The sequence below is a fragment of the Saccostrea cucullata genome, unplaced genomic scaffold (genome assembly GCF_032062105.1).
Source record: "Saccostrea cucullata isolate Sc308-1 unplaced genomic scaffold, CSIRO_AGI_Scuc_v1 ctg1034, whole genome shotgun sequence".
Lineage (NCBI taxonomy): Eukaryota > Metazoa > Mollusca > Bivalvia > Ostreida > Ostreidae > Saccostrea > Saccostrea cuccullata.
Genome location: NW_026932728.1, coordinates 343366 through 487544, shown reverse-complemented (window position 1 = coordinate 487544; position 144179 = coordinate 343366). Strand labels below are relative to the sequence as shown.

At 33.8% G+C, this 144179-nt stretch overlaps 7 protein-coding genes across 11 annotated transcripts; 2 read left to right on the top strand and 5 right to left on the bottom strand.

Moving 5' to 3' along the window:
- Positions 1-7973: 7973 nt before the first annotated feature.
- LOC134235928 (uncharacterized) lies at positions 7974-11481 on the bottom strand. The gene is made up of 3 exons (XM_062718103.1): positions 11403-11481; positions 9465-9593; positions 7974-8599 (listed from the first exon to the last, which is right to left on the bottom strand). Exons 1-3 carry the CDS (start codon positions 11479-11481, stop codon positions 7998-8000), a joined length of 810 nt encoding a protein of 269 aa, XP_062574087.1. The 3' UTR covers positions 7974-7997.
- Positions 11482-15542: 4061 nt separating this feature from the next.
- Positions 15543-36206, bottom strand: LOC134235939 (protein Wnt-11b-2-like). The gene is made up of 5 exons (XM_062718119.1): positions 35332-36206; positions 20785-21017; positions 18278-18558; positions 17491-17783; positions 15543-16114 (listed from the first exon to the last, which is right to left on the bottom strand). Exons 1-5 carry the CDS (start codon positions 35412-35414, stop codon positions 15940-15942), a joined length of 1065 nt encoding a protein of 354 aa, XP_062574103.1. The 5' UTR covers positions 35415-36206; the 3' UTR covers positions 15543-15939.
- A 24639-nt stretch (positions 36207-60845) lies between these two features.
- LOC134235938 (carbohydrate sulfotransferase 15-like) lies at positions 60846-70513 on the bottom strand. Of its 3 annotated transcripts, none has more exons than XM_062718118.1 (8): positions 70491-70513; positions 65654-66056; positions 64974-65289; positions 64626-64769; positions 63243-63399; positions 62877-63033; positions 62518-62665; positions 60846-61844 (listed from the first exon to the last, which is right to left on the bottom strand). In XM_062718118.1, exons 2-8 carry the CDS (start codon positions 65984-65986, stop codon positions 61624-61626), a joined length of 1476 nt encoding a protein of 491 aa, XP_062574102.1. In that variant the 5' UTR covers positions 65987-66056; positions 70491-70513; the 3' UTR covers positions 60846-61623. The 3 variants fall into 3 exon arrangements, with proteins under 3 accessions (XP_062574102.1, XP_062574101.1, XP_062574100.1); XM_062718117.1 differs by lacking the exon at positions 70491-70513 and adding an exon at positions 68592-68733; XM_062718116.1 differs by lacking the exon at positions 70491-70513 and adding an exon at positions 68323-68457.
- A 4188-nt stretch (positions 70514-74701) lies between these two features.
- LOC134235937 (negative elongation factor A-like) lies at positions 74702-89382 on the bottom strand. Of its 3 annotated transcripts, none has more exons than XM_062718114.1 (13): positions 89163-89382; positions 88311-88482; positions 87923-88084; positions 87486-87575; positions 86631-86776; positions 86275-86338; positions 85799-85897; positions 85231-85253; positions 79180-79309; positions 78435-78661; positions 77656-77755; positions 75493-75696; positions 74702-75161 (listed from the first exon to the last, which is right to left on the bottom strand). In XM_062718114.1, the coding sequence occupies exons 1-12, from the start codon at positions 89361-89363 to the stop codon at positions 75518-75520; spliced, it is 1593 nt and encodes a 530-aa protein (XP_062574098.1). In that variant the 5' UTR covers positions 89364-89382; the 3' UTR covers positions 74702-75161; positions 75493-75517. The 3 variants fall into 3 exon arrangements, with proteins under 3 accessions (XP_062574098.1, XP_062574099.1, XP_062574097.1); XM_062718115.1 differs by lacking the exon at positions 85231-85253 and adding an exon at positions 81033-81055; XM_062718113.1 differs by lacking the exon at positions 85231-85253 and having other exon boundaries at positions 85776-85897.
- A 474-nt stretch (positions 89383-89856) lies between these two features.
- Positions 89857-92037, top strand: LOC134235927 (uncharacterized). Its single transcript, XM_062718102.1, has one exon. The coding sequence runs from the start codon at positions 89857-89859 to the stop codon at positions 92035-92037; it is 2181 nt and encodes a 726-aa protein (XP_062574086.1).
- Positions 92038-110063: 18026 nt separating this feature from the next.
- On the bottom strand, positions 110064-117673 carry LOC134235926 (uncharacterized). Its single transcript, XM_062718100.1, has 5 exons — positions 117582-117673; positions 116287-116510; positions 111905-112111; positions 111588-111671; positions 110064-110943 (listed from the first exon to the last, which is right to left on the bottom strand). Exons 1-5 carry the CDS (start codon positions 117671-117673, stop codon positions 110360-110362), a joined length of 1191 nt encoding a protein of 396 aa, XP_062574084.1. The 3' UTR covers positions 110064-110359.
- Positions 117674-139299: 21626 nt separating this feature from the next.
- Positions 139300-141326, top strand: LOC134235952 (5-hydroxytryptamine receptor 1A-like). Its single transcript, XM_062718127.1, has one exon. The coding sequence runs from the start codon at positions 139341-139343 to the stop codon at positions 140811-140813; it is 1473 nt and encodes a 490-aa protein (XP_062574111.1). The 5' UTR covers positions 139300-139340; the 3' UTR covers positions 140814-141326.
- Positions 141327-144179: the final 2853 nt, after the last annotated feature.

The following is a 144179-nucleotide window of genomic DNA, read 5'->3' as shown; positions in this document are numbered from 1 at the left end:
GTGTTGCATCTTGCATTTACAATGTCAGATACGAGCGTAAGAAAGTAAATTTAATCATATCTAAATTATATTTTCTTATAAGATTGGTAACTTGCATGTCAACATAATTAACTTGCATGTTGACATAAATATGTTGCATGTTGCATGTCTACATAATTATGTTGCATGTTAACATAATTTATCTTGCATGTAGGGGGCAAAAATATGCAACCATAGAATACATCTGTGAAAAATTAGATATATTGAATTTAAACCATTATAACACTAATTATTATAGGTCCATGGGATACAACGCTTACCTGAGTAACAATGACCCTACTGTTCTTCATCAGCATTGTGTTTTCCAAATATTTTTTTGTAAAACTTATTTGTGGCCCCACCCTGGGGGTTGTATCATGACTTGAAAATAACTACACAAATCTATAATGTCATATCATTACACTAAAAAAGACTATACCTACCATCAGGGGTCATGATTCGAACAAACTTGACATTATTTGCAATTGGAGATAATTTTCATTTTGAATATGACTTATCATGGCTGTACTATTTTTGAGAAGACCTAAAACATTCCATTGTAAAACTGATTACCTATTCCTCAATCACTTTAACCCCCCCCCCCCCCCAGAAAAAACAACAATAATCAGCAAGGATATCAATGACAATTGTTATTTCAAATTAGCGAAGTGAATGTGATACATTTTATTTATACAGGGAAATGACAAGATGTTTGTTATTACCTTTATTTTGACGAACATTGGCCGTGGCATAGTATTCTGTGGGATACCAATTAATACACACAACTTTTGGGCAAACCCACACAAATTCAACAAAATTCATCAACACAAACAAGTCATATGTTCAAAAATGACCACCCCGGGTAAACCACGGGTAATTCCTTATCTAAGGTTACTTATTTCAGTGTAAAGTTGTTATATGCACAATGCAGGCACAAAACAAATTATATCAACATATCAGCAAATATTTTACATATAAAATGGATCAACACTTCAACCCCCTTCACAGTTCAATGGTGAAAAACTTCACAACAATACAAAGTTTATGTAGACCTCAGTTGCCTTGGTGTGCGCAAACGCCACATGACAGCGATCAGCCAAAGGAGAGTTCGCAGTCATCCCACACATGGGGGAGCACCCAAGCAACTGACAAAAGAGCCCCACGGAGACCAATGTTCTTTATTCTTTATGTTTTGTTTAAGGATACACTTTGCTTTGTTTTGACAGAAAAAATTCTAACCCTCCTTTGATATTATTAAGAAAGAGTTTATTTCCCAATCATTGAGATGTACTCCATCTGGCAACAGAATTGTGACATGTTTTTCAATAAATCAGGGTACTTTATGTAACAACCCCCCCACTCTAAAACTAATTAAGCAGCTACCCTATTGGCCTTAAGACGGAATCGCTCCATTGCTTTATTGTCCCCCGAGTAGCTCCATTTATTTCGTGGCAGCATCTGTGACCAAACAAGTGTAGAATGTGGAAAGAAGTCTTAATAATTTTTAGATGGGATTTAATTTTCTCAATGAGAATATACAAATCAATGACCCTATATCGTTTGCCCCACAGTGAATAACCAAAAAGTCTGGGGATTCCTAGTATTTCTGTCAGAAAAAAAGAGCTTTCTTTTAAGTTCCAGAAAATTCAAACCTGAATATCCCTGCCACCAGATATTTATTTTCAATCTATCTAATCCAAGATTTGCTCCCCCCGGGTCTGCATACTTGCATTTTTAGCTCACCTGAGCCGAAGGCTCAAGTGAGCTTTTCTGATCAAAATTTGTCCGTTGTCTGTCGTCGTTGTCGTTGTCGTTGTCGTAAACTTTTCACATTTTCATCTTCTTCTTAAGAACCACTGGGCCAATTTCAACCAAACTTGGCACAAAGTATCCTTAGGTGAAGGGGATTCAAGTTTGTTCAAATGAAGGGCCACGCCCTTTTCCAAGGGGAGATAATCATGAATTTGTTAAAAATTAATGGCATTTTTAGAAAATCTTCTTCTCCAGAACCGCTGGGCCAGGAAAGATGAAACTTATGTGGAATCATCCTCAGGTAGTGTAAATTCAAGTTTGTTCAAATCATGACCCCCGGGGCAAGGGTGGGGCCAAAATGGCCGACCCAAGTTTTACATAGGAATATATAGGAAAAATCTTTAAAAATCTTCTTCTCCAGAACCACTGGGCCAGGAAAGATGAAACTCATGTGGAATCATCCTCAGGTAGAGCAGATTTAAGTTTGTTCAAATCATGACCCCCGGGGTTAGGGTGGGGCCAAAATGGCCGACCCAAGTTTTACATAGGAATATATAGGAAAAATCTTTAAAAATCTTCTTCTCCAGAACCACTGGGCCAGGAAAGATGCAACTCATGTGGAATCATCCTCAGGTAGAGGAGATTTAAATTTGTTCAAATCATGACCCCCGGGGCAAAGGTGGGGCCAAAATGGCCGACCCAAGTTTTACATAGGAATATGTAGGAAAAATCTTTAAAAATCTTCTTCTCCAGAACCACTGCGCCAGGAAAGACGAAACTCATGTGGAATCATCCTCACGTAGTGTAGATTCAAGTTTGGTCAAATCATGACCCCCGGGGCAAGGGTGGGGCCAAAATGGCCGACCCCAGTTTTACATAGGAATATATAGGAAAAATCTTTAAAAATCTTCTTCTCCAGAACCACTAGGACACGAAAGATTAAACTCATGTGGAATCATCCTCAGGTAGTGTTGATACAAGTTTGTTCAAATCATGACCCCTGGGGCAAGGGTGGGGCCGAAATGGCCGACCCAAGTTTTACATAGGAATATATATGAAAAATCTTTAAAAATCTTCTTCTCCAGAACCACTGGGCCAGGACAGATGAAATTCATGTGGAATCATCCTCAGGTAGTGCAGATTCAAGTTTGTTCAAATCATGACCTTGGGGCTAGGGTGGGGCCAAAATGGCCGACCCAAGTTTTACATAGGAATATATATGAAAAATCTTTAAAAATCTTCTTCTCCAGAACCACTGGGCCAGGAAAGATGAAACTCATGTGGAATCATCCTCTGGTTGAGGAGATTTAAGTTTGTTCAAATCATGACCCCCGGGGCTAGGGTGGAGCCAAAATGGCCGACCCAAGTTTTACATAGGGATACATAGGGAATCTTTTAAAATCTTCTTTACAAGTACTTCAAAGCTATGATTAGTGATATTTATATGGAATCATCCTCAGGTAGTGTAGATTCTAGTTTGTTCAAATGATGAACGCCTGGAGGGGGGTTGGGAGTAAATTCAAGCCTGATGTGCTCAGGTGAGCGCTGTGGCCCCTGGGCCTCTTGTTAATACTAGTAATAGAGGAGCCCACACACCAGACTTTAACTTCAGGGACCTCTACAAATCTATGTAATAATCTGAATAAATCTTGTTATATTTACAAAATTACAACTCATTTGCCTCCAACATCTGCCCATTAGATCATCGTATGTATGATTTGTATTCTCTAGACGTCCAACGCCCTGTTTCCATTATGACATCTTGTGAACAACCCGATTCAAATGCTGAAGTGGCTGCCCTGATACGAAATGAATGGGCCCTATAATGTCCCTGAACCCAAAACCTGAAATGATTTTTAGCTCTACTGGTCAGAGACCAGAGGAGCTTATGCGATAGTAATACGTCCGTCGTCCGTCCGTCTAGCTGTCTGTCTGTGTGTCTGTAAACAAGTTTTTCAAAATGCTACTCCTCCTACAGATTTGGTCTGATTTCAATATAGCTTGACACACAAGTAGACTACACTAAGATACATAATTCTGTGTATCAGTTTTTGATTTCCATGAACGGTGTCGCCGTGGTTACTAAAAATAGAAAGCTTTGTGAAAAACATTCAAAATCCTATTACTCCTACAGTTTAGGTCCGATTTCAATATAACTATTCACACAAGTAGACTACACAATTCTATGGAACGCCATGGCTACCTTATGTTAGCTGACTTTATTATATGCTGTGGGTTTATAATTATATGCTTTGGGTCTATTATTATATGTTGTGGGTCTATTATTATATGCTGTGGGTATATAATTATATGCTGTGGATCTATCATAATATGCTGTGGTTCTATAATTATATGTTGTGGGTCTATTATTATATGCTGTGGGTATATAATTATATGCTGTGGATCTATTATTATATACTCTGGTTCTATAATTATATGCTGTGGGTCTATTATTATATGCTGTGGGTTTGTAATTATATGCTGTGGGTCTTTTATTATATGCTGTGGTTCTATAATTATATGCTGTGGATCCATGATTATATGCTGTGGGTTTATAATTATATGCTGTCGTTCTATTATTATATCTGTGGTTGCATTATTATATGCTGTGGTTTCATTATTATATGCTGTAGGTTCATAATTATATGCTGTTGGTGTATTATTATATAATCTCTCGGTTTATTAGAAACTAGCTTTTCGAATCAGGACTTCTCGTTTTTGGACGTTATACATGCTCGAAATTGGCTGTAACTGCAACAGGCCTAACCGTAAAAGGAACAACTTTATTTAAAAAAAAAAAAAAAGATAGGCGAGCTAGCGCCGTAGCAATTTTTAAATACAGAAAGGAAGGTTCGTGGTTAACTATTTATTTTGCCGAAGTCTTTAATGTTTAATGTGTATGAAGTCTGATTGTTAGAGGTATAATCTTTTGTGAAGTGTATTTTAAAGAATTAAAATTATATTAGTGTGGAAGTATCAATCGCTTATTGTGTCTTGCCAATTCAATAAACTTTGAAAAGCTAAAAAGAGACTTTTTATGAGGTTGACGGCATTCTCCAGGATGGAGGTAGAACTCACAAGCTAGATATCTAGAATCTTTGCATTATATGACCTAAGTTATTTAATGATACAACGAAATTGTTATCGTACGGTCTACCTATGGTAGTTTTCACAATTTTCCCAGAATGCACGACAAGCATGCGTATTCAAGGAATTTGGACTAACGTAGTTGCTAGCGCTCGAGAGCGCTAGCAATGAGAGTACCAAATCCCCAGATGAGCAGATGGCTTTATTTGTGGCACCACAAATAAAGCAATGTGCTCATTCAAGGATTTGGTACTCTCATTCATATTACGGTAAGCCCTGTTGCAGTTGCCGCAATTTTGAGCAAGTAAACTCCAAAAACGAGAAGTCCTGATTCGAAAAGCTAGTTTCTAATAAACCGACAGAATATACAATAATACACCCACAGCATATAATTATGAACCAACAGCATATAATAATGAAACCACAGCATATAATAAAAGAACCACAGCATATAATCGATTATGAACCCACAGCATATAATTATGAACCCACAGCATATAATAAAAGAACCATAGCATATAATTATGAACCCACAGCATATAATTATGAAACCACAGCATATAAAAATGCAACCACCGCATATAATAATAGACCCACAGCATATAATAATAAACCCACAGTATATAATAATAGATCCACAACATATAATAACAGGTCCACAGCATATAATAATAGATCCACAGCATATAATTATAGAACCACAGCATATAATTATAGAACCACAGCATATAATTAAAGACCCACAGCATATAATTACGAACCCACAGCATATATTTACAAACCCACAGCATATAATAAAGTCAGCTAACATAAGGCAGCCATGGCGTTCCATAAAATTCTGTGTATCGGTTTTTGATTTCTATGAACGGTGTTGCCGTGGTTACTTAAAATAGAAATTTCTGTGAAATTCTTTCAAAATGATACTCCCCCTACAGTTTTGGTCCGATTTTAATATAACGTGGCACACAAGTAGACTGCACTAAGATACATTATAATTCTATTTATCTGTTTTGGATTTCGATGATCGATGTTGCCCTGGTTAATAAAAATCGAATTATCTGTGAAATACTTTCAAAATGCTACTCCAAATACAGTTTGAGTCTGATTTTGATATAATTTGGCATACAAGTAGACTATACTGAGATACATAATTATCAGTTTTGTGTTTTTGATTTTGATGATTGATAGGGCTTTCATATTAAAGATGTATATTATCTGTGGCAAATCTTTTCAGTTAATACATTATGATTATTGAGCTCGTGACCTCGTACCTTTGAGCTACTTTTCAAATACCTTATCCTTGGTCATGACTTTTGAATGAGGGGACATATCAAACCTACATATGTATGTATTGCTTGTAACTACTTTTCAAAAATGTTAATTTTCTTTATAACTTTTGATTGAGAAGAGACAGGACTTCCATAATTGACATGTGCATAACCTGTGACATGATATTTCCGAGCACGGCATGATTTCTGACCCCTTGACATTCACAATACATATTTGACACAACATGCCGTAAAAAAAGACATCTCACCCACAAAGACACAGAAAGAGGGGGACCACAATTCTTTGAATTTGCTTGTCATGAATTTTGATGTGAAATATCATACGACCTGAAAAGACCCCCATTAATATTATTGATTCAACACACAAATACACCCAAAAAATGTTGGACAGAAGTACACAAAATGTTCTCCCCTCCTCCAGTTAGTACTTTGCCTTAGATAATTTCATAAGTACCGGTACACTACAAAATTATTAGACTACAGCATAACTTTCTTTCCCTTAATTATTTTAAATGTGTTTATTATCATATGTTATTTTTAGACAGCAAAGCACCCCTTACAAACCATTGTTCTTTACCATTGGAAGACCAATAACAATAATTTCTACAAATTGATACTTAATATCCTAATGACCTTACTGACCTAGCCTAATTAAAATATTACAAATAATTAATGTTTGGCGTACTTGTCATGGCCATTTATTCACAATTTTTTTAAACAAAACAACAAAATATGCGCCGATCTTCAAATCGATATGGCAGCATATACACAAACAACTCAAAGCAGTAGAAACACCACCTTGACCCAAGGGACCTGGAAAAAACAGTGCCCCATGGAGGTGGCATTCTCTGCAAAATTCTGCCATTAACATAGTTTTTATACCATCACTACACAAAATTCTTTAAAGTCACTGGCGCATAAATTCTCTGTTCTATCTCGAGTCTTTGTTGATATGCATACGATCAATCATCTTATGGTCCATGACGCTGAAAATATAAATTTAAAACAGCAGCAGAACTTTTGTTCTACACACATCAAAAACATTAAAATACAAATGAAGAGTAACATTAGCTCATCAATTTATATACAATATTTTAACATCAATTAATTCTATAAAAAAATCTTTTAAGGCCAAGCATTTCTGCAGAAGTTATAACTTGGAGAGGGTTGGAGGGTTCTTCAGTTAAATTTTTTGGTACCAGCAGCTTTGTTGTTCAACAGGAAAAGGAAGTTTACCTTGCGCATGCCCAGTTGTATAAATGTGACAAGTAAGAGTTGTCTGTCTTTCTATAGTCAATAATTATGTGCTCAAAATAACCTAGTTTATCCAGAGGAGATAAACTTTATTATTTTTAGACAGCAAAGCACCCCTTACAAACCATTGTTCTTTACCATTGGAAGACCAATAACAATAATTTCTACAAATTGATACTTAATATCCTAATGACCTTATTGACCTAGCCTAATTAAAATATTACAAATAATTAATGTTTGGCGTACTTGTCATGGCCATTTATTCACAATTTTTTTAACAAAACAACAAAATATGCGCCGATCTTCAAATCGATATGGCAGCATATACACAAACAACTCAAAGCAGTAGAAACACCACCTTAACCCAAGGGACCTGGAAAAACAGTGCCCCATGGAGGTGGCATTCTCTGCAAAATTCTGCCAAATGAACCACAAAACATATTTTTTGTGGGTCATCCGCCAACAAATCTAGGCGGTCAATTTTGCATTCACCAATACAAATATATATTTATCAATTTAACACTCAACCAGTAGTTGTATACAATTCAATTTTCAAATACGCAACTTCACAACTTCAAGGATTGGCCATGACAAGACTTAACAAGTACATGTGGGAGTAGTAGGATAAAATCTGTCAGTGGTTGACAAAAACACCCCCAGAGCATATCTTAAAGAATTCACAAACAAGTCATTACCCAAGTCTGACAAGTGTACACCATCTTTGCGAAAAAGGGCTACATGTCTTTTTAAAATATCAGGATATTTAATGGAGGCCCCACACATTTTCTTAACAACAAAAGTAGCAAGTGCAGAATTGATTCTTCTTCTCCAATTTTCTCCATCATTGTTAGAAAGACATAAGGTCCAATTACTTCGTGGTAAAATATGAGACCAAACAATAACTGTCTTTGGCATTAATTGTGAAATATTTACAATGGTAGATTTCATGTACATTTGTAAACCCTTCAACGTATTATGAGGATTACCAATATCATTGCCACCACAGTGTATTACTAGGATTGTTGGTGGGTTATTATCTTTTAATTTCTTTTGGATGGTTGGATAAAGCTGTGACCAAACCATACCCCTTATTCCATGCCAAATTATCCTATGTGATTCAAATCCCAGGTTGTTAAGCATTCTCTGTTGAGCATATTTCTGAGCCCAAAATATCAAAGATGAACCAATGATCCATATGCAATCTGAAATGATTTTGAACAAAATAAATTTGCATCTAACTTATTAAACAATTGGCCTTATATATGACTTGTAGGCAGCAGAACTCCATCTGCCAATGGTTTTGATTTCAGCTTCGCTCATACCATTTAAATACAGATGTGTGGTCCCACCAATTCTAAAAGAATGAGATTTAAAAACCGATGTGTTGATATTCAAAAATGATAAACATTTATTGAGCATTGTAGAAAACTGATACTGAGTCAAAGGCTTGGAGTTGAAATGCACAAAAAATTTTGTAGTTGAAATTGTCTGACGCATTGCAAGAAATTTCTGAAGTATTGTAAACAAAATTAATGACTGGGCATGCTTTGGAACTTTAACTGCTGAACCCCTGTGCATTTGATCAGTCTTAGAACTTTTAATCAGTAGACTAACATGGTCTTGTAATAACTGAACACTATCAGATTGAAGGTATACTACTTCACTGACTCTAAGCAAAGCAAAAACTGCTACTGAATAGGCACATTGAAATAATGTTGCCTCGTATAAAGAATGTGCAACATATGGCAAGGTATTTATGATACGACCTAATAAGTGCAAAGTAATAGGCCTTCTAATATCACTAGACACAGTCAACTTTTTTGTAACTAGCTATAGTAAGCAGTTTTTTAATTAAAAATGACTCCACAGAATTTGGCCATCCATGAAAGTTTATAAAAAAGCTCAGACCAGACAGATAACACTTGACGGTTGAAAAGGCGCATTTTTTTCTCTGACATGTGTACAACAAAATTGATGACATGGTCAACAGGTGGAGGCACAATTGTGGAAAAGAGTTATCTACTCTAAATTTAATAAAGGTTTGAATGCCCTGCCTATAAACTTTGTTTGTATTGTCCGAAATGCTAGCATCTACCAGGTTCTCTACAGTTGATGAATAATTTGCCAAAATTGCAAAGGAACTGGACAGGGATAAGGCCGAGCCCCAGGAGCCAGCTGATGGAACCTCGAAAACTAAAAACGAGAAAGAGCATCTGCCTTATCATTCTTAATACCTTGAATATGTTGACATTTGATCTGAATATTATTCTGCAATGTTTTGAGGACCAAGGCTCTCAGCAAAACCATAACTCTCTTATTTTTTGACGTTTTGTTGTTAATTATGTGAACAAGTGCTAAATTGTCTACATGTAATAGCAATTTATTAGAAGCTAGTTTTTCTGCCCAAATAACAATACCTAACAATATTGGAATGAGCTTCTTCAGTTAAATCTTTGGTACCAGCAGCTTTGTTGTTCAACAGGAAAAGGAAGTTTACCTTGCGCATGCCCAGTTGTATAAATGTGACAAGTAAGAGTTGTCTATCTTTCTATAGTCAATAATTATGTGCTCAAAATAACCTAGTTTATCCAGAGGAGATAACCTTTATTAAACACGAACCTACATTCCGAAATTACTGAGGAATTTTCGTAACAGTTTGTCAGCATATATAACTACTGGAATGAATTTCTTGAAACTTTGTAGACAAACCAGATATAATTTGTAGATTTGTATACCGGTATTACCAAGAACATTTTATTCCTTATTTAGCAAGAAAATTGATATACGAGCACAAACAAATTTGTAACGGACAAAGATTTTAATGTTCTTTTATGCAGGAAGTTTTGATGTTTTGCAAGTGATGCCCCTTTCTAGCTCCACTGGTAAGAGACCAGAAGAGCTTATGCGATAGTAATGCGTCCGTCGTCCGTCCGTCTGTCTGTCTGTCCATAAACAATTTTTCAAAATGCTACTCCTCCTACAGTAATGGTCTAATTCCAATATAACTTAGCACACAAGTAGACTAAAACAAGATGCATAATTCTGTGTATCGGTTTTTTATTTCGATGAACGGTGTTGCCGTGGTTACTAAGAATAGAAAATTTCTATGAAATACATTTAAAATGCTACTCCTCCTACAGTTTTGGTCTGATTTCAAAATAACTTGGCACACGAGTAGACTACACTAAGATACATATTATTCTATGTATCGGTCTTTGATTTCGATGAACGATGTTGCTGTGGTTACAGAAAATAGAAATTTCGGTGAAATACTTTTGATATGCTACTCCTCCTAAAGATTTGGTCTGATTTCAATGTAACTTTGCAAACAAGTAGACTACACTATGATACATAATTTTTCTATCGGTTTTTGATTTTGATGAACGGTGTTGCCGTGGTTACTAAAAAATAAATTTTTGGGAATACTTTTGATATGCTACTCCTCCTACAGTTTTGGTCTGATTTCAATATAACTTGGCAAACCAGTAGACTACACTAAGATACATAATTCTGTGTTTCAGATTTTGATTTCGATGAACGGTGTTGCCGTGGTTACTAAAAAAAGAATTTTTTGTGAAATACTTTTGAAATGCTACTCCTCCTACAGTTTTGGTCTGATTTCAATATAACTTGGCAAACAAGTAGACTACACTTAGATACATAGTGTTTCTGATTTTGATGAACGATGATGCCATGGTAACTAAACTTGAACATTCTGTAAAACTTTATTAAAAGCTACTCCTACAGTTGTAGTCTTATCGCAATCTTGCCACAAAAAGGGACTTAATCAAGGATCATTATTTTATTTATTGCTTTTGGAAAGTTTTATCTCTCAACTGCTATTTTTCTCTTCCTTTATTATAATTACAAACCAGTAGAGCTACAGACTCAACAGAGACTTCTGATTTCAAGAGAACTGATACCTAGTAAGGGGATTTTTTCCATAGTGGATAAATAATGGCCCTTTAATTTTTGGTCTTACTGCAAGATAATCTATCAAACTTGCTATTGGACACAGGATTCCCTCACTTTTATCAATGGCTAAAGAAACCCCCTTTCTATCCTGATCACATTTTGACATTCTTATGTGTACAAAAACCTTGGAGTAATTAGCTTGAAATTGAACATCAGTCACTTGTAAAATTGTATGAACACTATTACCAGTAGACAATGCGAATTCCCCTATTCTGAGAAAACCAAGGAAGGCTAATAAATAAACAGCTCTGAACAATTTTGTTTCATAACTATCACTACAAATGCTCGGTAAAACCCTAACAACTTTAGTAAGCAACTGCAAGGTTATAGGTAGCCTTGCATCTGCAGACCTAACAGTTCTTCTCATACCCTCAAGAACCTTTACAACCAGAAAGTTCTTTGTTTCATCAACTCAGTTATGAATTTTGCATTGAAAACTAATAGAAGATATTAGATAAGATTTAGCCGTAGCATACACACATGTAGGAACACTTCTTAAGGTAGGATTATTTTCACACAAAACTGTATTTCTCGTATTTAAAATTAATGAAATTTTCTCAGAATCGAGAAGACAATATTACTAAGTGATGGTACCAGTTAGATGAGTTTTGACCGTCTTATATTAGAGTCAAGGTCAGGTCAAGGTCATTTCCTTTTCCCTGGACATTAAGAATAAAAATGACTGCATCCCAATCATGAGATATGTCTTATATTTCAAAAGATTTAATGTTTTTCTTTTTGCATAAAAAGATATTACCATATATGGTCTATAAGATGGTATTACCAAATTGACACTTGTAAATAGTTTAACAAAAATGGATTTTGGTTAATCCGAATTTTCTCTATTTTTCTTAATTGTTTAGGATATTGAAGTTATTTTTATATGCGCCCTATAATTAAATTTTTCTTATATTCACACATGGTAAAGAAGTCGTATAGAGATACAAAATGATACAAAAAGAAAACGTTTTGACCGTTTACTTAGAAAGTAAAAAGACGAATTTTTTGTACTTAGATTGGAAGCTTTTAAATGCTAACATAACAGTAGTTTGTTTGAAAAATCATATTTATTTGATATATTTTAAAACTTTAGTTCCTTATTCTTAATTTATCTAACATTTGAAATATTCTTCAAGTCTTTGATTGTGTAAAAATTATAACTAAATTTGTTGTTCTGTAATAATTTTGAGAGGCAGAAAAGAAGATATTTTCATACGCCACCATTCCGCCAAAAATATAGTCCCTGCTAGTTTTCGAACACAATTTACCATTTCTATTTAAATTTGTACAATTGTGATGAGAAAAGAAAATATGGTGTTTTAAATCTCTTTCACCTGTATATACTAGGCATATTAGCAAATATACATTGAATATTTCATCTACTCCGAAACCAGAGAAGAATCCTACCTTAATTAAATGAAAGATATGCAACAAAGTGAACAACATCCATAAGAGGTGGGGGTCATGGAATTATAAACATGACACTGAACTTTTTTATGTAGCAACCTACATGTACGTCCCCATATCTCTATTGCTAAAACTACTGGTGTGAGCTCAAGAAAAGCCATGTCTCTCAAAATTTCTTGGTTGTTCCAGTGTTTTGGCCATTTGAAAAAAAACAACTTACTCTAAAGTAACCCCTCAACCTAAATGACCTGAACTGCACTATCTGTAAATAACTGAAAAAATGCTAGAATCTTCCCATACAGTATTAGGAAAATATGCTACCCCATTGAAATGGTTCAAGAACACCAGCCACATTCTAAGGTCACTTTTAATTCCAACTGACAATTTTATATGATGATGTGTCTTGAAAACTCCACTAAATGCATCATACATTCTTCGAATAAAAGCTCTAATAGATCTGATTGTCTTTGAGAAAAAATTGAGCAATATAAGGTGTAACTATAGTTATACAGTTCCTAGTATATATAGTTCAACTTAAAAAGTACAAATTTGTAGAGTATTTTTATAAGTGATTACCTGATTTAATTTAAAGATGATGTAAATTTGATTCCATTTCTTGTATCCATCATTTCCATCGGTACAAGAACTTGAGTCTTTTTTTATATGCTTACTTTATATTCCTTAGACAGTTAACAGAGACTGAATCTAAAGATTAATCTATTGTACGAATATATCAGTTTTCTCGGGGAAAATATCTTATTCCTTCGTTGATCTTTCAAAGAAGAAATTGTTTGGTTGCCCTCTCTTGGCCGACTGGCTAAAAGTTAGGCTGGTCCCCTGGCACATCCTTGCCAAGAAGAGCCCTAGTGACGCGGAGTACACAAAGCATAACAGGGACAGGGAACCAGGGTTAACATGCTAGCTAAAAATGCACGCAGTACACCTCTGCTGATTTATAACTCATATGATGAAGGTGATGGAATCAGCCAAAGTTTGCCGAAAGGCTAAAAGTGACTTTGAAAAAAGTTCCAGGAAGTAACTGTTTTTTAATGCATTCTTGAATTTATTTTTTTTAATTCAGCATTCCAGATTGAAATTTCCGAAAAGAATCTCATCTACCTACATGTACCGACCCTTTTTTCTTCATTCCGATTCGTGGGAGGGCAAACAAACATCATTTCTCCTTTACATGAACACAACCTTAAATATTAACTATAACTGTAATCCATTGAAATACATTGAAAATCACTTTATACTTGGTAGATTCCAATAAAGACAAACACCCAATGTAAAAATATAAGGACGTTTATTTCATTTTATCTACTTCATTTTACTAGACATTTTTGTCACAACAATGAGCATAATGCTGGTGTTTAACTATAGAAGACCGGATGTAGAGTTGACCGGATGTAGAGTTGTAGATCATTTTCTACTATTATAGGTACTTAAAACATTATTTTCGTAAAACTACTTTAATGTGTGGTTTTCACACCGATTGAAGGACATCTTAAACTTAAAGAAATTAAACGTTTTTAAATAAGGCTGGATAAAATTAATTCTACGTTTAACGTCACCTTAAAATACATAACCAAATGAAAGAGGGGAAAATGAACCAAAATAAAACATTCAAATGAGTATTCTTCCATTTACTTGAATCTAAATGCTTTGATATTTGTGAACATGTAACAGTATCGGTAAATGGTTATATCTGATAAATCTGTCAGTTAGAAATATTATTTTACTCATTCCAAAATACATCTCATACTGAGACAAAATAATGTTTTTTTTTCTCGTAGAACGCACGGAGTTTTTAGTTTTTGAAACTAAAGGCAAAAGCGGTAATACAGATATTTTAAATATGCTATTTTTTTCAATTTCTTGAAAACTAGTACTAAGGCGCGCCAATGACATTAAACATAGAATTACGTCTTTATACTTGTATATAGTACTGAGTAATTATCCAGGTGAAAAGTAAGAGGAAAGAAAAAAATATATAATCATTGATAAACATTAAGGAAGAGATAAGATAATGTTATATTATTAATACAACATGACATTCTAAAAATAAAAAAAAAATCATTTATAACAAGTATACAACATATACTGTACATATACGACCCATGTATGTAATTAAAAATTGAAGGCCTATGTAAATCGATGATTTCCAATGAAAATAACTTTAGTAACAAATAGCTGTACACTGTACATGCTTATATGACATTGTAAAGAGTATAAATATAACAATATATTTACAATTCCATATCAACAAAAAATGATAACAATTTGTTTCCTATACAAAAGAGATAAATTTCATTTATTTACATACAATGTACATTGGATTTCAATTAAATATAACATCTGTAGGCAGTATTCTTGTATGTCACTGTTAATAAATTGTGACCTTGAACTTTGCAGATAATACAACCAGCTCTAAACTAGTGTTCATCAGCAACACGAAGATCGAGTTAATGATACAGGCTCGAATTCACTAACTTAGGGCTCGAGTCCACAAATTATCGGTTCGAGTTCACTAACTCAGGGCTTGAGTTCACAAATTATAGGTTTGAGTTCACTGGCTAGGGGCTCGAGTTCACAATTATACGTTCGAGTCTACTGACCAGGGGGTCGAGTTCACGAAATATAGGTTCAAATTCACTGGCTAGGGGCTCGAGTTCATATGTTATAGGCTTAAGTTCACTATAAGCTTGGGACTATAAGCTTCAGACAGGTAGTTTAAGCTGAAGTTAAAACCTACAGACTCAAGTTAAAAAAAAAAACATAGAGTTGAGTAGTTCCACAGTTATTGTTCCAGTTCTCCACCTGTAGAACTCGAATCACTCGCTGTAGAACTCGAATCACTCGCTTTATGCTCGAGTTTAATTACTGCAGGATTGGGTTTTAAACAGCTACCATTTGTGGTAGGTGCAATCTCACTGGCTAAAATTGAGTTTTCCAGCTCTACGCTCACATTAACGACTCCAAGTTCAAGTTCACCGTTCTCCCTGTGATCAAAATTCATTCACTATAAGCTTGGTAGTTTTTTTTAATACATCCACACCTTTAGAAGAGCATCTGAGTGAAAAGGTACCTTGAATATCAGCGCAATCTCGGTCACGTCCCGTAGAAGAGTTTCATTTAAACTGAGTACACTGTACAACTATCGACAAACATTTAGATGGAGCGTCTTTTCGCATGTTTTACATTTGACGTAACAACACCAGTAATATTTACATTCACATCGTTCTACTATTTTTTTGGTGAAGCTGCGGTAGCCCCGCCCACAACACATTGCGTCACATCCGCCCCAACCGGAACTGTCATTCCTACAAAACCTACAACAAAAGGATAAAATTACAAATCAAACAATTATACGTCATTTTCTGCATTTCTCACTGCTTATTTGTAATTTTCTGGGTAATTTTTAATGATATACTAGTATACACTTTATTTTATCTAAAAATAAAATGCGTTATTTTTTTTTGTTAGTAAGGGAATTAATGACGCAGCTGTTGCAGGAATAAAACATTACCCATGTAAGCCATTGGCTTCAATGTTTAATTCCCGTACTAACACTCAAAGAAAGATCTTTAAGTGTTTTTAGCAATATATGTTCAAATAATCATATATAGTAGTTACTAATATAGGATAAATAAGGTAGCTTAACTATTGTATTTATCGGTACATCATTTTAAATCATTCATTACATCATCGGTAAACCTTTGTACGTCTGATGAATGGAATAGCCACTGCCATGAAATCTAAGCAGGTGGTTTAGTTAGTGATGTTTACTGACTGATAAACGCAATTGTTTTTTATAAATAAAGGAAAAAAATATATCCAGTCCATGTAAATATTTTATTGTTTAATTTAAGTAAAAGTCTTCAAGAGAGTTGATTTCATGAAAGACGATAAAAAACGAATATTTGGTTATTCGCGTCTTCAGTGCATGGGGAGCGATGAATTCTGACATTTATATTATAGCTACCCTTCATCGTCCGCTGCGTGGATGATCCTGTGTTACATATATATTAAGTATTCTATCTAATACGGAAAACAGTTCAGAAGTTATCTCTCTTTGATTACATTCTCTCTGCATGTAATACAAGACCTGAATCAGTCAAAAGTTTAAATCTGAGAAGACTTAATTTATTTTTCATTCACGCTTGCTAACACCTTAATCACAGTCCGTATGATTAATACATCACAACTGTAGCAGATTTACGAGGGGAAATTTTTATCACTTTAAAAGAACGCGAGGGCTTCTCTGATGGTATCGCTGAGAATATTGTGAGCATGAACTCGGCTCTCTAGGGCAAAGAGGTAATAAAGGTCGCTTTTGAGAACCCAGTTCTCTAGAATAGGAAGATAAGAAGGGTCTCTTTCTTCTTATTGTCAATCGTAATCATCATAAAATGTGTTTAAGACACAAAAGATTCGTCCAACTCTGGACAGAAGGCAAATTCAATTATAAGCCATCAGTGGACGAGCAGTGCATTTAAATGAAACAGATACTGCCCATCAGCGCACCAGCAGATTACTATAAGCAAGACACATCGCATAATATCAAGAAGAGATCAAACTTAATGTTTTGTTATATATGAAAATAGTCCTTTATCGTAAGTCATTGCAAAAATATAGAACTTATTAATAAAGTCAAATTGATTTTGTAATATTTTTTTAAAATTATTATTTGTTTATCATTACTAACCTCCCTTGAGTTCCGGCTGACCCCGTTTTAGGATCCGGACTGCAATAGTCTGGGGACTTTGTAAAATAAATCAGAGATTTTTCGGAAACACTCTGTACATTAGGTCTCACGGGGACAAATATCCGCTTATTTTTGCGTTTTTTCCTCCGCACTTCCACTGCATTGGCGTATAAATTTTTTAAGGTGGTTCCTATCACAGAGAAATCCGGAAGTGACCTCCAACATGTCTTTATGGAGCAGGAACCGGAAACTCCGTGACATTTACACGCTGTGGTCATACTCTGGGCTACAATCTGTAAAACAATAGTAATTAACATAAAAACATCTTCAGAAAAATAGACAAACTACCTATAACATATATCTTAAGGGAATTTTTGAAAACTTTTTTTTCAAAAATTATAAAATCACTGACAGGTAAATTACATGTACTGGAATTTGCAAACTGAAAACTGAAAGCCAGATTCATATTCTTTCATGTTTACTTGATCCGAAAAGTTATTTACTTGGAAGGTAAAAATGTGACATTACATCATTCAGTAACCAATTTATACGACTATAAAACACCTTAATTAGCTCAGAAATATAGTTATTCATAAATGTTATCCGAAATATAAGATTGCAAGGATTTTTCATTTAATATTAGGTCAGAATTTACAAGATTACAAATTCGTGCTTCTAATATTCTCAGTTACAGACTATTTAGGACCTGTACAAGATTCATTACGTCATGTGCTCCAATGACGTTACGTAAGTTTGTGAAATAATGATAAAAATATAATAAACGTACCAAGCGTCCAGCGGCGTTATTATGACTATTCATTTTTGACTTTTTGGAGTTTCTAATTTTGCCTTTCTTCATCAGTTCTGCATCAGTGAACTGTTGGCCGAAGTGGAGTCCATATTTCAGATCGTCCCCGCAACCTCCCCACTTAAATTCCTCTTGGGGTGGGTGGTTAGGGAGAGCTCCACAACTACATTTAGTGGTCACTCCCACACTACATGCACGTGCAATGGAATGCACGAGAGAGGCCGAGGCTATAGCGTATACATAAGCTTGCTCTCTGGTTCCTGGAATATGTTGAGATGGTATTAATTTATACTCAGAAAAATTTTAGCATAGTAGTATGCTGTATTTCATATTACTGTCATTATAATTAATCATAGTGATAAAGATTTATTTAAAGTTTAATCAAGTTCAGATCTGTTTACGAAATCATTTCTCATTCATTTGAGATAATACCCTCAAATAATGTTAAAGACAGAACACCGAAGGACAATAATTATGTAAGAATTATTTATTGGCAAATTATGCCTGGTTTCGCGCCAATAATGTGCTTCCTCTTTGCCGCCTCTCAATCAGACATTGCTTTATGAATCTCTGATTCTAGAAAATGACAATAAACAGAGAGAATAAGCAAAAGAGAGGTCTTCATAAATAATCGAAAATGGCACTCGTTCCGTTTTATTTACAGATTAACAAGACGCAGAAATCCCACCTCAACACCTAGCGGAAGATAACATTTCCTAACTAAAAGTCAAATACATCATGGAGCTTATCTCCGGCTTGGTAACAGAATAAATCAGAGAGATGATACCGCGTTATTTTTACATTGGTAGATTTATATGTCCTGTCTTTCACAATTTATATAATGTTCTGCTTCAATGTTTGCAGAAATACAAATCCTCATAAACGACTTCCTTGAGAATACCGTTTGTTTCACATCATAATTAGCAAATGCACAAAGGATAAAAAGGTCATTTAAAATAACTTTAGGGGTCTATAAAGGTCGTTGAAAAAATAACAGAATAGCGACCTGTCACTTTCCATCTATATAGAAAAAAAAATTACATCGAATTTGAAATTTTGAGATAATAAACGCATTTTAAGTTTTAAGCATTTCTAGTTTTCTTGTTTTGTTGACTTTGATTGCTAAGTTGACCCTTTCTTCGATAATCTTAAGCTTTCTGTTATATATATTTTTCAAAACAAAAGAATATATAAACTCCTTAATCTAAATAGATGATAATCTATAGACGTGAACTTTTATGTTATACCTGAGCCTTCTCAAAGTAACTGTACTCTTTTATTAACATATCTGATTGATAAATAATTGCAATGTTATAGCATGTACATGTACCTTCTCTCTCTCTCTCTCACTAACTTTGACAGAAAATAAATTACTGAATTTCAGAACAGTGGTACTTGTACATGTATAATGACCATACTTCTTCGTTATGTAAGATGTTTCGCACCCTTATTCTCTAAACGAGACGGAACCCAGCACCAGCTCTTTTATACACTCTTAATTTATTTACGATTTATTTTTGTCAAAGATGCAGGAAATATTCTATTTTCTGGCTGCTAAATTATAAGGCAGATAGTTTTTAATGCTTCATAAACCACTGTAAATGAAGGGTATACAGTTTATAGCATTTCGTCACGTTCTCATCCAAGGTGTGATGGGCAAGGCCAGATCTTTTATTGACTACATGTGTTCTTTAAAAGAAATCTTTGGACTTAATTAAATTTTCAGTAAAGGGATACCATTCTATTAAGAGAGATTACCACCGTGTCAATAACATAATACCTGTGTATTGTTGATAGTAGATACAGACAAGCGGTCTATAATAAAATCTAACACATCATTATTTCATGAATTCTCACAATAGTCTCCTACATGTCTTCTATCTGCATTCATTTTACTGTATTTGTGTAAACATAAAATCTTTTTAGTTAATGTATTATTTTGAAAGTTGAGTCAAGTTGAGTTATATATTAGACAGGGGCGTAGTATCAGGGGGGGCCCGGGGGGGCCTGGCCCCCCACTTTTTCTCCCGACATTACCTTTACGATAGAAAATGTTTACTGAAGGAAGGTTGGCCCCCCCACATTTCAGCAAAGGGTTGTGTTATAAAGAAAATTTACCCCAAAAGGTTTGAATTGAAAGATAGTTGGTCTTGAAAAAAGTTAGCCACTACCCCCCCCCCCCCCCCCCCCCACGAAATAGGATTTTCGACTTCGGGCAACTTTATTTCCCTTTAATTTTTTTTGCTTGTCAACTTTTCAGGTATGTAAAAAAAAAATTTCTCAGGTTGGCCCCCCCACTTCCAAAAACGATGCTACGCGCCTGTTAGATATATGGTTGAGTTAGCAATTTTAATATTTTTAAAGAAGTTTAAAACAATTACGATGATAATTCTTTGATGCATCTCGAAATGGTCCTCTATCTTTAACAAGAACGTGTGCAGAGCAGTAATTTTGTAATTGTAAACTGAAAAGGACGAAGAATTTACCTCTGGTGAGATCACGTGATAATTTTGGCGCCCTACGAACAGACGAACAGTTCCATCTTCTGTCTGCAAACTGCCCTTGACAAGTATCCATGGCAACATAAGCTGCGTGCGCAACTGTTCCCATTAAGTCCAGATTTTGTTTACACTGTTTGCTCTGCTTGCCGATAAGTCCCAGAGATTTCGAACAATTTTTATCGTCAGTCCAAGATTTCTGCTTACTTTGATAAAGAGTTCTGAAAAAATTAAAAGAATTGATATTTTAAATATTCAAATGATTAATAACTGTTATCGTTTATTTTAATACGTATATACTTGTACAGCGAATCTTTTTTTTTCTTCACACCGACTGTAGTCTCGCATCCAAAAAATATACATGTAGTACTAGTTAGCATTTATATCTAAACAATTTCTCCCTCTGAAGGGAAAGCAATATTGTTTTAATTTGAATAAAGTATTATTTTTAGCATAATCTTTTATAGTATATTTGATGAAAAAGAGAGGATAGACTCTAATTAGTATCTATATGCGTATTGTGTATGGAGTTATGATAGTCATATAAGAATCATTTAAACAAAATTTTATGCTGAATTCTTCCAAGGTTTGAGGGAAAGAAAATTCCCGTTCAATTAAATACTAGTATTTATTTATTTGCATTGTGCAAAGTTGATATGCCCCCGACTGTTCCGGGTCACACTCGATTTGTCACCTCGCTGTGGGGGGTCACTGATCCCGGACCCGAGATCTCGGAGGGCGAATTAACATCTGCTCGTTGGATTAAGACATGAATCCGCTGCGTAAAAGGCGGGAGATTACTGAGGGTGCATTAATGTATGTCAGGGGATTAGGACCCGACTTTTTTATGAACTCGATCAGCCCTGTCATTGCATACAAAATCCCTGTGTCAATACGACACGACATTATACAATCACCGACACTGCTTCGGTGTCAAATCAAAGCATTACCTTGACGCGGTGTGCTGGGAAAGTCGTCAGGGAATTTAACTTAATCCAAGAAAACATGAAATGTTGCAAAGTTTTAAGTCCATCGACGATAGAACACAGAGAAAGGTGAAAGAAGGTGACGGGAAATATGTAAAGATGTTTTTTTATAAGAGTGAACTATGCCCAGGTCTTGATTTATCTACAGGTGCAGGTCTTCTAGTGAATACAATATCGTTGAAGGAACAAAAATCATTAAAGTCCTAAACATAAAAAATTCCAAAGAGACCGTCTTCCCAAAAAAATATTGGAGAAAGGTGCGCTATACACCTTAAAGAGATTATATGTTACACTATACGTTCATCAGTCGCTTCCAGTGTTCGAATAGCTAGGGAAAATAAAGACACTTTCTATAATGTACACCTCATGTCTTTATTTTATCATGAGAGCCTCGGGTCATCTAGCTCACCTGAGTCATATTATTGCGATTTCAAGCATGATATATTATATTGCAAGCCTGAACTCAGCGAAGGTCCCTGTTTTCAACATTTTGAACCAGCAGCAAACATATACATGTATACTGTTACACATAGGTACACACAAGTAATCTTTGTGTATTAAATCTGGATGATGCTTTTATTTTTAAGTAGAAGTATGGCACTGTGATGAACACATCCCAATTCATGTGAAGTATGAAAGCCCTAGCTCCAATTGCTCAAAAGTTATGGCCAAGGATCATGTGTGAGTTTTTGTGAAAAAGTCGGTCAAACTCCAAGGTCAAGAGGTCAAATTTGGTGGTACCTAAAGAAAGGTCTTGTCACAAGGAATACACCTGTAAAATATGAAAGACACAGTCCCACCCACTCAATAGTTATTGGCTAGGTTAAAATTGACAACAGGCAGAGAGAGAGAGGCAAACAGATAAACAGCTACAGACACACACACAGGACAAAAAACAATATACCCCCGGGATCTTTCGATCCAGGTGTATAAAAATTAAACAAACTCCAATAAATACTACGTGAGGATGTTGTTTTCATACAAACTTGTCTTATCAATTTCATGCTTCTAAAAAGAAACTCTTTTGATAATTGAACAAATTAAGGAACAGTGTAAACTGTGACAAATTGCGGATTGTTGTTAATGTTCTTCATATCAGCGTACCAATCGATCATATTGGGGTTAAAACTTTAACCTACAAATTGTATATTATTTTTAAAACGTCGCAACATCAGCTATGGTATCAGATGACCCCAGATGAACTTTACAGTTCATCACTGTTCGACCTTATGATAAACACTGACTACTGAGTATCTCAATTGACCAATCAGGGAGTAGCTTACACGACCTGTAACCGGATATGGACAAGATAACACTAAATACCCGGGTGGGGTTACTGAACTCCCCTCGTATCGTCTCCATCAGATTTAAACCCCCGGACACGCTCGGTAGATCTATTTGACCTGTTGTTCAGTTGATCCTTATTAAGTTCTCAAATGTCGATGGAGGTTTCTCAATTGTCGGATCTTAATCTTCCGCAGTTCAGAAACACATTTATCTTAGTCAGTCATAACAATAAAATACAAATAAACAAATAGTAGTGATATATAATAGTAATTTTCTTTGTAAAAAACGGAATTCAAAATAACAGTTATATATCCCCGGTACATACTAGTTATCTTAGTTTCAAATATAAGGGTATTGTCTAGGTCTTGTGTATTTATGAAAGTGAGTTTACCATAATTTCTTAAGTAAAAAGGAAGTATTTCTTAGTAAAGAGGAACGCAATTCTTCATTGATAATAAAGTGTTCTTACTTCCTTTTTTTCTAATTAAGCGGGAGTGTGCCACTTATTAGTTAACCCTAAGGAAGTGTGCACACAATCACCCCAGCCTTGACTTTTGACAAATTAGGACGAGGAAATCGATTGACCAGAAAAATTCGAAGTTAGAGCCCATCCTCGCAGCGTTCATCGACATCAATTCCCGGTTTCTGTGACAATCATAAGAGATATTGAAATTTGAAAACATCTGCATTTATTGTACACGTTTTGATGTCGACAGGATAAAAATGAACGAAGCTTTGGTTACAATTTATCATAGAGACCCAAAGGGGATAGCTGTGGTTACATCATGATGGATTTCTTTTAGAAAACACCTGTCGCGTTGTCGGAAATCGGGTGCATGATCCCTGTAGGTTCTCTCTGGTTTTGTTTTAAAAGGGGTTAATGGGAAATCGTGTTAATGGGGTGATTAGTGAGATCCGGAGAGATAGCAGTAACAAGATAGCCCGAGGCCACAGTGCGAGTAACCACAGACAGTATCCGTCTCATCAAAGACTGAAATTGTTTTAAAACTGATTCCACCGATTTCAATGGTCCACAGAAAGACTTAAAATGAAATCGTATTGCTTAATTTCTCAGACTACTATAGGATGTGTGTACATTTTTTACTTTACATTTTGGTGATTATTAATTTCATGACAACAAAATCTGCTTGATTTTTTTTAAAGAATAAAAGTCAAGGTTATATTTATCGATTTGAGGGCATGCACAAATCTTGTATTTTGTGCTGTCTGATGACTTTAATGGGTACCAGCTTATTGCAATAATCAAATTCATGATCTATTTATTAACTAATGAAAAGGTCCCAATTTTCTTCTATAATTGAAAGCGAATTGAGGACTTAAGTTTCCAATATTTATCCATTATTTATATAAACTACATGGTAAAGCCCACTATTCGACCGATGTTAATTAATTTGATTTATATGTGAATTTTTTGGTGATAAACGGGCGTATACCGTCATATTAAACTTTGTGATGTAAATACAAGCCCAACATAAATTCCAGCATTAACACGGCAGATTTATTGATAAAATAAACGAAAAACTTCACGGGGTTCATTAGACATTAAAGTTTTATTCCCTTTTCTTGACCCTTGCACTATTTATGGGATATATCTATATTCCACTATGAACTGCCTGTATAATTTTTAGATTTATGCATCGAAAAGAAATTTTAATGGTTTCTTTTAAGAATCAAAATCCAAGGGTAATGAATGTTGCATAACATAACTTACATATAGGTTCAGGGACAGGTTAGATCATTAATTGAAAAACACATCTGGCCAAAATTTAAAATACACCCACAGTCTATGGGAGATAGGTCTTACAATGTATTTGACATACAATAATGTTCTTAATACGAAATCAATCTGTTCCCACCTTTGTGAAATTTATGAACATACGAAGGGATCGGAGGGTCCATGAATATTTTCCTACACTGTAGTTTAAGGGGCTGCTAAAGAAGAAATTGTAAATCCACTACTACAAAAATCAAAATCGAAAAACTAAAACAATAAAAACAGAAAAAATAATTTACATGCATATAAAACAGTAAATGACTCTTCCTTACATTGAGTTGGGAGGTCTGAAATCACCCTAGGTTGTTTTCCTATATTAAGTAAATTAAGGCCCTGACCCCCATCCCGCTTGATCCGCCAATGGTTTAACTTTGTCAAGTAACAGCTTAATTAAGGAAAATACCCTGTTTAAACGCAAAAGGCTATTTTTTTCTAGATAATAAGATATTCGTCGAAAGTTGCTCGTGTTATTCTATCAGTGCTCTAATAATTTCATTAATGTCTAACGTTACATGTTTACAGGTGTACGATTCTAATTTCCTACACGGCCAGTTTTCATTATATCAACATAATCTAATGTAGTGGAATTTTATCCTGACTTATCCTTAAGTTGAGAAATGAATGCCAAGATAAAGTTCTCATTTTTCTACGTTAGAATCCGACCAATAAAAATTCCTGCCCTTTAGTTACTAGAGATACAGCACATAAAGCACTCGTGTCACTCTGATGAATGGGACAAAAACCACCTTAAACGCGGGAAGTCGGGAGTCGACACTAAAATCAAGACTGAAGACGTTCCTAATTGATATTCTGAATTTGATTCAATGATTTTAAAAAAAACTTTTAAAGCAGCACAAGGTCTAAATATTTTTTTAAACACAAGAAGTCGAAAGTCGACAGTAAAATCGAAACCCATAACGGCCACGTTATTTTCCGCATCCCATCTTCGATCGCAGTATTTCATGATCAACAGAACACGTGGAGAAACCTTTAAGGCATTAGTTTACCTGTAAATCTCAAGGAAACATTGAAGTATACGTGCTTGATCCTAAATTCCAAGGTTTAGCCGAATGTGATATACTTATAACCCATAGGAGGAAAAGTATCTACTATCTAGCTCATTCCAACCAATGTGACTACAATTAATTTCCAATGCTTTTTTTTCTTTTCAGATCGCTTGTTTGGGTAGACCCTATACTGATGCAGAGGGGTTGTTTAAAATTTGCATGGTAACAAATTCAGCAAGATATCGTAAAAAGGGGATGACGCCAGAAGGGTTTGTCTGAGATGTGGATTCAAATCTTTAAATTTTTCAAGATCATCATGTTGAGATATTGGGTTGAAATCTCAAGATTTGCCCCTATTCATTCAATTTGAGAATCTGAAAATGGTATAAATTCTTCGGAACTGAAAATCGTTTAATAAAAATATTCCTTCAAAACAGAACATCCCTAACATAAATATTCAAGTTCGAATTGCCTCGAATATTTTTCGTAGAGATTATCGTTCTGGGGGTAATGTTTCATTGCACTTAACAATCTAACTCTCAATGTCAGTCTTAGCCACAAAACACCGGGGGAGAATGAATCACAAATTGAAAGCTCATTCTTAATATTTACTTTATAAGTATTTAAAGATGAAAATCAAAAGAAATTCTGCACTCGAAAAGTCCTCGACAGCATTATGGGTTTGTTGACATAAGTCGTAAACATGATTATTAACAACCAATAAATACATCATTCTGTTTAAGACTTCGATACTACCCTCCACGTTAGGGAACCCTCCAATTGTAAATAAGACCCTCGGCAAAGACCAAGGTTTTGTAAAATGCCTTGTTCAGATGTACTTCTCAATGGCACTCCACATAACATCAAAGGCTCTTCTGTTTTGTATCGCTAGAAAACTTTAAATTCCACCCCAGCGTCATCTGTGAACGGAATTTGTTGATACAAAATTAATCATTTTTGTAATGATACAAAATTAATCATTTTAACATACCCAACTTGGTAATGCATATATATTGCTTTACAACGTTAACTATATTAAGGATAATGTAACATGACTATTAAGTTGCAACTGGAAATGCTGGTACACAATTAAGGTTTAAGGAAAAAAAAAAAAAAAAAAAAAAAAAAAAAAAATCCAAATAAAATAAAACAGACATTTCAACTTGCTGAAGGGAACTAAATTAGAAATTTAGAAAGTTCATATATATGTACATGTAACAGACTTTTCTGCTCAACATGTTTTCTAATTTTTTATTGCTTCTTATTGCAGATTTTAAATTCATTATTAAACGATAATAGTGCTATCTAAATGTTGATACGTGTGAACAACGCTTGTGTATATTACTATGTGTTGTTCTCACATTTATGTATTTGTATATGTTGTATATATACATAATGTATGTTTCTATGTGTTGTATACACAAAGATTGTATTATGTGTTTTATTTTAACATAGGTGTTTTTCTTTGTGTTGCATATTATATATACACTGTATGTGCCTTTTATGTGTTGAATACATGTATATATACATATGTGTGTTTTCATGTGTTGTACAGATACATACTTTGTATCACTATGTGTATTTTTATGTGTTAAATATACTTGTCAAATATTGTACATACGAATGTGTGTTTTTATATGTTTTTTACCTATACACATGTGGTTTTTACGTGTTGTATATATATAAAAAATATGTTTCTATGTGTTGTGCATACATGCATTGTATTATCTGTTTTTATGAGTTGTGGGTTCATTGGAAGGAGAGGGAGAGAGGACCAGTTTACATTAGGATAAGGATTTGGAAGATTCCATCATGGGAATTTTTTTTTTCGATGATATACTTGAGTTTTTATACAGGTAACTCTTAATGGCTCGAACTTCGATCTCTCGAAGTCCTTGATCGCTCGAAGTAAGTCTGAGGTCCCGAATTTTTCCTCTATATAATTAAGCAAATTTTTACCCTTGATTTTGTATATCAAAATGTTTGTTTTCCCTTAGTTTCTATTTATTCGAATTGAAAATTTTACTTAGGAAAAGAAAGAGGTGGGGATGGGAATGGGGTATTTCGACCTTTCTACCTACTTGGTCCATGATTACTTGATTTGACACCCTCTTGGAGAAAGTGGGGCGGGGTACCTTCTAAACACTGAGGGTGGGTTTAAATATTTGTTTTCTTTCGGCACATTGACACCTTCTTTTGAAATTGATTATCTGAATTATAGGAGAATAATTGTAACAGGTATATCAAGATACAGCCATGAAATCATTTGTAGACTGGAATTGTAATTGAATAGCTTGAATTGTCAAGATCCGACTGTGTCAAAGAACTACTTAACAATAGATTTTGCCCGTCTACCTTACACACATTGAAAACAGCGGGGATTTTAGTGTCTATGCAAATATAAATATTTGTTAGATAATATCCTGCAATTTGTTTTTATCGCCTCATAGAGAGTCACGAATTTAATCTGCAGTGAAAAAATACATAATGAAATAGCAGCTTAATTTTTTCGCATTTCGCACCAATCACAATAAAGTTCGGGCATGTGCTCATCATCTTTCAAATTGAAATATTGAGATATTTACATATGTCAAATTAAAACCGTGTACTTATCAATTACGTACCCCAGATTTCTTTAATTAAACATCATAGAATTTAATGCTAGGCATTTGAAACAAGCCTTGGGTTGCTTTTCACCGCTGTGATTTTAATTGGTATTACGACATTTTGATGAACGTCTTGAATTCTTGTTCAACAATTGTAATCCAGCACGAACGAAAACGACTTCGAGATCCTGATTGTTGCGAAAAAGTAAACTTTTATGAGCATCAGTAGATGAAATACCGCTAGCAATCCTTGTAGGATTGGGTTTTTTTCAAATAAGTTAAATTTAAATACATAATTATAAAGTAAATATAGTAGATTTCTGAGTTATCAACAGGAATTCGCATTTTCATTTTTACCATAGTGACTATTTTTGACGCTAGCATTTTCTATAATCAATTTTGTTGAAAACTTCTAAGAAAATTTTTTTTTAATTCTTATCTATAATCCACTTTTTTTAAATAATATGATTGAATTTGATGACAATGGAAGTGTTTTTCTTTCACATTATTATTTTGAATGTTTTTCCTTATCATAAAGGATGAAAAGGCACATGTCTCTCTGCATTAATTTCATTGTATGCCCTGTTTGTGAACAGACAAATTGAAATCTAAACCTCGGCATCCAGAGTCTAGACAAAATGTGATAATAACCGCTCAATTAAAGTTTTATCTACGCTTTCTTTTATGTGGTGAACTTTTTTTTATTAATTTAAATTTGTGAGGTCAAATCTGGGGTGATTTGAACTCTTAACCCGGAAATAAGTCCACTTTGGAAAATTACACAATAGAAACATAAAAGTCTTCTAGTACAATGCAGCTGTTTTCACTTGATTATTCTCAGTGAAGATGTGATATACTTTCGATGCACTTTTACTGGGATAGAAGCTGTATGCTATCGCAAAGAGATTCGACACATGCGTTGACATCAAAGCCGAAGGCCTTATTCTATAAAAAGTCAAACTCATTTCCGCATTGCATGAAGGATTCCCGGAATATTTTTCACATCAAACATCGGATATCAAACAGGAGAGGCCGTTTTAAGTCCGTTCATTCAGAAAAAGAAATCCCCTGTTTCCTTGGCACAGATCATTACAGCGTGTCACCTAGACTTTCCAGTTCATGGATTGATTTTTGATTCAATACATGAATGAAAATAACACACACTACTACTGTTGAAGAGAATGTATAAATCGTATAGAAAGTTGTGTAATATTTTATGGTCAGCTTTTTTTTCATATATTCGCCAATCCTTCATCTTTCCATTTAAGATAAGACTTTCTACTTTTATAGAATTTTCAAAATAAAATCTTTTATAAATATAAAAGTAAATTATATTCCATTTTCTAGATTATACATGTATAAATGAAAGAAACATTGCTCCTAAAACTCTCTTTCACGGATTTCTTTTTTTTTTTTGGGGGGGAGTACATGTATAATTGTATGTATGGATAAATTGTTATGTTACTTCAGAAAAGTGGTAAATAGTCACACAAAGTCAAAGTATGGTCAAACACAGTCATTGTAATAGTCAAATATATATTTAGTCACACAAATAAAAAACCATTTAAGAACTTATAGTAATAGTCAAACTAAATTAAAGTTATAGTCACACAAAGTCAAAAAATATAATCACATAAAGTCAAAGTAGTAATCACAAAAAGTCATAGTAAAGGTCACACACACTTTAATTAAATAATAGTTACATACACCGTTAATGTAATAGTCACTTAAATTTAAAGTTAATCATAAAAGCATAATCAAAAATCAAAGAAATTGGCAGAGAAATTACAATTCAGCCTCTTAATCGATTTTGACGATTTTTTTTAAAACCGTAAGCCATTTAATTATAGGTAGGTTTTAATCTGCAGTTATTGTATCCTTAATACCAGTAAGTTATGTGAAGCAAACTCTTTGTACATTGGTCACTATTAGGAACCAGAAAATGAAATATTCAATTTGAATAAAGTTGTCATAAAATTGCGAATTCTCGCGAGATTTCCGTTTCAACAGCTGGATGATTTACTAGAATACGAAACCTCGCAGTGAGCCATTAACGTCGACACCCCATTTAGCTCGCCCAGAGCCCAGAGTTTATTATCCCGCTGGCCTAATATATTATTTGTTTTACAAGATAGATCTATAAATTTTGACAAAACAAGTTAAGATTTTGAGTGTTCGCAGACGCTGGTGCTGGGGTATAAAAAAGCCACGTGAGACTTGGCGAGATCTGCCGAGATCTCTTCCAGAAAACTGCGTTCGATTGGCATTTATTGCCAACCCATGTTACGGACTTTCATAATTTACAAAGACTCTCTCTTGAAGCACACGTGGTTCTATTACAATATCATTTACTGAATGATGTATGTTTATATCTTAGCGATTTTTTGTGTGTAGGTTTTTCTAGTATTTGATACTATCTGAAGAATAAATCGTTAACTTGTTGAAAATTAAACCTCCGAAGACGTCTTTTCGGCTTATCGTTATACTTTCATAAACTCTTATAAATATGACGTTTGGCGAAAATGAATGGGTTATGTCTAACAGCTGAAGAATGAGGGAGGAAGCCAGGAATGAAAGTTCGGTATAACGGGCTATACTACTAGTCCCCCGAACAAGAAAGTCATCTAACGATTTCCACGTTGTTTTCATACTTTTATAAATTTCAAATCTGTTGATCTGAGTTGGGATCTCTTATCTGAACTTTTTATCCAGGGGTTTTCAGTTTTTATGAAAACATTGCAACAAGATGCGGCGTCTCTCTACAGATAACAGTTGAGGGCGAGTAAGAGATGTCTAATTTCTCATTCATTTCAAAATAGAAAAAAGCTTAATTTCTCGTAATTAGTTTTAAAAAAATTAACGCTTTTAAAAGATTTTAATGAGGCTATTGCATTTCGCACTACTTGATACAGAGTCTCCTTAATTGATTTACATCACTGCTTTCGATTGACAATCTGTTTTCAAATTCAATTTGAACATTCGCCAGTGCATCAAAATTGTTGAAATTTAATTTCAGCCCGTCAGCTTACCCATTTCAGATGAGAAAAGAAGTGTCGGTTTAATGTTGGTAATTACTTCCCTCCACTAAGATGCCTCGTGTGACGTCACATATTGACAGCTGATAAACTGGTTCTCACCTCCTGTCAACGCGGGGAATGACGTCATCCTTCAACGTCTCTCTCTCTCTCTCTCTCTCTCTCTCGGCGATACGCTAATATCCCCCTAAATATAAATTACTTGACAATGCTTAGGACAAAGTCAGTGCATTAATTATATATTAAAACTGCAGTCTTTACCTGTTGTCTAATTAATTAACCCCTGTTATTTTTTTAACCACTATGTCATCCAACAACCGCCCACAAGGACATTAAAAATTAGGTAATGTCTGTGTTTGTCATGTCCAATGAGTCAGGAGATAACAGGAATGTCTGGCTGTCTCTGTTGGCCTTAAGAGATTGATTATGTGTGTAGTTATTAAATTCAAATTTATTTATCAAGGACTCGTTGTTTTGGATTCTTGGGGGTTTTTCTCTGCATGTGACAATAATTATTCGGAATAAATCGCAACATCTCGGGCTTTTTTTTTCAGACCTTTTACCCGAGATCTTGTTGCATTGTCATCAAACACTTGGGCTATAATTCAAACTCGAATTTTTAACTCTCTATAAATCCTTTCACCTCATAATACATAGTATGAATATAAGGATGTAAACAAATACAATGTACTATGTAAAACGAAATTGAATTACCTGATTGCTATTCAAAATTGCAATTGTTCATACATGAGAGTTTATACAAATAGGCCCGTTTTCCTGATTATGCGGCACCATCCTTTATCTGCTCTGTGTATATCTGTATCTAATCTAATTTGTTTTAACAAGTGGCTATAATCAAACCTGATGATACAAGAGCTAAGGCTTTAAAGTTACGCCGATTACACAATACAAGGGTCTATAATATGTTTTTATTTGAAGCTTGAAGAAGTGTAGCTGTTGCAGCGATAATTTGGCCAAAGAATGTGATGAAAATAAAGGAAGGTGTTGGAATTCTCTCCCTTTTTCATGGAATCTTTTTTTGTCCATCAAACAAATTTCTAAAATCATATAAAGAATCTGCATATTTTAAGCTTCTAAAACTTGAAATCGATCATAAACATGATAAAGAAAGATTTCTTTTTTTTTTTTTTTGGCGAAACCAAGATGTTACATATTTCAAGAGAACTTAAACCGTTGACATGTGAATGTCTGCCAATTTAATACTTATTTTAGTTGTTCACGTGTTATTGGTAAAAAAAATTTGGTGAACAATTACGCTCAATTAACACGATATGTAAAAGCAGTACGGATAGCGGTGTAAACTCTTGTAAACTGCAGTATTATCAATTATCCCATTCCTTCTAATTGTTTCGACAATTAACCACTTACTGTCAGTCGCCTGTAACAATCCCTCCAGGTGTGAGAATGGAAATGGTTAGGTCATTATTACAGGGAAATTAAATATAAAACAAACTTATAAAGAAGGTGACCTTTCGTCCTCTTGGCCCCAGACGAATTTATGATCCCCACCCACCAAGCATAGGTTGGGGTTCCGTGCGATACCGACAAATTTTACGAGTTGGGCTTTTATCGGGTTTTGTGCTATGACCAGTTGAGCCCCGGAGCCTATTGTCCGAGGTTCGAAATGTCAGCACCTGTCGTAATTAGATTATCATCTACTTGTATTGCGCTCTAAATTGCCTTTATCAGTTTCAGGTAAATTGAATTTCTGTCCTCCTTGATCTTAATTGTTGCTTTTAATTTTATTACGAGACGGAAGGGGTCCTTAACATTAAATCAAATGAATGCCTATATCCCTTAATATAACGAGAGAGAGAGATCTTATGATATCAATTCTGATATTTTACTATTGATGAATTACAGATATTAAACTGTTACCCGCCTATCTATCAGACACAGTAACATTCAATTAAAAGATAGAACGCGACATGAAAACTGGCTAATTATTACAGCCAAGAGATTCCTAAACATGTCTCTTTGAAAATCTGCTAAATCGTTTTCATGGCAGAGAAAAAAAATGTGATTTAAGCAAACATTGCAAAAGTTTATTGGTTGATTTAAATTTTAAGGACAAAACGCATTCATTCAACGCAAAGGGGCCTCCTCCCAATTTATGGTTGTCTTTCATTCCAAATTCTTCTCTTTAATAAAAGCAAAACGTCTTTGAAATACGAAAAAAAGCTGAACAAAAATTCAATTTCTGCTAGATTTAACACGAGTGAGATCAAAAGCTTGCGAATAAATCAAGTGACAAGTTTTTGTCAACCTTTGTAGTGAATGAACGAAGCTAAATGCCTGAGAGAGAGAGAGAGAGAGAGAGAGAGAGAGAGAGAGAGTTTATCATGATTTTCTGTTTTCTTACTATACAATCTTTATATATACACACAGACAGTAAAAAAAATTCCCTCAGACAAAAGTTGTCAGATCGGAGAGATTTAAGGGGACCCTAGTCAATGCGGTCACTTGTGCACCTATATATATATTCAGTACTATACATTTTACATAGAGAGAAAGTCTTCGACTGAGCAGATACAAACGATAAAACAACACGTGGGACAGTTTTATTTAAAGACACTAAACAACTTCATCAACATAAATATTTTCCTTCAGTTGTTGAGGAGGCATTGACAGTCTATCATACTTGTTTTTCGTGTGTATATGACCCCCTTTTATATAAATGGTTTAAATCTACGTGTGGTTTCTTGTTTGTACCATACTATTGATATGCCCGATCATTCTCTAGGTGCACGTGTTTGTTCCTTGCTATTCTTCATATGTATGAAATTTCATAAAGGAAATTAAGAAAATAAAAATATTAATAAAACACTGTCTCCCGAGTTACCCTTGTGTCAATCTGAAAACATTTTTTTACTGAAATTTTCATTTGATTTTCTTGACTTATCACTCTACCGTGTCTAGAAATACAGGTTACAAATATTAAATATGTGACACATTCTCATACATTAAATTAGCAGATAGGATTAAAAAGTAGCAATCATTTCCGGGTAAGATAACCTAATATATGTAACATGCCCTCCTTTGAAGAGTTGAATGACTAGATCGATTTTACGTTGATTATATTACAAATATACAAACTAGATCGTGCTCTAAACGTCCGTTCTATAAGCTTTATTCATTATATGTTGTATAGAATATTGTTTACCTTTTTACACTGACTCTTAAAAAAAAAAATAAAGAACGACATGAAAAAGGGTTGCTCTTAAAACAGAATACATTAATCAGAGCGATTCTCAGGATTTTTCTATACAATGTTAGGGAAGAATGCCGAGGAATCCCAATCAGAACCGATGAAGGAAAACATTTGGGAAAGTATCAAGTAATTGTCTGACTTAATCTCGTATTATCTCGTTATACTCTCATTATAATCACGTCGTGGGACCTAGACTTTTTGACATGCTTTTCGAAGATAACGGAAAGAAAGGAGATGCATGTAGGTTGATGTGGGTTAGGAGAGAGGGACTCAGGGGTAAGGAGGGGTACATGTAATTCATGAGCCGAAATAATTTTAATATTTTTCACTGGTAAGTGTTTGGCTAGGCTTATTTTTATTAGATGAGAACTGAACTACCGGTAAAGGATTTCGATGCTTTAAAATATTTGTGAAAAAAAAACTTTCAGCAGTTAAATGTTAAGTGATAGCATACCATTGTCAGCAATTAAAATTATTTGAGGATCTCAGTCTAACTTCTTATGCATTTAGCGCGCGAGAAATATAAGGTCAAAAATATCTTCGTGCTTTTTAACTTAAAAGTAAAAGAGAAAGTAAAATATACTTACAGCCATCGGATTGCTGCAATCCTGGAAGAAATTAATAGAATCACGAAGAGTGACGACGCCACAGTTTGTCTGTAATGTCTCATGCTTATTACACTTCGATAATAAATTCCAAATCGTATCTCATGAAATCATTGAACACTTTTGTCTCATACTGTAGACGACCGTCACATCTCTATGTCGGGGGGTCTCTAAGTTGTGTGATTCCAGTCCTTTACTCCATAGTCCGACTTCTAAGAATGTGGTACCAAGGACTGAAGTATTCCATAATATATACACACACGCACAAAATAAAAAAAATCTCTCGTGAAAGACAAAAGAATTTAATATTTTTTTTCCCACTTCTTTAACTTTGGATGCACATTCACAAACTGAAAAAATAAGAAGAAAACTCTTGCAGAAAAACCCAGAATTTTTTCATCGTCCAATGACTCCGCCGCGCCGCTGCGCATCAGTTTTACCCCGGTCTGGGTCGTAAAACCGACGAGTTATTTACGACACTCCGATCGTCCAGCCCACTTTTTTCCGATGAAGAATTCATAAACTGCAAATCACATTTCACCACTGCTTTTACATCCTAAGGGACATTAATCGAATACTGTTATTTTTCCACCATTATTTTATCCGGGCTGTTAAAGTCTCGTGTCAACTTACTTTTCGTTATTACCCGTCCGTCTTTGAATTCTCTTTTTTATCCTCAATGGGTTTTTGATCTGCCGCTATGCGTGTTTGAGAAGGAAACCCGGCTCGATAGGCTAGATAAATGCAATATTTCTCTTCTCTTTCCTCCAGTGAAATTTATTACATATCGAATTCAGACTTGAGATTCGCTAAAATAAGAATGGAAAGAATTATTTTTAAAAGTAGGAAGTTCCCTTTGATGAGAGTCCCGCTCCCTCGTAATAGGTGTTCCAAGTCGGCGGGGACTTTTAATATACATCTGGCCTCCATATCAGTATTTAACCCTATACATAAATCAAACACCTATGTACATTGAGACCAGGTAAAGAAAGGAATTCTCTTTCTCTTCTAATTATGAATTCTAGTCTTGTATTCAAATGAAGTTGTAAGAAAAAAAAAATACGTTACAAATTTTACGATCTTTTGTATCAGCTTTCAAGTGGGAACCGTGTACAGTAAATATTTAACTGTCACCTCACTAGAAGTGATGATTAGAAAGGGGGGATTAGATTTCAAGTGTCTAAAAGTACGTCTGCGAATGGCGGGATGAGAAAACACTCCGTTATCGAAACGCACGGCAAAGTAATTAAACTACAAATATCCATATAAGTTTTAAAATTCTTTTATAAGTTGGAACAAAATGAATATCAAGATTTAAATAAAAAAAAAATAACACTCCCCCAACACAAAAATTACAAAAATAACAAATAATACATATTTTCATGAATGCATTATTTGATACATTGTGACACATAGTGAAATTATTATTTACTAGTACATGTACTTGAGATATGTTCTTTAATCTTATACAGTGGACCTTCAGATATCCGGACCCCAGATATCTGGATGCTTCAGTATCCGGACGACTTTTCATTGGAACGGAATTTGTAAATGTAATTTTGTCTTGTTTAACTGCTGATTCAGGTATCCGGATGCTATCCGGACAAATTGCCTGGGAACCAAAGCGTCCGGATAAATGAGGCTTCACTGTATATCTTCTAATTTTTGAAATTGTTGAACAGGGAAGGGGAAAAAAGTATAATTTTCATATTTTCCAACAAACTAGTATATTTTAAAAGTTGTCATAAGCTGCAACATTTCTTTAGAAAGTACATGTACATACAGGAAAAATATTTATACACCTGCTAGTACGTGTTTGACTGTTTTATTAATTAATTTTAGAACTATGTGCATGTAGTGAAATGAACAATACGGCAATAATTTCTTATGGCTACGTTTTATTTGTTGTTTGTTTTCATAGTTAAATAATAAATTAAAATCTTAAGAAGAAAAAGTAAATTAATATTTTGTTTGTTTTGATTTCTTTTCTTTAATTTTTTTTTTTTTAGATTAGGGATTGATATTTTAATTTGTACTTAAATTTCTCGACTAGTTTAGTTCTTTTTTCCCAGAGTATTAATACTGTGAAAAAATACAGTATGTTTAAATTAATGAATACCGGTATACCCCAAGCCAGAACACAGTTCATCTCTGCATATCATTTTCGCGATTAACGATTTGAACATCACTCGGCAGTTTCCGTTGAAAGTCACCGAAAAGAGCCGATTGATGTTCGGAAGTTTTTTTTCGAAGTCATCGAGGAATCTATTACTAATGACTTTTAGGACAACATATTATCAATGTATACGTGAAGACAAAAATAATACTTCCAATCTGTTAGAATATTTTGTCCCATTGGGTTTTTTTCTCCCACAAAATTGATCAAATGGGATAAATCCCATAAATATTCATCTTCGCTAGCCAAGGGTTTCTGATACGCTTCTCTCCTCATGATTATGAAGAGAGTAGCGTATCAGAAACCCTTGGCTAGCGAAGATGATAAATATTATGAATGATACACATTGTATATGTAAAACATGAGATTTTTTTCTCTTGCATAATTCAAAATTCATAGATCGATTATTTAATTTTGAAGGATAAAAAAAAAAAAAAAAAAAAACAATAAACAAAAAAAAAAAACGCAAAACAGCAAGACAAAACTTCAAACAAGTCGTCCTTTACTTTTAATATTAATTTTTTAGGAGAAAATTCCATGGACAATGTTAACGTTAATTATGAAAGTGAAGAAAAAATTCATTTGACTTTTTAATAATAATTCAAATAGAGCTCCTTTTCAATTATTTAAAGAACCCATCTTATCTTGAACGATAATAAAGATTTCTCCAGTATTTTAATACATTTTTTTCTGACCATAAATGTCTCCCCAGACATACCGATAGAGAGTGATTAACGATGTTCAATTATTTAAAAAATGACATCTCTATTTTACTCGTATTATTCATCGTCACGGAAAATAAATGACAATGCATGAATCGTAAAATACAATCAACCCCTCAAAAGAAAAGAAACACATTAATGTCAGAAATCGACAGGGTAACCTTATATAATGCTTGACGCTTTTACATGGTAGAACAGGGCGAAAAAATTAAGGAAATTCGGGAAATTTGAATATGGAGCATGCGCTTTACAGGTATGAATTTTTCTTGGTATGAGAATAAACAAATCTGTTGTGTAACATAATTTACAGGGATATGATAAGAGAAAGCTGGACAGAATAACTAGACAATACTGAGTTTGAGTAAGTTAAAATATTAAGATTGTCATAAACTCTCACAGATCTTAATAAAAAATATTAAGAACGAAAGAACATTTTCAAAAACAATGCTCTGCATGTCCCTGTTTGCATCTAAGGTAAAACCGAAAAAAAAATTTCACAGAAATAGTGTATTTTCACTATATAATCGATATAGCCCACCCTAGCACTAGAACCCCTGACCCTGGAACAATGAATTTCACAATTTTGGTAGAGGACTCAATGTTGATTAGAATCATTGAAACCGTTGATGTCCAGGAGTGAAGAAGAAGATTTTGAAAAAAAATGCATTAATTTTAGTGATTTGGCCCAACCTTTCAGTACCCTCCGGGAGGGGGGCATGAAAACCACAATTTTGGTTCCCCTGCACCCATAGATGCCAAAATTGGTTGACATTGGTTCAGCGGTTGAAGAGAAGAGGTTGAAAATGTTCAAATGTTAAACGAAAACGGATTGCAATAGGTCACCTGAGTATACTCAGGTGACCTCCAAATCTACATTTAATTTTTTTGGTATCTTTTTTTAATGTACTCGATTTAATTTGTCCTTCATTTTATGGTTTTCTGATCTCTTTTTGTTGTTGTTGTTGTTGTTGTTGAGGAAATCTAGAATACGAAATCCAGCCCCAATATTTGACCAACTTTTGCTTGTTTAGATCTCTACACACACACACACACAAAAAAAAAAAAAAAAAAAAAAAAAAAAAAAAAAAAAAAAAAAAAAAAAAAAAAAAAAACCCACCACGAAGCTTAACCTTGGGGTAATTAATTAAGTTCAAGAGCGAGCTTGAGTACGAAATTCTTTTCAGCCCATATAAAAACTGTGCAATTTGTGTAATTTATATCACATCGGATAGGAATGCACCATTCAGATATTTACTTCTATAATTACCATGAAATATTTCACAGAAAAATGAAAACCATCGAACAGAATCAAATAAATTTCTCACATAAAGAAACCGAATATATTACTGTCCAATTTTTTACCAACACGGAGGTTTTTAATCTCATAAACTACGACGCTGTTTTATAACAGAATTTCTCAAGGACGACATGAGGTAAAGATCGAAAAGGAGTCCGTACGACTTAATTTTTAAATTGGATCAAAGAAAATAAATTAAAATCGTTTAAATCAACACTGATGTAGTTAGCAAGATTTCCTTCCCCGAGGTCAGGACTACATGTTTTTTCCGAAGCGAATCCGAGGAAAAAGTCTTGGTGAAGGGAAGCTGAAATCTTGCTTAAACTACATCAATAATGTTCTATTTTATTACATCAACAAATATTTAATCGGGAATTAGCTTTCGAAGCAAGGGACTATCCAACTTGACTAACGCGCGGTAAATGGGAATTAGTCCATTGCTAACGATTTACAGGGATTCAATCACATCTAACACCATGCATTTAATTTTAAGTAGTAGGAAAAAATCGGTAGATTTTATTTAAAAAATTTAAAGACGTGTAAAAAAAAAAATAAAAGGGGGGAGGAGGCACCAATTACATGTAACATGCCTGGAAGAGGACCGATAGCCTCTCTTATCCAGCTGATCCAGTTTCCTTGTGTTCAAGTCATAGCCCTGACCTTTAAATTGAATGTTCTTGAAATAGTCCAAAATGACATTCAAAGTCACAAAACATAATGAAGAATCTATACGACTCGAATATGTTTGAAATATGGATTCTGGGTGTCATGGGTAATACTAAGAGAAAAAAGTGGAAGCTCGTTGAAATTGTGTTCCTTACGTGAAAAAAAGTTTTATTTGAAATATAATTTTTTAAAAATAATTTGATCCCAGGCAAAATGACTAACTAAAATTTTTGAGGACAACATTATATTTTTACCACTGTTCAATATGGCTCAGCCTTTCTAGATTGGTCACACAGCGCGACGTTTAATGTACTCACAGAATGAAAAACTTCAAACAGCGCGACGCCATAATTAAAAGTCGTAAATTATACAGGACTATATTCATAGTCATCATTTTTATAAAATAAATTGAGTGATGAAAAGTACACCAGTCACACTGGAGGAAAAACAGAGATAGAAAAGCGGAGATGAAAGATTAATAGTTATACAAATTTATTTTAAAAAGAAATAACATAGGGAAATCAGTTCACGATTTTATAAATTGACCGACTATTTGGATTTTTTCTGTTGAACGAAAAGTTTATTTTATAAAAATGATGACCGTGTTATATCAAAATGAGTCTACATGTATTTAGTTTGATTTGAGTGATGAAAAGTACACCAGTCTGCTTGTACCATATTTATACTTATATGACCGAGGTAGATTCTTGAAGATAAACGGGATAAATGCTTCTATTGCATGTATACCGGATTAAATACTTCTCTAGAGTAAGACTTCTAGGAAAATGTGCTCACTTTTGCTCAAGGGTCACATGACGGAAAAATTCTCCACATCATTTTGCTTTCAACGGAAGGAGAGACAGAAATACACATAAATTAAATACATTGTCTCTCTAACTCACTTCTCAATGAAAGAATTCATTTTCCTATATAGCACAAGGATCTAACCATGTCATAATTGATAGTAAGAGCATTGCAACTTAACCCATATTTATTTGGCAGAAGTGTCGCTATGTAAAGGAATAGGAGATTCGAGTGCTTTTACTTTTTTAACGAAACAAACATGTATGTGAATTGCCAGCCGAAGTAATTCACCTGTTAAAAAATACATGTTAATGGTGAAATGTTGCCCCAAAATAAACCATGGCATTTACTGCGTTTGGGTTCCTGAATATTTGTGGTATAAAGTACTTTTGCTAGCGAGAAGTTCATTCATGGCTTGCTTGTAGTAAAATAAATTCCTGTAGTAAGAGAAATGGCCTGATGGTTAGATAACATCCCGAAGCCAGATAAGATCTCGAGATCAAGACTTCAAACGATAACAAGGAACCTATTTACAACAACGATCCGGGCCTTAAATTAACTTTTGTTGAATAGATTGCTCAGTGACTGTGGTAGGAATATTGTTAATCAGGAGAGGAATTAATTACGTGTAAATATCTTGTTTCCGATTGGCGTTTCCTTTCTGTTACCAGAGCCCAGACTCTGAGAAAATAACCCCAATAATAATTTGTGTCTGGAGCAGAGAAAAATTTTACTAAATATCAAATGAAAAATATATTTAGAACAAATTTCATAATTGGCCAATCAATAGCGAGTGTTTTGTTTCATGCGGGACAATGGTTTAGCATCACAGGTTCGCAGAAAACAAAAGGCAGTGACGCTGAATGGGTAAAATAAGTAAATGTTGTGATGGACCCCCCAACGCATTCAACAATAGACGGCGTGGTTAACCACAAATAAAGCCTCGATACAATCTGGTCAGGCCGTTTACGCCCCTCTAACTTGCAAAATTAAAACAAAACGAAAAAAAATCGTCACAGAAAACCAAAATAAAAGCTCTGGGAAAAGTATTGTTTGATGACAAGGTCTATATTTGGTAACTACTTTCACATAGTTAAGTACAATTTGATATACGAAACATTCCTAATGAATGGTTTGTTTCAATATGGGTCAAATTTATAAACTATGTCACAGAATAAAATGTCATAATTTCATATATGAAAAATGTCAATGGTTTTTTTCAATTTGGGTCAAATAAATCTCCACTGAAAGTAAACAGATCTTGTTATGCCCCCGTAATCGATTGATTGATTGATTGATCGTCTCATTCGAGAATTTTTCACTCATACAGACGTCACCGTATGCCGGTGAATGCCTATACTCGGCACTCAGGGCCATTGAGCAGTGAGGGTTCTTTATCGTGTCAACGCCTACCGTGACACGGGACCTACGTTTTTAAGGTCACATGCGAAAGACCCGTGACTTTCACTTCTAGTGCCCATCGAAGGAACAGTCACTACTTATCTTTGCGTCTTATGTTTGACGCGGCGCCATGACGTTTTGACCTTGCAGTTTGACACACCTTTTCACAAAAATTCTAATCTTTCTAATTTGGCCATAACTTTTGATCGGTAAATACAAGTATTTTCATTCTTCACATATGCAATCTTTGTGACAAGACCTTTCATTGGACACCAACAACTTTGACCTTTAGACCTTGGAGATTTACGTACTTTGAAAAAAAAATTAACCTCGACCTTTACTTTTAAGCACTCAGGACTAGGGCTTTCATACTTCTCACATATGTAATCCATGTGACAAGACCTTTCATTTGATACCAAGAACTTTGACACTTTGACCTTGACCTTGGAGTTTGACTGCTTTTTAAAAATAACCTTGGCCATAACTTTTGAATGCTTCACATATGTAATGCTCGTGACAAGACCTTTCTTTAGAAACCATCAACTTTGACCCTTTGACCTTGAAGTTTGACCTACCTTTCAAAAACTTATTCTTTGCCATAACTTTTGAACAGGTGGTGCTGGGGCTTGCATATTTCACAACTGTATTTTTTTTTAGAAGACCTTACTTTTGGTATACCAACATACATGTATATGTATTTAATTTGCATTTAAGAATTTAATCTTCGCAATGTTGCCATACGGGGCATCGGTCCTTCACAAACACATATTGTCTGATATGCAGTGTAGACCAAATGACTTCGAATTTCAGACTCATATCAGTAACCCCCCCCCTTTTTTTTTTTAAATATCAGACTTCACCGGGGAGATTTCATTCGCAAGTTACAAAGCAAGAAAAGTGATGATAGCGGGTGTTTTCGTTTCCTTTCTCAAAAACCTTACTTAAATATTTTGAATTTGAATAAATAGCCCTTAACAAACTGAAATATGTCGAATATCTCGGTTATATAGACCCATTCATTATATAACTGTGCATTAGAACCTGGTTAACCCTATTCGGAGATATCTTTATGAAACTTCAAACGCTCCTTACTGAATAGAAATTATTTATCAGTTGTAATACATTTAATTGCAATTAAACGATGGACAAAAACGAAATACATCAATTTGAAAAGAATTCATGTAATCATTAAAAAAGAGTCCATCTGTCTTGCAATATGTCACTGTAATGTATTGAAAAAAGAACATATTTTAAATGTTTATCGCCCAAAAAATTCTTAATAGTTTTTCTGTCCTTCAAGACTTTATCTTTTCATGATTGATCATTATGAATGAAAAAGTCTCTTCAAGGTTACCCTGTTTATCCTAGTTTTACAGGATTCTCAAGTATGCAGTTGGGAGAGTGTAAAACACGAACCAAGACCCACGAACTTAATTGTCATGATTGTAAAATCGTTCACCTGTCCTTTAAGTGATAACTGCATTGGGAATTAGCAGAGGAATTTGTTGCTAAATTATTACACTTATATGACTCAAATTGTATTTAAACTTTATTAATCTTATTAAGCATTTTCTTACGAAAAACACATTCGGTGCATGTGTAAACCTTAAATACCAAGATTCTGTGTTCTTAGCAAGTATCAAAGATCAAGCACACATGCTCAAGCATTATAAGCTGAAGAAGACAACAAGCATATATCTAACATCTTTAAAACACTTTTAAAACTCTTTTATTTGTTTACATAACTGTATCAAGGAACATTTTTCTATGTAAATGTTTCGTATTTGTTAAGATCCAATAATCATGTTCATGAATGTGTAAATTTTGTTTGGTATTTGTACCTTATACACAAAAATACCTCACGACTATAAACTATATCTTAGATTACATAAACTCCCTATTTAAATAATTATACATTTCTTTAATTAATTAAGTTTCAACACAAATATTATCTAAACCAGTCATTCAAGAAGAGGGGAAGATCATCATACTTTCACTTTCAGTATAACTTTCTTTGTTATTTCCCTTTTTAAAAAAGTTTACATCTTTTTGATAAAATCCCCTTCTATTCGAATTGTTAGTTAAAAGCCATTGGTTCCGGTGTAGAAATTGACAGCATATTAGACTAACACTGACATGTAGAAGAAATATTTACTAAACATACGTATGTGTGAAGCTAGAGATGCCTGCACAATTCAATCAGAAAATCTTTTGAGAATAAAACAAGTAAATAATTTATTTTTCTCACATTGGAAAGATGCTGCTAAGCTTTAGAAATTTAACTCAATTTGTGAAGTAGGTACCAGATAGCACAATATGAGGCACAATCAACGAAACCATGCTCTCCTTTCCAAAAAAAAATCCAGATAGTTCAAAAATATGTTTAAAAAAAGAGGATTGATTAAGGAATCAAAACTTCAAAGAGTTTAAACCAAAATTTAGTGATTCTCAAATTGGAACAAAAATATACGGAATTAACTGTAGCTTTTTCCCAAGAGTGTGGGAATTTACTCCTTACATGGTTAACCAGAATCCAGTCAATGAGCGAGTATCGGCGACTCGATTTTTATCATTCTCAGTTTCCAATATTAAACACAACAGAAGAGTTTTAATTTTTGTCTTTAATTATACACGTTATAATTCTGCTTGCTCAGACGGAATAAATAGCATTGTTGGGATATGAAAGAGAAACAGTCTGAACATAAAGAGGAAGTAGCTAAAATGCGCATGCGGAAAAGAAGCACTGGTGTTTCCGGGTATGAAATTTCAAACCATTTCGATAGTTATAACGGCGATTTAAGATGCGAGCTTGTTATTCAGAAGACTCGTCAAAGAAATAACAGTTCCTCTTGATAATTTATGCTATTGTGAAAAAGAAATGAAGCGACTGAAAAAAATAAAGCTGTTTGAAACAGACGCATCCAGTTACTTAGAACGACGAACATTTTCAAATAAAAACGACCGCGTTTCCTCTGATCAAATCCGATTTGGTCATCTTCTTTCAATTAACAGCAGGGTTAACCATCAAATAAATAGTGAAAATGGTTAACCACAAATAACCAATGAAAATGTTAATCAATGGATACAAAATTATAATGTATTAATTAATATAATGCATTTTCTTTACTTTATAAAGAAGAAGGTATGGTTTTAGCTTTATTGTGCCCTAAAAATGTAATGACATCAAAAAGTTTTGAAACTGGCTTTAATATTAGTTACATAAATGACTCTTATAAATCAGGAAAGAATGTCGCATGAAGGTTTACCATTCTGCAAATATGACGTCATTAGTGTGAAGCATTTCTCTATTTTCAACAGAAAAAGCCTCAAATTGGCACATTTCAAGGGTGATTTTCCTTTAGAAAACTGTGTCCACAACCGTCGCCCACTTTAATTTTTTGATATTTTGTGCAAAATTCAATAACAAATCACATATCTCAAGATCTTTGTGGGCGATGCATTTGGACAATGTAATCTGAAAGAAAATTCCATTGAAAATTGGTGTCTTCTGCAACTTTTTAAGAAAATACGGGAAAATGCACATGTTTATGACGTCATAATTAGCATTTAAAAACAAATGTGAGAAAAATGACTTGTATGATTTTTCTGCATTGAATTTCAATTATTCAAAAAGCATGAGTTTTCAACTTTTACACCAGTTTCATTTTTTTTAGAAAATCACAGGGCAAAATTTGTATGGAAACCATACCTTCTTCTTTTATTCATCAATTCAATAAAGGTTATCTGCCTGTAAATTCAATGCTGAATGAAAGTCTATTTGTACAAGTGGTAAAAAAAATACACGAAAACGCTTTTCTGTTGTTCTTGATGGAAGTTAAAAATATATTTAAAACTTAATTGTCAACGTTGGATATAAATAATGAAACTTTTAATAGTTTTGGTAAAAATAAAAAATCACACCATATGGTTTGTATCACATAAACAAGTGCGCAGGTTGTAATTCAGCAAAACTCTCCTAAAATTTGAACAACATTAAAAATTTTGAAAAGAAATTTTAAATATATATATAACAAAAGGATATCTAATTGACGTGACGAAATATTAATACTATGTAGAGTATTTTCCAAATTATCAAAAGAAAAATTCCAGTTTTTTCCGCGTCATGTGAATTTTAATGACCATGTTTTTCTGGATAGTTCATCCGGGTCATCAAGTGTGAATAACTAAAGACTGTCCCACAGGGGGCGCTTTTATGGGCGCCATTTTATCTAGAAATCATAATGGCGAAACATTATTAGTTCAAATAAATAAATAAATTATAGAATATAAAATGGCGTTCTTTAAGAGCTTTATTACATGGGAGGTAAATTTTATGACTGCAAGATTTGGACTGGCCACAACCAGGCGTGTGTGAGATAGATATAGGAATAAATCTTTGCACGGTATATTTGCTTTTCAAAATGAATTTAAAAATAATTTATACAGCAGAAGCTTGTCTCTGTAAAACTGGTCATTTTAATCGAACAGGATTAAGTCATTACTGCAATTCATAATAAAGTTGTCCTAAAATTCTTAAACTGAACAATTTTTTGACTTTTATGAAAATATGTGCCTGTTTAAAATACAAAAGATATCTTGTATTTAAATATGATTTGATATAGGTAGAAATTTAGCTTATTGATTGAGTTTATTGTCCAAGTACATATACGATGTTAAAATTCATATCTAAAAGCATTCAAATAAAGAATGTTACTACGAAAGTTAATGTGTTTTTATTCCATAAATGAGGTGGAATTAAAAAATTGCCGCCCCCCCCCCCCCCATTTTCACGGTTAGGATATTGTACAGTCACACAAATATTCTACAACTTGAAAGTCATTTCTTTTATCAAAGCAATTCGGTTAAAACATTTCCTCATTAAATCATATGACATCTTTTAAATCCACTAAAAAAAACTATATCCATTTCTCGTTTTATTATTTCTATTCAAAGACAAAAGCCCATTCTTTAGACTTTTTTTATGATCCTCATTCATATAAATTGTATTCCAGTTACTGCTTTTAAAAGTCTGATTTAATAGAAAGTAAAAAAAAAAAAAAATGATAGATTACACTCGGTGACGGACGTGTCAACGCGTATGATTTTTGATCTTTCTAATATTCCTTTTACCGTACCCCATGTCAAAGAAATTACGTATTTTTGTTTTAGTGTGCCTCTATAATTTTTTTTTTAAAAGTTTTACAGATATCATACATCTGCCAAAGAATCTTCTTGGGGTAAAATTTTTGACCGGTTAATAATCAAAGTTATGCGCACTTTGTGCATTGGTTCACAGAAGATTTGCGGAATTTACAATTCATAAAATATAATAAACTTTTGAATGCATTTGAAATGAGTAAGAAAAAAAACCTGTCTCTATTTCAATTTCACTCTTGCAAGGGGCCCGCTTCAACAAACCAACCGATTAACTTTCATTAGCATTAATCAAGCACAAAAAATTATAACGGTTTTGGTTTCACGGGAAATTCATTAAGCAATCTGTGTTAAGCATACCTGCTAACAACGCGGAAATTCACAATAGCAAGTGCATTTCACTGCATTTTCTTACTATGTTAGGAACTCAACGTTCATAATTCGTTGATTAATTGAAAACCTAAGTGTGAATCTTTGCCAAAAACATTTCTGTAATATTATCAGTCGTAAAATTGTTAAATAAAGCACACGATGCGGAAAATGAGGATCCAAGAGAAATTTGATATGACCCAGGGGCGAGGAACTAAGGAACAGAATACTAGAAACAGAAGAAAAAAATCTTTAAGGTCCCCCGATCTTTCACAGGCACGGCCTTACACGGAGTTGATTTTTCCTGCAGTGGTGTCTTATCACCTTAAATACAAAATGTCAACAATTATTGACACTGCGCACGCAAGAATCAACTCCTACGATATGCGAGCTTAAATGATACTATATCTACATTAATGTGCAATGAAGATAGATTTTCCAAATTAAGATACAGTATTTTATTTCACTTGTAAAAAACGAATTAAAATTAATTTGCCGTCTCTAGAGCGTTTACAAAGCTTATACATGTACATGTACTTGCTTCTGGCTACACGTTTATGATCAAATGTTATTATACGAATTCAGTTGATGAAAATGATTGAATTTTTTTATTTTGTTGGTTTTTCTTGAAATCTAAATATCTTAAGGACATAAGCGCTTTAAAGACCAAGAGTCTGGTATTATTAAGATATATGTTTCTTTCCAACACATTTGAGCTCTTTTGTAGAGTACAGGACAGAAAACCTTAAATGACCTTAGATTTGGAGAGATGTGATTGTTACAGCTGGACATACGTATTCATTTTAAAAGAAGTGATCAAATCTAGTATTTGTACGAGTTGGAGATTCACATAACGCCAATAAACGGAATAACCTTTAAAGGAGAGAGTTTACTTCCGGGTCAAAAGTTCAAAAATTCGTGCGCATATAAAAAAAAATATTAAAAAGTATAGTCCGTCTGCCATGGTTTATTTGCTGGATGCCTTTCATGGAACCAACTGTGACTGACCAAAACCGATCGTAAAAATGCTCTCAGATTAATTTTCGTTTCTTACTTGTAGGAGAGTAAGAAATTGAAATATCGCTGAAATTGCTATATTGTCTTTCTGTCTTGTCAGAAAGACAATATCTTGAATGAAAATGATGGGATCTACCTTTATACTTAGAACAAAAAATACTAGTCCATCTTTGACAATAACGTATACAACAGGGATAATGTCTTAATTCTCTTTTTGTTTAAAATTTATACTAGAAAATGAACTTGCTGGATAAGTTTTTAAGAGTTAGTAAAAATTCTTTCATCAAAATACGCAAAAAACATAAAATCAATTATGCATTCCTTAGAAGTTAACCACAGAGTAATTGCCTATCCATTCTATTCTATAACCTCTATCTTGTGAATATCGTGCCCTTAACAGATAATTTTAAAAAACATGAAACAAACATTTTTGATAAATCATTCAATTCAACTGAAGCACTCCTAAATATATATATTTACATTTGAGAAATAAGCTTATCCAATTAACCTTGTGCGTAAATATCTTATCTTTATACATAAGTATATACACTGTATGAAACAAAACTGTAACCATCATCGGTACATTAATGATCATACATATGAAACATAGGAAGGATATGGAGATAACGAACAGTATTCAATATTGAAGTCCATAAAACAATACAAAACAGTAGCAGAGCAAACACAGACCTCCAAAACATCAGAGATGGGATCAGGTGCCATAGAGGAGTGACCATCCCCTACCGACCGGTCACACCCGCTGTGTGTTCCTTGTAATGATTGGGAAATAACGGAAATAATCCGTCGTCAATTCAGTGTATAAATAATGGACTAACAATAAGTATGAAAAAGGTCAGTCAGAAGATTATAAAGAAAATCCCTTTAATGGTTTTTATTCAAATCATCATGATTTCAGATATTGAGTGCTGGTACACGTATATTGGTAGGAGTATCCGTGTGATGAATACACCAATTCAATGCATTGTCCTCTCACTCAAAAAAGTTGGCTTTATCTAAAATTATCAAGCATAGAACAAAAATGGGATTAAATATTTGGAACACGAAATAGTCAAATTTTAGCACGGTGTTATGGGTGGCAGCAAACAGAAAGCATAAAAAATTTCCAGCTTCCATTTTGTAAGAGTGCAGACATTTGTTTACTAATCATGCATAAGTAGTTTATTTTGCAAATTTGGGTTTCAATATGATTGAGACTTTCACTTGTAATATCCGTCAAATTATGATAAAGTACACACAAGTTGGAAAACAGTGAGTATATGAAATCATGCAATTCTTATGTTTAAATGTGTTCGTTTCCTTTGAGAGTTAATTAAAAATTAAAAAGCAATATTAATTTTTAATCGTTTTATTGTTTATCTAAATTAGAATAGGGCCTAAGGGTTAAATTGCTCAGATGGGTAGTATTTCCTAGTTTTAGATTGAATAACATTGCTCCTTTCGATAAGAGATATAACACACCCCATCATTTTTTTTTTTATCGAAGTAATAAGATTTTAATTTGTACAAGATAAACATTTCTAGACGAAAGGAAAGCATCCCAAAACGGAGCATTTCATTAAGAAAAAAGCATTTAATATTTATATACATGTATCTACAAATCAAGGCAGCATCCGACAACGATCTCAATTGCAAATAACGTATATCTTCCGTTATGCACATGTACACATACTTTAAGTACAAACTAACCCACCCACACCAGTTGCGTTTCTATATCCCCTCCAACTCCGTTGCGAGCGAATAATAAACTATCAGATTGAATGGTGATAAAAAAGGAAATGCAGATATTTTCATTTTTACTTTAGGTTTGATATTTCTCGATCCATGTCTAGGAAATAAACTGGTTACTCGTATGTAAAAGAGTACAACAGCCTGGGTTTTTTTTTAAAGTATGTTACGTAGAACAGTCGTAAAAAATAGTTTCTGTTTTTGAAAAAAGTAATTTCTAAGGTGTCAGTTAATTATAGTTTTTGTTTTTTAAAAAGAACGCAGATTCTCTGTGAAAATGGCGATGTCTGATAGGCAATAAAATAAAGGCACGTCAATTAACGGAGAGATCACTTAAACCGATAATTCTAACAGCTCGTTCTTAATAAGTAAAGAACATTTCCACTTACTTGTAAATCAGGCGGAAGTGGAATCCGGTCTAAAATAGACAAAAAACTAGAGTTCGGTGGCACTTGGTTAATTACGAAGGTGTGAATCGACACAACATTGCAATATCATCTAATGCACGGCATCGGGTTAACAACTAAGATTTCCCCGATCATTAAAGATTAGGTAATTCGCGCGTGAGGGGTAAAAACTCCCGATTTCGGGGTCCGGTGGTGTCAATCAATAGTCCTATGTCAGTCTGGTCTCCAGGGCAATTTGTCCCCGAACCGAGAATTTTTATCAACCCAAGACGGGAATTCCAAATAAAGACAGAATCTCTTTTAGCGTATAATACACATGTTGCTACCGATCCAAAATATTTCATTTTGACGCGAGTAATCTGAGAAGAAATTTGATATTTTTTTCCTTTTCTAATAATAAGAACACGACCCTATATTTACAAGATAGTTGTTATCATTCCAATTTGATCCGAAGTTTTACCTTTATAGAAGAAAGATAGAGAAAGAGAGTGTTCAGGTGAGGGGCAAGGAGAATCTCGGGTTGACGGAGATTGAGAAATATCGCTTTTATCCCGCGGTGTATCCCGCTGGTAATTGATTTCATATCGGGCGAGGGATACCAACAAATCGCTATTTAATGGACCAACTCAGGATGTTTGCTTTTCAAACAACCCCAGATGGCAGAGAAAGTTCTTCTTTAAGTAAAATAAGTTTTTTCAACAAGTCTGTGTCTGATGTTTTGATTAAGTGGTTAATAAGATGGGGCCTGGTCACTGATGTGTGTTGGATAAATAAAATTCCAACAAAAAAATGTATAGCTAGGCCAACAAAGAAAGATTGTAATGCTATCATTTCAATGCATCCAATGGCTAACGCAATCGTAGGTAAATATACATGTACGTGTCCATATTATATTTTTTGAAATTTCATTGACCAATCTTCATTGTGATCGCGACGTTCAAATGATAAAAATATGTCGAATGACACATAAATGTTACCTTTCCGCCTGGAAACTTTGATATAATTGCACAAGTTTGTAAGCTAAAAAAATTACTTCGGGGATTGTAAATTTTTCTCGATCGAGTTTCTCACTTTGCTTACACGACATTCCTTTAATTTGGGAGGGACTATCATTAGGCTCTTGATCTACTTTTATTAATTCTTTTTTTTTTTTTTTTTTTTTTTGATATGAAAAGAAAATATTTACTTGCAGTTAATGTCACCATTTTGATATACGTTGTATATATATATTTTGTCTTTTATTAAATTATACCCCCTTGACTAGCTCTTCACCTTTACGGTTAGAAAACAAAGGTCAATGCTGTAACTTTTATTTATTTCAAAATTAATTTTCGTGAGAACACGATTGGAATATCAGGATTCATAGTTATTCGGATACAGATTTGAACAGTTGCAATGAAATTTAAAGATTGAGCGAAAGAAATATGGATCTCTGCTCATTCAGAGGTGGGATCAGATGTCATGGAGAAGTACGCAGCTCCTGTTGACTACTAGTAATCACATCCGCCATGTGTTTCTTTTTTTCATGATTGGGTACATGTGTACGTTTCAAGTTTTTTGTAAAGGCGACATTTAAATGGAGGTCAAAGTCGAAGGACTTTTTTTTAAAGGAAAATCGTTCTCCTATGTGACTAGTTTAATTTGCAGGAATTAATCACTTTTCAAAAATGGGAAAGACCTAATTCAAAAATTTGACATTCATGTGAAAATCAGTTTGAATTGAGTTGTCAGTGTGATTGAATGTATAAACGTTTGATTATTTCGTGAGGTAGAATTTTAAAACTATAATTAACATTCTTAGAAAATCCATTTTGCAGAATGAATTTATCCAAAAAGCAAAGAGATTCATTTTTATCATATCTGTATTCAAAAATGGCCACTATTTAATTTATACCAGCATTTTCAGCGCAGCTTAAAAAAACAACAACTTTTTAACAAATATGTTTTATATAGACTCGCATTGTTGTTTAAGCTTTGACTTGATCAGCAAGATCTGCTATTATTAATGTTTTATCATCTTTTCTTGTCAATGGGGCTTAACGTGTGAAGGCGATCTGTTTGATATTTTGACGCGTGTTGCATTCAGGGGGACCTCGAGTAGCAGACGATAATCCAAAGGAGCAACGTAAGGAGATAAATGAGTTGTAGGATTTTACCGGTGATCTGTTGGGTAGAAGTTTACGTGACTCAGTCGATCAGGTTTTGTATTTGCTTTATGCTAATTCCCTACACTAGAATTATACCCCTTCCTATACCCACTGTCTCTCTAACAAGCTGTTGTATAATACGAAACACAAATTATTATTATTATTGCAGCCCGGAGGACCGGGCTGCTCTATACATATAAGTTTAAGTGTTGGTGTATGATGATTGGGGTGGGAGAAGTTATTCAGAATTAAAGGTTTTCTAAACATTGAAAATATTGTTAATCAGAATGTTCTTTCCCTTTCTAAATTACGAGATACTTAATATATTTACTTCTATAAAACGAATATGTAAAAATAAATATGTTTTACATGTTTAATATATAAAGTTGCTTATCATATACTATCGAACAAACGACAGATCCCTTTTTTTAGAATATCGAATTTTACTTCTCGCATAAAAACGCACTCTGCATAGTTCCTGTTTTATAATTAATACATTTTTTTGAATATAGGTGATACGTGTGTCTAACTTCAATTTATATTTTATGCAGCCAACATTTACATGAGGAATTGATCAAGTTTAAAATGGTATCGTTTTTGTTTGATTTTTATCCGACTGTAAGTTTTCAAAATACTCGCGACTATCGTCGCCATCAATTAGACGCATGCCGTTTCACACATACCAAAGCGGTTTGATGATCAAGACTCATTTCCATTGCTTACGTTATATATTTCCCAGGCGACAATTGATGGTTACATCAATGTTTACTTGTTTTTTATTGTAGCAGATCGAAGTTCCAATCAAATGGAATTGTTAGGTCCATGGGAAATCTTTGACGGAAAATGATATTTTCCTGTATTGTTGAACTAAACTGTATACTGTATATACAGGGTTATTTTAGCCCTATGTTATTTTCGCCCTTTTGCTCTTGTGAACAGCTTAAATTCGCCCAGTCGTAGTCTTGTTGAAGAAGTAATGCTATGATCTTTGAATTTGCCCAGTTTTAAATTCGAGGCGAAAATTCCCCTGTATATAGTATGTCATGTCAGTTTCATGTTAAATTCAGTAGCAGTTACAGTGTACATGTACAATTCCAATTTGCAGTAAAGATCGCTTGCAGCTTTGTGGTAGAGTCTTGTGCGGTTTTGTGGTAAACAAGCTAATTCAGAGAATTCGTGTCCCCCGCTTAGGGAAAAAGTCGGATCCCCCTGACTGAATTTGTAGAATTATTAAATGTATACATGTATACTCAAGCAAATAAAATACATGATTGTCAATATGCGTATAAAGATTTGATTGCTTATTCTTTATTATGTGTATAGAAGATTCTTTTTATATGGAATATTTATCATACTGTAAAGATGATTTTATAACCTCATAGATTTTTCAAAAAGGAGAAGTATTAAAAAAAAAGAAAAAAAAAGACAGGATCGACCGAGATTCGATCCCGGGACCTCAGACATGAGAAGCGAGTGACATAACCACTAGACCACGGAATCGCTTTAACCGGTTTTAAGAAAATGCAGAACTTAAGTCACATACATGTATATATTCATGTTCGGTATTCTCAAAATTTTACAAAATCCATGGTGTTTGATTTATTTAGCAATTATTAAACAGTTCTAATAGATGTAATAAGAACATAAAGTCAGCCGAGAACCTGTTTTATACGCAATAACTCTCCGCATGCCCCTGTGCTAAAAATAGCGACATGTAATACTATAAATACTAATAAAACAAACGGGGCGGGGCACTTTGAGAGGGGCGAGAGACGTCTTAGGCAGTTTTGGTATAAAAATACATTGCATAAGCTAAAAATCTTCTTGAAATATCGCCCGGAAATGATAGTGTTACACACAGAGAGAATGTATAAATTTACGACCTTGAACTTTGACCTTGTGACCTCAAAATCAATAGGGGTCTTCATTAGGCCACAGGGAGTTGTTATGTAAAATTTCACTTCAAAAACTCAAATAGTTCTAGAGATATCCTGTAGAAACGAAAGTGTTTTAACAGACAGAATTTGCTTATTTATGACCTTGACCTTTGACCTTTTTACCTTAAAATCAATAGGGGTCTTCTTTAGTCCATTGGGAGTTGCTAGGCTAAATTTCATTGCAAAAGCTCAATGGGTTCTCGAGATATCGTGTGGAAACGAAAGCGTTACAGACAGACAGAAAGACGGACGGACGGACGGACGGACGGACAGACGGACGGACGGACGGACAGACAAACCCAAATTAATATCCCCCACTTTTCAAGCGGGGGACAAAAATTTAGGAAGCGCCTGACGTTTAAGGAAACTTTTAAAGGACCTTTTAAGAACAAAAGTTAAAAAAAAGATATTTTACCCGCGAATTTATGTCTGACAAAAATATGCTGGGTGGAATTGTCTTTTATATACAGTTCTTTTCACGGAATGACAGAATAAAATCTTTTCAATTTCCATTCTCAGGGATCTAAAATTCAGCATAATTTGAAGTGAGCAATGTACCATTTACGGTAATTGCAAGGGAGGTTAGTGATGGCTAGTGATGTATCAAAGAAGTTCCATCCACCTAAGTATGGGGAATAAATTACTCCGTATGGTACATGTACCACAGACTTTCTGTAAATTCAAGGGTCATCTTAACCTTTGAAATAAAACACATTCCAAAAATTGCAAAGTGTAGACGCTTATTAACGCTTTCGCTAGATTTTCACAGAACCTCGAATTAATTCCAAAATAACTCCTTTGAGTCAGAGACACGATATTCAAAAGTCGAAAGAACGAGGCAGTGATAGAGATAGAAGACTGAATACAAGGCTTCTCTCATCGTCGCAAACCACGGCCAAAATGTAGGAGATAGCTATATAAGGACTCCGAACCGTAGCTTGAGACAATGAGCCTCTCTTGGATCTTGAAAAACGTGAAATTATCAAATCAAGATGAATTTCACACGAATGTATACCTTAAGTCTACATATGTATATATAAAGGCGTACAAATAAAGAGGTTTTAAACAATATGTAAGATGAATATCCAGATAACTTAAACGAATTTAAACAATAAATTGTACGTAAAATGTAACGTACCTTAATTAAAACCATATATCCAATTGGAAAAAAGAATTTCCTGACTTATGAGACTTTTTTTGGTACTGTAAAACTCTCCGGGCTAACTTTTAATTCTAAATTCAGCCGTGCACGCTAATTTAATCCCAATATTCGTGTCTCCTATATGCAGTCAAATTAACTGTGGCAAATGCCTTAATCACTAGATTAATTAATTCTATAAAACTGGATTAGGCTAATACACAAAACACCTGCGCCAAACGGTGAGTCACTTTGAAAACTTGTTAATTCCGTAAAAAATTCAAACTTTGAAATAATTTAAAAGTCTTAAAATAGCCTGAGACTCTGTGTGCTAATCAGGAAGACACTGGACTCAAGAGAGAGAAAGAGAGAGAGAGAGAGATTTATCTATAAAAAAAATGAAAGTTATCATATTTGGCTCGAACATATAAATGGCAATAAATTCAGGACATAATCTAAATTCTTGAAAGAGATTAAGATTTGATATAATTATTCCTTGGGCGAATAATTTTTTTTTTTTTTTGTTTATTAGGTTCAATGACTTTCGATGTTAAACGTTCGACAAAAAAATTAATTTCACTGCGCAAAATACTAGAATAATAGTCACATTGACAATATATAAAGAAAAAACATTCCGTCTAAACGGCATTTAGTACACTGATATTTAATTAAAAAACCGCCAATTAATTTTATTTGCATGTTAATAAATATCATCCAGGTATTTCTGAATTAATGCCTTTGAGCTGCGTTAATTGGACAGGTATATTCATCAATGCTGGGAAGGTATTTAATATTTACTAATTAAACATCAAAGAAAAAATTAATTTTTCGTGTGTGAATGTGTTATTTATTACCTTTTTGGGACCACCGGCGAGTTCTTCCATTATTAATAAAAATGTTGTACAAAGAAAGCGATATAACTCGTGCATTTTTTTTTTTTTAAAAAGCACAAAATAAAATTGTTCTCACTGACGACAACGTTTTAAAAACAGCTAAGCGAAAGATATACTTACAGATACATTTCATAGAAATTATGCCTTAAAATAGTAAAATACGATTTATAAATAAAATACACTAATCAAAAGAATTGTGAAAAAAATATATACTTCTAAATATGTTTTGGAACAAATTCAGTACAAAAGCCCTAAAAATCACAAGAGCAAGAAAATTCAAATTGAATTGATTTCTTTTGAAAAAATTTCATAGGGACTTACTTTTATGTCTTTATTCCATAAGGATTTTACAGGAATACGATTGTAAAATGAATCATTTTTGTTTTAAATATTTATTCTATAAAAAAAATCCAAGTAATGTTACTCAATACAGGAAATAAAACACTGGAATAAAATGACAAACTTTATCATCTTATTGGTTGTTTGTGTATTAACGACAATGTCAAGGTATGAGGCCTAAACATGACCTTCAAACAAAAACAAAATTTTCCAAAGTTTTTCTTCATTTCTGTGAAAAGCGGGGGAAGACGCTCCTGCCATAAAACACGGCCCAGTCGAGTCGCCAGAGAAAATATTCTCTTCTCGTTCCTATCCCGACCAAGCCAAAGGACCATAAAAATGGAGTGATGTAATTTATCGATAAATTCAATCGCCGGGATGGTCCTGCGGTCATGTACGTTCTCATACATAAACCTAGGTGTCCCGAGAAAGGAATGTTGCAATAGGATGTTAAAAAACGTCACCATTTAAGGAAATAAATTACAATCCTGTCCGAAATACCTTGTAATTTCTTTCTGTAGCACCTCAACCTGTCCAGTATTTTTCAGTTTGGACTGTTTGAAGCCTGTATCTTCCTTAAAGTAATTCCTCGATTAATTTATACAAAAAAATGAAAACCCACAACATATTTGAAGGATATTTTTGTATAGTCGTTGTACACCAGTTTTTCCAAAAAATGTCGAAATTCCTATGGGGACTAACTGAGCTCCTTTATTACCTGAAGCCGAATTATTCAAAAGCTTCTACATGCGAAGAACAAAACACTTATATATCTCGACGATGTATTATCAGTAGTAAGTTATTTTTCGTCCATACATATGTATGACGATTCGATATATCCTAGTGACCTTGGAATAAAAGACATCACAGAATCTGCAACACCTGTTTTATATATATTTGAATGTTTTATTAACTACAAATGATAAGGGCCAACAAAAAACGAAAATGTAGCATGAAAAACGAGATGATTTCATTTTTTCTATCGTCAGCTTTCCTTATTTTTGTAGCAACATCACTCTGTCACCTGCATATGATATTTACCTCTCCCAAATTATTCGATATACTCAAAATTATGCTCCGAGTAGGATCAATTTTTATAGCAGGGCAGGCTAATATCAGTTGATGTTACAGGGAATTCAATTACCGGGCACCTTGTTTAAAGTCAGCATTTTAAGTACATGTAATATGGTCGTTATAAACACCTTGATAGCAAATATAGCTTATCACCGGGTCGTATTAAGGTTCATTGATACTCTGATAAGAGAGACAACTCTTAATGACATAAATGTCTATAATTATAATTCCTTTATAGATTTGCCAAGTTGAAAAGTCTTTTGGCCTATTTTGCCCCGCAAGCAATATGCTATAATTGTTTGTATTTTACTTATAAAATACATTTCGTTTGGAAAATCATTAAGGTTCAAGCTTAATTTTATATGAGTGAGTAGATGGTTTATGAACCTTAAGGCTGACTTTTTTCTTTCATTCGAATTATATTGAATTTGGCTACGGAATATTCAGACTACCTTTTCAATACATACCTGTAGGCCTCACAGCGGGTGTGACCGGTCGACAAGGGACGCTTATTCCTCCTAGGCACCTGATCCTACGTCTGGAAATTCGAAGGCTCTATGATTATGCCCTCTACACACATGCGCGGATCTAGGGGGGGGGGGGGGGGGCGGGGATTTTTTTGTTTTATTTTTTTTTTTTTGCGTGTCAACAACAAATTTTGGAATTGGATTTTTTTTTTGACTGGGGTAGATCCCCACCCCACCCCCGGGAAAAAAAATTCCTGGATCCGCGCCTGACATATATTTGTATTGTTAAGAAATTTACTAAAAGAAAAGAAATTTTTATAGTTGAAAAAAATTTAATACAATATTGTCAACATATATCAAGTATGCAACACATTTGAAAATTTGAGTTAGGATACATTACAGTTTCATCAAGTCACTTCGTATGCACAAAAAAAGATTGGATACTTTGTTTAAAATATACTTAAAATATGCAAAGTTAATTAGAGAACACGACCTTAATGACATTAATATAAGCCTATTTTAACATGTTTTTATTTCTTTTGTATAAACACAGCTAATACACACTTCAACCTCAATATAGATAACAATTAATTTCATAAATTTAAACAGTATTTTTTACTTGAACCAAATTGAATGCAAAGTACAACAAAACAATGTTTTCCTGCAATTTTTTTTTTAACACAACAAAGTAATACTTTTCAAGGTCAAGGTTTATATAAATGCTTCAATGAATTCAACAGTGTAAAAACTATGTAAAAAGTATGATCCGCGCCTGTTTCCTGGCCGAACACAACAAAAGTAAATTGTTATCAATGAAAACTATGATGCCCCTTTACATTGCTATTTACATGAATACATGTGTATATATATAATTTTTTATTGTCAATAACAGCATAAGGATCTATATCTGACAGAGATGGTGAGCTAGTGGTGTCAAAAAAAACAATAAATTTTAATTCCTTAGGAACAGTCATACAGATAATATGGACTATGTACATTCTGGAACTGTAATTGGAAATTTGTTAATATGAAAGAAAGGGGGGTGGGGGGTAGAAGGCACTAAATTGAAACAAGAGGCCCCTGGGCCACATCGCTCACCTGAGAAGCTTTGACCATTCTGTTCTTTACCAGATTTTCCCCTTGTAATACATATTGCGACCCCACCCTACCCACTGATCATAATTTAGACAATTTGAAATCTACACTACCCCAGGATGCTTACACATAAGTTTCAGCTTTTCTGGCCCAGTGGTTCTTGAGAAGAAGATTTCTAAAGATTTTTCCTATATATTTCTATGTAACATTTGGATTCCCAATTGTGGCCCCGCCCAACCCCTGGAAAAAAAAAATTGGATAATTTGTTTAAAATATAATTAAAATATGCAAAGTTAAAGAACCCCTTAGAGACTTCCATTTTAAGTTTCGCAGCTTTTATGGCCCAGTGGTCTCTATATAAGAAGATTTTTTGAATATATACCACAAAATTTGGGTCAAAGTGAGGAGTTTTTGTCTTTATATAAATGCTTATCTCCCTTGTGAAAAACTTGGCGCCTGTTTCCTTTTTAACACAACAAAAGTAAAATAATAAAATTGTTATCACTTTCAGGTGGGTTTTAATGAACGATGCTCGGACATTGCTAGGTATGGTGGTATGGTGGGGTATATAATTTATTGTCAATAGAAACATCAAGGAATAGGCAGAGGAAGTTGAAAAAGTGAAAAGTTTTAATTCAGATGTCAATGACATAATATGGACTATGTACATTCTTGAACTGTAATTGGAAATTTGTTGAAATGAGAGGGGGGATTAGAAGGCAATGAATTGAAAAAAGGTAGTCAAGGTTTTATAAAAAAAAGTTTAAAAGTATTATAAAAATTAATATGATTATTATGTTTAACGATTTCTAGCATGTGTATTTTATAAAATAATACACGTCTTATATAAACGGTCCACATTGTGAACAAAATATGAAACTATTCTCAATATGAGAAATACTCAACGTGAAAATGTTAACTACGTATCACACTGAACTGCTTTACCATAGTTGCCTTTATCTTACCTATATATTATCAATATCTATAAAAATACGACATGGACAATTAAATAACTATTAGAAACAGATGTACATTCATGCATTCATCATGTATCCGTAAAAAAAATCCATTACAAATGGATTTATATAAAAAGCTACTGAAACATGCGGATAACAACCGTAGTTTTCGGCATGATACGCAAATCGAAATAGATGTAAGGTGTTCTTTAAAAACACATTTTTAAACCTGAATTAAAATTCACAACATTAAAATATAGAACCATCACATATATCGTGTACGCGTTTCTTGCAAATCAACAAGTCATTCATTTCAATAATCACAATAAGTTCATCTTCACATCCACATAAACAATTCTTTCATCAAAATAACATAAATAGAAATAAATCTAATAAACATAAACACAAAAACACATCTCTGGAATCAAATATCAAAGTTCAGCATTTATTTTAACTTCCGGATCGAGATTCATTTGTCCTCCACACTTTCGTAGTCATTCTCTTCCGGTTCCCATAAGAATTTATCATCCTCTAAAATGTCTGCCAATTCTTGGTTGTAAGGTTCATAAAATTCGTTTAGCAGCCTCCTGGTTTCGTTTAACATGGCACCGACATTACGGTCTGATTTTTTCCTTTTGTTTGCTGTTTTCATCTTTGCTATTGATCTCATAGATTCCCCATCTAGGATTCCTGTTTATAATTTAAAAAACAAATTAAATAAAAACTTACTCTTTTTATCAAATATTTCATTTGTTTACTGTATTACCCAGCATATTAAGGGGTGCATTGACACACTGAAAAGAGAGATAACTTTCAATTGGCTAAATAAATATCATTCCTCCAAAATTAAATCATAATTAACATAACTAAATTGCCAAGTTAAAGAAGCTTTACATACCGCTAACAAAAAAATTCTGATTCCATGATATATTCAATATGCATTTAGAGTAGACGCTTTGATGGTATGATATTAATAATAAATGAAATGACTGAATTCAAAATAAATCAAAATGTTCCAAACACTTTATTATACCTAGGTAAAGTAACTGAATACACAAGTCAACATACTGGTATACTTTCATGCTCAGTGTATATATAGATTTGTTTTCTTCTGAAAAATCATAAGGATAAAGCAACAGAGGGATGAGCAACCTTAATTACAGTATACAACTGACTTAACAACTCTATGAGGGATGAGCAACCTGAATTACGGTACACACACTTTATATGAGCCCCCTTAATTACAGTATACATCTGACTTAACAGCTCTATGAGGGATGAGCCCCCTTAATTACGGTATACACACTGTATGAGGGATGAGCCACCTTAATTACAGTATACACCTGACTAGATAAGTACTTACTGACGTCCAGGAATTTATAGATTTTACTGAGCGTCTTTCTAGGATGTTTGGCGTAGTCCTCAAGGGAGATTATCAGTATTTGATCAGGAGGGAACACCTTAAGCCAGTCCTTGATATACACGGAGTACATTCCCAGACGTAATCTAACCTGTAGTAAATCAAATCTTGTTCAACATTACTGGGGCATATTTTGACATTTAAAGATAATAACCAAAGCAGTGCTTATTACTTTCAGAACGGAGATTGTATGATGTCCAGAATATAATTAATACAGGTAATCAGGATAGAAAGTTGGGAATTTACTAACAATGGTAAGTATCCTGCTACGATAAGTAAAGAAAAGTATAGTAAAAACAGACCCTGGACAGGTAGGCTATTGTTCTGTTGTATACACAATATCTGACGGAGTGTCGCTCTGTACAGTTCTGGTAAACTCCAACAGCATACGTCACAGCTCTGTGAAAGTCCTCCGCTGATTTGTTGGTTTTGGTGAAGTAAAGATAGTCCGAATACAGCCTGAAAATAGTTGTTTATTTGTCTAGTATTTAAAATCTATATAATTATAAAGTTTCTGGTGTAAAGGATAGAAACTATAGCTAGGAACACTGAAACAAGACTTGTTTGTCTTCCTCGACTATAAGTAATTAACCTCCTGTCGTCAAAGTCTCGTCGAAGTCTCGCCAGAGTTACTGAGAACTCATCGGGCATTATCCTGTGCTGATTACCTGTCTGTGGGGTTCCGGACACAGATGATAATTTTAGCCCTGGGTATCACGTGACGTATGTAGTCTGCGCTGGTGTACCTAGGCTCCGTGTAACCTTCGTTTTCTCGGAAATGGAACCAGTCGTCGTTCTCCCAAAGTATGGACGCACTCGCCTCCCCTAAAAAAAGATACCAATCCATTTTGGGGGTTCAATCAGAATTTTTGTCGGTATCATAAACTTAAACAAGAGATTTTGTAAAAGACTTATGTCCCCCTCCCAAAAATGATTTGAATTTGTCTATGTCCAAGGGGCATAACTCGATCCAAAATGGCTTGATCAAACCTAAAACAAAGCTTGACCTAGATATTCTTATGATAAATTTGTATAACAAATTTGATTACAATACGTGCAACCTCTTCAAAGAAAATGAACGGACACTGATGCTGGACCGACAGTAATATACCCTACCTTCTTAGAAAGGGGGGGGGGGTAAAAATGAATCATAACGTTCTAGATTTTTTCTCGGGGGTGGGCATGACGTTGGGGGTTGGGGGTAATTTCAAGAATGCTTCATTGTGCCCACCTAGCATTCGTTTTTATTTCTGCTTGAAAATTACAGGTTTTCAGTCCTCAACATTTACCAAATATCGAACCAAAATTCATGTTTTACAAAGAAGGTTTTTATTAGTATTGAAAAGGTCCAGACTGGCTTTAATAAACCTCACTAGACAAAATCCCTTTCAAAGAAAAGCAGAGTGTTGGCTTCATTGATGACAGACCATCGACCGGAAATTTTCAGTGATTTTACATGTAACTATAATACTAGTAATTGTTTACTATAAACCAAATTATTCAGTGTTATGCTATATAAAATGTTTTCAATTTAATAATTTTAAATTATAGTCCCTCTCTCTTTTCGGGGAGAGAGAGAGAGAAGGGGCGGGGGTTCTGCTTTCTTCCGGAAAACATAGACCTAAATTGAACTTAAGGTCTATGCACAAACCGATAATTTGTATGGAACATGTGTGAATTTTCAACCCCTATTACCTAAAGACCAGTACCTAAAGACCTTGTTTTATCGCCCATGACACGTGTGTTTTCCTGAATAAAAGTCTCTTAAGTTCCTCCTTTTACAATACTAAGTACCACTCAACGCGTTATCACTTCAGTGCAGTTTGTGAAGAAAAATATTTGTTCACTCATATTATGTAGTACATGTACATTATGTAGCCCCATTTAACCCCGATCACCTTGTAATTTATATAACATGCACTTTATTTGAGAATAAAACCCATGTTACCACTTGTATTTTGCATTTTGTAAAGCCATAAATCTTTATATGTAAAGCTGAATTCAGTTCTATTCATAGATTATAATCACACTGGAGTGTTTCCTTTTCAAACCTGTAATGGTGTGATGATATTGAACTTCCGGTTTTTCTATTTCCGGATCACGTGCATAGCGTCTCTCGATGTGATAAGCTGCCATATCGAACATATCTATGTAGTCAGAGAGGGGTATTATATCGGTATAGTTCAGTCGACGACCTTAAAAAAAAACAAATAACACAAAATTGAATTATGTCGATTGTTTAGCCTTTACTAAACTATGAATCTTTAAGGATACTGACATACAAGTGAGAAAAACTACATTTATTAAAGTCTTTTAATATATGCTATATAAAGCTTTAGATTAACTATCTTTCTTTGTTATCTAAGATCTAGATTGATTTTCAGGTTTTGAAAATGTACCCTGTCGATTTCGGGACCACCAGTGAAGTTCTTTGATTGGCGGGTTGATGACGTCAGGATGCCTGACAATCTTCCGGTACACATCGGTCGTACCACATTTAGGTTGTCCCACGATTAGGAAATATGGTAGACAGCGCAGGCGCCGTGCAGGCCTATCTTTGGCAATACGAGTAGCCCATTCTTTTATGAGTTCAGTCATGGTCGTTCGAATGTTTCGCGAGATGACGGTATATTTGTTGAACTGGTAAACGTTTGCTTCACGTAGATCTTCATACCAGCAGGGATTTTTGAAGTTTGAAAGAAAACTTGGTAGTTCCTGGAACAAATAAAGATATCTTTTAGCATATACATGTACTCAGCAGTAGCTGAAATCCATGATTCCAAGCAGCTTCTGAGGTCACAACTCTACGCCTACTGAACATTATAGTTCAATAATGGTAACTCTTGTTTCTTTTATCGCACTAAACCCATTTATTCTAATTTGAGCAAAAGAATTACACTAATTATTAAATCAATAATCCCAATTATATCTTTATTTCTGTTTGCCTGAAACGTAATGTTTTTCAAAAAAAATCTGATTCGGAAATATGTTTTGAATGATGAGTATATGCACTTCCACCCAAGAAAAATTCCTGGATCCGCCCTCGGAAAAACGTCCCCCTTTGTATACATGTACTCACGTTATGTAAAATGTCCAGTTGAGGGTGACTCCATATCTCTCTTTTGTCCGTGACATTCCACGCGCTCCAGTTCCCCGCGGTCAAATTACCAAAATAATTCACATACACCCCATGGTCGTTAAGTAGGTGGATCATTGAGAGGCGGCTGTCAGTAGAAGACTTGTCCGTGTACCTGTTCACTCCGCCATGAATCAGAATCCGGAACACGGAGAACAGCATGCAAAGGGAAAAGGTCACGAATAAAAATAGCTGGAAGCCGGTCCGCCTCACTCGGATCCGCCCCAGCCATGATCTAACACGCAGGCGCAACTGTGACGTCAGTCCATCTATCATAATACTGAAACTTTTTTCCTTTTTCTCATCCTCCGTAATGTAACATTAATGTCTGATCATTTCAGGGTTTCTGAAAATAAATGAATAAAAATATTAGAGTTCAAAATATTAAAATGATATTTATATTTTATTCTGGATAATGATACGTTTTATCTCGAATTTTCGTCCTCCTTTCTCCAGATAACAATTTCACGTCAGAAGTCCATGGTCTTTACTTCCGTTACCAATGAAACTTTCATTAAAATGTCAGAAATCATTTCAAAGACGTCAATCGCTGTACATAGTAGAATTTTCACTGGCGATATTTTCCATGTGATTACAACACCCCCTCCTTTTTTGAAAACACTGTCTCAAAAGATGAATTTTCAGAGTTTACGACTCAGTATTAATAACAGTCCATGATCGATACCTCTGTACCAGACAAAAGGAAAAAAGGAATCCTGTGTGTCTTCAACACTTAACAAGGTGCAATTAACATCTTTACATGCACCCATTAATTATATATATTGATTAATTTTTCCCATAATCTACAGTTACTGAAGAAGGCTATCATGGCATTCACAAATACAGTCCTTTCTGATGGAGATAGGTACAAGTATTTACAGACTTTCTCTCATTGGTTCTCTGGAACGGGTCAAGGACACAATAGATTTTTATGGATTATCGGTAATTACACTCACGGTTAACTTTTTTAAATATTTAAAGTGATCCTGTAACTTTTAATATTCCTGGTATTAATTTTTAAAAAAAATATTTCGCTCTATTTTGAAGTGTTCGTTCAAGGGGCAAGATTCTCAAACTCAAAAAAAATCCTGAATCACTCAATGACCATGTCTCATCTGTTCTTCTTTAGAATGAATTTTCACCTGGTTTTGAGAGGGAGTCACTTCTTTCAAGGTACCCGCAGAACTGTAGCATTATGGTTTGTTTTTTTTAAGAAATAAGGTATCATTTTTTTAGTTTTCTTGGGATGTAAAACGGGTTGGTCACGTGATCAAATCTCATAAAGCCCGAAAGTTACTTTTAAGGTTGAGTGAAAATAGGTTTTGTCATTTTTATTATACATTATACCATTTTAACTACATGTATAATCTTAAGGGTGGGTGGGATGGTGATATTCCATCTCCATACAAGATGCGCACTTAATTCTCGCTGATAAAAATTCAGGTAAACCCACCCACTGAAAAAGAGATAACTCTGACTTAATAATAATTCTTCTATTACTCTGTCCATAACCTATTTCATGTACATTGAATAGAAAATATGAGCATTTCTTTTGGGAAAATTTACACTATTAGAGAAAATTTTCATATGATGGACCATGAGTCATACAGATATAGGTTTGAGGATTCAGAGAAGTATAATTTCAATTTTACAGTTAGATATAAACTAATAAAATCTAATTAACGTACATGTACACATGTATGTACATGTTTTTTAAGGAAATGATATGATCATGATGATGTATTGTTTTATGGACTTTGATATTGAATACTGTTCGTTATCTCCATATCCTTCATGATCTCTCTCTCTCTCTCTCTCCTTTTTGATCTAAATAACAATTTTCTTTTTATAATACTATTGTGTAAACTTGGTTTATGTCGGTAAATTTATGTTTTAAATTGACAAAGTATTGCTACTGTCAGATGGGCATCATCTTCATATTACCCGGTAAGTATACTACATGTATATACCGCACCCCCACTTCACCCCACCCCCACGGACCAATGTTGTTATGTTTCTCTGTTCGGTATGATTCAGCCTGATATGTTAATTTTGACAGCCATGTACGCTGACTAATGTAAATCTAAATGTCATTCTATTCACACGGTAAAATAACAATATTTATCATCGTATTACACACACTAAATTACTGACAAACGTGGGACAGTCAATTCACATTACACTAGGCCATAAACTCATACTAGTTAAACAAATCATTATTTGAAAGTTTATATGTATACCCCCTTCCTTCTTTCTTCAGGGTATACTGCACCCAACAAATTGTCAGGGTGACCCAGATATGACCAGTAACCCAAATAACTGACCAGTGACTGACCAGTCGGCTAAGGCCTCCAGGCAGGAGAAATTCAGAAACGTGAATTAAAAACATGGATACTTTTATCAACTACGACACTGTTAGACAAATCCTTGTCCATTTTATCATACACTTATCTGAATTATCATTTTTGACGTCTCTCTCTCTCTCTCTCTCTCTCTCTCTCTGAGTAACGTATCGTTTTTGGGGGTCATTTTTAGGAAAAAATCACATGTACGTTTCTAAATATACACTTATCTATCAAACAATGCCCGTTATATATCTTTTATCTTCTTACCAATAAATTAGATTAAACAGCTTTTCCATTGTATGAAAACGTGCGTAAACAGCCAGATTTAGGCAATGAAATCATCTTTAAAATCCGTCCAAATATTTCCTACTCCTTCACTAACAAAACAATGAGCACTCTCCTAGAAAACTCACCAGGCACTTAATTCAATAAACACTCTCACCATAAAGTTCTCCAAAAGTTTATGCAGTGTAAATCAATCGGACAAATTAAGTGGGTGTAAAAATGTCAAGATCACGTAATAAATCTAAACAAACCTCCACAGTGCAGCCTGTCAATATTCAGCAGGAATCTTTTGGTATATTGCAATGCCTTGTGTGAAATTATTAAACGAACGCCAACTGACTTCACCGGAAGTGAGTAAATAGCCTGATTTAAGAAGCACTTATGGCTTTCGAACGTCGAGTGGACAGAATCATTCAAGCTGTATCCCCCAAACACAAACAACACATATTTTGTGGTCAAGGAGGGGGGGGTAGAAAAGTTTTTCACACTTTCCTGAATTTTTGAACTCAAAATCGCACCTATGAAAGTACCATATTTCTGCTTTATGTATTAAAGCTAACTACTTTTCCACAGTTGTTAGCATATTAGTTCATACATTGCAATGGAAAACGATTGAAATACCAGCATTAATTATTAAGCCATTTAGAGTAACTGCAAGAGTATAGCGACAAATGCATGTACACATGTAGGACTAGCCAATTTCCTTTTGTGTACCCCCTGCAGCAAAAATTCGAAGGACATTCCCCCATCTGTGGTTGTTCCACGTCGATATACATGTTAATAGTACACAGGGCAAACAGCGCGAGCACTCATCTATAGCACCCAGCGCGCACCTTGCTTCCCCCTACTGCATGTTTTGTTTTCTGAGATGTTTTGACTCGAGAAGTTAAACTTTGTTTAGTTTCTGATTTCTGTGCTTGAGTTCGAGATGAAAGACTGCCGTATAACATCAGAAGCCCTTAATGACGACAACTCTGCTCTCCAGCACGGGGGTGATTACATGTAATTAAGATAAAAAGATTATGTCTAGTACCTACTCCTTTTGTGCATTGGCTTGTTAAACCCAGTTGGCGATGGTAAGGTTCCTTAAAAAAGGATGAGGGGGGATAAAAGCAAAATTCTTCATTGATCATTCAATTAATTTAACTTAGGATATTTCCCCCTACCCCCCCCCTCCCCCGCACTAATAAATAAAACTTTAACAATACTGTGTCTAAAATTGATATGTATACTATTTAGAGTTCTTCATTTATGTTTATCACCTTTGTCTTTTCAAAAGATTAATTAACTAACGAACTCGGTCCCGAAGGATATCATCATTAGAGCATAATAAAAATAATTCATACTAAAAATTAGATTGTACATATTATGTAGATGCATGCAAATTAAGATCTCTCTCTCTCTCTCTCTCTCTCTCCAACCTTAAGTGAAGCCGCTAAAACCGAGTTTTAAGATCCTTTATTGTCCCACACCACAAATTTGTGGGGGTCAATAACATCATTAAGTTACCCCGGGAGGATGCATTTCACCTTACATTGCCATTAAAAAGGAACGCACTTAGTCTAGTATATTGTTACATGTGAGGATCTCCCCAGACACACACATGTTGAAATCTACATTCCGACTTCCCCTTGAACTTTGAGGGGATTAACTCAGATGGAGTCAAAGAAGTGCAAGTGCTTGAAATCCTTAGGCGGATCTTAGAGTGAAATGTTTGATTCATTTGAGAATACTTATGTATGTTTTAATTGATCATTGAAATTCAATTTAGATAAAAAAAAAAAATGACTGTTTTAACCCAAACATGTAATGCTTTTGAATTTTCCGAAAATTATAAATATGTTCTGTCCCAACACGTTTTTTTCTTTGTTGAAAGAAAAATAATTAACTTTATCTGACGTCTATACAATAACAACCTTCCCGGAAATCCAAATATTATCAGAAAAGATCCAAGGTCAAAGTTGTGGGGTCACTAAGGTCAAGTAAACACTAATTGTATACAGTATGTATGTGTATAGGGTACATGATTATATCAGACCAAGTCATAAAATCTTCGCGATTGTCATTAAATATCTTGACAAATGTTGGTTTACTACACACGATCCCCGTAAACAAACCTGAACAAAGGTGTGTACATTTCTATAATTTACCTGTCTCGTCGTTCTTCAGGTAAATATCATTAATCTAAATCCCACATAGGTGACTGACAATATGCCGGGGTATATATATCCCCCATGGTTTATCACAATGGAAATATCAATTTATAAAGACTGAACATGATTGTGTTAAATCAATTAGATGACCCCCCAAAAAAACTGTAAAATGATTGTCTTGATTCTTATGTTGTAAGTTTATATTGTTATTAAACATGTCGGGTATATTTGGGGGTACTTTTCAACTGTTTACAAAATCAATCATGCAGAACCCAACACGTAATGTGTAAACACAGTATTATAGTAATTTTAAATGTTCAGACACAACTTCCTACCTCGGTTTAAGTTACAACATCCTCTTCCATCTGAGTTTAGAGTCACATGGCGGCCTTGTTTGTTCCGGCGATCTCTGACGATGTTCGGATTTTCCCGTCTGCTACCCTCGGGGGTTGTATTAACCTCCATTCATGCGGGCAGTCGCGGCTTTGATTGGCTATTTCGTCTCGGCCGACAACCAGTCGATAAAAATACACCCTAGCGTGGTTAAGGCGCTAAATTTTAATATGTAATCCGATTTTATTTCCTTGAAAAAAGTAGATCGGAGTTAAGCAATGATGGCGGGAGATGAATAAATAATCATTAAAGGAAGCTAGTTAATTTTTGTTGCTATGTCTATATATGTACTAAATATAGGTAAAGAAAAAAATTAGAATTTATCAAAATATTTTAAAATATAATCATTATACAAAACCCAAATGAAGAAGTACTGCATGAAATAAAGACGATGGGAGGGGGGAATTTTGCAAAAAAAGGGGGGGGGGGATGGGTGTCCGCACTCAACCCCTCTGATACAAGGTGACGAAAAAAAAAGAGAAATTAATAAAGAATCATGTATATATATATATATATATATATATATATATATATATATATATATATATATATATATATATATATATATATATATATATATATATATATACTCTTTTAAGACACAATATGATTAAAACAAAGGACCATGAATATATACATTTACATTTAGTTACGAAATTTAAAAGGAAGTATTCTACTATTTTATTTTTGGAAGGAATAAATTGATTAAAATCATAAAATATATAAGAGGGACGGAAAGAAAAAAAAATATACGAAACACTTTCATCTAAAGAAATAAGATGTCGGCAGTTAGGTACAAACATGTATTGTAAACACTGATGGCACGTAGCATCAGGGGTGCCAGCCTCCCGGCCCCCTTTTTCCTCAGACGCTACTTTTTACCATACCAAATGTTCAAAGTGCCCCCCCCCGTTTTGATGCAGTAAGTATTGGTAAATAAGGGCAATGAAGTATGTTTGATTAAAAAAACAGTACCGAAAGAAGTTGGATTATCATCAGTAATTCAGAAAAATAGTTCATGTACTATTGTATTCTTGGGAATTAGACCAGAAGCTATTTTGCCCTCTTGTTTATGGTTCGATTTCCTTTTTTCCCCAAAATCTGTACATGATGACGCATTTTACCTTTAAAAGTAAGTAATTTCATCTTTGCACATTTGCATTTCTTTACTAGAGCCAAAGAGCTAGTTTGGTCAATAGTATACATTTCAGAAGGCTGTAAAATGTTTCACAAAATATCTAAAAACTTAGGGTCGTATATTAATAACTAACTGGTTCACTGTAAGGTCGGATAAACCAGCTTTTTGAATCAAATGTAGTGTACACTATACAGTGTATGTATGTCAGTCTTTATCACCACAAATGGAAATCTTCTAATACTTCTGTATTAAACTGGATAGCTATAAATGTCTCCAATGATTCAAGATAAAATTCTCATTAATCAAGGGCATTCAACACAGCCATTTTCATTTCTGGAAAAAATATCTATGATGGGCAAAATATTTTGACTCCATCAGTAATCCTCTTACTTAGATGGCAATGATTTATGTTCAACTTAATGTATCTGACAGTGGTATGCTCAAACACAGAAACAAACAAATAAACAAATTAAACATGAATAACAATGTAACAACTTTTAATATAAACAACATACTTCTCAGCAGGACTGAAATTTATACAATAAACATGTCACAAACAAAAACAGAAAATGATTGGCCAAACATGTCACATGACACAGTAAGACAAATTGACTGGCCAAAGATGTCACATGACACAATGAAAACAGAAAATGATTGACCAAAGATGTCACATGTTAAATCTGAATAGGTGATTGGCCAAAAAATGTCACATGTTGCAATCAAAACAGGAAAATGATTGGCTAAAAGTGTCACATGTCACTATCAAAACAAGGAAATGATTGGCCAAAAATGTCACATGATACAATTAAAACAGGAAATGATTGGCCAAACATTAAAAACAAAGAAAAGAATGCATGGCACAGGATGGCTAATAATATATAAATAAGTTATGAAGAATTAATTTGATCTTGTGCAATTCTTAGCTCACCTGAGCTATAGAAGTTGTTCAGTTTGTCTTTATCTAGGCATCTTCTAAGGATGTCAAAGCATATACATAAGTTCTAACAAATCATATCTATCATAAATGGAACATTTTCTAGGAAAATGTCATTGGAAAATCTCTTAACAAAAGGCCCATGGGCCACATCGCTCACCTGAGAAGCTTTGACCATTCTGTTCTTTACCAGATTTCCCCCTTGTAATACATTATGTATCCCCACCCTAGCCCACTGATCATAATTAAGACATTTTGAAATCAACTACCCCAGGATCCTTCCATGTGCAAATAAGTTTCAGCTTTTCTGGCCCAGTGGTTCTTGAGAAGAAGATTTTCAAAGATATTTCCTATATATTTTTATGTAAAACTTTGATCCCTCCATTGTGGCTCCACCCTTCCCCTGGGGGTCATGATTTGAACAATTCAAAATCTACATTACCCAAGAATGCTTTCACATAAGTTTCAACTTTTCTGGCCCGGTGGTTCTTGAGAAGAAGATTTTCAAAGATTTTTTCAATATATATTTCTATGTAAAACTTTGATTACCAATTGTGGCCCCACCCTTCCCCCGGGGGTCATGATTTAATTTAGAATCTACACTATACCAGGATGCTTCCACATAAGTTTCAGCTTTTCTGGCCCAGTGGTTCTTGAGAAGAAGATTTTCAAAGATTTTTCCTATATATTTCTATGTAAAACTTTGATTCCCCATTGTGGCCCAGCTCTTTCCCCGGGGGTCATGATTTGAACAATTTAAAATCTACACTACCCAAGAATGCTTCCACATAAGTTTCAACTTTTCTGGCCCAGTGGTTCTTGAGAAGAAGATTTTCCAAGATTTTTCCTATATATTTCTATGTAAAACTTTGATTCCCCATTGTGGCCCCGCCCTTCCCCCGGGGGTCATGATTTTTACAATTTAGAATCTACACTATCCCAGGATGCTTCCACATAAGTTTCAGCTTTTCTGGCCCAGTAGTTCTTGAGAAGAAGATTTTCAAAGATTTTTCCTATATATTTCTTTGTAAAACTTTGATTCCCCATTGAGGCTCCTCCCTACCCCCGGGGTTATAATTTGAACAAGTAAGAATCTGCACTACCCAAGGATGCTTTCACATAAGTTTCAGCTTTTCTGGCCCAGTGGTTCTTGAGAAGAAGATTTTCCAAGATTTTTCCTATATATTTCTATGTAAAACTTTGATTCCCAATTGTGGCCTCGCCCTTCCATGGGGGTCATGATTTGAACAATTTAATATCTACACTACCCTAGGATGCTTTCACATAAGTTTCAGCTTTTCTGGCCCAGTAGTTCTTGAGAAGAAGATTTTCAAAGATTTTTCCTATATATTTCTATGTAAAACTTTGATTCCCCATTGTGGCTCCGCCCTTCCCCCGGGGGTCATGATTTGAACAATTTAATATCTACACTACACTAGGATGCTTTCACATAAGTTTCAGCTTTTCTGGCCCAGTGGTTCTTGAGAAGAAGATTTTTTAATGACCCCACCCTATTTTTGTATTGTCTTGATTATCTACCCTTGGAAGGAGACCTGGCCCTTTATTTTAACAATTTAAATTTCCCTTCACCCAAGGATGCTTTGTACCAAGTTTGGTCAAAATTGGCCCAGTGGTTCTTGAGAAGAAGTCGAAAATGTGAAAAGTTTACAGACGGACAGACAGACAGCTAGACGGACGACGGACAACGGACAAAATGTGATCAGAAAAGCTCACTTGAGCCTTCGGCTCAGGTGAGCTAAAAACTGTTAAAAAATAAATTTTTTCAAATCAAATTTATGTTAGTACATGTACCAGTGTCTGTATGTGTTTCTTATCATCATTCAGGAGACCAGTCTAGGACCTGATAATAATTAAATATAATCTTTAGAATAAATAAACCGTAGATTTGTTCAAATTCTATTCCTCTCACAACTGTAAGCTTTAGGGGTAGTGAGAACTATTGTTTGTTTTTTTAAACTCAGGTGAGCATTGAGGTCCTGTAAGCCTCTCATTGTCAAAGTTACTATTACACAGCGGTTTCTTATGACAATCAGTGAACATGAAGGCTGTCCGAGACACCATCTTTACGGCAGATGACGGGCCTGACAAGCAATAAGAATGTGAGATCTGGCGGCGGATTCGTCAAGGATTGGGGGAGTTCCAGGATCTGAGTTCTCCATCTGCCCTCATCTGATACTGCTTCCTGTAATACATGTATGATAAGAATATTAGCTACACCTATACAATGTCTGTAATACTTGACTTAACAAAGATGTCAAAGACTGATTACAGATGTGAGATATTGTGTATGCAATCCAACTTTAAATGTTGTCATTTAATTCCAATGACATGAAATAAGGCACCAGGTTTTTGAAAGGTACATGCTTTAGTCAATTACCATTCATTACGTCTCTGTTTCTGGTTCTTTTGAAGGGTAGGAATAAATGTTTTGGATAATTACCAACAATTATACATGTATCTCTGCATTGTTTAAGGTTTTAAGGAGGGGTGGGGTAGATGTTTGAGATAATTACCATTTAATAATAACCCTGCTCTGTTTCAGGTTTCGGGACACTCGCGATATTTTTTGATCCTCTTCCACTCCCCCGTCTCGTAGTTCATCTGGAAGAACATGTCCGCCAGCATGGCTTTGGATGAGCCGTCTGTCTGCTGGATAATCTCTTTGTTTTCACTCAGTCGGATACTTAACACATTACCCTGCTGGGGGCACGGATTGTCTGAAGAGAAATTTGTTCAAATAGAGTTGACTTGTCAATATCTACCACTAAAATCTTTGATACAACTAATTAATTTTAAGAATTTAAAAAAGACAAGAGGCCCATGGGCCACATCGCTCACCTGAGCACCAAGGGTAGGACTAGTATAAAATGGCTTTTTATTGTAAAGTTTAAATCCAAAAGTAGTCCCATGACCAATCATGGATTTGCTATTTTTTAGAAAATGATTGAGAAGAAGATTTTTAAAGAATTTTCCTATATATTTCTATGTAAACCTTTGGTCGGCCATTTTGGCCCCGCCCTACCCCCGGGGGTCATGATTTGAACAAAATTGAATCTACACTACCTGAACATGCTTCCATATAAATATGATGAATAATGGCTTTGTCATTCTTGAGAAGAAGATTTTTAAAGAATTTTCCTATATATCTCTATGTAAAACCTTGGTCGGCCATTTTGGCCCCGCCCTACCCCCGGGGGTCATGATTTGAACAAACTTGAATCTACACTACCTGATCATGCTTCCATATAAATATGATGAATTATGGCTTTGTCATTCTTGAGAAGAAGATTTTTGAAGAATTTTCCTATATATTTCTATGTAAAACTTTGGTCGGCCATTTTGGCCCCGCCCTACCCCCGGGGGTCATGATTTGAACAAACTTGAATCTACACTACCTGAGCATGTTTCCATATAAATATGATGAATTATGGCTTTGTCATTCTTGAGAAGAAGATTTTTAAAGAATTTTCCTATATATTTCTATGTAAATTTTTGGTCGGCCATTTTGGCCCCGCCCTACCCCCGGGGGTCATGATTTGAACAAACTTGAATCTTCACTACCTGAGCATGTTTCCATATATATATGATGAATTATGGCTTTGTCATTCTTGAGAAGAAGATTTTTAAAGAATTTTCCTATATATTTCTATGTAAAACTTTGGTCAGCCATTTTGGCCCCGCTCTACCCCAGGGGGTCATGATTTGAACAAAATTGAATCTACACTACCTGAACATGCTTCCATATAAATATGATGAATAATGGCTTTGTCATTCTTGAGAAGAAGATTTTTAAAGAATATTCCTATATATTTCTATGTAAAACATTGTTCGGCCATTTTGGCCCCGCCCTACCCCCGGGGGTCATGATTTGAACAAACTTGAATCTACACTACCTGAGCATGCTTCCATATAAATATGATGAATTATGGCTTTGTCATTCTTGAGAAGAAGATTTTTAAAGAATTTTCCTATATATTTCTATGTAAAACTTTGGTTGGCCATTTTGGCCCCGCCCTACCCCCGGGGGTCATGATTTGAAAAAATTTGAATCTACACTACCTGAGCATGTTTCCCCATAAGTTTCATCTTTCCTGGCACAGTGGTTCTTGAGAAGAAGATTTTTAAAATGTACCACTAAATTTTCATTAATTCCCAATTATCTCCCCTTGAATAAGGGCGTGGCCCTTCATTTGAACCAACTTGAATCCCCTTCACCCAAGGATACTTTGTGGCAAGTTTGGTTGAAATTGGCCCTGGTTCTTGAGAAGAAGTCGAAAATGTGAAAAGTTTACAGACAGACAGACGGACAGAAGGACGCCGGACAAAATGTGATCAGAAAAGCTCACTTGAGCCTTCGGCTCAGGTGAGCTAAAAACTTGTATAAAGAAATTAACTTTATAGTGTCAAACCTCAATATCTCAAACTCAATGGGAAAAAACTTTGAAATATCTGAGGATTCGAGATATATTGAGAGTATAATATGAAAAGAATTAATGGTTCGGACTTTCATTTCACTTTGACATAATTATGATTTCTAAGACGTCACTGTTTCACATACTTGAAATAAACTGTATTTCTGTGTAGATTTCATAACAGATCACTAAATTTAGCCATAAAAAATATTCCAATGTTAACATTAATATTTTACTTTACATCTTAAAAAAATTATATTGTACCTCTAGATCCCGCCATAAAGCCGAGGATGAGGGCTTTTTCCGGTCGAGTGACTTTGTTTGACGTCCGGAACATTTCCTGTGCCTCCAACATCTGTTCTTTCTGAAGTCAAAGATTTTTGTTTAAATCATTTCATAAAATATACATGTATCACTATTTGATTATCTTGCTGTGGTATAATAAAACATCATGTTTAGGCTACCTAAAATTGAAATTCTGGTTCTCAGGCCTGCACGCATCCGTTTTGAGGTAGCTGCATTGCTAATTTTATTGTATTGTTGATAAAATAAAAAGTTGTATTGCGGAGACCAATCCAGAAAAAAAAGTTCTGTTCTCATTTTTTTCGTAGTTTAGTATTCAAATATCACTTCCGGTAGCCATTTTCAAAGAGATTTTGGCTACTTCGTTTGAAAATAAATTCAAAGACATTGCCTAAGATGTTCACATGCTGAAAAGCAATAGATAAAGCAAACCTTTTGATCAGACATGGAAGGTATATCTGTGATTAAAAAAATTATCTTTATTGTAAAGAAAATTCACAAATTAAAATTAAAAATACACCTCCCTCATCTACTTTATTGTCAATAAAATGATAAATAAAATGCCTCCCTCTTGCATCCGTTTTGGAGAAAATTGGTCTGAGAACAAGATAATTAAATTTAGACAGCCTTAGATGAAAATTTTATGCCACCAAAGACTACAGTAAAACTTGTCACATACAAACTAAATTTAGGTCTTGGACTCAAAGAAAGAGAGGAAGAGAGTCCATTCAATGACTTACTGTGAGAGAGAGCCCTTTCTTCTGCTGTGGAGCTGCAGCTGCTGTGGGCTGGGACTGTGGATGAGAGTTCTGATTGGGTAATTGCTGAACATTTGTTTGTAAGGCTGTCTGTGGTTGGTTGGTTTGTATTGACGTTTGTGTCCTGATCTGTGATTGGCCGAGCTGTTGCTCTAACTGTTGTTGGAGATTATCTCTGGCCTGTTGCTGAGTAGCTGTGACAGGGGAAACTGTAAAAGCAGAATATAACATTCAGTCTTCTCTAAAACAAACTTTGTGTGATGTAAATTTATAATTACTGAAATGTGAGGATGATTTTTTTTCCACTCTTAACTACAGTATACTTTCTATAAGAAGTCGTAAGCCATCCAAGACATATTAACAGATTCAATCCAAACTTCATTACCTCGACCTTTTCACCATGACCTTTGACTAAGTTATCAAAAATCTATCCACATTTTTTCAATTCTTCTATCTCTACTCTTGAATACTGTGAAATCACAAATTTTCATGGGGGTTTAATTTTTGTTGTTTTTGAGGTGTGGAGAGACCCACGAATTCATGTCCACCACGAAATGTAAAGTGTTACAAACATAACTACTTAACAATTCTTCATCCACGAAATCAAATCCCCACGAGCCAAGAGTTTTTCCTCAAACTACTAAAATTTGACCCTACGAAAATATGTGATTTTACAGTAGACTGACAAAATGAGAGACAAATACTTTGAATATTAGTGGACACTCACCAAAAGAAGTGGGGGGTGTTGGAGCTGTGAGGCGTGAAGCAGCAGGAGGGACGTAGGTAACAGTGGGGGTCGGGGTGGACAGGGAGACCGTCGTCACGCCCGGTAACGTGGTAGTGGAGGTGGACAGCTTCTGTAAAAAATTATAAACAGAAAAAAAATTAATCAAAACTAGAAAACTGACCAGTCAGCAAGGGCCCCGCCATGGGGTAGAATTAATAGGGTGCAGCTTACGGAATGATTAAAAAATGTACGAAGAATAAGCAACAGCAACAGCAACTGTATTCTTAAAATTTCAAGATAATTCCTGAATATTCAAAAACCTGAAAATAATATCCTTGTACTTACATTAGGCAGTAAAGAACAACTTAATGTATATTTAAACAATTATGAAGAATTTGTGTTATATAAAATGCCAGCCTTGAATGAATGCAAATATCATGAAGGCTTGACCTTAACTTCAAACAAACAGCAGTTGCAGACAAAGGTTTTCATTAATCTTAAAGTGACAGAATAAAGAAAAGCCTACTAAATTTTCTGCAGCTGGCTAGATAATTAATCCCAAGGGATTAATTGTACCTCTCTCATCATTTTCTTCTAAAGTACAATAAGAACTTTTTCAGTACCGGTATTAATGATAGAATGGGGTTTTTATACAACTATTCTAAAAATTAATAATATGCTTGAATTAACATAAAGTGAAAAAAGTAAATCAAAAAATGGTTCAAAAAATCCTCTTTAATCTATTTCTTGTTATTCGAATTCAATGAAATCATAACTATTTAACAAATAAAAATTATAAATAATTATTTAAATCCACATTTCAGAGTGTTCATAGCATTCCAAATTGACTTAACTTCAAAACAAACTTCATTTGCAGACAGAGGTGGTAATTCATCTCAATTTGACAGATAAAGATAATGCTCTGGATTTTCTTCAGGAGGAAAGCTAATTAATCCCAAGGGACTCATAGCAGCATTCAGTTTTACAATAGGAACATCTTCAGCAGTTATCTCTCTTTGCCAATGCTTTTGTATATAAAGTTAAGGAATCTACCCCACCACCCCAGCTCCAAACCAGGGGACATAGAGAACCAAACTTAGCATCAAAATATGTATTTCTGCCTACTGAACTATCATACCAAATTTGTACTTGATAGGGCAGCCATAAAAAAAGTTGCCCATTCATTCTTATGCATATTTAAGGAATCTACCCAACCACCCCAGCTCCAAACCAGAAGACATAGAGAACCAAACTTAGCATCAAAATATGTATTTCTGCCTACTGAACTACCATACCAAATTTGAACTTGATTGGGCAACCATAAAAAAAGTTATTAGAAAAAAACAGAAAATTTGTGGACGGAAGAGTGACAGACGGACAGACAGACAGCTAGACAGACAGACGGACAGACAATGTGATTACTATAGGGCACCCGCAAATCCTTGCGGGGCCCTAATTACTTAACACACAGACTTTATCAATATATAAACAGAAAAAAATTAATCATGATTACTTAACACACAGACTTTATCACGATAAATGATGATTTTCTTTATACAAAACATATCTCATCAATCAATAATGATCCCTCAAACACTTACTAGTATGGACTGTTTCACAAGAAAGAAAAAACTGATCATATGTGAAGCATAATGTGGGGTATAAGAAGCAGTGGTTGGGTTGATCTATATACTTACAGAGGGGGCAAGAGACACTAGACCTGCAGCATAGTCTGGAGTATAAGAAGCAGTGGTTGTGTTGGTCTATATACTTACAGAGGGGGCAGGAGACACCAGACCTGCAGCATAGTTTGGGGTATAAGAAGCAGTGGTTGTTTTGGTCTATATACTTACAGAGGGGGCAGGGGACACTAGACCTGCAGCATAGTCTGGAGTATAAGAAGCAGTGGATGGGTTGGTCTATATACTTACAGAAGGGGCAGGAGACACCAGACCTGCAGCATAGTCTGGACTATTAGATGCAGTGGTTGTGTTGGTCTATATACTTACAGAGGGGGCAGGAGTCACTAGACCTGCAGCATAGTCTGGAGTATAAGAAGCAGTGGATGGGTTGGTCTATATACTTACAGAAGGGGCAGGAGACACCAGACCTGCAGCATAGTCTGGAGTATAAGAAGCAGTGGTTGTGTTGGTCTATATACTCACAGAGGGGGCAGGAGACACCAGACCTGCAGCATAGTCTGGAGTATAAGAAGCAGTGGTTGTGTTGGTCTATATACTTACAGAGGGGGCAGGAGACACCAGACCTGCAGCATAGTCTGGGGTATAAGAAGCAGTGGTTGTGTTGGTTTATGGGTCATTTTCAAAAAATGTCCAAATTCCTGTTATACAAGCTTTTTTTGAAAATTTTGCAATAAAAATCAAATTTTTTTTACCCGATGAATTTAACAACAATCTACAAGTGTAGAAAAAAATTAAGTGCGATTAAAAATTGACTTGAATACTGAAAAAAGTCCTTCAACCTGAGTAAAATTAAAGAGAATTGCTTGTGATTTGGCCGGATGTTTGACTTCAACTCTGATTATTGATGTAGTAAATATAATTAAGCAGTGTAAAATGACCTTTATCGTGTTGTACATGTTTAATACTGTCTAAATGCATGCTAAAATGTGATTGAAAAAGAGTAAGAATATGATTTTTTTAAAGTTAAGTTTGTGTTATTTTGGCCGTGTCCGTGGAGTTACCAGGACATAAAAGTTATCTGTAACAGTTATCTTTCCTAAAGAAACTCTTCACTATCAGCCTCCCTCTTTTGGTCTTGTTCCCGCCAAAATATCATGAGACACTTTACACAGATCTTTTATACCATAGGCACAATATGTGGTTGAAGGCAAGTTTGATTGCAATAGTAATTTATTTTTAAGTCCTAGAAGTTACTTCGGTATTGTGATGATAAATTAATTTGCCATTTCTTTGATGCATTGAGCAAGTTTATAACAAAATACCTATCATCGAGGAGCTGTGCTTTATGTTCATAAGTCAGTTATTGCTTTTATACTTCCAATCATTTATATAATAATTCCCTGGTGTTACTGTCCATTTTGTTACTGCAAGAAAAGTTACTCTAAGGATGTATCTAGTTACTCCATGGACAATTTACATAGAAAATAATTTAAAAGAATGAAAGTTGGAGTCATATGTTTTATTTTCCTCCCTTATTTAAAACTATCCAGTGACTAATTTTGTTTTAAAATGCCAAATTATTTACTAAATGTTTTTACCATTAGAAAATCATATGATTTTGCAGTCTTGGTTATGCAAAGGACAGAATTGGGTAACTCCGCGGACCAATTGAAAAAAAAACCCTTTAAATTCCCAATTTTAATACAACATTTGTGTAAAGTTTATTATAATATAAAATAACAGAAATATTTTTATCAAATTGGCATTTATTTTTCATATTATGTTTCCATGAGCTATAAATTAATTCAATAAATAATTTGAGTAACACAAAGGACAATGTTTGGTAACACAATGGATGTAAAAACAATTAAATATTTATGTTATTAATATACTCTTGCATGTTCTTTTGTTTCTGTAGGAAAATATACAACTTTTATTTCTTCTGAATAAATTGAAATATAAAAATTCTTTATGTAATGCAATCATATCCCCTTTTATGCTCTTTAAAGTAACCAATGGTAACACCATAGACAAATTTAGTTACTCAAGGGACACAGCAAGGATTAAAGATAGAAAAATGAAACAAGCGTATTGCATATGGAGTGGTAATTGTGTTCACTGTATTGCAGAAAACAAATGTGGTGGGATATTGCAATTCAAGTAACAATAAATAATGAAGTGCTAAAAATATATGATGGTTAAAAATGGTAACACAAAGGAAGTTTTTGGTAACACAAGGGAATGTGAAATAAGGCAGAATATGATTTGTTTTCTTTAGTCTGAGGATTCTAGTTATGTTCTCTTGATGAAGATGATGTAAACAAGACACATTAAAAAGTTGCAATGAAGCCAATAGAATCCAAGACGTAAAAGATAGATTTATATCATTGAATTGCAAATACCTTTAAAGTTATATCAGATACGGAACATTTCTTTGCAAATGCATTTAAAGTCCTTTAATCATGTAAACCCTTAGATGAAAAAGTCACAAATTGTTCATAACTGTTCTAAAAGGATTTCAAAAGATTTTTTTAAGGAGACAATGTACCAGTCATTACCCTAGAATACAGTTTTGCATTTAGTTGAGGATGTTCTTCAGATTTGTCCAACTGAAATCCCTCGTGACCGTTCTACATCCTGTAAAAGTTGGTGCTGAAAGAAGTTTTTAACCTTGGATGTACATAAGCTTTTGGAAAGTGGTGGTGAAGATTATATAGTCGAGGCAGCATTGGACAACAACAAGGCCAGATATGGTGGCAGACCACTACATTTCAAGCCACTTTGTTGGATTGTTACCCTGAAGAACTGTCAATGAAAGTTTGGCAAACGATCAGTGGATACAAGAGCAAAGAGGGCAGAAAAATATCAATGAAAAAAATGAAAAAGAGTACAGATTAAAAAAGTCCAGAGTTCCTGATAGGAAATCCGACTAAAGAAACTGAAAAGACTGACACCCTGGAAGAGAAAGAATTGGAGTCAATAATGAACATCAGACTACAGATGAAGAGAAATCAGATCCTTTGGAAGAGAGACTTGATAAAGATACCGAAAAAATGAACTTAAATGTATGCACGGGATTAGACAGAACCTAAAACCATGTTCCTTTTTAACAGGCCAAAAACTGTAAAAAATAAAAACTGGTATAGCATTGCTAATGTTTTAATAATATTGTCACCATCATATCTTGTAGATGTGTATTATGTAGAGAGCTCATTGTGGAAAGAGGCTAGCTGTATATAATTGAAATGAAAATGTAAAATCCATAAAAAGATTAATGCATTCTATATATTTGAAATCTGGTCATTTACAAATACATGTACATGTTCTAGTTTCACAATTTTTCTTCGTTAAAAATTAGTTCTAGCTGATCTAAGACTCATCTATGTAAACCTTTGAATCTTTTAAAGGTGTCCTTTGTGTTATTTTTGTCATTGGTGTTACAGCTTCTGCTTGGATATGTAAATACACTAACAAGTACTGATCAATGATTCAAAGTCATGTGATAGTAATTATTTATTATTCGGGCATAACAATTTGATTTCATTTTTCTACTGTCATATATTTTATGATTGGATAGTTATGTCTATGTCGTTACTGTTTTATCCTTGTTGTTACTAGTCAGACTCAAAATGTATAATGAAAGAAATCCCCCGCCAATTTTTTATGTTAAAACCATATACTCTTATATTCACCTCTAGGGTAATTTCATTACTATCCTTTTCGGAAGGAAGGAGAACAACTTTATTATTTCTTTCTAAGTATTACACAAAATATCCTTAGTGTAACCTTTATGTCCTTTGTGTTATGCAAATATCCTTGGTGTTACCAACACATTTTTCCTATATTTATGTTCTAAATCTTTATACAATTTTATCGAAACTTGCAACACAGTACTGTCGTTTTCTAATACTAAGTTTATTTGCAAAGCAAGTATTTTGTGCTGAGGTAAATGATGTATGCCTTAATTAAACGTGTAAGATATATACAAAAGTTACAACACTTAATTAAACGTGTAAGATATATACAAAAGTTACAACACTTACAACTTCCAGCTATACTTTATCTGATAATTTTCTGTTATGAAACTTCAGTTTGATTCAATAGAATAATTTTATCACTATGTTGAGATTGTTATTCTAAAAATCTTAATTTTTTTTTAATTATGATTTTACTATGACTTTTAACTAAGTAACACCATGGACATTTATTGTTGGGTCCATGTACATATAATGTTTTTTTAGTATATGTTAATAGAATTCTTTGTGCTTTAACATTGTTTATGCATCTATGATGTTTGAATGCTAAAATAAAACTTTAAAAAGTTATGATTGCCACATTTATTTTAAAATTTGCAAAATACTGGTGTTGGAATTTGGACAAATTTTGAAAATGACTCTTATACACTTACAGAGGGGGCAGGGGACACTAGACCTGCAGCATAGTCTGGGGTATAAGAAGCAGTGGTTGTGTTGGTCTATATACTTACAGAGGGGGCAGGGGACACTAGACTGCAGCATAGTCTGGAGTATAAGAAGCAGTGGTTGTGTTGGTCTATATACTTACAGAGGGGGCAGGAGACACCAGACCGGCAGCATAGTCTGGAGTATAAGAAGCAGTGGTTGTGTTGGTCTATATACTTACAGAGGGGGCAGGAGACACCAGACCGGCAGCATAGTCTGGGGTATAAGAAGCAGTGGTTGGGTTGGTCTATATACTTACAGAGGGGGCAGGAGACACCAGACCGGCAGCATAGTCTGGGGTATAAGAAGCAGTGGTTGTGTTGGTCTATATACTTACAGATGGGGCAGGGGACACCAGACCTGCAGCATAGTCTGGAGTATAAGAAGCAGTGGTTGTGTTGGTCTATATACTTACAGAGGGGGCAGGAGACACCAGACCGGCAGCATAGTCTGGAGTATAAGAAGCAGTGGTTGTGTTGGTCTATATACTTACAGAGGGGGCAGGAGACACTAGACCTGCAGCATAGTCTGGAGTATAAGAAGCAGTGGTTGTGTTGGTCCCTGCTGCTGCAGCTGCTTCCTTCTCTTTCTTCCTTTGTTCTATCTCTTCCATTTCTGAAATTCAGTAGATTTGCTAGTCATTACTAGATGACTGTGAACTTAAAATAATTCAAATGAGAAATGTTTAAGATGATGCAAGAGGATTTTATTTTTAAAAGTTTAACTCCATGATTACTTTAAAAATCCTGCTTAGTAAACAAAGGATAAAAATAAAAAACATGCCTCAATGAATTACACATGTATTTGTTTTCGAATTCAAAGTTGCTAAGTACATTGTGTATGAAAGTTTTAAACTATGCAATAGCCTTCAATTTTTTAGGAAATATATGTATGTCAGACCATGGATATAACCTTGGATTCATACTACAAAATAACATCAACATTACCTCATCCCGTACCCTGATCAGATGACAACTTAATCCCCTACTGACCTTGTATTTTCTTCCTTCTTTTTGCTTCCTTTGGACCCAGGGGTAGAGCTTCCAGCTCCAAAAGCTAAAATTTACAAAATAATAATTTAAATAAAGAGAAAAATATAATTTGTAAAGTATCTGAAAAGTAAAAGTATTAAAATATTCACCTGGAAACACAATTATTATGGATCTTTGAAGAAGTATGATAAAATCCTTACTAATGATTTAAAATGATAAAATCCTTACTGATGATTTAAAAAAAACAACAACAATACACTTGTTATTTCACATCGTTCTCACCCCAGCACACATGCTAGCACTTTAACCTTTATTCCTCCTCCTTTATTAGAGAGTTCTTATATTAGCACTCTGACCTTTATTCCTCCCTCCTTTTTTAGAGAGTTCTGTCTGTGTCCTGCTAGGGGGTTTCCCTGCAGTGAGTTAGTCCGCCCTGGCACAGTTCCTGGGGATCGGAATCCGGCTGAGGGCGGGGTTCTCCCAGGGAGGCCCTTCAAGGGGGCTGAAATCAAACATCAACAAATCAACAAAAAATCATTTTAACTCTCAACTGAATATACTGAAAACATTAGAATTATGAATTCAAATTGTTCATGATTTTTCCTTTGAACAAAAATAATCCATAGCAAAGAAAATATGAAGATGTCTAGGAGTACCTGGAATAAGGGCAATATATTTACTGTATACTGGGAAATTTTCGCCCCCTTTAATTTTCGTCCCATGCGCCCTAGTCTGGCGTGGGCGAATTTAAAACGGGGCGAATTCAATGTAAACAGTATAATATCTTAAATCAAAATCTTTTTGGGCGAATTTAAAACGGGGCAAACTTGTTTTCAGATGTGAAAGGGTGAAAATAAGACGGGGCGAAAATAACCCTGTATACAGTAATCAAAATAAAAAATTCAATATTCTTTTCTCATTCTGCAATCCTTGCATCATTTGCAACATACATGTATGAATGTCATTATGCCAGTGCTTTTCAATTCCAGTATTTACATAATACTCTTACTAGGTTCAATGTGTGTTGATTCTTTTAATAGATACAACAAATTTGTATGATTATGCGTACCATGTACATGTAGATAGGGTGAATGTCAGAAAAAGAATATAAATGTTTTGCAAGAGACACTGCTCTTTCATTTTTTGATACACAATAATTGAGCAATGGATTAGTTGTGGAAGTGAGTTCTCTCCCTTTCCAGAGTACTTACTGGTGTCGTCCATCTTTTTGGCAAAGCTGCGGACTTTGTAGGGAACACTGTTAGGAGCATTGTTTTTTTTATTGTTGGCCACTTCCGAGGCTGTCAAAGGAAGAAAATAAAAACATTCTCTGTCTATGAATTCAACAACAAGGACATTATCTTAAACCATTTATCTGTGTTATTGAGATCGCTAGAACTTTTAGCTCAAGTGAGCTATTGTGATAAATTTTTAAATTCTTAGAAGTTTGCCAGATCATATTCACTCTTTTTTGCCTTTTTAACCTACCATTATTTCAAATTTCTGATATCATTGCAGAGTTAGATAAATTTTGCATTTCAAAACAAAGAGACCTGACTGTATTTAGGGTCCTCACTCAGATTTCTGTAAAGTCTGGTCGCATTACTCAGGTTCCTAATTAGGCCAGACATTTTGGGAGATTACTTACATTTCTGTAAAAGTTCGGCTCTGAGGATGGCTGACTTGGGTTTCCGTTTCAGGGCGAAGTGTTTGACGGGCTGGGGGAGGGGTCCAGTGGTGGCTACTAGTGCCGTCTTATTCAGGAACTGGCATTCCATGGGTAGCATCCTCACTCCCGCACACTTCTTCACTGAAAAATCAAAGTACTAGAAGTATAAGTACTGCAACAAAAACAAACAAACAGTAAGTATAAACCTTGGTACTAGATGCAATTCTCTATTTACAGTTATTTTATGCAGCCACCTTATCAATTATCACAGTTTTATTCAGGTTTTGCATTGGAATAAGACTTCTCCACTTACCCACTTCACTGATAATTCTCCACTTACCCACTTTACTGATAATTCTCCACTTACCCACTTTACTGAGGTCTGTAAGAATTTCCATGAAGGTGGAGTTACTGTTATCAAGTTCTAAATTTAGACATCCTGTACTGGGGTAAGTCTGGAGGATTTCCGCGATGGTCGACACCCACTGATCTGTGTCATGTGTTGCTAATGCCAGAATATCCTCAAGGTCACCTTTCCACTAAAAAAAAAAATTTAGTCATAAGTAAAAGTAGTAAAATCTTAATGTAATTTTATCAAACTCAGATCTGGTGATCACTACTGTAGTGTATTGGAGTAGATCAGAGGATCCAGTTTCAAACATATTGGACCTAGAGAAATGTGTTATTCTAATGCAACTGTTTTGTGAAACGTAATTTGTTTGGAGAATGCACAGCACATGTTGGCATTTGAAGCAATACAATGATCATTAAGGACAGTGAAAGCTTTTGATTGTGTCGCAGTGTTTGAAACTCACAGTAAAATTAGTTAGACATGCAGGACTGACTGCTGGTGAAAGATGTCAGCCCTGCCAAAAATGTACCAGCCCGAAGAAATAATTGTCTTTTATAAGTTCATTTACTACCTGGCCATCAAGACAACATACACTGTTTTCAAATGCACCACTCTTGCTGTACACCAAAATTTTAAGATATGAGGCTTAACAACTCTTTTGTTTACTTAGTGTTTGGTTGTAACAATCACATCTTTTTTCAAAATAAAAGCAAGCAAAAACCACTGAGAGAATGAAAAGAAACCACACAAACGACTTCCATCACAACATAATTGGTTTTATTTCTTTATGAGAAACATTACAAAATTTTTAAAAGCTAAAATACAATCAGAATATTGAAAAACAACTTCAATGTTTACAATTTTTACCTGTTCTACGTTTCGCCTTGGGATGTGCAGAAACGACAGCATGAGTTTGACCTTCACATGCGGCTGTAAGGTGTGAAAACAAGCATGGATACTCTGTAACTTGTTCTGACTTAGTTGGGAACATATTGTCTTGCCTGACCAGAGATCGTCCGTAGATCCTAATTTATTGTGAAGCCATAGTGCAGTGTCGCCGGAAGCCATATTGAAAAGAAATTTTCAGCCAATCTTACGAAGTATGCGATTGGACAGAACGCGGGATGACGTAGTACTCCTGAGGGTTATACTAAAACCCGTAAAACACACGAATTCTTCTTATAATATAGAAATGAAAATTTGCTGTATTTAGATTTATATATTGTATTTTTATGTATTTTTTCTGTAATTGTTGCGAGAAAAAAAGGACCAAAACAGATAAAGAAAAACAGAAGAGAGTTGACGTGCAAGGTGACAAAAGGCATATTCAGTTCCCTATCCAGGTTTTCAAATAACTTGTCTGAAAAAAATTCAGTAATCTTTCCAAAATTGAGTTTGTTCAATTATCGTTTTATTTTCATTTTAGTCATGCATTACGTACACACATAGATAAAAACATTCTGTTTCATCGCTTATTTATTCATTACAAGGTATTTCCTAATATAGAATTTGTAAAGGTGTCAAACGCACCTGAATACCTGGGCATTTAAAATATGTAAACATGGATTACTTAACGTGCGATTCTTGTGAGAATCTATTTGTTGATCCACTAGAATTGGACTGTTTACACACTTTCTGTAAGAAATGTATCGACCAGGAAATGATAGATACAGAAAACAATGCAGTGAGGTGTCGTTTATGTGCAATGGAAACGACACCAGGAAATATTCAGGTAAACCGACTAATCGCCCTTGCCCTGCAGGCAAAAAACGCAGGCCAAAATAACCACCACAAAGATGAAAATACCATAAATGAATTTCAAATGCAAGCAAACGATTTAAGGGCTAATGTTTTAGGAAAGCCCGACTCACGAGAAATCGTCTCTCAGAAAAGAGAAGATTTACGACAAAGCATAACCGAGTTCTACTGTAAATTTATTGAGGATATGACTATTTACCTGAAAGAGCAAAGTGCTGACATTCTTTCTGAATTAGATTCAATATTTGAAAAATACGAATACGAGAGTATCATGAAAGAGAAAAGAAAGCAGATGCTTGCAGAAGAAATAGAGACGTTATTCAAAATATTCAGCAATGTTTATACCGACAAAACACAATTATTCATGGGAGATCTTGTACACGAGATTAGTTCCTACTTTGGAAAATGTCGAAGCTTGCTAGATACGATTGGGAGCGTAGCGTGCAATGTTAACTTTCTGTCAGGCATTGAACAGAAAGATCTTGTTCTAGCGACCAATTTTGGTGCTTTAGTTGATCAAACAGTACGCGATGAAACAAATAATCCCCAAGTTGATGACTGCACTGAAAATACCCCTACAAATGATCTCTCCGAGCCCAATACGTTGGAGCCGGATATCTCCGATGAAAGGTCATATGATGATGCCACAAACAATGCGACAGAAGCACACCCTCAGTCAGGGTCAGATTTAACCACAAATCATGACGAGGGGATAGAAAATGAAAGTCAGACAGTCACAATAGGAATCGAGAATTCGACAAATTCTGCTGATCACGCAATAGAATCTCAACCACTGTCACCTCCAACAAATGATATTAACTCTATGGCAGTTTCCCCTACCGACCCTCAGTTCACGAATTCGTCTTCTAATAATGCAGAGGAGGATCCTCCCGAGGAACCCCCTCCCCCCTACTGGATGGCTATTGGAGAGAACGAACCAAGTGAACAGTTTTCATTTTTATTGACACCAGGGGGCAGAAATAGGAATCCCAGGAGGTCACCTCGACTGTCGGACTCATTTTCCTCCAACGTGTCATCTTCAAGTAGATCGGGTCGGGGAACAAATATTCCTCAGAGAGGTAGTTTTAATCAACACACAGTTCATACTTCCAACCCTCTGCAGTATGCTACTCACGCGTTGTCAATTCGAACACATCAACCCGATGATGTAAGAACTGGCCCAATAGTTGCCATTGCATGGATGCAAGATAAACTGATGTTGGTTGATCGTTTCAACAGTAAGCTCAAAATGTATTTGGAAACTGGCGAATTTCTCCACAGCTTAAAATTCATGGATGGCGAACCATGGGACGTTTGCGCCATGAATGTGGTTGAAATGTTGAACAATCCAATGACGTGTGGTATAACTATTCCCAGAAAAAGAATGGTTATGCTAATTCAAATACTAGATGGAAGAACAATGCTGATTAGCCATCGTTTTGCTACAAGAAATGGATACGCCTGTCTTGCTTACGATCAAAGGAATGGAGCACTAGTATGTGGAGTTTCTTCCCCGTTTGGGACCCCAGGTATTGACGTCATAAACACTTCTGGCGTCCTTCTAGCTCACTTTCCGTTACCGCGACAAATTTTGGTGCGATCAATCGACGTTTCAATTAAAGATGCTATTATAATCTGTGACTGGAGAAAAAACAATGTCATATTCCTAAATAAAAGCGGCGCTGTCATTGGCCAGTATAGCGGGTCGTCAGAGCCCGTTGGAACATGCACTGATGGTCGTGGGTTCTTGCTGGTTGCCGATTCCAAATCCAATGCCATCGACATCTTGACAATGGAAGGGAAGTTTTTCGGCAAGGTGAAATCAAGCTGTCCAATTATACGACCAAAAGAAATAAACGTTCGTCCTGACGGGCCCCCAAGGCTGGCTTTGTCACATGGGTCGATGTTTGTGGAGGTGTTCGATTTGTTTGAAAGTGAAACCTCCCTCCCAACCATTCCTACGGCTCCGCCACCACCGCAGTGATTAACAAAATTGAAAGGAGAGTTTGTATCAATGTTTTGGACTGAAGCATAAAAGTAATTCTTGTCACAGTATTAGTATAAGATACTGATAATGTAAGAAAAAAATATATAGAAAAATAGAAAGAAAATATTTCGTATGTATGACGGAATAACGGAAAGGTGAAACACAATAGCTATAATAATATGATTAATAATGATATAAAGAAATTCATGTTAAAAGAAACATAATAATTATTTTTTTAACAAAACATTATCATGAGCTTGTAAAGAGCAGCATAGCGGTTAGTTAATTAATAATCATGGTATTTATTTTATTCATTTGTACATTTACCCCAATGGCAGCATCCTCGCAATGCCAGGGGTATTGAGTCAACGTGTCTTTAATAGATCAAAATGGTCTGAAAAATGGCCACAACCCCAAAGGCTATGCTCAAGAAGCAAAGTTTTGCGTGGCGCAGTGGATGGAGCCTTTGCAGCGTTTGCTCTAAAGTCATGTAGTTCGAGTTAATTACTCAACAGCATTTAAGGATGAAAACTATATACATTCTGGCATTTTGTAATGCACATATCTTAGAATCACATGTATAGACGGGTAATTTGTTTTCTTTGAATACGTCAAGTAACTTTTTGTATACTAGTATTATTGATATCTGTGTAATAATTATGCATTGCACAAGATGTTTTAAACTTACACTGTCTTTCTTATACATCTATTTTTACAAACGGATTGAGGTTATAGTATAATGGAATGTCACGTCACAAGTTATTTGATAAAAGTTGAATCTTGCGCAGTTATTCTTCGTTTGTGCTGTAAGGGTGTGTGTGTGTGTGTGTGGGGGGGGGGGGACTAGGACTGAAACTGACATACTTGATTCCTGGGCACGATACATCTGGGTCTCTGTAAGATGTTTATGACGTTAAAGTCAAGTGATACTCACTGAAATGGCCCCTGGAAATTTGATCAACACCTAGCTGTCATAGTCCCTGTCATTTTGACCCAGGAAAACTCTTACCGCTAAACATCTCTGTACAAGAATTAGATTATAAAATGCTAAAATTGATACTATCTTAGATTGGTTTCCTTCTATCAGTCTCTGAACTTGACCTTCTGACCTCAAATGAATAAATCAACCTAGTTTTGCGAGTGATATTTATTTGTTGCTTGTCTTTTTTGTTTCAGATATTATGTTATAACCTGGCATTTAAGCTGAACACGATTCGTAAAAAAAATTTGGCTGCCATATTTGATTTACCTCTTGCTATATCTGAGTCCCCTGTATATAAAACCGTTCACTTAGTCACTGTTCAGTGAAATCAATCGTCACTGGTGCATAGACGGACCTATGCTATATGACACTTGGTAGCAGCAAACAAACACAACAGTTTTATACTGTGTTCCTCTTATGACGCAAGTTCAGGTAAGATACATGTACCAAAGACACTAACAACTGTTGCAAAGGTCGGTGCTGTATTCAAACAAAAACAAATATATCTATAACTGCAATGAAATGTAAACAAAAGATATTGTAAGATAACCACTTTATGTATTCTTTTGCAGTAAGATACCTTATCATGTGCATACCGGGTACATACCGGTATCTCTCACTTGATTTGATACGCTTGAGCATGCTCTACTTATGGGATCGATACAATTACCTTGTCCGCTCACTCCTCCATGGTACCTGAGCCCACCTCAGATGACCTAGATATTCGTGATTCTCTTTAACATTTAAACTTCAGTACTATAATTCAATATCTCAATAAATGTTTGGTTCTTCCCTGTATTATAGGGTCTGTCTTTGTATCCATATGAAACAGAATTAATTCTGTATTATACCTATACATGAGAAGATTAAGAAAAACTTGCTTAGTGGCCTTCAACTGGTCACTTAGATATTACACTGTACCCGGTATATCGATAATCAATGGTTTATTATGAATTGGAATTAGTTATTTCCAATCACATATATCTACAAGATACACCCGAATGGGCTTGAAATAAAATTTACCACCGAGTGTGACACATCTACTAGTATGTCATATATATGTATATAGATATTCCCTAGATAATGACAACATCAAAGCCTTATGATAAACTTAACGCCTCTTTTATGGAGCAATATACCCTTATGAAGTGTATACTGGCTATATATCTCTAAGTTGATTTGACAACCATGAGCATGTTCCACTTACGGTCCATTTCTGAAACGAGATAAGTTACTGACAAACAAGTTGATGATACAAAAATATTTACACTAATGTTTAAAGCCATAATCATTTTGATTATTCCTTGCTCTATCCAGAATCTTTGCTGAGATGTGACACTACTGAGAATACCTGTCTATACCCAGATACATTTGATAATCTGCATTTCTGCATATTTACATTTCCAATGTCTTTGTCCGAAATAAAATTACAAATTGTAAATGTACTTTATTTTCCCATCAATGTATTGGCGCGGTTCCAAAAAAAAAAAAAAAAAAATCCACGTGCAGGGCGGAACAAACAGCTAGACAGTAGCAGGGTTTGGAGCACGTGGATTGGCTGAATCAAAGCATGTAAATATAAGGAATAACTGTCTTATTTTTCAATTTCATGAAGATGATCAATCGATTGGCTTGCGTGATAATTTTATGCATAAACGCCTTCGGCGTTTATGCAAATTATCACGCAACCCAATCGATTGATCACATCATGAAATCGAAAAATAAGACAGTTATTCCTTAAATCAGTAGCTTATAACACAGGTGCTTGACGTTTTTATACATGTATAAATAACATTTCTTTTTTATAAATAAAAATATCCCCTTTACCATAATTAAAAACTATTGGGGATATATTTTTATTAATGAAAATAAAAGTTAAAATCGTCAAGCGCCTGCGGCTTATCTGATAACTATAGCGCACAACTTATCAGTGGCACATTGCTATTATAGCTCTCACCAATATTGAATTTGTTCATTTCGATAAAAGTCTCAAAAGATTTCATAATGCAGGAAATAAAAAAAAAAATAAATAACTCGACAGTTGGATTTCACCAGACATCCAATACAAAAGAAAATAAAAGCGACATTGGTAAGCACAATAATATTTTTAAGCAAAAAGGGGTGCCATCTATTTTCTTATATGAGGGATGGGTGGCGCTGAACTGTCCTTTCTCATTCATCATAGTTCTCACTATAGTTTCGCTTAAAAATAACTTTACATTTCAATACTAGTCTCACGAGATTTCATAATGCAGGAAATAAAAAAAAAACCAACTCAACAGTTGGATTTCACCAGAAACTTAATACAAAGGAACAGTAAAAGCGATATTGGGAAGTGCCATAAGTATTGTACATGTACTATATTGATATGATGTGAGTTAGAAATTTTATTTGTTTCGCATGTATCGAAAATCGACCCATGAATACCACCCACGGTTGCGAATTTCTACTGATACGTCAAAAATATTGTAAAAAATATCTGGAAAGTGTACGTCATTTATTTCGAATAAAAGGGACGGGAATAGATCTTTAAAATAATTGAGTTTACTATCAGTGAGAATTATTAAATATTTCAATAGATGTCTTTCCTGTTATGCAAGAAAATAGATCGTTTTTTGCCTGACGTCACGGCGTCAGGCTGTATAAGGATTGATATTTCCAAGATCCGAAAGTGTGCGATCATATCTAGAGAGCTAGATTTTGTGCAAGCTGATTTACATTGGAATTCTTTACCTGCATTCTAAAAGAAACCGTATTCAGAAAAAAGAATGATATTACTGATGCAAAATACTGCAATGTTTACTTCCTTTACTCTTTATGCATGGAACAGATTATTCCATGTGATTCGCCGTTTCAACATGTCCGAGTATCCTTTTTTCTGCATTTCTATACTACTGGATCAGTCCATTTATATTCTACGAAAGGGGTGATTCGCTCTTTTCGCACCAAATGTCACTAGTAAGCTATCTTCGCGCCTTTTCCTTGGATTGTTCTATCGTATAAATGGGTGTGCTAACTTCCATGAAAACCTTTCTAATGCCTCAGAAATTCTATCTACAAGTTTTATATCATTCTTTAAAACAACATATCGTATACATCAGTATATATGGACATGCAACACTAAGAAATGATTTTTCTAATTTGTTTCCCGATCCCGCGGTTGGTTTATTCCATAAATGGACTAGTCCAATAGTAACAAGTCAGCCTCTCCTGATGCATGATATGTCTCTGTTCCGACTGAGATGCACACAATAAATAAGAAAACAGTGAAAATTCTTGGATTTTTCTTTTCACAAAGGCCTAAATATTGAATTTACTTATTTCGTTCTCAATATACTAGCACGATAGTGTCACTACCCCCCCCCCTTTTTTTAAAGAAAAAAATGAACACACTTTACTACTGTTTACTTCAGAGGAGAAAATACACCCCAACAAAATGTGTATTTAATTTTATCCATCTTTTAAAATGTTTACAATGCATGATTTGATTACAGATTTTATAACAGGATATTTAGATCCATGGGCAGATCACTGCACTTGCAGACAACTCTTTAGTATGAAGTGTAGAGATGATTCTTCTACTGTGACAAGTTAAATAAAATCAAGATTTCAATTACATAAGTTCTCAAAATATTAAGTTAGGATGTTTTAAACCCACAAAAGTATTAATTTATAATGCTCAAAAGGTTTATTACTCCTCATGCAGATAAATTGATTGATTTAGTCAGGCAAGCTTTTTAAAAAGCTGTTACTTGTAATTCTTTTAAAATATGTTATTAAGTTATAAAAAGAACTACTTTTAAAAATAATGGTATGTACATGGCGTAATCTGATGTTTGTATACAGCATTTGAAATAAAGATAGCACATAGTAATAGAACAAAAAGTGTTTTCCTATGTAAATATTGAATTTCAATTAACACGGGATAAGGGTTTGTAAAGTCTGTAAAATATTGGAACATGTTGTGAAATTCAATGGCTCTTCATTTCTCGACGCCTTTCGATTATTTGTTCAGATAGAATTCAAGATGTACTAAGCATAAATATAAAAAATGCATTTTGATATATAATCGGAATTTATTCTGATAATTTATTTTCTTTATAGAGAATTAAAAATTAGTTTCTAATGATTAAATTTTTAATTTAATATTAAAAATAAATTTGTCTTACCGGTTTAGAAATCAAATCATATTTGTAAAATTTCTGACTCTAGACTGTTATAATAAATTTTGAAAAAAATGACCACAAACAGAATTACTTTTATTTAGCTTCCCATGTCATTTTCGACACTTTATCTTCTTTATATTCGATAATCGTCTGTAAATGATTCATGTCTATAAAATGATTCCATTCACTATATAAAGTTCTGTTTCAACAATTTTTAAAGTGCAGCTGACAAAGAAGTTTATGTAAAAGGGCTTTTAGCATTATCGTTAAGGGTAGGTATTTCGTAAATTCTATGGACATCATTATGACTTTGATTCCAAAAGCAAAATATAGTTGGTTTGTTTTTAACCTACAGTGCATACAATATCAAAAAAGTTGTTAGCGATTGTAAAATACTAGTAAACAAGACAACAGTACTGTTTACTCTATTTACATGTCAGATCAATAAGTAGGCTTCTCAACGTTTTTGATTGATTGACAGGGTATGTTTCCTCCTGTAAGGTACTTGGTCCCTTACTGTTTTTCCATTCTCCATTCTCCTTCCTCAAAATTATCTCGACTGAAGGACTTATGACGAAACATATGGAGATAACGAACAATATTCAAGATAAAAAAATCCAAAAAGCAAACGCGGACCTCCAAAACATCAGAGGTGGGGCCAGGTGCCATAGAGGAATGAGCATCCCATGCCGACCGGTCACACCCGCCGTGTGCTTCTTGTCATGATCGGGAAATAACGGGAAATCCGTCGTCAATTCATTGTATAAATAATTGACTAACAATTGGTATGAAGAACGTCAGTCAGCATTTGACTCAATGATAAATTGTATTTGCCGACAAGGTTATTGTATCGACCATAGAACTTACGAAATTATGACTTTAAACGAGACTGCTATTCTTCTTTCATCAACTTATTTGTCAATAATTAACCTCGTTTAAGAAATTGTGATACTGATAACTGTTTGTAATTGTAAATTAAACCTTTTCTACAAGTGATAGATCATGTATTGGGTTAAGGTAGGGGTTATCTTGATCTGAGAGTATCTCCTTTATGGAGGTAGTACTAGTGAGGTTTCTGCGTGGATTTGTTATTCTCAGTCAGTCTCCTTTCAGGACAGAGGGCATATCTATTTCTAGAGATTAACTTCAAATAAATTTTATGCTTGTCGTCAAAGAGGACTTCAAGAAATCTAATCGTTTTTCAAAGGGTATTGAGCACGGCATTTAGTTCTTAAACACAACTTCAAAGACAATTTTTGACATATGCATCACAGAGTATCTTTTTATTTTTGCAAAGGTTACATCTTTGTAAAGTGTAGTTATCAGTACATATTCACTTGTGTGTCACTCACATTGCTAGTGATTTCAATTTTATTTTAAAATTTTATTGTGCATACGCCTAATGTTGTCCTCAGGAGGTTGTATTGATGGCAGGTATCAAAAAGAAATAATATTACATAGTTATATATATATTCCAAATGCCAATTTAATATTGCACAGTTAGTGTAATTTTTGACTTGCAAAAGGAAAGTTTCTTACTTGCTTTAGAGATTGATTATACTTCCACAAAAAATACCTCATATCCAAAAGAGTTAATATTTTGATAACATCGTTATTGGTAAAAAAAAAAGTTCAAGAAACTAACCAATGTTTATAAATGAATAGGTTAAAAAACTGAAATCAGCAAATTCCGTGGCTGATTTATGCATTACTCACGACAAGGAAAACCTAGTGTTTTAAAGCTTTTTTTTTCAAGATTTTAAAGCGAATGAATTCATATTGATGGAGACACAAAACGTCTTACTTATATATGTTGTATACTTTGTGATTTCAATTCAATATGGATGTCTGGCCGCGAGAATAAGTAAATTATTTTGTGTGTGTGTGTGATTAAACTGCATATTAATTTCTAATTTTTAAAATATATAATGATTTAAAATTTATTATACTTCCTTTAATAGCTACAACTTTGGATAAGTTAATTCTTGTTTTTTTTTTTTTTTTTTTTTTTTTGTTTGTTCATGTAATATTTCAAGATTAAGCAACAAGCATCATTCCAATCAAAATACTTGAAATGATTGAAAAAAAAATAACATCATCGCTTTACTATTATAGATTTAAAGGTTGTTTCACAACTATGGGTTTTTAGTGACAGAAATTTAAATACATTATACGATGGTTATACAGAGGTAGGGTTTTGAACATTATAGAACGTTTACCAGATCCAAATAAACTAAAGCATATATATTAGTGATATCACTTATAATCAAAGATAAATTAGTAACTAAAATAATGTTTCGCAGGTAGAGTGTGAGCATTTTGTAAGATTCTATCAGAATGTTGGGCATAATTCGGTAAGGATTTACATAGAAGGCGTTACAAAGTCACATATCTTTGCGCTAATGGAAATTTACGATTTCTTTATTTTTAATTTCATTTCTATTCAAAATGAGTTGCAAATATACTTAAATCCATGCAAGAAATTTTTATTTGACTTATATGTATCATAAGAATAATTTTTAACATTTTATGCTTTTTATTAATAAGTAGAGTCCTATGCCAGACTTGAATGTTCAAACCGTCAACTAAATGTTTTTTTTTTCTTTTAGAATATTTTTTTTAGAATGTTTGTTTTTGTTTGTTTCTTTAATGTCAACACGTGCTGGTCAACCCTGCACATACAGCCATTTAGCAGTGAGGGATCTTGTTCGTGTCATCACCTACTGCAAAACGGGACCTCGGTTCATTTGGTCTAATCCGAAGGACCGGTCTCCGTGTCCCAAAGTGGAACACGAACCCACGATGTAAGAATCAATTCACCAGAGCAGACGCTATAACCACTGTATATTTTAAAACTTCACGATAATTGGGAACACTGGTAGGTTCTTGTACACATGTATATATGTCATATCTGTTTCACATTTGAATATTTTACTTGAAAAAGAAGTTAATGGTAATCTAATGTCAACCAAGCTCTACGAAAAACGTGATGACTTTAACTTTATACGGAGTTTACATATCTCAGTTGATTCGATACATAAGAGAATGCTCTACTTACTTATGAACAATTTTTAAAACGACTTAAATATTGACAAGCAAGTTGATAAAACAAGAGTATCATCAGCTTTCAAAGTTATTTGAATCCATCATTTCGTTACTTATGCAGCAATATACTTTCATCACCTCCGCATTCGTAGTTTATATCTCTCAGTTGAATTGATACGCAAGAGCCTGCTCTAGGTATGTACAATTTCTAAAGCGAGGTAAAGTATTGACAAACAAGTTTAAATGACAATTTTTTTTTCAATATATAAAAGATATCAAAATTTGAACAAATTCAGAAATGTTGCAAACTAATTATAAGGGGAAAGTCATTTGTTTCTGGGTGGAATTGCTAATTTGGGGTAAATATACCTAGAGACATTCTGTATATTTTCCCCTGAAGGTTTAAAAAATATTGATTTCAAAGATACCCAAACACTAAATTCAATTTCAGTTTCTTTCCTTTTTTGATACTTGTATTTCAAATTGATAACATCTGGACCTTATGGTGAACCAGATGATTTCAATTTTTCTATTGACCACTTCCCATACTTGTTTAGAATTATATCACCTGCATTTGTGGTTTATGTCTCTTAATTAATTCGATATGCAGGAGCATGCTCGTTGTACACTGCAAACACTTTCTAGAACAAGTGAAGGTATTGACAAACAAATTGATGAAACAAGGATATTAACAGTTTGATTGAAGTAATCTTTTCGCAAGCTCTATGGTCGATAAAATGGCCTTGTAGTTAGTAGAATCTATCATTAATTTGAATGCTTACTGGCGTATTTTATACCAATTGCTAGACTATTATCAACATACTGAAATGTCTCAACAAACTGTCTACATATTTTTACGTTTGCTCGATTACAGTATAGAACACATTGGCATTTTTGGCTATTCCTCTATGGGACCCATCAGATCTGATCTGATGTTTTGGGGGTCCATGTTAGCTTTGCTCCTGATTTTATAGTGAACTTTTGAGCTTGAATACTGTTTTGTTATTTCAATACTAGTACCGGTCATATATACATGAAAATCAAGTAACTATATATAGTTCAACTTAAACTCTCTCTGATTTTTCATCTTGTAATCTTTAAAATCATTCTGATTGTACATAAAAGAACTCTGAAGTTGATATGAAAAGATTACGCTCATTTAAATTAAACATTGAAGTAAAATTTTGTATTGTGTAAAGGACTTGATAATTTCATCTATCTCAACGAAGCCTCATTTTTACAACAGATGAATAATTATACGTAAATTATTTCCGATCGATACAATGACCTTGTCAGCAAATACAATTTATCAATAATCATTGAGTCAAATGCTGACTGACATTTTACATACTAAATGTTAGTCCATGATTTACACACTGAATTGACGACGGATTTTCTGTTATTTCCCGATCATGATAAGGAGCACACGGCGGGTGTGACCGGTCAGTAGGGGATGTTCACTCCTCCATGCCACCTGATCCCACCTCTGATGTTTCTGAGGTCTGTGTTTGCTCTGCTCCTATTTTGTATTGTTTTATGTAATTTGATATTGAATACTGTTCGTTATCTCCATATCCTTCTTCCAAAGCGGTGAGAGAACCTGATAAAAACAAAAATGAAGATGACTTTAAATAAAAAAAAGTTATCAAAGGTATTGAACCAAAGTCACAATTATTCTCATATAAGTGACAGCGACTTGGGGAGATATTATTTATTTTCAAATTTTATGGAAGAAATGTCTATTTCTAAATTCATTAAACCAATCAAAATTGAATTATCTTCGTTTATGAGAGAAATAGAGAGAGGATAAAATAATCTGGATTGTTATACAGGAAAACACTTTTAAACGTACAATGAAGCGCATTGAAGTGGTAAAATTTTCCATTTGGATGAAACGTTCTGAGTCATGTTTTAAACGTCAATTATAACATAACGACACGCCCATTTCCTTAGAAAAGAGACAGAAATATTCGTCGTAATGTTTTAGGACACCCCACTTTCCGCGACAAGAAACATGAGTTACACTGAAATGAAGATTTTTTGAATAAGGAAGAGTTATATATAGAGTCCCCGCTTCTGTTAAACACGCATTGAAACGAATTTGTACATTTTATGATTTTATCATGTTTACTGGAGTTAGCACACCACATGTATAAGTCGAACACGTGCTTACTCGGTGTTTATGTAGACCGTCAATTTGATTGGCTATTATATTTATGGAATACCTGTTCTACAGGTATTCAATTGAATCATTTGACCGATTTTTCCTTTCTAAAGAAATGGGCGTGTCTATAGATAGCTCAAAACGTTCCATTTAAACAGAAAATTTTACCACTTCAATGCGCTTCATTGTATTTAATTATTTTTGTAGATGAATGTATCAGAAGCCAATGCAATCAGATCTTTTCGGGAGAAAACGACAAAAAAGATAAATTTTATTTTTATGCTTTCAGATCAAAACCAACGAGAGGCAACTTTTCTGTTTGTCTTACAACCACTTTGCTAAAATCCTGAAGAGATAATTATGTTCTTTTGTTCACGCGTCGAAATCGTAATACACATGTACATGAAAACAAATTATGACGAAAATTGTGCTTGTGATTTATAACAATTGCTAATTTACACTTTTTTAAAAAAATTTTTTCAGAGAAATATAATTGAACAAAGAAAATGTCTAGTCTCTTATGGTTATCTGTAAACCAACTTTTATTCGCGGCGACTTAATTTCGCGATATACAGGGAGTAAATTAGTTTGCGACGATTAATTTTCGCTATCAAATCTTTTCTGAATCTTTTGTTAAAACAACAGAGACTTTCAGGACCGGTTCGCGGCGAGAAATATTCGCGATGGCGAGGCTCTCGCGAACCTCGCGAAAATTTCTGTCACGCGAATAAAAGTTGGTTTACAGTAATCGATCGTTATTTTTCAAGTAATTATCGCAAGAATTTTTCATTTAGAAATGTTCAGAGGAATCGGAACCAAAAAATTTATCTATAGACACAAGTTAGCGATCAAATCCTTTGCTTCAAATCGATGAAGATTAAAAGCTGAATTTACAATATATTTTTCGATTTTTAATTGTGCATATTATATTATATTACATGTGTATTATTTTTATATCGTACTATACTGTAGGTCGTTTTAATTCCACGGTGTTAAAATTTCACTATTTTTTTTTTAAAGTACTAATTTAATTTCAAGCTGCAAGAATTTTGTACACGTTTTAAAAAATTAATGATAGCATTTACAATGGGTTTAATTTCGCGGAAAAATGACGATTGGCTAACATATTGAAATTACAACCATCGTAATAATTTGCCTATCTTCAGTATTTTATTAGATAAAAGTATGCATTTTAAATTTCCTTTTTATATTTTAATGTATATATTATATTACTGCACAGGTCAGGCTTTTCTGTATAAAGTATCGTTCTGGAGCAATGCTAATAAACAAAGACATCAGTTGGAAAAATTAAATGATACTCTGGAGGAAGTCAGACACAATCTGACGCTTGAAAAGGATAGTCTTTGTTCCAGCATCAACAAACGCATCAGCGCCTCTGATCCCAGACAATCAGCCGCCGTAGAGGGTTATATCGGAGCCTCTGTTATCGGTTTTGTCATTAGCCTTCTGGTCATTTTTGACTTAATAACAGCTTGTAAGAAACTGATAAACTTAAAAAGGTAACGGAACAATTATGATTGAATAGTTTTTGTTGTGAAGGTAATTAGAAATAGCCAAGTTAGATGTATATTTTTTTCCGAAATAAAACTGTTCAACATAAAAAAAAATCGTTGTGAGTTCAATATATTTAGACATCAATATTAATTTAATGTGGATACAATGAACACTATTCAGGCTAAAAAGTCCGTTTAAAAAACAAACAGGACCACAACAAACATGGACATCTATAATACCAGAGCTAGGATCGGGTGCATGGCAGGATTATTCATCCCCTGCCAATTACCTCCACAGTACGTCTCATCATGATAGAGAAAATAGAGTGAAAAATGATATTTAAAAAATCCATCATCATTTGTTTAAATATTTTTGTTGAAAAGGCCATTTTATCATCAACAGAGCTTCAAAATTATTTTATAATATTCTACGTATATGATTCATTGAAATAAACTTAATGAAGAGCTTTTATTGAATTGCATTGAACATACTACATTGACAAAGAGTCAAAACGATTAGACACTGTGTAATATGATTTAAATAAGATATTTGTTACGCTCCGAAATTCTGATTGTCGCTGTACAAATCTTCGACCATTAGAATTTCGGAGCGTAAAAAAGATTTGATTTCAATCAGATTGAGACATTCTGATATATGGAATTTATTTATTGAATGAAAATGCCGGTATATCTTGTTCTATATCAGGCTCTCAGTGATTTCAAATTTAACTGTTGCGCAAGAATTTCGCTACGTACTATTAATTTGCTGTCATTTCGCGACCGAAGTCGCGAAGGAACCCCCGATGAATCAATACAAAGATCACATATACGTATAATATCAACTGACACGCAAAAGAAACGCAACACCCTACTATAGGGGGAAATAATAATGTAAAGTAAAGAATTTCGTAACTTAAAATTATGAATATCTTCAATTTGGAAAACATCGGTGATTTAATGGTTGAACGATTTCCATACCATAACCGGAAGTCAAGTTTGAGTCTGCTCAACAGAAATCAAAAATTGCATGTTTAACAAAACATTTGGTAATATCATGGAGTTTAAAGAGTTTTTTACTGTTCATCATAAGTAAATTAGCAAAATTTCAAAAAAATAAACTCTCCTTTCGTTTCCCTCAACGATGGAAATGCTACTTGAAAATGGCTTATATACGCATTTCCAGTGCTCTAGCTGGAAAATTTCACTGTAAATGTGATGGAGAGTTGCTGATGCGAAATTTCACTACATTACGCCCCAACAGGGTCTTATGTATCATATGCATTAAGGACAGTCCTTGTACCGGAAGTCAAAGGGTGGCTACACTGCTCTAAGTTAGAGAAAATTCGACATAATCATCTGAAAAACTGGCATTTAAAAACGCCAAAGAATATTTCCTTCGCTCAGATCTCGATATTAATGAACCAATTGTATCGTAGAAAATAAGCTGCAATTGTTGTTCAGGACAGTCTTGCACGTTTTACTTGAATGGCTAGGAGGGGGTGTTTTAACAGTCATATGTTTCTTAGTAAAGTAAAAAGATAAACATTCAATACTGTTTAACATTTGTATCAAATCTCTGATGTTCTGAAAAGTGAGTTTAGCCTTGCATTATTCGCTTTTGAAAATCATAAGATAAAGAAATCAAATATTTTTAGATTACTGCTTGTTGCGTTTCTTTTGCGTGTCAGTATATAGAACATAATTTGAATTTCTTTTCAGGTCAGTATTTTCTCTGCTCCTAATTTGTGTTGTTTTATGGCCTTTAATGTTGAATACTGTTCGTTATCCCCATATCCTTCATTTCACACGCTAGACAGAAGGATATGGAGATAACAAACAGTATTCAATCTCAAAGTCCATAAAACAATGCAAAACAAGAGCAGAGCAAACACGGACCCCGAAGCATCAGAGGTGAGATCAGGTGCCATGGAGGAGTGAGCATCCCCTGCCGACCGGTCACACCCGCCGTGTGCTTCTTGTCATGATCAGGAAATAACGGAAAAAATCCGTCGTCAATTCAATGTATAAATAATGGACTAATAATTGGTATGAAAAACGTCAGTCAGCATTTGACTCAATGATAAATTGTATTTGCTGACAAGGTCATTGTATCGACCATAGAACTTACGAAATGATGACTCTAAACGAGACTGTTGATATTCTTGTTTCATCAACTTGCTTGCCAATAATTTATCCCGTTTTTGAAATTGTTCATACGTAGAGCATGCTCTTGCGTATCGAATCAACTGAGATATATATACTCCGTATCCAGGTGATGAAGGTATATTGTTGCATAAGTAAGGGAAGTTGATGATAGAAAAGTTAAAGTCATCACGTTTATCATATAGCTTGGTTGTTAGATTATCATTAATGTCTTTTTCAAGTAAAATATCCAAGTTTGAAGCAGAAGTGTCGGACTCTGTGGTATCTTTTACCTCAAGCTCACCAGGATATATCGTATCGACGTAGAAATGGAAATTACCATTATTAATTGACAATACCTCGTCGATATATCTAAATGTCGAGTTGAAGGTCACAGCAAGTGTTTTCTTCTTTTCACGCATAAGATTTTGCATAAATTCTGCTTCATATGAATATAGAAATAAGTCTGCTAATACGGAGCGCAATTTGTACCCATGGGGATTCCAATAGATTGTTGGAATACCTGGTATCCAAAAACCACATAGGTATTGTCAATCAGAAACTCAAGCATCTTCTTGATGTCAACTTCAGAGTACTTGTATGTGCAATCAGAATCTGTTTTAACAAAATAATTTTGCAAATGACCGGTGACGAGGTAAGTAAATTTACCAGTTCCATTTTTATTGAAGAAGCAGCTGTCAATGATATCAAAAAGTCTGGATTTTAATTTGTAGACTGGATTTTTTTTTTTCCCAAGTATGCTTTGCACTTTAAAATATCGCATACATCTTATAAATTTGTAAATGAATTTTGCATTTCACCTTATCACATAAAATATTCTCCTTAACCTTTTTTTAACTTTCATTTTTCAAAATTTAAATACTTAAGAATTAGTCTGATTTTTGAAAATTCAGGAGGAAATGGACTATGACGATTCACTATGGCATATTTCATGACAAGAATGTCGGTATGAAGTGTTGTATTTCTTTATTTTATTTATAAAAAAATTTATTCACATAAGTGAATGGGACTGGGCAGCAGGCAAAACCTATTTTAGCCCTCTCCCTACAAGGTCAAGATGAACACACAATATATAGGTATTGAAATAAATAGACAAACATAGTAACAAAGAAACAAAAGAAATAAAAATAGATAGAGAAAAAAAACTTTTGCAATGTAGCACCAGTTAGATAGTATTGGCATAAGTAACATACATGACAGTGTCAAATAAAACGTTTGGTTGCTGCGATGAAAGCATGTACTGCTTCAAATATTTGAATATTAATACCTAGTCCATGATTGGAACTTCCATACAAAATAAATCAAGTTCATGAGTTTGATCACAATCAATAATATTTTGGATTGTTTGGAAAAGTACATTTCTTGGAGAGTTATATTTTGGACAAGCAAAAAAAATAATGATGAGCATTTTCAACAGAGTCAATACAGTATTCACACATTGGTGTTTCTGATAAAAATATGTTATATGAATCTGCCTTTAAATTACTTGCATTAATACACAACTGACAATGTATTATATTGTACTTTCTTATTCCAAAATGATAAATTTCTTTACCTTTTTTACAAAAATAAGAATTTAAAAGGCCTTTGAATGAAGATATTCCAGGAGCATTTCTGATAAAATCAGGCAAGTAATTCCACAGTTTAACAGTTGATGGAAAGAAACTTATATAATGTAGTTCTAATAGAAGGAATTTTGAATTCTGCATTATTATTTCTAAGATTATAGGGGTGGTTTGTAGGACAAAAGGTTCAATCAAGTCAAATATTTAGGTGAATAGTCATTTATGATTTTATAAAATAGTAGCAATTTATGAATATTCCTCCTAGTTTGTAAAAGATCCCATCCTAATACATCATACAATTTTGATCTAGAGGAATTTGATCTTAAGGTAGTCCGATCCTCAGGTATATAAAATTAGCAGTTAAGCAATCAAAAATACTCATAAAAGTATCTCTGAATCCATAAAGTTATGTAAATTTATCCACAATATGTCTTTAAAGTTCTGGATAAAAGTTAATCATATTATATAGGGAAAATTGTCAAATCTTCTATATTTTTTAAGAAAAGGCGAATTGGAATATCAGCAATGCATTTTCTAATTGCAAATTGATCAGCAAATATATTTTAGGTTAAAAAACGATAGGTATCCAGGCATTCAGAGAAATTGTCATGATTTTCATATTTATTTGGCATTTTTTCTCTTCTATTTCCGTAATGTATTCTATAATACATAGTGTTAAAGGCTTTTGCTATCATTGCAAGAGACCACCAATCACTTCTCATTTCATATCATGCTAATAATCATTGGTATCTAAGGCTGGATTCAAGAAAACCTTATTTTTCTAAAACTGTATTAATTTTTTCTCCTTTTATAGGATACAAATGTCAACTTTTATAAAACCTTTTTATAAGACTTCCAAAGACATTTAATCTTATAAAGATGAATAAAATAAAAATTGTTGCATGAAAAAATTTCATGTTCAAGCTTCCTTTTGATGCATTTCAAATTAAATATTGATTTCTGGAGTTATCCTTCCTGGCTGAGGATCGGATATCCTTAAACCAGTAATGATTCTACCTGCTTCTACTTGGATATCTTCTAAAAGTTTTGCATCTTTTTTTTATTTCATGTACATCATGAATTTTCACAAAATGAAATTCATTTCCTATATATATATATATTATATTTCGTACGTGTTGTCACATTGAAATATGAAAATAAGAAACAATATTCAAGCTCAATAGTCCATTAAACAATACAATGTAGGAGCAGAGCAAACACATACCTCTGAAACATCACAGGTTGGATCAGATGCCATGAAGAAGTGAGCATCCCCTGCCGTCAGGTCACATCCACCATGTATTCCTTGTCATGACCGGGATTTTACAGAAAAATCCGTCGTCACTTATGTGTGTAAATAATGGGCTTACAATTAATAGCATTTAACTCAGTGATAAATTGTATTTGCTGGTAAGGTCATTATATTGAACATAGAACTTAAAAAAGACGACTTTAAACGGGACTGCTGATTTTATTGTATCATCCACTTGTTTGTCAATAATTTATTTCGTTTTAGAAAATTGTAAAGTTGAAGGAAGCATTTTAAAGAAAATAAATATTCTCTCCTCATACAAAATTAACGAATATTTGTAATTAGAATGTACCGGAAAATCAAGGGTCGTACAACTTAGAACTGTTCACTTATACCACGTGAATTCTAAAATGACACGTTGGAATATTAGGTAAAAGCAATTCTCAGAATCAAAATATTATAACTCTCCGGTAAATTAATAATAGTTAACATTTCAGTCTGCATTCAGACGAATTTAACATGATTAAGTACAAATGTTGACGTTTCATGTATTGGGGTGCAGGAAAAGAAAATCCACCAAATCATACTTCATCCCGGCAAAATGTCAAACAAAATATCTTTCTGCAGTTCCTATACAGTTTGCACTTCAAATGGCAATAACTTTTATATGTCATAAGTGCATTCTTATGTTGAGTTTACCATGATTTTTTTCTTTGAAAGGCATGGTTATCCGAAAAATGATAGCATGTATCAACAAACCTGTAGGGTAGAACCTTCGCGAGCCCCACGTTAATGTTCTATCGAGATTCCGTTTCTTCTTCATCCAATGATTATATTAATCTCCCACCTAAATTTTTGTCCGGAAAGGTGCTTTTTAAGTTCAAACCCTATTTTTGGTTTCTTTTTTCGTTTTGATCGACTTTTTCAATTTAGCAGGCCCTACCGGGCTTCCCTCTTCCCCATGCTGTTTTGTTTATAAAAACTATACGCATGCGTGTATAGCATGGAATGTGGAACCTCAAACATGTTGCGATGTATATATTTATGTACCATAAATAATTATTAATAGTAATGAAATAATCGGAATTATTTACTTATGAAACTTGTAATTTTCTGAAAGTGTAATACATACATTTATGAGTATGAAAAAAATTCCAAATCCTATAGAAAATTTTTACAAGTCCGTTTTTGAAGAGATTCGCCGTACTGTCACTTTAACATCCACAAGAAAAAAACTGGCAAACAATGAAACCAAGTCATGCATTTTTTTTTTTTAAGTATTCAAATTGTATTTTTTTTAATCTATAGATTTGATAATTTATTTTAATTTTCTCCCCTTAAAAGATTCAGTATTGTTCTTTGCTATCTTCGAAATTCTGATAGATCTGTAGTATATTTTTAACGTTGAGTCAGTTGTTGTAAAATATCGTGCTTCATGAAATTCATTTTCCGTTTGATGTTTACTGATTCAAACTTTGCGCTCTTTACGACAACATCGTTTAACTGTTTCACTTAGCTGTAAGCAAATTTGATGTAAGTCAAGAAGAAACATAAGTCCGAATGGAACGGCAATTAAAACGATCCCAAAATATCCCACGGTGGCAGATGAAGTACGCTTATCCTCGGCACAAGTCTTCGATCGGACATAAGAACTGATTGTTGTCTTGTCCATATATAAAGCCTTGGTGATGTTCTCCACTGCTTCCTGTATGTATTGTGTGTTTGTGATGTTGACGAACTTTGTCGTCTGATTGTTATTACATGACGTCAGCGATGGCGTCACTTCCACTGTCACGGTAGATGGCGGTATGTATGACGTCATTATGACAGTAGTTGGAACTACAGTTGTCATGGTAGCAGTGAAATGTGACTGAATGTAAGAAATAGTTTTTTCTGGGATATACGTCGTAAGATTGTGATACACAGTTGCTGTTTCGAACACAGTGATGTTAAAACAACTCGTTGGCTCAATAAAAATGGTGGACGAAGGCATTATTGACACAGTGGTGGTATTTATGATGGTTACTGTGGATGTAGGGTCTACATTTATCGCTGAAAGTTAAAATATATGCATGTATACGTGAATGTAAAAAAATAACAACTATAAATATGCAAATTGATAAACAATTAGAATCAGCTTATTCTGTTCATATCCAAAACGATCGAATCCACAACAGAGAAATAAACTGCATTTTTTTTTTTATATGGGTAGAATGTTTTGAAAATGTTATATTCCTAGAAGGTCTCTTATATAGAGAAAAAAAAGGTAGATATAGTTTATATATAAATTAGAATGTTAATTTTACTTCTGGATAAAATGGTCAATTTTAAACTGAACATAATAAAGATTCGTTAAAAGTAAGACTAAAAGTTGACTATTAACGTCCAAAATTATTAATTATATTGTCAAATTTAGCCTCTGTATGATATTCTTTAGTTACAAATATATGTTTGTTTTCGAGCCCGCATATAAAATATAGATATATTTAAGTTGTTTTGAGGATAAATTCGTTTAAGCAATGAATCAATATTTTTTGAAAGATATAATCTCATAACTGTGACGGTATGAGAAAACAAATTGAGTAACACACGTTAGCGTAATTTAAAAAGGGAAGATGCTTTGTTTTTGAACTGAAACGTAAATATATTTATTTCATAAAGATTAAGAGATAGAGAGAGATGTTACTGTGAGTTACCGAGGGAGTTTGAGCAGGTAAAAATAGGTGTTTTATCATCATTTTTTGTTGGTGTTACGACTTCATCTGTCATTTTGATTTCACCTACAAAAAATTTCTAGAAAGTATATAATCTCCAGGGTAATAGCTCACTGAAAAAAAATTTTGCTTATAAACAATGAAAGACAGAAAACAAATAAGTTTAAGTAATACACGCTTATCAAAGACAGATACTGTCAAAGAAACTATATCATCTCAATTTAAAAACAAATACAATTGATTAAAAAAGTTTGGAGAGATCTTTGCTTTAACTGTTTTGGACCCTAGGTGGCACGTACCCTTCGCACAGAGTTTAATCGCCACTTTGGCCAAGCTGCTGGTGGAGGTTTTTCTCAAATGTAAGCAGTGATCAGTTCCGTTTGAGAAGGAAATCATTGCATTGCAGTTTTCATCGCTGTCACATGAATTCTGACAGCTGCTTTCGTCTTCCGATTTGTAGTTGTAGATGTCCACTGCTAGAATTGTGCTCAAAGGACAGACCACTCCTATAATTGGTAATTCACTTAATAAATCAAATATATAGAGATAAAAAGCAGTATTCAAACTCAAAAGTTCATTAACAAACAGAAAATTGAAGCAGAGCAAACACGGACTCCAAAACATCAGAGGTGCTCTCAGGTGCCATGGAGGAGTGAGCATACCCTGCCAAGAACATCATAATCGAAAAAACGGTGCTCAATTCAGTGTATAAATAATTGACTAACAATTAGGAAAAACGTCAGAGCATTTGACCAGTGATAAATTGTATTTGCTGAAAAGGTCATTGTATCGATCAAAGAACTTACTAAATGATGACTTTAAACAAGACTGCTGATATTCTTGTCTCATGAACTAATTTATCAATAATTTACCCTGCCAAGGGGTCACATCCGCCGTGTACCCCTTGTCATAATCGGGAAAAAACGGAGAAATTCGTCGTCAATTCAGTGTATAAATAATTGACTAACAATTAGTATGAAAAACGTCAGTCAGCATTTGACCAGTGATAAATTGTATTTGCTTAAAAGGTCATTGTATCGATCAAAGAACTTACTAAATGATGACTTTAAACAAGACTGCTGATATTCTTGTCTCATGAACTAATTTATCAATAATTTACCTATTTATAGGTATTTATTATCATAGGTATTTAATTTATAGAAATTTTATATACGAAGAGAATACTTTCGAATCAGCTTAGAGAAATAAACCCCGCGGTATGCGGGTGATGACGCTTAGGTATATTGCTGCACAGGTTAGAGGAGTTGATGATTCAAAAGTGATTGTCATCACGTTTATCATAGAGCTTAGTTGAATATAATGATATGTAATTGTACTGAGTTGTACTGAGAAAACCCTGAGTGGTACTGAATCTGCTACGCGTACTGAGAGACCATGGTAGTTTTGAGGGACACTGCGTTTTACTCTGCTGGCACTTAGGTGGTTCTGAGGGCACTGAGCTGATACCGGCTAGCCGTGAGGTTTAAAACTGGGAAACTGAGATTCTCCTGAGTGACGCTAAGGTCAATTTTAAAATCAATAGAAGCAAAAAAAAATAACGTATATAAAAGTGTTTTGGTGATTTACAATGTATTTTAAAATACGATTTTACAAAGGTATTAATAAATTCCTTAATATAAAATATAAACTTGAATCATTCAGATTAAGTGTTTTAATCAGGTCTAATGTTTAAAAAGAAAAGAAAACATCACAATTTTTATACATTGTTAAAAAATTGGCAATTATTGATCATAAATACTTGATCTTTTACTGAGATTTATGGATTAAAATTTGAACACTCATACAATTATTTATTTTATGACTTCACAAATATAGATCTTATTAAATCATAGTCAGAAAGTCTTTCAAATTGATTAGATATGCTTTAGAAACAGCCAGTATTAATCGATCATTTTACAATAAATGAGAAACGCAGATGAATATGTAGATACAAGGGTTGTCCAAAAATTTCGTGGACTGTGAATGGCGTTTTTGTCAAAATGAATGGTTTAAAATATACTTATTGTATACTGAAAATTTGTTATGAAAATCCAAGTCAGAATAAATTTGATTTTATTGTTTGAACTTAATATTTGGGATAAAAAAGATCGCAGTTATTAAAGGTCGCCGATAGTGTGGACGGACCAGGGTTAAAATGCCATACACTTTTAAATAAAGTGTTGTGATTGAAATCATTTTCTTTTTGAAACTAGTCAACTCTTACCAAAAGTTAAATACATCACAAATAAAGCAGATATCATCATTTTCAGACTCGGCTAGTATCATTTACTAAATGGACAGTAAAAATATAAAGCTAAAACTGCAAGAAGTATGTATCAAAATTGACAGAAAAGCGACGTCAGCAATCCAAACGGGACATAATTGTTCAATCATACAATTATGGTTAAATATGGCTGACACGTCCTCACAAAATATTTATTCAAACAACTTGAAATTGTTGGAATATATTTAGTCCGTTGAACTGAAATTGGTCTATGTTTTTCAAATGTGTAAAATTTTGACGACACTACAAAAAGTGGAAAACCACTGTCATTTGCTGAAAAGAGGATATCCTTTATATTCATGACGTTATAAATCTAGCGCACTCGGACTTGTCTTTGCAGCCTGTGTATACGAGGTGTTTATATTGATAACGCTCGTAAATTATCGTGTGTATTATTTTTCATTTTAGAAATTAAATCAATTATGGTCTAAATGTTATTGCACACAATTGGCATTGTGGCATAATAAGGAAAATTAACGTATGTCCATGAACATGCAATAAAAATTCAAATTCCATATTTTTGACGTTATCATGAAATTAGCTTTTCGTCAGTCTGGACAGTGCGGCTTGCATATACAAAGTATTTACAACTATAATGTTCATAATATAGTATGCATTGTTTTAAATTTTTGGATATTCAACTATAATGTTCACATAATATAAGCATATTTTTGAATAGCCCACGTTATATATTTATAATTTAATTCTGTTTTAATTGGATAAAAAATTTACTTCATATTGATATAAAATGATATTCAATCACAATGACTTGCGTCAAAAACGTATCAATCTTTTCAAATTTTGTACAAATTAAAGTCATTTTATTACAATTTGCTTTTTTTCTTACTGAATGAAAATTAAATTATAAGAAAATTAAGCATTTGTCCACGAACTTTTTGAATAGCCCTCGTTATTATATATTTATATTTTGTTGAAATGTTTAAATAAAATCATGAAATTTAAAAAAACTTAATTTGAAGAGAAATTATGTGCGCGAAAGGAAAGTGAGTTTGATAACAAACACGAGAAATAAAAATACGCTTTTATTAGAGTTAATTTATTAATTTATGAAAAAAGTAATGTTGCAACAAAACTGGTGCACTTTTACACGACGATTTTTTTCTCGCTTCACTTTCCATGAATTAATTAATTTATTTGTTCGCACTGGAAATTAAAGTATAATATATTGCTCCAAAAAAGGAGGTCAAGGGAACATCTTTCAAAACAAATGTACCATTTACGGTAAATGTAATTTTTTTAAATTTGATTTTTCCTTGAAATAAAATTTTGCGAAAATTCAATGAAATGATAAAATAATAATTATGTGTTTGCAGCTAATTTGATCCTTTGCATCAATTTAACTTGTTTTCATGATCACTTTAGTTTTACGTCCTCTACAATTCATTTTAAAAGGTTTTTAGGTTGAAGAAAAATTATTATGATTAAAAATATCTTTACTACTTAATAGTTTTCAGCAAAATTTACATAAAATATTCTTTTGCATATAAAGTCATTTTCAAAATAATTTTAGTCTACTGAAAAGTTAGGAGTCGTTTGATTTCTCCTGGGTGCCGAACGAAGCCTAAAAATAAGCGAAGAGTTACAATTGTACGATAGCGCGGAAAGGGCGATAGGTGTCACTACTACATAAAGCACATGTGGACATGAACATTATAGATTCTGAGTGTGCACAAATTATTTACATGTTGACTCCCCAAGTATCAGTTTCTAAAGACGACTGACTTTAACCTAAAGTTTCAGATTTTAAAGTGATTCGACATTGCCAGGCGCAGACTCTTTTATTATTTCTAATTGGCTTTTTAATTCTTTTAGGTATATGATTCAGTTGCACCTATCTTGAATTCAGTTGTACCTATCTTTAATTCAATTGTACATATCTTCAAAAGAAATGAATATGGGTATGATTTAATTGATTTGAAGATAGGTATTATTCACTTAATAACAGATGTAATTTATTTTTACCTAGGTTTAATTATTTACACATATCTTTAATTATTTTTAACCTATTCTTAATTCTTTTTAACCTATCTTTCATTCAATAGTACCCAACGTTGATTCACTTTAGTCTATCTTTTATTAAAATGTACGGAAGAATATGGAGATAACGAACAGTATTCAATATCAAAGTCCGTAAAACAATACAAAATAGCAGCAGAGCAAACACGGACCTCCACAACATCAGAGGTGGGATCAGGTACCTATCTTTTAATCATTTGAAGATAGGTTAAATTATATAAAGATACGTGTACATACAATTATTTGAGGATAGGTTCAAACATTTGAATATATGTATACAGTCATATGTATGTCAATTTGGCATTCCATATCGGATTGAAAGGTATATAACTATTTCTACTTTAAGCTGACGATACTTACCTTGGAGTTGTTGCTCACATATTACGGCGTACTTATCTTCACATTTTTTCTGCTTCCATCGGTAGCTGTCATGTTCCTTCGTGGTATAGCACTGATGGTCGTGCCGAAAGTCTATTTGATTTTGGTCTTTGAAAAGAATGAACTTCGAAAAATCCAGAGGAGTACAGTCTATCCATGTATGGCCGTAGACTGTGTTAGTTAAGCCCATCCAGGCCTCTTGATGTCTAAGGATAAAAGGAGAGGCTAGGATATTAAGAAGGCTGGGGTGAAAAAATTAAAAATAATTTTTAGATATGATATCTTAATCAGTTCAACTGATACTTAGCAAAGAAAAACAAATCATAAATATAAATTTTAAAATTTGATCATTTTTGTTTATCTTCATATGGAGCTCTTCTTCTAAAGAAGATCAATTTAGTCTGAAAATGGCCACAACCACCCACCCCTCTTTACTGCTTCAGTTCGTGTAAAAATCATGCAAAAGACGATAAATTTAGGATCTCAGGATTCGATATTTTTCCATTGAAGTTAACACTTCTGATTCTCGTACGGAAAATGAAAAGAAAAGTTTGAGGTCATGATTACTATGGAAACCTTGTGAAAGAAAGTTTCTTAGAATCCAGTCATTTTTGTTTTCTTTTAAAGCCTGAAATTACATACCGTGTAGCAGGTTTTCTTGGCGGCTGTAAAATTAAGCGTTTTAGTTGGCTGCGCAAAGGTATGCCAATAATTATGCAAATAATTTTATCGTAATTAATTTAAGCGGACACAGGGTTTCCAGAATGTGTTCTTTCCAGAAGGACACGAAAAAGAGTACTGCCTATTTTAGCGATGAAAATTTTAGCGGACTATCATCCAAACGCCAAAAAGCACCCGCTTAAATAACCCGCTATACGGTATATGAAAAATATCGATTATTCTTTTTTACTGGGGCCAAAATGTAGACAACACAAGGCATTGGTATTTTCAAAAGGTAGTAATGTGTTAGACAAAGTCTTTTTCTGGGTCTTCATTTTCGTTGATTTGAACAAAGATCAATTCAAAATGAGTAGTATTGTAAAAATATAGCATTTGCATGCATTTCCCAAAAAAGAAGAGGCCTTTGACTAACATATAATTTTCTTTTTAATTTGTGGTATTTACACAAAATAAGAATAGAAAAGATAAATATATTTTAAAAACTGAACAAAATAAAAGAGACACAATTGCTCATCATAGTTATACACTAAGCGTGTTTAGTTTGGTTACAATATACCCATAGACAGAGAATTATAGAACACAATAACTGGACTTACGGCAGGTTATTCCAGCCCCTGGAGGAGTTGTGTATCTGTTGTAAGGTATACCATTCCTGCCATGATTGTACGGTTAACATGGTGGCATTCATACTGGTACAAACTTCCATGGCCTCGTTATAAGTGTAGGCGTCTTTCTCGTGTATATAAATATAATTTGTTATATGGCCTAGGTCATCTGAAATTTGAAAAATAGAGAATATGATGAGGTGTTTTTGAGATTAAAAAAATCAACAAGAAAAAAATAGATATAAAAAAATTGTCTTTATGTATTACATATTGCTCAAGAATGAAATTCAATATTTCACTATATATAACATCATTTATAAGCAAATGTTGCCATTATTTAAGGTAATGAAACTACATAGAACATGCCGATCATAAAAATATATGATGTCTGTAGAACAAAACTATAAACAACAGGTAGGTAATATAACCACAAATCATCACCACTCCAATATACTTAAAAATGACCACCAAAAATTGACGGCTCTATTCAAACTAGTTTCAGCATACTTAAAACGCCGTTTGAATATTGTTCTTGTAGCGTTTTTTCAAAGCAATGAGCCCCTGATTTTCCTCTTGTATAAGGTATAACATTACTGTATGAATATCCTTATATATGTATCGTAGGACTTTCCAAAGTAATATCTTACGCTTATTAAAGTTCTACTCTATATACAATGAATTATATGGAGAAACCAGAATTCAATACCAAAAGTTTATTTAAACAATACAATTTAGGAGCAGGGCAAACACGGACTTTAAAACACATATGGGATCTGGTGACATAGAGAAAAGAGCATCCACCGCCAACAGGTCACACCTGCCGTGTGTTTCTTGTCATGATCGGGAAAAAACGGGAAAATCCGTCGTCAATTCAATGTGTACAAAAAAAATGGCCGAACAATTAGTATGAAAATTGTCAACATTATACGAAGTCATAGAGTGTATTTGCAGACAAGGCTAATGTATCGACAATATACTGAAAATGTATTATATTAAGTGTGACTGACGAAAAACTTTTTATATGAGCATTTGTTATCCAAAAATCCCAATAATTCAGACATGTAGTATGACACAATTATTCCGAAAAAATTGAATTTTTACCCCAATCTGTAAGTCCTTTGAAATTTTATCTTAAATTTTATATGAAATGCCCAAAAACAATTAAGGGGCTCTATTGACGTCAGAAAAGGGATGGGTTTGTTTTTATACTATTGTATACAGTTTCAACCCCTGGAAAAAATGGTAAAGATTTAGGAAATATCTAAATGGACTACAGAAAAAAATACATTCAATGTACTTGTTTTTAAATACCAAACAAGATCAGAGAGGCGAGAGATGTAAAAGTTAATGTCGATTTGTAGAAAGGGTGTTCAAAGTTTGTCACATCGAAAAGTGACGTTGATTACGTGTGGTATAAGTTGAAGTCCGACAAGCAAATATGCTGTTATTATCAAAATAGGATCTTTCACTATGTATAAATCTATTTACAAAATTATATATGCATCAAAATTAGATGTTAATGACATTGTACAATCAAATAAACACGATTTGTTTCAATCTTACATTAACTCCTAGAAATCAAGATAAGTGTGTGAGGTAGAAGTGCGGACCTCAAAAAACAATTACGTCATGAAACAAAATGGCGACAGTGCCGAGTGATCATATAATGTCTATTATTTTAAGATATTTTGATAAATACTTAAGATATCAAGCTAAATTTTCAACATGTTTAACTTTTGTTGTTTGGTGTTCCTTAACAATTTTGAAAGCACAGACTAAATAGTATGAATGTTATAGCATTGAATCAGTCCACGAACTTTTCGAACAACCCTCGTATCTTAAAATAAACCAATATCTTTATCAAACAAACTATTCCAGAATTGCCAATTCTTTATCATAGTCGTAAGGGTTTGTGTGAAAATGGCCAAAGGATTTTTAATTTATTAGTATAAGTGATGCTTAAAATTTGATATAAATTGTGGTCCTTTTTAACATTGTACAATGTCCAAAATGCTTAAACTTTGTCGTTTTTGAAATAAAACTTGGTCAATGCCCAGAGATTTCATGTTTCTTCATGTTAAATGTAATCAATAGTGATTAAGAAAATAATTTAGATGTATAAAAGGTTTATTCTTAAATCAAAAAGCATTATTTTCTTCGATAAATATACTAGTAACCCAGTGAATTTGAAATAAAGGACACCACAAAGAGCTGTATATGATTCATATTTGTACATGTTTATTTCACTGAAAACAGGAGTAATGCCAAATAACAACTGATCTTAAAGATAACAACACGCATATTGTCCTTATCTATGTTGTTTTTTTTTTTTTTTTTTTTGTTTTTTTTTTGTTTTTTTTTTTTTGCCCGGTTACGGTTACTTTGTGATAGGGTGTACGATTCTTGATTCCAAGGCCCGAACAACATTAGGTAGACCAAAACACCTGACATCAAAGGAACATGTCACATTCATTTTGAGATCTTGAAAAATTGGGCCCCATGTTAAGGTAGACAATGGCACGATAAAGAACCTTCACTGCTGAATGACCCTGACTGCTGAATGTTTACGCTGTATGCAAGATGAAATATGGGGCGATAATTTCTTTCTTTGCAAATATTGAAAGGTAAATACTTCGCTTCATTTATATATTGATTTTTTTTGACTGGTCTATATTCAATAAAACTTTTTTGTTACAATAATACATTTATGTACGAGCTCCTATATTTTGCCTTTCATACATTGGAATTTTTTAAATAAAAGAAATTAACGATCCAATGTGCCTTGTTTAATGAAAGACGTCATTATTTTTCAAACTAAACGCTTATATATATAATTTCATATTATATATGTTCCCAGTTGTTTTTACATAGAAATACAGGTTTTCAAAGTTTTCGCATTTGAAAATAAAACGCAAAGGTTAGCATTCAGGAATGAAATATCTCTATTAATGTTAAGTTTACTCCGGAAATTTTTTTTTCGCCCATCTACAAGGATGAGGTAATGGAAATATGTAATGGTAATTGTCAGTATTTTTTTACAAATTTTGAAGTTATTTAAAGAAGAGTGTAATTAGAGTGAAGCGTACATGACCAAATTTTCGATTACATATAATTGTAATTTAATTTTCTTTCGCGTAAGAAATGTAATTCACAAATACATGTACTTTTTACTTACTTTTAATAACACAGATGTTATATGGCCCCCATCCACCCCCTCAAATCTAAAATACATGTACATTATTCATAGAGGTTAACCGATCTATTGGACAAAATAAGCTATAATAATTAATTTTTTTTTATATATTTCCTTTATTTATTGAATGGCTGTTTCCTCTTATATATCTTTTGAATCATATTTATCTCCCTGCTAATAACGTACAAATAAATACACATAAAATAAATAAATTTGTTTAAGTTGTTTATGAATTGACACTTAGACCATCTACTCCACTGACTTTTAATACTATGTTTGCCATATCTATGTACAGCTTGTATTAGAAATGACTAACTGGTGCTAATTGGTGTCCTGGGATAATGTACATATTGACACTGAACTTATATAAATAGAGATTTTACACTGAGTTTGACTTTATCTATCGGTTGTTTTGAATATATACATTGAATTTGTCTTCACACAAATTCGTTGTGAAAATTTGCATCACAAAAGCCTATAAGAAACGAAAGGAAAGTGTTATACAGACAGACAGATATACAGACAGACGGACGGATAGACGGACCCAAATGAATATCCTCTACTTTCCCTGAAAGCGGAAGACAAAAAAGTAACTGAATCTGAACGGACAAATTTAAACGTACGCTCATGACTATTGTTTTTAGATGATTTTTTTTAAAAAACGTAATTCGTCGTAGATAGTCCCCTTCAATAAGCATTCCGTTAATTTAATGGCCCTTGTAATAACCCTGTCTGTAAATATATTTTTTTTTAATTTCCTCACATTTTCAAGCAACTATAAAAGCCTTATTTTATACTTAATGTAGCTACAAATTTCCTATGAAACATATGGAGATAAAGAACAGTATTAAAGAGCAAAAGTCTATAAAACAATACAAAATAGGAGCAGAGAAAACACGGATCCCCAAAAACATCAGAGGTGAGCATGCCTGCAGGCCGGTCACACCCGCCGTGTGCTCCTTTGTCATAATCAGGAAATAACAGAAAAATCCATCGTCAATTCAGTGTACGAACAATGGACTGACAATTAGTATGGAAAACGCCAGGCAGCATTTGACTCAATGATAAATTGTATCATTTGCTGACAAGGTCATAGAACTTACGAAATGATGACTTTAAACGAGACTGTTGATATTCTTGTTTCATCAACTTGTTTGTCAATGATTAACCTCGTTTTAGAAATTGTTCATACGTAGAGCATGCTCTGGCGTATCGAATCCTGAGATATATAATCTCCGTATGCAAGTGATGAAGGTGTATTGTTGCATAAGTAAGGGAAGGTGACGTCTGTAAAGTTAAAGTCACCACGTTTATCATCCTATATCTACTTCCACTATACCCAGCGCTAGAGTATCTCATTCATCTTAGGTAGATTCCCAAAGGGTCTTTTTGAAATATCGGGAATTAACAATGTTCGAGCTCAAAAGTACTTTAAACATTACAAAGTAGGAACGGAGCGAACACGGACCCCCAAATCATCAGACGTTGGATCAGGTGCCATGGAGAAGTGAGTATCCCCTGCCGACCGATCGAACCCCCCGTGTGGTCCATGTCATGATCGGGAAATAACGGAAATATCTGTTGTCAATTCAGTGTATATATAAAGGCCGAACAATCAGCACGGGAAAGATCAGTCAGCATTTGACTTAATAATAAATTGTTGCTGACATGAAGAAATTCGAACTACAAGTTGATGATAAAAAAAAAACTTTCATTCTACGCGGCTGTAACAGAGAGCTCCTTTGATAAGGTCCAATACTAACTGACATCTTTTTACACATTGCTTGGTCAGTATTTCAGATTGACAACTAACTTCTTATTGAGCTCGCGAGCGGGCTACAAAAATGCTTACACATGAATGACATCATTAATGGTTGTTTTTGTTCAACGTTCTTATTGAGAATTTTCAATCATATGGAGATGCCACTACTTTCCGGTGGAGAGAAGCTTTACTTGCAACTTAGGGCCATTGAACAGTGGGGGATATTTTCGTGCCAGTACCTATACTGCAAGAAATTAAGGATCTGGGTTTATTTAAGCATTGAATTCATATTTTGGGATGTCTTCGGTCCTATAACACACCTGACCGTGCCGACAAATTGAATGCGGTATGATAATTTGTCGGCACGGCCAGGTGTGTTATAGGACCGAAAACATCCCAAAATATGAATTCAATACTTATATTAACATTCTTTAATTTCTCCTCTTCATAATTGTTTATTTCCGTAATCTTTGATGTGAATTTAGCGCCCTTCAAAACTGGTGGGTTTTATAGACGTAAGAGCCGTTTGTGACGTTTGTGACGTCGTAAAGTTAAATAACGCAAACGAATATTGCAAGAAAAAAAAGTGACAAATTATTTTAAGTGCACATTTGTTGTATTTTTACGTTAAATCAACAGAGTTAATCTTTTTAAATTAAATTTTGTCAAACAAGGTTTGGCGTGTGTTATAGAGATTTGAACGTCATGGATTTCTAATGGATTTCATAAAGAAAATTACACTGAATGTAAATATACAGTCTCATCGGATCGGTCTCCACGTCCCAAAGTGGAATTCGACACCCACGGCGTTCAGATCAAATCTCTAGAGCAGACATTCTTACCACTGCGCGACACTGACGACGTATGATATCTGAATCTACCTTTTTTCAGAGGTCTATGATCGATGTTTATTAAATGCATTGTATTATTGGCCTTTGAGCATTATTTGTGATCTGTATATCCTTATAATATTTCTACCTGTTAATGGATTGAAAACAATAAGATATACGTGTATGTATATATTGCTTAAGACGAATACACCTATATAAACTGAAAAAATAATCAGTCATTGTTTATCTTTATCAAATAGTTTTGCAGTTGTGTAAATATGAAATATTTATTCCCAAAATACTTTATTTTATAATCCTTCTTTGTGTATACATCAAGACAATTTATTTCATATCTATTCATATGCCTGATTAGTATAAAGATTTGTTCTGAAAGTAAATAATATTGATTTTGGCCTTATTCTAATCGACTGCCAATAAATAAAAAGAATGTCCCCTAATGAACGTTTGTAATGCTTAAGTACGTGTATTCATCTGAAATTTGTCCTACGTAAGAAAAAATAGAAATTAGATATTTGACCTCATTTTTTTGGTCAAATGAATTGCGAGAATAATCATTACATATACCTTCAAAGGCCTACAGGATTTATTTAAGGAAAAAAATTTCTAATTTTTTGGTTTTATGATGTGTTCAATCGAGTGGCTTGTGTGATAATTTGCATGAACGCCGAAGGAGCTTATGCATAAAATTATCACGCAAGCCAATCGATTGGTGATCACCATTGAACCATAAAATCTGAGTTATTCTTTACATTCACATGCTCTTGATTCCAGATATCCACGGGCTCTATGCACTGACTCTACTTGCTCTGACTCTATTTGTCCCGCCCTGCACGTGCTTTTTTTCAACAGTACCTATCGATGAACCAGTAGGAATTATGTAGAAATAAAGTACATTTACTATTTGTAATGACATCTCAGACAAAGACATTGAGAATGTAAATATTTGTTTTTAAAAACAAACTGAAAGAATGTAAACGTGCAAGTACGTATATCATACTTACGAACGTGACCTGTTATTATGTTCGAAAGAAAATAAGCTTAACGAGATAATAATATTTGCCACCTCAGCAATTAAAGACAATAGTAATCGAAATTGGGTAACTAAATAAACGTAATTTTTTTATTGATTCTCCTGTGAGATCTTTTATACTTATTCATTAATTTGCAATTGTTTTGTACTTTTTCAACCCATTTCGACTTAACGCATATTTCATCAATCTGTGTTAGATGAATACCCTACTACGTGTCACCGGCATGACTACATGTATTTAAAAATAATTGTAAAATTTGATTCAGTTCGTCATCATTTTGTAAGTTTTATGTCGATACAATGACATTGTCAGCAAACACAAATTATCATGAAGTCTGACTGTCTGACTTTTTTCATACTAATCGTTAGACCATTTATCACAAACTAAGTTGTCGACGGATTTTTTTTTCGTTTTCCCCGAACATGAAAAGGAGCACACGACGGATGTTCACGACAGATGCAGGCGATGCCCACTCCTCCACATGGCACCTGAGACCTCTGATTTTTTGGAGGTCCGTATTTGCTCAGCTCCAAGTCTGTATTGTTTAATGTATTTTCAGCTTGGACAATGTTCATTATCTCCAAACATTTCATACGCTAATACTTTGATCAATTTAATAGCGTAATGAACTATTTCCCCTTTCACAAAAGACAAAAAAATAAACCTTTATTTTGTATCTTATGCAATATACAGTATTTACAAAACGGCATTTGATTACAAATTATGAGTTGAGCAGCCTATTGTCTGGCAATGCCAAATCTATATATACGTTTTACCAGGCAATTGATATATTTCTTTAAAAATTTACTTCGTGTCATAATTTTCTTTATACTATTTGTATAAATGTATAAATTAATCATTTGTTTCTCCCAAGAATGTTTTAAATATCGGTGTTGATCAGTTATTGAATTCATGATAAGTTTCCTTCTTTTCCTTTTAACCTTACTGGAAAGAATATATCTTAAGCAAATACTGTATAGATTGGCTAATATAAGATTTTTAGTCGGTAGCTGATCAGATGAACGACCAATTCTATGTAATGTGGAATTTACTCAGGGTTTAATTCGTTATAAAGTACTTTATATTAAACTGAAAAGTGTTTCAAATGAAAAAATAATACATATTAGCAAAATATCATGGTTTACTATCTAAATTTTTTTTTAAATTTCGCTTCGGAAAAAAATAATTAGTGAACTTTATATTAATAATCCCGAAGTAAAAAGAATAGCATTTCAGTTGTCTGAGTATCGAAATGGTTGGAGCGGTTGTTTTGGCGTAAGTAGTAAGTAGCTGATTCTAATGTCTCAGGTTAAATCTCGCTGTAAGACATAGAAACTCGTAATTCGGATGACAAAGTATAAATTCATGTCCCGTTTTGCGGTAGGTGCTGGGAAAAGACCCCTCAAAGGCCGTTAGCGCAAATCCTGATCTAAATTTGTAGATATCCACCGTCAGGTGGTAGCGTCTCAATAAAATGTATTCAACGGACAAATGTATACACTTTTCCAAATAAAAGTAAAATCGCTTAATTTTTTTTCAAATGCAGATGCAAATCTCAGATCCTTCGAGAAGGGTTTAAAACACACAACGAGTTGGACAAAAATCACCTTTTATAACAAATTATGGATGATTCTTTTTATCCCAAGTTTCTACATCACAATCGCTTGATTCTTTTAAAATGCATGTTATTTCATGTCATGATAAATATAAAGGATCTCCCATGATTTGTCTCTGGATTTAATATTTGCAATGAATTTGTTTTTTATTATCCCAAAGCCTTCGTTAAGGAATAAATACACACAACGAGTTGAATAAACATCATATCAAACAACAAATTATGGATGATTCTTTTTATACCATGTTCCACAATACAATCAATGTGTTACACTGTTTTTGTTTTTGTCCGATTGATATTATTTCATCACTCTAACGCAAAACCCATTACGACTGTGATATAAAAAATATCAGGTGAGTCACATCCACGAAATACAGGGGTCAAAATGGGATAAATAATAATTGTCATTGTAATTACCATGAATAAAAGTCAGCATTCTACCCAATGATAAAGATTGTATTTGTTGACAAGAGCAATGTAACGACCACAGGACTTCCGAAATGATGACTTTATTCGAGACTATTAATGTTCTTGTTTCTTTAACTTTTTTGACAATAACTTACATAGAGAGAAACAAACACCCTTATGCAGGTGACAAGGGTAAATTGCTATAAAAGTAAGGGGAAATTAACGGCTGAAAAGCTGAAGTCACCATGTTTATCAAAAGGCTACTTGTTCAGTAAAATTAACATAGAATATAAAATAGAATAGAAAAATATGAAAACGATGTGTTAAACTCTGCGGTATCTCTTTTTCAAGATTACTGGGATATATTGAGTTGAAATATGAACAGTTTTTTTTTTTTTAATTAAGAAATGACTTTAATTCTTGGCCATATTATCGAGTATAATCTGGTTTAATTGGGTCATTTAACGCTTTATAATCCGCGAAGCGGATTATAAAAAAGCGTAAACTGACCCAAACCAGATTATACTCGATAATATGGCCAAGAATTAAAGTCATTTCTTATAATTTAATTTTAAAATAATTAAACAACTTTTGATGTAAAATTGCGTTGCTTTTTACGTGTTTTATAAGTTCAAATTTACCGCGCAATAATACAACCGTAGTAACGGAAGTGATTTGAAGCGAGGGGAGGTAATAACTGATACATAGATCTAGCAGCCATGATGTTTGTTTACATGAGGTAAGAACGAGTAATTGTTTAAAGTTGAAGGTACATTTATTAAATCTGGAATTTTCCATGGATTCCGAGGACTGGAAATGAGGGGATTGCATGGATATGATGATTAAGCTGGTCGTCAAGGGGGTGTGTCCCCATACCAAACCAGGTTATACAAAATGTTTTGCGTTCCTTTTTGGAAATCAACCAATGAGAGGCGAGAATACAAACAAAATTAAATTATTTTGAAATAACAGTTATTGTAAATGAAAAAAAGATAAAAACAATTTTAAAACTGATGTTTTAAGGAATGAAAACCATAGAAAAGCATGAAGGTAGAAGGGGGGAAGTATCAACCAATTTGTAAAGGGCGCATAGTATATTCATAATATTAGCACATATAGATTATAGATATCATCTTAAATCTTTGTTAATGATATATATTTAAACATTACCTGGAAGAATTGGCGCCAAATCCATAAAATCGAGCGCGTAATAAACATCCAAAATGCCAAAAACCACAAAAAACCTCATGCTAATGTACATCCAGGACTTGTATTTACATCTACCAGATGATAGAAAGAGACACAAAGAAAAATCCACCATAGAATTCTCCACAATGTATGGTATTTTTTATATCCAGGCAAGAAAATATTTCAGTTCTGAGGAGAAAACCTTAAAGTTTTTGGTTAGAAACCTCTTTGAAAGAATACTCTCCCTTCTTGGTTCATGGAATAAAATAATTTGTCGTTGGTGAAAAAGCACTTATTAAAAATATAATCCTTCTAATCATCTATTTTTTTCGTTTATGAACAAACTTCCATATTGTTTATATCGAAAGAGTTGAAGGTCTTCATTTTGAATTTCTTATGATTCTGTTATCGCTGTTGTTAATGTGTAAAGGAATTACAAGGTGTTACTTATTGAAATGAACACTGAATGAGAACCCAGTATATTTGTTCAGGTAGTGTCTCTACAGCAATAGGTAATCAATTCGTGTTCAAATATTTTGGCGTAAGACTGAGAATGCAGGTAAAATAATAACTTAGGTACATATGTTATAGCTATTTTTAAAGCTAATTATAACAAAATCAATCCCTCATTAAATAATGAGATTAATTAAAATTTAAAACTTAAAAAACATTATTTGATTCTGAAAGGTATACCTTTAAAAACGTTTCTTTAAATATAAAAAAAAATTATCGTGCAAACCTAAAGGGTTTTTATTTTAAGTTATGTTTATCGATTTTAAAGAAAAGGAAATTTAAAACATGCAGATCGAGAAAGGATATAAAGAAATCAAGGTGTTTGCCCTTTACTTGAAGACATTTATTTATATTTTTTCTTATTTATTTTCTAAATCTTTTTTTAACCTGTTCTATAAAATGTATAATGCAGCTTCATGATTTTATACTAGTATTTAAAATGAGGGTGACATGATATACATACTATTTGTACCTTGTCCATGTAATATATCTCCTAATATTCAGATCTCAAATTTCGTGTTTCATAAGAGCTGTTGTCTGTTCATCCTTTAATGAGGACATGAAAAGTTGCATTTATTATAATTAATCTTATGAGTTGCTCATGTTTTAGCCAAAATCCTCACACGCTAATTTTCTTTAAATCCAATTTTGCACTCTTATTTCTCTGAACTTTTTAATGATATTTTTTGTATTTTTTTCTTTTAAATCTGGTATATTGATGCATAAGCTGATAACTCAACAGCGTCTGCAATCATTTGAAAAATAATACGAATTGTACATGTATATAGTATTCCAGTGGAATTTGATTTCAAGGTACTTGTCACTTTAGCCTCTAGAAGTTGCGTATCAAAATATTAATTTAATCAAATAAATTAAAACTGATGAACTATTTTATATGCTAATGTGTATGCTCGCTACAGCGTGAATAAAAACTCAAACTTTAGTCAAATATTTACAGAAGGAATAAACAATCAAATATTTATATGAACTGGCTTCGTAAATGAAAACTAATAAAAATGCAATGAAAGAAATGTTTTCTTGTATCGATTCAAAATATGCACGTCTTGAACAATACGGGGGCTGTTCAATAAATCATGTCCCCGGTGCTCGAAGAAACAATAAAAAAACGCTTTTCAATGATTAAGTTTTAATAATTTCACTTATAAATATTCTCTTTTAAATAAAATGCATGTCCGTAACATGTTTATCCAATTTCTGATTGTTTTAGAACACGTTTTTGAGTATGCCCTTGTGTTTACTGAAATATGGCAGATCGTAGGATTTCCTGGACTTATATATTTTATCTGAAAGTTTTTTTCTTCAAGTTTGGAAAATCAAAGGAGCTAAAGGTTGAAAGATCTGTTGGTGTGTCAAAACATTAACTTTCTGTTTATCCCCCAAACTCCTTTACTCTTCATGGGGTGTGGGTTTGTCATGAAGAAATTTAATGTAGTGGATTCCTGATTCTTGTTCCTTCCTCTCAGAAATCTTTCGATTTTTTGCAAAAGGTTTGCCTTCTAGACTTCTCTTGGAATTGAACTTCCTTCCCGAATAAGAATTTGAACAACAAGACCACTATTATTTATGAAAATGGCATAAAAACTGAGTGTCTGTGTGCTCCTGCAATTCTTTGCTATTCTCAGACCTTTGCTGTCTTTGCCAAGTGCATCTTATTGTAAATGTTGTTTTGAGGGTTTAAAGCAATGGATTCAAGTTTCATTATTTATTTGAATATTAGACAAGCTCAAAAATTTCTGATTTTTTAAAAAATAACATTTAACTTCAATTCCTGATAACTTACTTACACACACTTACAAATGGTTGTTTGTGGTTACGGACGTCGAAATGGAACTCTTTTAAATAGACATTATAAAATTATATACAGGACTGTTTCAGGCCGCTAAAATGTAAATAAAATATCAATAATAAGAGTTAAATGCATAATTAATTATAGGATACCATTCTAATAGCAATTTTGCTATATGTACCTACAATAAAGGCTACAATTAGAGAGAAAAAATCGTTGGCGTAAGCTTTTTAATGGCATATGATCTCTATTTATATGTCATTTTTCTCAGTACAGGAAATTAGCTATATTTTTTGCTGTCTTTGCCAAGTGTTTCTTATTGTAAATGTTGTCTTAAGGGTTTGAAGCAACGGATTCAAGTTTCACTATTTATTTGAATATTAGACAAGCATGGATAATAACAATTTCTGATTTTTAAAAATAATTGTTTAGATATTCTTATACACTGCCGTTCACACTCATTTTTCAAAACATAGGGTGACCTTTGAGTACTAAGCTTTTTTTTACTGTCACATGTTTCTTTAAAACAGTGTGAACAAAGTCAAGTTTAATGGCATATGATCTCTATTTAGTATGTCATAGAGTTCAGGAAATTATTAATTTTTTTTTTGTTTTTGTTGATTATTTTAATCCAATAAAGAGTAAATTTTCTAACGAAATCATTTCAATTTCATGACAACTTTTCCATTGTCCATTTTCAAAATTGATGAAGTAATATTCCGCTATCAGCTATATATGGTATTTATCTCCCAACTTGTTTGCTACTCAAAATAGTATATTTCTTTTAAATCGAGGCAGTCTCCCCACACACAAGTTGATGTTATAGGGATTTTTGACAACCAAATCAAAAGTCAGGGTTTTATAACACACTGTAATGACCCTGTTACTAAATATAATCTATAACTGGGTCGTATTTTGACTGATTAGTTTCATACCAATAGTGAGGCTTTGTTCTTGTACTAAATTTGACTACGGAATATTCCGTCTACTTGATCAATACAAAGTCTCACGGCAGGTGTGACCGGTCAACAGGGGATGCTTACTCCTTTAAGGCACCTCATCCCATATCTATATTTTCCTGGGGTCCGTGTTTAAGTCGTGCTCCCAGACTCGTAATGCCTGTAGTTTTTGAGAAATCGATCACCATTCGCTTTCTTCACCTTTTTAATTTTAAATCTCTCAAAGTTTGAAAATAATTTGTAGATCTATGTAAATATGATACATTTATTGACTATGTTCTCGGGCAACATGCGTTTTGTCGGACCCAAGAACCAAACTGTCTGCCTGAGGCCGTTAGTTCAAAGGCAGACAGTTTGGTTCCATGGTCCAACAAAACGTATTTTGCACAAGAACAATTTTTTGACATACGTGTATTTGTACTGTCTTCTGTGATTTAAACACAGGTCCGTCACTGTTGAACACCAGCAAATTCTGTGATGTAAGCGGTCCAACATCTCATCGACCTGTCCAACATACAACTCAGCGCTCAAACATCGATTTATTTATGCTCGCTCAGCAAACCTTAGAAATGTTAAATTATTTTCGAATAGATTTGAATAAGAACAAATCTTTAAAGATATAAGAATGGTTAATAATCAAAGAGGTGTCGTTTACCGTCCTCCTATTAAACAAATATTCTCCAATTACTGGAAAAAAGATTATGTAATTTTTAGCCATATTGCTACTTTAAATCAGGAATGAATCATTAAATAATTTAATCAATTTAATCAATATTGAAACCAAAAAAGTTGTTAATTAATTGGGGTTGGTCAGAAAAGAAAGCAAAGAAATATTTAAGGAAAAACGTCATATGGGCTTACTTTTGGTGTGTAAAAAATATCGAAAATCGTCCATTACTGCGTCAAAATCAACATGAGGTCATGCTCAACATTTAAGTGACACATTATATTCACATGTGAAATCAAAAAGTAAGTACGGATGATATGCTGCTGCATCAATTCTCAACATGTATCAAAGACTTTTTCCAATGATAATGCTAGAGTATCACTGCTTTTTAGGAAAATCAACAAGGGAATTCCAAACTATATAGAAATAATTATTACTTTAGATGCTTCTGTGCAATGTAACCCCGGGTAAATATTTACACATGTTCATAAATAATTAATTGTTTATCTAAGTTAATATGTAAAAAATTAAAATACAATGAAAATTCATGGTACTGATCTCATTAATCGATTTAAAGTAATGGGGGACTTTGACCTTGTTATTTGTTTTTTGGAACAGAGCTGACGTAAGACATGCTCTAAGTTCTATGATCATTAACTGATTTTAATGTATGTCTTCGCTTGTGAGCTTTAAAATTGCCTTTAAGTGTACATAAAAACACCTTGCTTTTCCTGAAGACTAACAATTTTGACGGATATTCATATTTTAGGAACGAAAATGGACAAACAAGCTAAAAAATACCTATAGTTCAATAAATAAAAAAAGCAAATCAATCGAATCCCAATAATAAAAACTGTTCTCTTCCATATTTCTGTTTTACATCACTGTTTATTTCTTGTAAAATATCTATAATTTGCAATATAATATTAGAAATACTAGTAACATACACACGTTTCAAAGAAGGATTTTTTTTCCAAATGCTAATTTTAATACTTTTTTCATGAATTGTCACTCGTGTGGAGCAGTGGTTAGTGTGTCTGCTCTAGAGTCACGGAGTAAAGAGTTGATCCTTTATACTTTCCGTGTTCGAATCCCACTTGGGGACGTGGAGATTGGCTTTCTCTCATGATTGAATCTTTAATGAATTGATATAGTTTATGTCACCACTTTTCATTATACAGTTCCATTGTGAGAAGCTGGAAAACAATAGCTATTCGAGACACTGCATTTAAAATGAATGGTCAAGAATCAGTAAACTAGAGTGAAATTAAACGTTGCATTAAAGCTGCTGTAAAACTTGTTAAGAATCCAAAAGTAATAATCACTGAATTATTTGAAATCTACAGCAACCGATTTTTGTTTTATAGACACAGCAGATGAATTTCAATAAACAAAAATGATGTAATGGGCATTAAAAAAAAGGCTGCGAAGAGCAAAGAAATTGCAAGAGCACACAGAAAGTTTAAATTTTTCTGCCATTTTCGTAAAAAAATAGTTGTCTTGTTCAAATTCTTATTCGGGGAGGAAGTTCAATCTCAAGAGGAGTCTAGAAGGCAAACTTTTTGCAAAAAATCGAAAGATATCTGAGAGGAAGGAACAAGAATCAGGAATCCACTACATTAAATTTCTTCATGACAGCGTCCAAACCCACGGAGTAAGTTAATATTTTGTCACACCAACAATATTCGCCAGATTTTTCACCCTTTGGCTTGTTTAATTTTCAAAACCTTTCATAAAAAAAGATACAAGTTCAGAAAATCATAGGAAATGCCGTATTCCAGTAAGGCGTTAAGGGTCATACTGTACTCAAAAACATGGTCTAAAAACAATCGGAAATGGTATATAAACATGTTACGAACATGTGTTTTAATTAAAAGAGAATATTTGAGTGAAATCATTAAAACTAAATTATTGAAAAGCGTTTTCCGAGCACCGAGGACATTATTTATTGAGCAACCCTCGTAAGTGCCGAGTATAGGACAAATTAAATTTGTAGCTCTCCACCGGCAAGACATCTCCAAATGAGTGAAAAATTCTCGAGAGGGACGCTGCACAATATATATACAGTGCCCACTGTCCAATTGCACAATATATATACTTTATTCCCAAAAAAAATCTCTATATAACTTATATAAATTGAATTTGACTTGAACACGTATTAAAGCTAGTGTTAGGTGCACCTTTGTTTACATGGCATTTTGTGACACTAGATTGATATGTTTTGAAACAGTTATGAATCAGTTTGGGTTTAAATTACTTTTCTGTGAAAGTATTGTTTGCATTTTTTCTAAATTTTTTCACTTTTAGCTTGTGTGTGACAATTTGTAGGGACATTGAAATGAATAACAGGACCATTGACTTGAGAATTGTCACAAACAGTATGAAATACATAACCATATTAAAGAACAAATAAAAGAAAACATATTTTGTTTAACATCTTCAATATCATAAAGTAAGAAAAATGGCAGTGTCCATTTGTAACTATTAAAAAAAAAAAATTTTATAAGTCATTTTATTAGAAAAAATGTTATTACATTAAATTCATAAGTAAATTCAACAATTTAATTTAGGAGAATAGCCAGGTAAAGTGATCAAACGAAACGAAAGTGTAAGTTTGAAATTTGCCCACCCTACATCTTTGTGTGGACTTGAAATGTGACAGAAATAGCCAACACTGAGTAATCCGACACACTGTTTAATCCGACATAAATTTAATTTCCCATGGCATGTCGGATAAGACAGGTTTCACTGTACCATATAAATTGAATTTGACTTGAACACGTTTAAAGCTAGAGGTGCACAATGGCATTTTGTGATAAAGAATCTGTGAAAGTATCATTAAATTTTTTCAGTGGTATAGGAGGAGTTGCGGATAGGAGACATATACTCTTCAATATCATAGTAAGAATGGCAGTGTCCATTTGTCAGATCAAAAGTAATCTACAGTACCGACCAGACCCACCCTGACACCCAAGCAATCCTAGAAAGCAGTCCCTGGGACTGGTTTGGGACAGCTCTGGGACTGCCCTCGGACCGCTGTGGGACTGCTCTGGGACTGCTTTGGGACCGCTCTGGGACTGCCCTCGGACCGCTCTGGGACTTCCCTAGAAAACAGATCCAGCAGTCCTTTGGACTTTGATCATTCATGTGTGAAGAAGGTTCCGCGTGACATGATAGCTCCGCCCCCTTGTGTATTCTGAATTTGCAGGCTCTCTGTTCTTGTTTTGTTAACTTTCAGCGAAGAAATTTTTTCAAAAAAGCCAATACTCAAAAAAATGCTTTCAGATTATAAGTATGAGAATCGGTCTTTGCTCTGTAATTATAAGATCTAATTATAAAGTTATTCTGGTAGAAATTACGCAATTCAAGTTTAAATTTCTATACAAAGAAAATAATATGGAAACCAATATCCATCACAGAAGATAAAGAAATAGAATTATTTTGATGAAAGATTAATAAACCACATAAATGTTATTAAATATTCATGTTAATATTAGGTGTAAACGTTTTCTTCCTTCAATAAATATTATTTCGAATTATTTCTATGTGTGTACTGTTCATAAATGACTGTTGCATAGTTGTAAGAATTGTTGACATTTGTTGATACTACTCAGAATCAATTTCAACTGCCTTTTATAGTTCCATTGTTTATTGACAAACTCATTTCTGAGTAAGCTCCGCCCTTTAAATTAATAAACCCCGCCCATGCACTGGAACTGCTTTGACTGCTTTCTGGAACCGCTGTGGGACTGCTTTGTGTCAGGTTGGGTCTGGTCGGTACTGTAGAGGTACTGTGAGCAATGAGCTCACTAATTAATAAGTACCTCCCGCCTCGCATATATTTATAATGACATAAGCCATGTTTTGATCTGGGTTACCCAAAATAAGTGTCAGATCAAAATGTAAAATAGATCGAAGGTCAAAATGGCATTATGTAGTTAAGCATCTGTGAAATTATCGTTACATTCTTTATTACATAATGCCATAGTGCACCTCCTATTTCCTAACTTTTTGATCTGACACTTATTTTTGGTTTTGTTTCGAAGAACAAAACATGGACTTGTGATTATTAACATATGGGAGGCGCGGGGTATCATTTAGTGAGCTCAGTGCCCATAGTATCTCTGAGTTTATATTATCTGTCCTTAAATAAACGCACTGGGATCTGCGACACGATTAGAAATTTTATCCTGATCAGTGAGCACATTTTTAATTAAAAAATGAAATATACATGTAACTTGTGTAATGGTTGGATTATAAGAATGAAAACCGTGTCTTTTTCACAGCTTTGGAAACCATTAAAACCTCTGTCACAAATTCTAAACAAGTTTTACACAGAATGGTTATGTATCATGAGCACCATGAGACCAAGGATCAAAGTCCTATTTCATATTTGGATATTTTACTAGAAAAAGACGTTATTGGTAATCTAACAATCACGTACGCTCTATGATAAGCGTGATTACTTAACTTTTCTATTGTCAACTTCCCTTATTTATGCAGCAATATATCTTCATCACCTGCATACGGAGTTTATACATCTCAGTTGATTCGATATGCAAAAACATGCTCTACGTGTGAATAATTTCTAAAACGAGGTAAATTATTGACAAATATTTCCATTTCTAATTTTTTTCTCTTTGATAACTCTATGAAAGTTAGCGGAGTTGATTTCTTGATAATTCCGACGGAATGTAAATTAGGCAGGTCGATAGGTCAGAAGCTGAATAGGCCTAATATGCATGCAAATCTCGTGCGCATCTGTCTCTGTCTTACGCTAAGGAGGCCAAATATGCATGTAAATCTCGTGCGACTGCCTTTGTGTTTGACGTCAGTAGCCGAGGACTATTGAAATTGGCATGAAATCTACGTTGACATTTTTAGAATCTATAAAAACAATTTAATTTCACAATAAATGGAAATATGAGGAATCACTGTCTAGTTAGTATAGTATGCCAGGGACTTTGCCCGTTATGCAAATTATCCCATGTTTCCCACTATCGTTGATGCCCTGGCATACTAACTATACTAACTAGACAGTGATTCCTTAAACAAGTTAAAGAAAGAAGAACATTAGCAGTCTCATTTAAGGTCATCATTGTATACCTTCTTTGGTCGATACAATGACCTTATCAACAAATACAATTTATCATTGAGTCAAATGCTGACTGGCGTTTTTCATATTAATTGTTAGTTCTTTACACACTGAATTGACGACGGAGTCTCATTTATGTTTCCGATCATGACAAGGAGCTCGGCAGGAGATACTTACTCCTCCATGGCACCTGATCCCACCTCTGATCTTTCGGGGATGCGTGTTTACTCTGCTCCTATATTGTATTGTTTTATGGACTTCTGAGCTTGAATACTGTTCGATATCTCCATATACTTCATTAAAGGTATTCAATCCCTAATAGGAACAAATTCAGTGAAATTGAATACATAACAGATATTTAGGCATTGAATACTCAGTTTATTTAGACATACTTGCCATTTATTATTATTAGTATGTATAGTGGGATGTGTCCTAATTTTCGACATTGACTTTTGGCAAGAGTTATCGCCCCTTTTTTTAATTAATTAAAAAAATCAATTAAAAAAATTTAGCCGGTAAAAAAATCGTTTTCAGTTGTCAATCTATTTTTAATGTTTCAAGGCTTCCTTCCATTTATTGATATTCAAATTATTTGAATTTTTATTAAAAAAAAACCGCTTTTCCCCATAGACTTCAATGCATTATTTGTTAATTAACTACTGCTTAATAAATGAAATTTGTGCAACTTTCTCGCGGGCAATCCTTTTCCACTATAAAATGCTTTAATATAATATCAGAGTATTATATACTTGACGGATATTTAAGGGGAGGGAATTTGGTCCTCTTAGGGATGGAAATCCTTAAGAGAAATCGTCTTTTAAAAAATAACCTTGTTAAATTTGTTGAGTCATGCATGTGAGTGAAACAAATGATCTGAAAAGGCCGAGTTTTTTACGTGGAATAAAAAGCACTACAAGATACATGAGACAGTTTTATTGCAGTATATTGGGATATGGATCGGGACTTTACATGTATTTAGATAATGCACAAATAGCAGATTCTAAGCAAAGATGGACGGGCGTTTTTTTAAAGATTGTTAATACTAACTAAAAGCTTTTTTGCACCTCATATGTTGGAGCATTTGACCATGTTCTCTTGCCAAGACTGTCATATCTTTTATTTTACCACGAGAAACGATGTTAACCCTTTTGAAAATAATTTCCTACACTCGATGCCAACATTTTTATCTGTAGCTATTGACAGTTAAGACATAACTCTTCAACAAATAATATCAGATACATAAATGAATATATGAAATGAAAATATTTAGAATATATCCATTAATGGACGAATTTAGTTCGGCACGTAAAAAGCAATTTCAATTTGGGACACAAACCAAAAGAAATTAATTCCTCGACAAAAATCGCTAGCATTAACGGGAATCTGATTGGAGAAATAAATAACCATTATCACTGTTTTCCATTTTAAATTATAACTACTGGAAAAATTGTTAGACAGAGGAACACCCCCACCTCACCCAAGGTAACATGTACTACTAGTATATGAGTCTGTTAGTACATCAAGTTTTTGTGTCACCGCCAATAACGACCAATATATACGTTGACCCTAACATTAAATCACAGACAAGTCTAACACTAATCTATCAATAATCTGTCCTCCCACACTTTTCTAACACTCTGAATATTAATGACGTCTTGACGAACAGACGGAGCTTCCAAGACGACCGATCGGAGAGAGATACAGTTTCCCGGGGGAATACTCCGAGTTTAATCAATAGGCAATATCTAACGTTATACTGTAGTTACGTACAAAATGACCAAATCTGGTTAAAAGATAATAAAAATTTATAAACCTCCGTGCAGTGTTTGTTTTTTAAACTGTTGCCTTAATTGGTCCTTGAATATGGTTAGTCTTCGTCATAGCATCATAGAGATCATTGCACACTTTTACAGACATGTAACTAAAGCTGAAAAAAAATGATGCTAGTTTAAGCGTGTGGATAAAACAAATGTTGTGCAGAGCTAATGGATTAATTTATATTATACAAACTGCTGAAAATAATTTGGATGCGTAATAATTTAAGTATATATACTGAAGAGTCGCGCATGGAATTATTCCTACTTTAATGAGGACCATTGTTAAACACTATATCAGGAACTTGGTAAAAGGTAAAATAGGAATGGATTAGGGCTTTCATCATGTCAGAAATGGGATTTAAATTATCCATCGGTTCTGTACCTGAATGGAATGAGTGATTACCTTGTATGTATGGGAAGGCCATGAAGTTACAGATATTCATACTAGTACATCTTGATTGGAGAGACTTCAATAACCTGATTGGACTTCATGTTTAAAATGAAATGTGAAAATACAGTGGGGACAAAACAATCAAAAGTGGACTTCATGTAAATTAGAAGTTTGAAGTCCAGCAAAGAATGAAGTGTAAATGTTAATGTTTATAAATGTACAATCACGTCATTGCACAGCAATATATTTCACGTCATTTCAAAACGGATTTTTCTCCACTGGAATTAAATTATGAAAATATTTTGGAAGACAATTGGCAAATTTACAAATGGACTATACATTTGAACTGGAAAAATTGCTGGTTAATATTGTCAAAATCTCCGAACGGGGTGCGATCTTCTGCCCTTAGTCCTGATACTTCAGCACCATTTCAGAACAATCATTCGTTCTACGATGAGTAATTTCAGTCCAGATTTTGTGAGTAGAACAATCAGCATTTTCATCGCCATTTTCGCCGTTCTCATCATCATCGCCACCGTCTTCGGTAACAGCCTCGTTATAATATCGATCCTCACAGACAGACGTCTACACAGGGTGGGAAACATCTTCATCGTCAGTCTCGCTCTCAGTGACGTACTGGTCGGTATCTGCGTGACCCCCTTCGCACTGATTTATCAACTCCAGGGGACCTGGAACTTCGGGCCCGTCTTTTGCGAGTTCTGGGTGTCTATGGACATCATTTGTTGCACTGCTAGCATATTGAATCTGTGCATGATCAGCTACGATAGATATAACGCAATAGCACAACCTCTCCATTACGCACAGTTTAGAACAGTCCGGAGGGTTCTGTTTTTAGTCACCATAGCCTGGGTGTATTCTATCGGTATTGCTTTACCGCCCCTGCTGGGATGGAAAACGCCGGACCCAAAGTCCCCAGAGTCGTGTGCCATTTCCCAGAATGTGGGATACACGCTGTACTCCACTATTGGAGCGTTCTATTTACCATTGATCGTTATGCTGTGCTTCTACTGCAAAATATTCCAGGTCACGTGGTTAAGGGGTAAACAATGGGTGAGGGGTCCAGGAAACAGTCTGATCATTAAATCCATGAACAGATTTAAGAAACGAAAGAGGTACTCCTCCTATAAAACGTGTGGTTTGTATTGTAACATAGGTGAGGAAGGGGAAGGCAAGGACAGGCCTATTAGTAATACGGAAAGCGAAAATAAAGGTCAATCCAATGATATATCACACGATATGAAACAGGAAATACCTGTGAGTGATAATACTCAAACTCTTGACCAACCAAAGATAAAACCAAAACGCCCCATTCTTGTGCGTCAGATTTCTTTCCTCTCTAGCACCGATTCTGGATACACTACCACGTCCGGTGAAGCCTCAGTTTCAAGCGACACCATGACAACAAAAGATTATCCAGAGCGCATGCCCAGCATCGCAGAGAACGAAATCATCACTGAAGTTGTGGACAAGGAAACAGGGAAGCTCATTAGTCAATGTCGTGGTGGACAGACCATTAAGAATGGAGGCGACCTAAACTTTCCACAGACATCGCTACCTGCAGGAAATTCTGGCGACAAGCAAGTGAAAAATGTCCGAAAACGTCGTCATTTGAAGCGTCGAGACACGATTTCTCTGCCACAGGAGCGCCGAGCTGTCCGTACTTTGGGAATCGTGGTGGGGTGTTTTTTAATCTGCTGGCTGCCGTTCTTCATTGTAGCACTACTCGTGCCTTTATGTCCAGAAGGTGTCTTCCCTGAGTTTGTACAAAGCTTGGTGCTCTTCCTCGGTTACTTCAACTCCGCCTGTAACCCGGTTATTTATACATTCTTCAACAAAGAATTCAGGGCAGCCTTCAAGAAAATTTTATGCTGCAAATTCAGAACTCCCACCCCAACTTATCTGTAGATGATGTGGATGGGTTTCCTTAGCTTTGTTTAAAATGAAAAAAAATATACGGTTATAATAAGGTCTCTATTTCGGATATACTTTATGATAACTCTCGAATTACCACAAATTAGTGCACATTATATACTGGCCTTTCAGCCAAATTTACTCATTTTATCCACGTACAATGTTTATCTATTACTCTTGTCAGGCATAATCAATTTTAACTCATTTGTGTAAGAAAATGATGAAAAAAGCATCTCCCTTTCTAAAATCCCAAATATTTTCCTATCAAATGTATTAAAAATATCAAGCTGTTGTGGCCCTAGCTGAACATTTTATATATCATTATTTGAACACAAAGCTACAGATCCAGTAATGCAATACTGTGCAAATTTACCTCACAAGATTTTTTGCGCACTGTTGGGGAGAATTTCTCCACTTTCCAGCATTGGTCAATCAACTACCTTTCACTCCCTAGTTCTGGACCAACTTCTTTAATCAATTTAAAGTCTTTAACCAATCTGTATACATTGAAAGAGCGATATATGTTAAGTATCTCAAATGGCCCCTTAAAATGAATATCTTAGTTTTACTTTATATATAGCTTTAATTTGTACAGCTATATATGTGACCTTTAATGGTCATTTTCATTTTGATCAAAATGCCGTTATTTTAGAAATATGACATCATAAAAATCACGTTTTCCCGCCATTTTAGCATATTTTGTATAAAACTGCTTATTTTCAAGCAGTTTTTCTTCCAGAAAATATAGAGCGCAGCCTAGAACAAGATTTATATTTTTACCAAAGATGTATCTTTCCAATACTAAAAAGTGACAGAAAAATAATGCATGTTCTACACTGCGCTCTATGTTTCCCATAAGAAAAAAACATCAAGAAAAAGGCATATTTTTGGCTTTTTTGCTAGATAGCAAAAATAGCATTATTTCTAATGTCATTTACAGTTAGTGAGTGCATGTAAATGCGAAAAATATATTGGAAATATCTCTAATATAATCTCTTCTACAAAATGAATATCAATTAAACATATCAAAATGTCATTCTAATATGTTGATTTTCCGGGGGCCAAAATTGGCTCTTATCATATATACTCCTTTATCCACCTCTGAATCCTTTATAGTCATCTTTAAATATGATAAAGAAGCTTATAATTGATTTAAATTGTCTGTTGGGTTGCATAAATTCTAATCATGTGAGTTTATTGCTTCTTCTAGAGATGACTATAAAAAGTTGAGAGGTGGATAAAATATACAGATTCAATGGTTAGAGAATGTGTCTAAAATTTGGGAGTGAAAGGTAGTTAATTGGCCAATGCAGAAAATGGAGAAATTCTTTATAAAACCATAACATCACAGTTCTGTGGCTATTGTGGCCCCAATTCAAGATTTACTTTGGTTTCTAATCACAATGAAATGGATTTCCATTTCAATGTAAGCAGTCAGATGTATGACCTCTGCCATACCTTCTGCTTCATGGTACTTGAATTGTTCTGTTTGAGGTTAAGTAAAAAAACCATATATTTCAACTCAACATAAATTAAATCTAAGCAAGACATAACAGTACTTACAAATTCATAAAAATTTAATGATAAATATTTTTTATAATAATAAAGTTTTTGTGCTTTCAATAAAATTCATTTGCATCACTGTGTTATTTCATAATTCCATGAACCTTTGGAAAAAAAATTTCTTCAAAGATTGAAAAGCTTAAAAATTCGGTCACAAGTATTCTTTCTTTTACAAAAATTATATCTTGAATGTAGTGAAAATAAAGCTTTCACAACAATTGGCCTCCTGTATTTAATTACACTCAATGTCAGAGTCAGCATAGCAGAGGAAGAAAGAGAAGATCTTATCTGTCACTATACACCTTTAAACAATCTTCATAAAAACTGGCCACCCCTTCCATGGCCAAATCTGCTGTTGAGATTTTGTGATTTTTTAATGATAGACTTTCTTTGTGCTTCATCAAATCTGTTCGCTTGAAGGTCAAGGTCACGATCAAAAGGTCGTCTCTCTTTTGGTTTGTTTTCCTCCTCTTTCTGCGCAAAGAAAATGAAATGCAGATCATCTTTCTCTGAATTAGATCACACATTTTAATATGCTATTATTAATATGTTTAATATATTTTCTTAACTATTTCTCTATAGATTTATAATTTTTAACATTAAGTCATTATAAATTCTGCATAAGAAGATGCATTTTCTTCCTTTCACTTGCTGTTTAATGTATAACATGTAAAAAAAATTTTTTAACAATGCATTAAATACACAACTTTACTCTCACTCAAACCAACACTAAAAGTTCTCTTACCATTTTCTTTTTCATTTTCTTTTGATGCAGGTCAAGCAATGATTCAGTGCCACGGCTTTTCTGTAATCAAAAAATAAGACAGATTTATTAAGAGAATTCATCTTTAAATCATCTCTTCAAAAAATTTACCATAATAAGATTAAATCATTTTTAAAATGAAATTTTTTACACCTTTCTTGTATTACTTACTGAGAAATCTGTTATTTGTCAGATATTATAGAGTAATACATGCTTATAGTGAACACTCTTATAATTAAAATGATGCTTATAGTGTAGTGACTTTTATTACCTGTGGGCTTGAAAATGTTTTTTTTTTTTTTTGCAATATTAAACTATCACCAAATAATATACTATAATGAAAAATATTGTCAATCCTTCAGCATCCTACATCAGCATGTATGTCAAAAAAGCAATTAACTTACATAACATATACATAACAAGATGTGTTTGTGGATCTGTTGATCTCTGCTGCTGGAAATATTATGTGATCTTTTTCAGAGTTTGAAGTTATCCCCCTCCTATAAAAAACTTGATCGATATTATAAAGTCTTTCAGAAAACAAGTGATTATAATCATTATATTTATATGAAACATTTAATCCATTTCCCCATTTTAAGCGCTAACCATTAAAAAGTTATGAAAAGGTTCTTTTTGTTTAATTAAAGTAGGGTTTTTAAAATCAAATTTATTGTCAAAAGGTCAAAAATAAACCCTTTAATAATGAATTACTAACTGATATGTCACCATCATAAAGGATAAAACACATCTGTCTGAAGGTTTAAATCAAAGTTGAAGTAAGATCAAATAGGTAACTAATGCACCATACTTTTTTAGTTTTAAAGGTATTTCAAAAGTGTTTAGGATATTAGGAAAAACTGTTATACAACAGCTTTACACATGTGAAATAGATAGTTATTCAAACCAAAATTTAAAGGCCTAACCCCTGTTCTCTTTTTGGCTCTGTCCGCTGGACTGTCTGTCCACATGGACCGGTCACTCATGTCTGGCCCAGCGTTGAAGCATAAAAATATAGATCAAATGTTTATTTCAGA

Coding starts and splice junctions, on each gene's coding strand:
- LOC134235928 (XM_062718103.1), bottom strand. CDS start 11,481: ATGTCAAAATGTGATCAGGATAGAAAGGGGGTTTCTTTAGCCATTGAT. Junction 9,594..11,402: donor AATCCTGTGTCCAATAGCAA/GTTTGATAGATT, acceptor TCTCGTTTTTAG/TTTTCGAGGTTCCATCAGCT. Junction 8,600..9,464: donor CATTTCGGACAATACAAACA/AAGTTTATAGGC, acceptor TCATTTCAGATT/GCATATGGATCATTGGTTCA.
- LOC134235939 (XM_062718119.1), bottom strand. CDS start 35,414: ATGAGACATTACAGACAAACTGTGGCGTCGTCACTCTTCGTGATTCTA. Junction 18,559..20,784: donor ATCACGTGATCTCACCAGAG/GTAAATTCTTCG, acceptor AACATATTCCAG/GAACCAGAGAGCAAGCTTAT. Junction 16,115..17,490: donor TCAGCCGGAACTCAAGGGAG/GTTAGTAATGAT, acceptor CTTTTGTTGTAG/GTTTTGTAGGAATGACAGTT.
- LOC134235938 (XM_062718118.1), bottom strand. CDS start 65,986: ATGATAGATGGACTGACGTCACAGTTGCGCCTGCGTGTTAGATCATGG. Junction 63,400..64,625: donor ATATCATCACACCATTACAG/GTTTGAAAAGGA, acceptor ATCTTTTTTTAG/GGGAGGCGAGTGCGTCCATA. Junction 62,666..62,876: donor CAATAGCCTACCTGTCCAGG/GTCTGTTTTTAC, acceptor GATTTACTACAG/GTTAGATTACGTCTGGGAAT.
- LOC134235937 (XM_062718113.1), bottom strand. CDS start 89,363: ATGGCTTCCGGCGACACTGCACTATGGCTTCACAATAAATTAGGATCT. Junction 86,777..87,485: donor CAAAAAGATGGACGACACCA/GTAAGTACTCTG, acceptor GTTTGATTTCAG/CCCCCTTGAAGGGCCTCCCT. Junction 77,756..78,434: donor AGAAAGGGCTCTCTCTCACA/GTAAGTCATTGA, acceptor CTTTGACTTCAG/AAAGAACAGATGTTGGAGGC.
- LOC134235927 (XM_062718102.1), top strand. CDS start 89,857: ATGGATTACTTAACGTGCGATTCTTGTGAGAATCTATTTGTTGATCCA.
- LOC134235926 (XM_062718100.1), bottom strand. CDS start 117,673: ATGAATGCCACCATGTTAACCGTACAATCATGGCAGGAATGGTATACC. Junction 111,672..111,904: donor GATTAAACTCTGTGCGAAGG/GTACGTGCCACC, acceptor AATTTTTTGTAG/GTGAAATCAAAATGACAGAT. Junction 110,944..111,587: donor TACCTGCTCAAACTCCCTCG/GTAACTCACAGT, acceptor TTTAACTTTCAG/CGATAAATGTAGACCCTACA.
- LOC134235952 (XM_062718127.1), top strand. CDS start 139,341: ATGAGTAATTTCAGTCCAGATTTTGTGAGTAGAACAATCAGCATTTTC.